This window comes from Lygodium microphyllum, chromosome 16, assembly GCF_053477565.2.
Source record: "Lygodium microphyllum isolate KBCC chromosome 16, Lygodium_microphyllum_v1.1.10, whole genome shotgun sequence".
NCBI classification, from domain to species: Eukaryota; Viridiplantae; Streptophyta; class Polypodiopsida; order Schizaeales; family Lygodiaceae; genus Lygodium; species Lygodium microphyllum.
Window position 1 is genome coordinate 17,774,034 of NC_141150.1, and position 144,179 is coordinate 17,918,212.

Below are 144,179 nucleotides of genomic sequence, written 5' to 3' on the forward strand. Positions count from 1 at the left end.
AGTTCTAAGCTCGGTTCCCGGCTATTCTATGGTCTTTTTGAAGGTCTATGCTGCATTTTCTATTCTGCTCTAAGTTCGATTGGTCTCTAAGGTTCTAATGGTCAAACTGGGTCTTGGGGGTGTTCAGGGTTGTGTCCTGGGGGTCAGGTCTGTGGCAGGGTCAACTAAAGATGCTTATTTTTCCTTCTGGCAGGATGGTCCGATTCCGAATCGGACAGGGCTGGTCCGACTCTAGTAGTCGAACGGTCCGATTCTTACAGTCGGACAGAGTGGTCCGAGTCCAGCAGTAGGACAGGGCTAGTCCAACTCTAGTAGTTGAATGGTCTGATTTTTGCAGTCGGACAGAGTAGTCCGAGTGCCACGTGGCACGTCCGATTGGATTGTCCGATCCGGTAGTGGGGTCCGATTCTAAAATTGTTTGGTCCGATCCGAATGTTGGATGGTCCGACTAGCACGCAGTCCGACTCCCTCAGTCGGACGGTCCAATTCTTAGAATCGAACGGTCTGACTCCAGGACTCGAGTGGTCCGATTCTGGGAATCGAACCACTGAGACCTGGTCCGACTGCGTCTGGCGGTAGGCGCAATTTCGACGCATTTTGATCCCACTTGACGCTTGCTACACACAATCACAAGAGACTTTCCAGATATGATTAGGGCACTACTAAGAAGCACCAGACTCACCTGGAGTAGCACAAATCGATGGCACCTAGAAATTTGAATCTGGTTCTCTGTTTCCCTGTTTCCAGTAGCAGCCAAAACCTTCTGTTTTCTCTTTTCTTAACCTAATCTAACCTTAATCTAGTGCAGCCAAAATGCAAAACAGAGATGTAGAATGGTAGTCCTACACTAATGCTTCCAACAAACCAAAACACTTACTTGTTTCATGGATTAAAACCTCCTAAATCTCCTAGCTATCTCAAGCACCGGTTCGGGCTGCAAACCCTACTTCTATGCTCGATTTGATGCGCGAGGCACTCAAGGCTCGATTTCGTCGGTCCCAGCAACGGAACCAAAATGAAGGGAAGCTACAAACTCTACCCCGAGACCTATGGACCACTTATTGCTCAAGTGTTTCAAACCGAGCGACAATGGCTACCTCTCACATAGCCGATGCACAATGCCTACCTTACGAGTGTAGTGAGCTTACCTTGATGCTCGATCGAGTACGCTCCTCTTTCTTGCACATCGGTAGCTCCACGATCCTTGAGGCAAGCTCAAGCAACCTCAATCCCTCTCCCATGAGCTTCATCCTCCATAGCCACGCGCGAGACAAGAGAAGAGAAGAGAGGAGGGGATGCAATGTCAGGGCTATTCTCCTAATGTTGTTTTCTCCTTCACCGATGATGACTTTATTTCTGTGTGGCCATCGAAAAAATGAGTGGAAAAATGGCATTTATCAAAGGCAAAATGAAAATCAAGGGTAGCATGAGTGCTACACAAAAGTTCACCCCTAACATTTTTTTCAAAAGCTTCAAAATTATGAAGGCTTGGATTGAGTTTAATGGCTTAAGCCTTTCAAGTCAATGTGGCAACAACAAAGCATTGACCAAAAAGACTGTGTCAAGAGGATTGGAGCAAAAGGCACATACCCATCTCAAACTTGCTAAGAAAGAAGACCAAAAGGACCTCACAAAGAAGACTAGAGCACAAGATAATGAAGAACAAGTCAACGATGAAGAGCATAAGACCAAGACCAACAAATATTGAAGATTGAAACAGAAGACCAAGATGATCGAGAAAAGTAAAGGATGCCAAAGAAGCATGAAGAATATAAAGACATCTCCGACCCATAGTGGATGTAAAAAACCCTTACCAAAATGTAAAGTTTTAAGCCTTAACTTAACTAGGCCATTATTAACCTCAAAACAAGAAAAAAGAAGAAAAAGTGGTGAAGCGCAAGTCAAGAGCTAAAAGAGGTGGCCCAAAAGGAAATCAGACACAACAAAAGAAGCAGGAAGGGAACGGCTGAAAGCGCAAAGGCAAAAGTGCATTTTTAAATGCAAGCTGCCCCTAAAACTTTTTGTAAAAGAGCGCCAGGCTCCCTCCTATGCAAATTGTAAATGTAGATGGACGGTAGGAAGGAAGCTAGAAAGATAGGAGGACAGTGGGAAAGAGTGCCTATGGTCGACCATGTAAAAAAGGGGATAAGGGGATGACCGCCCAAAGGGAAACAGGTATAGGGTTTTGTATAAAAGGCAAAAAGTGAATGAAGAAGCTCATTCTTGTGTGTGGCCAAAAGTAGCTCTTCTCTTCTTCTTCTACTACTTCTTATTCTTTTTCGTGCTTGCTTGCTTGAGCTTGTGCTTAAGAGAGGGAGTGTGAGTGTGAGGGAGTGAGTGTGTGAGGGTGAGGGACCGTGGTGGAGAAGCTCTCCGTCTTCTGCTCTCTTCTTCTCTTCTCTTCTCTTCTCTTCTCTTGCTTTTGCAACAATGGAGCTTGGAGCATGGAGCTTGAGGATCGAGCTTGCTTGAAGCTTGGACTTGGATCGTGGAGCTATCGGAGTACTTGAGAGAGGAGGCAACTCGATCGGGCATGGAGATAAGCTCACTACACTCATAGAGATAGATAACACGTCGACTATGTGAGAGGTAGCCATTAGTACTCGGCTTGAAACACTTGAAAGAATAAGCGGTCCGTGGGGCTTGGCCGTTGAGCGTGAGATCCTAACATTTTGGTTCCGTTGTCGCGAGACTAACGGATTCAAGTCTTGAGTGCTTGTGCACTTTGAATCGAGCATTGAAGTAGGGTTTTCCCCAAACCGGTGCTTGAGGTAGATAGGTAGGAAGCGAGGGAGTTTGAAGAGGTATTCAATCTCTTTAGCAAGCAATTTTTTGGTTTTTTGGATTTGGAAAAGCAGGTTGGAGTAGTGTAGGTGTTTACTTTGTGATTTGGATACATTAGGGTAGAAAAAAATAAAGAAAAAATGAAAAACAAGCATTAGGGTTTATGCTATTAAACAGGCCCAAAAAAGGCACAAACAGGGAAAAAGTGGGAAAAAAGAGTGCTTAGAGGTGTTAGAATCACACGGGGAGTGATCGGGAAGAGTAAGGTTAAGCCCAGCAAGGGTTTAAAACGCTGGGAAGCAAAGGGAGACCTCATTTTCAAGTTCTACACTAGAGAGAGAGAGCTTAAGAGCTTGTGAAAGACTTGGAGCTTTCAGCGAATCGATCATCAGCAGCCACATGAGTTTTTTGTTGGGATCAAGTGTGTAGAAACCTTTTTGTGCATCTAACCTTGAATTTCGTGAATCTTGCTAGCATGTGTGGCCAAAAATCATTGGCGCAAAGAGATTTTCAATGTTGTTGTTTGCGTGCCAATGGAATCAGTCACAATCCGCAGGGGTCCGATTCACAGAATCAAATACTCTGACCAACCCATCCTGTCCGATTTCGAAAATCGGACATCCCATAATCAAACATGAAAATCGGACCATCCAAAACCGAACACTCCAAATTGGACACCTGTCAAATCAGATGTCCAATTCCTAGAATCGAACTCCCAGAATCAGATTCCCAGAATCGGATGCATGAAAATCGGACACACCAAAATCGGACCTACCCATAATCAAACCAACCAAAATCGGGGACCACTCGAACTTGGATCGTTCGATCGGCTGATCAAACCAACCCAAAATCGAACGTTCGATTCTGATAATCACACTCCTAAGAATTGGACTCCTGAGAATCGAACCTCTGAGAATCGAACAGAAAACTATCAAAATCGGATAGGTGAATAGAATACAAATTTGACACATCTAACCCCTGAAACTGACCCAAAGATCGTATAGAGTCGAAAGCACATCATAGATCTATCATTGGGTTGAAATCTAGAGCAAGTAGTTCAAAACTTGGTTACAAATTGGTCCTTTAAATTACGCATGGTATTTAGCGTAATGGCCCCCCTCCCTGAGCCCCCACAAAGGGGGCTTTCTCCGCACCTCCCGCAAGTAGACTAGAGAGAAAACGTGCATCATGACAGATCGTCCAAATTAGATCCTAGTGTAATAATGGCTCTGCAAAATAGCAACCAAATGCCCATACCCAAACAAAGACAAACAGAGACCCTAGAACCTCAATGGGCCAATCTAGCCAACAAAGGCAAAAAGGCCACACCATAAAAACATGTATATGTTGCATTCAAACTACATCTAGTCAAAGCAGAATGTAATAACATCAAGCTACAACTGCGAGGATAACTAGAAATGATAGTCTTGACAATAAATGCACCTTGAACGACACTGCATGGACGACCCAAGACATCAATAAAAAATCCTAATCTGATTGTGCAGTTGGGGACTCAAAGGCATATATCAGAAGGCTTGAACTTATAAGCCAAGACTCGAAAGATGAAGACATAGTATCTCCTGCTTATCTTAGGGTCAAACTCACCACAAAAAGAGAGCATAGTGTCAATGCTCTCATCGTCAATGTGTTGGGGGTAAAGGCGTCTTTGCCTAGCCGCCCGTGTATTACTACACTAATAGTACTCACCACTACACACTGTAGGTGGCAAGTGCCCATCACAGTCACTTTATTCGTTATACTTTTAGTGACAGTTTAAATAAATGAATGTTCAGTCACACATTGTGACTGTTGGAGTTCCCATTTTGTGGCTCTCTCTTTTTTGCTCTTGCTCTCCTGCCATAGCTCTTTCAAGCAAGCTTCGATCCTTCTCACCTTTCAACTGGTATTAGAGCATGGTTGCTTGAACATTCCAACTTGGTTCCAGCTTCCAATTGATTACCTACACTCATTGGGTCTCCTTCCCGACAGCCATAGTCGACTCTCCCGAGCTCCTGTTGTTCCTCGGCTTCCTGACGGGGCCTCTTTGGGCATCCTCATGGCATTTCAACAAATATATTAATTCATTTGCTTCAGGGTTTCATGCTGGTTATAGGTCTACACGTTTGAGAAGAGAAAGGGGGTAGCACCATTGAATCTCTGGTGCTCCATATCTTGACGTAGGCTTTATTAGGGCACCTCATGCTTGTTGTGTGCCTTCTTTGGCACCCACTTGAGCTTCCTACCACTCTGCCCAGCTCAAAAATGTGAGCAGCAACCCCAAGCAGATTTGTGCCATTTTTCCAGGTGCATTTACAACATGTGATCGGTTGTTTGATCTCCTCCAGCTCATTCCAGTCATTGGCAGCCTCATTTGGGCACTATACACTTGGTTTATGCTTGGCATTTGATCCCGAGCCTTGGCATTGAGCATTGATGTGATCTACTTCAGGTTTGGGACTATTATACATAATTTACAGGCAGCCCATAGCAGTGCTACATTAGCATTTTATGTCTGGACCACTTTGGCATTGACATTGGTTGCCCGGTTGGCCCCGAATGCTAGGGGAATGTATACCTATGATGTGAAATTCTTTTGGGGCTGAATATGCTCAATCATTGACTATTTTACATAGTCCACAGGTAGCCCAAAACAAGGAAACCCCTTGTCATTACATTTTATGCTTATGCTACATGGTCATTTGATGCCCGATTATGCCTGGTTGGTGCTTATATATATGGGGAAGTATGCCTGTGATTTTGAGCTTGGATTGAGCCATTGTTTGCTCAGTTTTGGACATTTATTTGCTGCTAGAATATTCAGGGCTGAAGCTCTTTTTCTTATGTTTGAATATGCCTATTGGATTCGAGCTATGTCTTGGATGTATACATTGATGTAGTGACTCTCGAGGATCGACATAAAGCTTGGATTTGCTCTCAAATCATTGGTTGAGCTTGATCTCACTTCGCATAGAATTTGGATCTTCATCTCTGATGTACTTATGGCATGTACTTTGCTTATATCTGACCGATCTTGACATGCTTGGCCAATGCCAATACTACATGCCCGTTACATTGTTTGGAGTTGGATGCTATTGAGTCTTGCTTTGGCTTGACATTTGATTGCTTGGAGCTCACTTTGGCTATTTCTCAGCTTGCAGAGTTACAATTTGGATGTACTTGATGTCTACAGTATATTCTCCAATTTTAATTTCTAAGTTATGCATCTCTTGTGTTCCATTATATCTTGTGCATAGGAATGCAGCTCTGATGCGATAATGTGTAGAAATAGTTTGTAATTTTAATTCTTTCACTAACTTTGCAGAAATAAATTCATGTGTGCTCCCATCATCATGTAAAATAATCTTTTCTTTACCATGCACAAAACATTTCATTGTCAACAAAGAATGGGGAGTTGGCATACCTGGCAAAGTATCTAAAGTAGTACCAATGTCGTCATCATCTTCCATAAGGTCAGGCATTTCCTCACGTTTTTCTTCTTTCATTACTCCAAGATAATTGATATGGACAGGTGGCTTTTTCGATTGACAATTGGCTGCTAGATGTCCAGGTTGATGGCATTTGTAACAAACTATGGGTTTGGCTTTAGATACATTGTTAGTAATGGCAGGAAGTTTAGGAATGTTGGGATTTGGCTGTGAGGATGGCTTAGGGTTTGGATTGGTGTTTGATGGCGAAGCAAGTGGTCGTGTCCAAGACTTACGGAATGAAGATGGAAGAAAACGACTTTGATTGAATCTTCGAATATTTGAATTGAATTGCTTGGAACCATAGTTACCATTAGTTTGAAATTGTTGTGGTCGCTTTTCTCTTCCACGAATCTTGTCTTCAGTATCATGAGCCAAGGAAATTGCATCTTCAAGGGTTATAGGCTTGAACATATTAACTTCAACATAGTAATGTGCAAGTAGGCCAGACATAAACTTGCATTTGTGAGTCGCTTCAGGTACATCTTCGAGCATGCGTAGTTGTAGTAGGGCATTCCAAAAACGTTCAGTGTATTGGAAAATAGGTTCGCGATCTCTTTGCTGTAGAAGATCCCATTGCTTTATGGCTTTTTCATGGAACTGAGGAGGAAGGAAATTCTGTAAAAACTTCTTTTGGAAACTCTCCCATGTAGTAGGGCAATCAATGCTCTTGCGGACCACAGTCCACCATAAAGATGCTTGATCAACTAAATGGTTAGTGACACATTTAATTTTGTCTTTCTCAGCATATGTCTCTTCATGGAAGTAATCATCAAACTAACTGATAAATGCAAGTACAGTCTTTCCATCTCATGATCCATTGAAAGTACGAAATTTGAAGTTTCTTTTACTTATCTTTGTTTCTTTGTGGATGGATTGGGCTTCAAGCGTCGCATCGATGGTACGTCGTATAAGATCTTCAGGTTGTGGTCCATCTTGGTCAGTGGTAGTTCGTTGCAAATTGGCCAATTGAGCTTGCAAAGCTTGTCAGGCTCTTCATTCTTCATCAAGCTGCATCATAATCAAATCCAACTTTTGTTCCTTCGTTGGTTCGGGTAAATCACCTTCAGCCATAAAATCGTCCATATGTTGTTCAGTCATCCTGTAAAATCCAAAAGACCTCACACTCTCGAAATCTAATTAGCGGAATGAGCGTAGCTCAAAGGCGGGTATACAAGGCTTATATTTTTTTTTTGTTTGGCTTTTGTAGTCTTTCTCTTTTGCGATTACAGTATTCGTTGTCACAACCGTCTTCATAGAAACGGTGTATAATCTTCGTATGACCTGCGTATGATCTTCTGTGTTTGCTGAAACTGGTTCAGCAAGTCTGCAAATGTGAACAGAGTCTACCAGAGAGCAATAAACGTATTCTGTGCTTCTGCGTGTGACTTTATGGGAGTGGTTGGATAAGTCAGTAGTAACCTCTGTGACTTAAGTAACTTGCAGGAGTAAGGAGGCTTAGTGGACTTGGGTGATTAAGCTTCTTTAAAGCTTAATTGACTTAAGCTTTAGGAAAAAACTAATCTGGCGACAATTTCGATTTTAGGAGGAGGGGCCGTTTTTTGCTTCGTCGATTTAGGCATCAAGATGCCGCGATACCAATTCGTCAAATTTGGGGCTTTAAGCTTTCTTATTAAGCTTATTACTAAGCTTACTAAGCTTTTAAAGCTTTGAAGGTTTTAAGCTATGGAGTCTTATCTGTACACAGACGACTTGAAGAAGAAGATGTCCACGTGGTCCTCCACCTCCACAGGCTGGTCCTTCGTGATCAAACAGTGCATATGGGGGTTCTTGACCGCCAGGATCACACCGGTATCGACCGTTCGCGACGAAACTGACTGTAGAGCTTGATCATTCCAGGAGCCCTGCCTTCATGCAAGATGGTAAGCAATTGGAAGCTCTCGATCTCAGCTTCGCTCTGATACCACTGGTGCACAAATCAGATGTTGTAAGCACGCGTAATGAGTGTCAGAAGGTCCCCAAGAACAAAAGAACTCTACTTTTTGCACACAAATCAATGTAGAAAGCTTGCACAACATGAACAAGAGACCAATTGGGTGCAATCTCCCCCAATGCCTTGTGTGAGCGCTCCACAAAGCATGTATTTCATATATTAATCATCTTCAAGCTCAAATAATAGCCCAAATTACAAAATAGCACGCTTTAGCTTTTGAGTTTGCTTTTGTGCCAATAAAGAATTAAAGCTAATGGGCGCCCAAGAAGTCAGTTATACCCAAATATAATATCCAATACAAATATCTAAATCGTGCGCCCATGCGCATACAAAAATAATAAATAAATATCAAGCGCCTTGATAAATAAGCGCGACAAAATATAAGCGCCATGCCTAAGGTATGCGCCCATCAAAATATTGACGATAAATTTGAATACACGCTATCCTCCAATGCTTTCCACTGCCACCATTGCTATCTCTATACATCAACTGAAGCATTCACAATCATTAGTAAAATAATACAATTAAACCGACAAAAGTGAATACCTAGCAGTCTTCAGCTACATAAATAAATTGATTAGAAATCAATCCTAACCTTAATTTATCACGAGTGCGCACTCTAAACTCATAAACATTTATTAATTAAATATGTATTTTGCAGAATCACCCGCTATGGAATCACCAATGTACACATAAAATTAACAAAACGCCCGAAAAGGATAGGCGTCCCCATCGACTTCTCGCACAAAGAATCCACTTTGTGTATGAGCCCCGGTAATAAAAGTTTACGGAATCTACCATAAAACCTCACGGAATCCACGGTGGAATATGCCTCCTGGCATCATCTTGCCAATGTTGTGTACACTTTTCTCTATTACACAGGGGGTGTGTTGACTTACTGACATATTCATTTAACATGCTTAGGTATTTTCTTGATGTCCATATGACTGTCACATGTTGATTTATGCACGCTTGATGTTGGTTATGCTTTGACAATCAGCGGCAGTTGACTTAGTGCATTCACTTTGCCTATAGTTTGCTCTCATTGTATCGGGTATTAATGTATTATAACAAACAGTTATGCATGGACCGACGTGGAATTTTCATGCTAGATCATCGTGATTTTATATACTTTTGATGGTACTTTGTGGGCAGCATCATTAGCTATCAATTCATGGTCATTTTGCCTTGGTTTTGGTGGTATTTTGGTTATTTACAGCAAAAAACAGGAAGCAGTTTTGAACTGTCTACATTGTTTTGGACTGCAGTATGGCATCTTGTTCCACTGACAGTGCTATCTTCAACATCACTAAGCTTGATGGTACGAATTATGCCTATTGGAAGAGCCAATTTTGGCATATATTAGTGCTATAATCTTAGATCAAGCCACTAAGGATGCATAGCAAGCAGCTTGAAACTATGACTGATGATGAATGGGATGAGCTTGATGAGTTATGCAAGTACATCCTCATCTTGTCTCTCGCTGAGAACAGGTGCATTACAATGTGGTTAAGGAAGCATAGAGTGCTTGGCAACTTTGGGATCAAATTAAAAATCTCTATGACAAGAAAAGTCCAGCAAGTCAGATGCATTGGCTGAAGCAACATATGGACCTGTGCATGAAGGAGAATATGATGATGTTTGCTCATTTGAGACAGTTCCATGCTGTTCTCAAGAACTTAACTTTACAAGGCATTACCTTCAATGATAAGGTTAGTCCATTGTTTTTGCTTGGGACTCTGAGTGAGTCATGGGATGTATTCTACACTGCCTTATGTGCTCCTGCTACTATTTTGAACTTGCCTGATGTAGAGAGTGCTCTTCTGCAGGAAGAGATCAACCATAAGAACTTGGATACCTCTCGTGTGTCGCATGCTTTGATTATTAGAGGCAGAGATGGTAACGGAAAGAATGACTGTGGGAATGGCCGTGGCAAAGACTTGTAGAAGTCTAGGTCTAAGTCACGTGGTAAGTCACGTAGCAAGTCTCATGGGAGAAATGATAATGTGACATGTTATCATTGCGGCAAGAAGGGTCATATACGCCCACAGTGTCATGAGTTGCGCAATGAGAAGTGCAAAGAGAAGGGGAAAGACAAAGTACAAGAAAAGTCCTCTGTTCGTAGCACTGTTCATAGCATGGTACATGAGAAATCCAGTGTGAAAATAGAGGAAATCAATGTCATGCAGACTGATGACTCCGATGGGGAGGACATACTTACAGCTAGTTCTTGTTATGCTACACCGTTGACCGAGGTTCACTTTATGTATGCGCAGTACTAGATTTTGGATTCTGATGCTTCTTTTCATGTTACACCATGTCGTAAATGGTTTCACTCCTACCACAGTGTCTCTAGTTCAGTTCGCTTGGGTGATGACAAGTCACTTGCTATTGTTGGCATTGGGGATGTACAACTGCAATTCTCTACTGGCAGTACTTTTCTATTACAGGATGTACGTCATGTACATGCGCTTACACACAGTCTTATGTCTACAAGGCAGCTTAATGATGTTGGATTTCATATTTCATTTGGGGATTTTGCCTAGAAGATCACCTGTGGCAGACTTGTGCTTGCTAGAGAGAGGTGCCAAGGCCAACATCCTATCCTCTTGTAGTTGATGGGTCCTCTATTGACCATGTTTATTCAGTTAGTTCCATCCCACATGTATCTCTTTGGCATGTCTATTTGGGCCATATATCCTCGAAGGGAATGAAAATGCTTTTTGGTTTGCAGTACTTACCACCCCTTGACTATGCATGTTTTGATTCATGTGAGCGTTGTCTTTATGGCAGACAGACTAGGAATATGCATAATAAGTCTGATAGGACATGCATGAGTGAGCCCCTAGCATTGGTACATTCGAAAGTCTATGGGCCTATGCCATGTCAATCTATGGGTGGTGCAAAGTATTTTGTGACATTCCTTGATGATTTTTCACATAAAGTTTGGGCTTACCTCATTAAGCTTAAGTCAGATGTCTTGCATGTGTTTCAAAGATGGTTTGCATTGGTTGAGAACCAGACTAGGCATAGGCTAAAATGCCTTAGGACTAACAATGGGGGAGAATATGTGTCACGTGCCTTTGAGAAACTATGTGATGAGAGGGGTATTAAGCATCACCGCCCCCTATACCCTACCCCATAATGGTTTGGCTGAGTGGATGAATAGAACCATCCAGGAGCGTGTATGCAGTATGCTTAGCCATGTAGGCTTACCACATAGCTTTTGGGTTGAGGCAGTCATTAGTACATCTAAGCATATCATAAATAGATCACCTTCCAATGGTTTGAATTTCCAAGTTGCAGAGGAGATATAGACTGGGAAACTTCCATCTTATGTGCATCTACGTGTCTTTGGATATGAGGTATTCTACCATGTGCCCAAGGACAAGCGTACTAAGTTGGATCCTAAGAGTGTCAAATGTATTTTCCTTGGCTATGGAGATGCAGGCGAGATGGGTTACTACCTCTAGGATCCGCAGGCGCGAAAAGTCATCCGCAGCCATGATGTAGTCTTCCATGAAGACAATATTCATCGGTAGCCTGAGAAGGTGGTAGAGATATACAAGGTTATATTCCAAGAGGAGCCCCGTGCTAAAGTACAGCTTGCATAGCCAGTTGGACAGCCTATAGTAACAGTTGGTACACATGACCAAGGAATTGGACTAGATTCTAGACTTGCAACTGAGCATGCAATGAGACAGTCTACTAAAGCTAGATGTCCACCTGATAGATTTGAACCCTTGATGTATTATGTCTTGGTTACAGATGTAGGAGAGCCTCTCACCTATGATGAGGCTATGTGCAGGGGTAACAATCACTCCTGGGAGAGGGCTATGTAGTCTAAGATGGACTCCCTACATAAGAATATGACTTAGGATTTGGTTGCATTGCCTCAGGGAAAGAAGGCTTTGTTATGCAAATAGGTGTACAAGCTGAAAAATAACCCTAGAAACCCCAAGCCAATTTATAAGGCAAAACTTGTTGCTAAGGGTTTTAAACAGGAGCATGGAGTTGAGTTTGATGAAGTCTTTTCTCCTGTGGTCAAAATGACCACCCTATGCTTGGTTTTGGCCTTAGTCACGCAGCTTGACTTAGACATGTATTAGATGGATGTCAAGACTGCATGCTTGCATGGGGATTTGCATGATGATATTTACACAGAGCAGCCCAAGGGCTTTGCAGAACTTGGCAGGGAGCACCTAGTGTGCAAGTTGAAGAAAAGTCTTTATGGCTTGAAGCAGGCACCTAGGGAGTGGTATCATAAGTTTGATGCCTTTATCCAGTCACAAGGCTATAGTATGAGTGCTATGGATCTTATCTTTACAAGAAGGTAGCCCGTGATGGCTCATTGCTTATTTTGATACTTTATGTAGATGATATGGTGATAATAGGAAAAGCTCATGATGAGCTGGATGCTCTTAAATCTCAGCTGAAGAAGAGCTTTGAGATGAAGGATTTGGAATAGGCCTCTCACATTCTTGGTATGCGCATTAAGCGCGGCAAGCATTAGGGACTACTCTACCTCTCACAGAGGAAGTACATTCATAAAGTCCTTGTGTGTTTTCACATGCACGACATGAAGCATATTGGCTATCCATCACCTTCTTATGTGAAGGTTTCACAGGCCGATTGTCCATAGACAGATGAGCAGAGTCCGAGATGGCCAAGATCCATTATGCATCAATCGTGGGTAGTTTGATGTATGCCATGATAGCCACTCGTCCAGATATTGTATTTGCAATTGGTGTTGTGGCATGCTCTATGGCTACACCTAGCAAGAAACATTGCGATACCGTGAAGGGTATCATAAGATACCTAAAGGGCACAACAAATATGTATATTTGCTATGGCAACCAGGATACAGGAATTGTGGGGTACACATACTCCGATTATGCAGGACATGCAAATAGTAGAAAGTCTACTTCTGGCTATATATTCACCTATGCTAGAGGTGTTGTCTCTTGGATGTCCAGGGTTCAGAAGTATATGGCTCTCTCTACCACTGAGGCCGAGTATGTTGCAGCCATTGAGGCTTGCAAGGAGGCCATATGGTTGAGCCATTTGGTTCATGACCTTGGGATTGATTCTATACCTATGCTACACTCGGATTCTATGAGTGCTATTCAGCTAGCCAAGAATCCCGATCTTCCATGCGAAGACGAAACACATTGAGGTGAGATATCACTTCATACGTGGGGTCGTGGAGGACAAGTATATTAACCTTGTCAATATCTCCACTAACGAAAATCCTGCAGATGTGCTCACAAAAAACCTCACTACTAAGCACTTTGCCTTCCTTAGGAGATTGATGGGCATTGGATAAGATTACGTTTTTCCTCATCCTGTTGTACATGTGTACATTGTATTGTCTTTTCTTTTTCTTTTCACTCCTCACTGGGGCAAATTCGCCTTTAAGTGGGAGATTGTTGGGGGTAAAGGTGCCTCTGCCTAGCCACCTGTATATTACTACATTAACAGTACTCGCCGCCACTACACTCTGCAGGTGGCGAGTGCCCATCACCGTCACTTTATTCTTTATACTTTTAGTGATAGTTTAAATAAAGGAAGGCCCAGTCACACATTGTGACTGTTAGAGTTTCATTTTGTGTCTCTCTCTTTTTTGCTCTTGCTCTCCCGCCATAGCTCTTTCAAGCAAGCTTTAATCCTTCTCACCTTTCATGATGAAGGAGCAGATTTTAATATCTTGACCTATGAAATATGGGCTTATCTAGGCCAACCAGAGCTCACACTGACTAATGCAACTCTTAATCCTTACAGGGGACACCCACAAGCACTTGTAGAGGGAAGTGTAGAATCCTTGTAACTATTGAAACGAAGAGCTTGCCTATTATATTCCATGTTCCTCCAAATAGTACAAATTGTGGAAAGGAAACCCTTCTAGGAAGACCCTTCAAAAGGGCGACAAAGTGTGAGGCCAATTAATCACAACCTTTAGCAAGGGTGACCTCATCAAACCTCGAGGGAAAGACAATGAATATTCTGACATGCCAAGCAAGCCCAGTAATGAGAGCAAGGACTTGTTTAAAGAGTTGATACAAGCGCATGTTGAACAGAGAGAACTAGTGAACGAGGCCATGTTTGAAACAAGAAGGTTAGGAGACAATGCCAAGGATAGGTTTTGGACTTACAAATATTGTAGAAGACCACAAAAGAAGCCCAAGCCTTATAGACGAAGGTATCAATGGAGAGCCAGCACAACATCGTGATGGATATCCAAAATGTTGCTATGTGCTCAAGAGTATTACGTAAGTAACCGATGGATTTACAAATACTTTTTGTGCACTCGTATCAACTCCAGCTATTGACTTAGAGTTGGATAATGGACTTAACAGTTCTCATTCATTTCCACCAATAAAGAAATAGATTTTACCTTGGATTGCTAACAGCCCCAGAGGAAAGAAGTTGAAGGCTTTATTGCAAATGAGTGAATGCCATTTCTTTGTTAGTGAGATTCCAAGAGAGTACAATGGTTTTGTTGCTTTCGTTCTTCTACCTACATATGGCACATCTACAAACATGGATGGGATGCAACAACAATATGATGGTCATATTTGGACAAGACCCCATCCAACTAATATCTTCCCTGATGATACTTCAAGAATTAGCCATTGCCTTGGAGATTTGCAATGTCATCGAGTCAATTGTCCTTACTATGGGAGCAATAATCAACATAATTAAATGTATTTTCATGGTTATCCCAAGAGCACAATGAGCAAGGGGCTACTTGCAAGTGAAGAAAAACATTCAATCACTTGTCACTATTGCAGTAAAGTTGTCACTTGTTATGCAACTTGTAATTACAAAGTTTATTACATTTTGCCAAAGGACACAAGCATGGAGAGATTGATGCTTCATGTGGGCACTCACACACACAATGTGCAACCAGGGACTTCAATGGCTGCAATTAAAAAATTAGATCTCTAGTTCACTCGATTTTGCAAGTGAATCGACACTGTGATGCTAGGAAGATTCAAATGATTGTAGCAAAACAAATTGTCATTGAATTTTTGAGAACTAATGGTTCAAAGGTGGAGGGAGAATAAGAGCTTACAAACTTTGTGGAGGAGTTGATGCCCTTGGTTCAAAATCAGAGGTTAGTTTTGGTTATTCAAGTCTGCAAACTATGGTTTGTAGCATTGTTATTGGTTTAACAAACTTCCTTTTGTTGAGGTTGCATGTTCAATAGTATCGTGACATGCCAGGAAAAAAAAAGAAACGTGTGTTGTTGGAGATGGCTTTGATAAAATTTTGGAGCTGAAAAAAAAATGCATGTTTCCTTTTTTTCATGGTAGTAGATTTCCAGGGCAAGGAGGGGTCAGTGAAAAAAGTTACATTTTCAAGATGTCTACTAAAGGACCCAGTTCTGGAGTGAAATAGGTAAATCAAATGTGACGTTGAGGAAATGGAAACCTTTGCAAGTCTTGGATTCACTTTGACTTTACACATAGAATAGATGATTGGGCAACAGTGTCTTGTTTTGTGTACGATCCATGGTTCGTTCGAGAACCTTACTTGTTATCAATTTTCGCTGGCATATTTTAGTTGCTAATCACTGTATTTTTTATTGCAGCTTGAAGGGGATCATGGTGATTGCTATTTGTGATACAAAGGAAGAGGATACACAAACACAAATTCTCTTTTGGAGATGCCTTAATAATGTGATGCTTGAGTGTGGACACCCTCCTACAGACTTTGCAAGTTTTATGGCGGATGAAGCAGGTGCAAATTGAATGGTGACCCACACTATTTTCAATGGGGGACATGAGCATGTGTTGGATGAGGTGCATGCAATGCCAATCGAAATGGATCTCCCAACTAATATTGTCTCAGAGGAGGAAATGCATAGAAGTTTGTGGGCCATCCAGAGAATGCCCGTTCATTGCAAAAAAAAAATGTTTTGATATTATAAATAGAAAGAAGTGCTGCAATGTGATAGAAACTAGATCACCTAGATTACTATGCCCTTCATTTTGGTCAAAGAGGGAATTTCAAGGTAATCCTATTGCACAATGGTTCTGGTTTTGCAGTCATGATGTGAAGCATACATGGGATGTTGATAAACAAGTTAAGCATGCGCCCTTGTGACCAAGGATTTGGTCTATTGACCAAGGGCACCAATGCTTCTGCAGAGGAGATTTCAATTCTTATAGAAGGAGGTTTTGCATTCAAGCATGATAGCATTCCACTTACCCCCAAAAATACTACGACCCATGGGACAGGACCACTTACCTCTTCAAGTGGCAAGCGAAGAAAAAAATAGAGACATGGTATTTCTAAGGATGCAGAAAGAAAATTTGCATTGGCTGAGGCATTGGATGTAGTTTTCCTGGAAGAGAAAGTAGTGGTGGCAAATGAGAAAGTCATATTTTATGTTATGTCAGAGCATTTGTATGAGATGCATGTCAATCTCGAGCCCTTCTGTACGTGTCCTGACTTTTAAAACAAAGAGTTGGAAAGTAAACCCTTCCTAGCCTGCAAGCACATGTATTATGTCTACATTCGTGTGCTTGGGATGGACAAAAATCAACATATGATGATGCATCAACCTTCCCTTAAGTAAAGTGATTTAAATTTTATGCTTGCCCTTCCCCAATGCATAAAATGCAAATCAAAGACTTGAGAGTTTTATTTTGGCTATTGTTCAATGAGATGGGGACCATGCGCTAGTGAATGGAAGATTTAAAGGGCATATGAAGAATTGGAGGTGGATGTTCATTTTGGATACATGATCTGAAGGGACCACATATTTGGTATTTTTCTTTTTGAGCATAATGAGAACTCTAGTAAAAGTAGACATTATTAATCATGGACCAGTTGTCCATTTGTGGACATGATTGGATGAGGATCTAAAAGAGAAATTATTGATCATGCTTTTTTGATTCATTTGAGGGGGCCATCTATTTATAAGTTAGGGATCTCTTTATAGACTATGCTTATTTAGTATGCAAAGTAATTTCATTTTTCGTGATTTTGATGCTCCAACTTCGTTTTTGTTGCTTGAGCCAAATTTCTTTTCAAGGTAATCTAGATCTTGCTCCTATGCTCCTATTATGAAAAGTATGCAAGTTTATTGTTTGCCTTTTGCTATGAAGAATACATCCATAAAGCTTGGTATTCATTAAGGGGGCTACCTATATATAGGTGATGGATCTCTGTATAAATCATGCTTGTTTTGTGTGCAAATAAATTTCGTTCTTCTTAGTTTTGATTGTCCAAGTTCATTTTTACTAGTTGTAACAATTTTTTTCTCAAGGTAATCTCGATTTTGTTCCATATAGCTTGTTGATCAATTTGTTTTAATTCCCCTCAGAGGGTTGTCTATATCCCTTCTATGTATATCCCTTCTAGATATGTTTGAGTTAAAGCTCCCTACAACCATTGCATATATGAGAAGCTTTGGAGTGATTAGTGAAGAAGATGAGGAAGATATTGACCTTTGTTGCTGCCAAGTCCACATATTGATACTATATAATAGTTATATATAAGTGGCTTTCATAAATTGGCTAAATAGTTGCAAGAGAAATAATTATATTTTCCTATATTGAATTCTTTTTGTGCTTTGTTTAGATTGACTCATTATTTTAGAGATCTGATTGATAAGGATACTTTTTGAGATGTGTGGTAGAAACTCAATTTTGTTCATTTTTCTCTCTTCGGTATATTTTGAGAGTTTGAAAAAAATGGTCCCTTTAATAGCTTGTTTAATAAAATTTTCAATATGGGTAACAAGACTATCCCTCATAAAGTTACAAATTTTGTGAAAAACTCCAAGTTTTGGCAAGTACATTGAAAAACTCCAAGTTTTGGAAAATTTTGTGAAAAAACTCCAAATCGGGGGCTTGCTTTTTTAAATCCCCCAAATCGCACACCCTCAGCAACAACCAAAGTCCTGAATATCTTCAATAACTATAGTAGCATTAATCATCGGAGTGTCCCTCATGACAACCCACACCCAAGAAGTATCATGGGACTGGCATAAGTCTAGGAGGGGGTTAATCTTAACCCCATCAGAAAACAAAAGTAAATGGAGAAGCAAGGAATTTCCCAACAATGGGAAGGATTGAATTTTTGGTCCACATCAGAGAATGTAAGTTGGATAATGCGATCAATAAAAACCAAGAGTTGGGATCATTCTTGTGCAATTCGTAATAATTTTGTGGAGTAGAAAAGTCTTTGATTGGCTTGCCAATACTTACCCTTATTTTTGTGGTCCGTTTCCAAAGGAGAACTTGATGGGCATGCAATTCAATTGTGCTCCCCTTGCATGCCAAGCTCTTAACGTACAGTTGTTTCACTCATGTTGATGCTATCAAGAAGAAGTAGAATAGGAATAGAGGAAAATAAGCTTCTACTATTTACTCTTTCCTTCTATTTCCTTCTCTCAAATGGATATAGCAATAGAGGAAAGAAAGTAAAATAACAATACAGAAAAATAAGATTCTCCTTTTTGGTATATCACTCTTTTTCCTTCTCTCAAATGGATATAGAGACTTCAAGAGCACCAATGTCATACAAAAGAGGAAAGAAGAAGAAGATAAGAGGAATCAAAGCAAGAGAAGCTTCGCTCTTGTAGTTTCTCACGCTCACCTTTTATCACTCTTTCTCTTAAGCAATAGGTATGGTGGAAGAGAAAGCTTGAGCTAAAAAAATGCACACTCAAGGACACTTTCTATTCATTTTGCATTATTTTTGGATTTAGGGTTTCAGGAATTCACATACATGGTTGGGGAAGAAGAAGAAGTTTGAGAGCACATAGTACAAAGTGTAGTGTATTTAGTGATATCAATAGAGAAGATTTTCAAGGTTATGTATGCCCTAGAATGAATTGGCATATGTATGAGGCCAGATGAGAAAACACTCCTAAAGAGGGGAAAAAAGGCCATGATAATCCTAAATGTGTTCGTACACATCATTATCAAAACATGGTAATTACAAACCCCCCCTCTCCCTGAGGAGTGATATGATGAATAAGAGTTGGCACTCATAGATAGGAAAGTACTTTGTAAAAAGTTTTGAACTTCTCACAAGTCAAAGCCTTTTGAAAAGATCTGCAATATTATTTGTGTTGGCTAGTAGGCCAAGCCAATTCTGATGTTCAAAATAGACCCAAGAACCACAAATTGATACTCTATTACCCAAAATTATAATTGCACACAAGAAGAGAATAGAAAGAAAATGCACACAAGAAGAGAGTAGGAAGAAAAGAAAAAGTCAAACAGTAAGGCATGATACAAATTGGATGCAATCTTCCCCCCATAAATTGAGAGGGCTCTATTTAATGCATGTAATTATTAATATTATTGATCTTATGCCCAAAATATGATAATACATCCTTACTTTTTGCTCTTTCACTATGAGTGGCTGCCCTTTTTCTTAAATTTGTACAAACAATAAATTTTAACCTTAAGATTAAAAAACATGTAGTGATATTAAATATCTTGTGTATCTAGCGCACCCAAAATACATCTCAAAATTATATGCGCTTTGTCTTAGCAAGGTATAATGTTTTTCAATATTCAATATAATCATTTGCCCACCAAAAACACATGACACATTAATTCTTTGATCATCCACCTAGCATAATGCAACCAATGCTACACATTCATATATGCAACAAATCATGATCGTACAGTGAAGGAGTGTAAAAAAAAAAATCCATGTAAAGTATAAATCACCTATTTAATCAACCAAAATAATAATCATAGTGTTGCTCGAGGGGTAGAAAAGCAACTATCTTCAATTAACAAAACAAAGAAAAAGATCAATGATCATCCACATGCAAGTTTGCCTCATTCTACAGGTTGATACTAAGTCAATTGAGAAATGACAAAGAAATAAACCCCAATAAATAGAAATGAATAATTATGCTGCCTCATGTGATGAATCATCATAAGAATTAGCAAAGTAAGTGGCTATGGTATTGGGGGTTAAAGGCCACCTATGCCTAGCAACCTACATTTACTTGTACTTACCACTTGCACACTTGTACAGTGTAGATGGCGGACACCTATCACGATCACTTTGTTCTTTATTCTTTACATGACAATAGAAAAAGGAAAGGAATGTTACACATTGTGACTATTGGAATTCCCATATACTATCATGTTCTCTCTTGCTTAAATCTCTATAACTCTTGCTTATTTTTTGCTTCTGCTTGTGCTTCCACTCTTGCTTCACCTTTCAACTGGTATTAGAGTGGATGTTCAAGGAACTTCGCTGACATTGCATTCAGCCCACGAAGAGAGCTTGACTTACAATTTTCATGGCACCTCGATTTTCAATCCATTTGAGGTATGCATTGGCTTCCCTACCTTCAATACTTATACCACACTAGTTGAGAGCTTCCTTAGGTGAGCCTTATTGAGCACTTATTGAGCTAAGAAGTAGCCACTCTATCCATTTTTAAATGGATACAAAGCATGTTGCAAAAGTCTTGGATAACTATGGTAGCTTGATAACACTTTCATATTTTGGCCATAACTTTTGTAAACGATATCAATTTGAGGTGTTTTTTATAGCTCAGAACGAAGAGCTTAATGATAAATTATATATTTGAGAAATCATAGAGTTGATTTTTTGTAATTTTTAGTTCTCTGTTTTACATAAAAACAAAAAAATTTGGTTTGGATAGCAAGTATTCATAGCTAATGTCTATGTATTGAATGACTACATGCTAATCAAGTATGGGTTATGTTGATGCTTGGCATTGTTGTTTATACTTATTGAAGTAGTCTTGAACAACATACAAGTTTCAATCATGACAAGAAGTGAAATCATTCAGTATATTGATAGGTCCCCTGTAGATCTACATCAGTGAAAGATATCTACATCAGGGGGCATCTCCAAGCATCATATCAACCTATACTGTGTGTCAGGCCACCAAAAGTTGAAAACCTCACATTCAATGAGTATTACAAAAGCTACAACATTACCAAACACACAACTAGCCAAAACCTCACTAACACTGTGTAAGACATATATGATAATATCCTATAAAAGCATAAAAATTTGGTGAGGTTCACCAATTTTCACCCAAGCCACCAAATAGAAGGTTTCTTCTTCAACACATTTCTCCATCAAGTCCCTTTCAAATCAAAGAATGACTTGATAAGTGATCAAAATACACTATGATCATATTATATTGAATTCAAACATCAAGGCCTCATAGCAACTGAGGAAGACCTTGTGATGTACATCAATGAGTACACACAATGAAATTTGTTCACATCAAATCAAACACACTAGCTAATAAATATGATCATCTAAAAAATCCCATTCATCAAAGACAACCCATTAACATGCACTACCTATCCACAACCAACAAAGCAAAGTCTCACCATGGCCTCTTTACGAGTGAAAATGTTGCAACTCAAAAAAGAGTCCATGGCAATAGCTAAAAGTGCTCTAATAACATAGAAAAAAGCAATACATAACTACCTAATCAATGCAACATATAGCCTACTCATCATCAACGAAATCCCAGGCAACGAAAAAATCTTTCTTATACACTACTACACCCGTAACCTCATTTCCACAAACAAGAGCGTCCTGTTAACAACAAGCACATGAGTAACTATAGCTAGATTGTGCAATCTTTCCATTATCAATTCAAAAAACTAGTATGTGCGCAATGATATCCACTATCACTATGGGGATGTGCGCAATGATATCCACTATCACTATGGGAAACAAACGAATGGGTCATTGCCATAACAAAGTGCAATATTCCAACAATGTCACAATACATCATCTGCATACTAGCAATATGGAAAACATTTACACACCTTGTACACATCACTAGGCAAACACGTGACCCACCCTTCCAACAATTCTTGCAAACAATTAGGCATCGACATCCAACAAAACAAGAGATCCAAGAATGTGTGCAACAATGCATTATCATGAGACATACATCATGCACTTTGTGGACCCAAAAACTACAATCATATGTACACATAAAGAGAATGTGTATAACTACAACAAGCAACTTCTTAACAAACACTACACCCAAGATGAAATCTACCCTATGCAAGCTCAAACCAATGCAAACAATGAACCAACACTACAAAATTCGCTAACAAATAAAAGTCTTCATGAGAGTGAGGAGATAGCAATCACGACAAGAGCAATGACAACTGAAAATATACAAGTAACAACTCACACCATGAATCAACAACTGACCCTACGACAAAGCAAACACCAATGCAAAGCACTCCACTCTAAGTGGTTCCATAAGTCAACATTCTCACTAACACTGGCATATGCAATGGTTAGACACAAATCACAAGGAGCCACAATATCCCAAAAAGCTCTTCTTCACATTAGAAATGCATTTGCTCTAAGACTTGCATATATCATGCTCTCAAGAGAGACAAAAAGAAAGAACTTGCAAATTGTTGGTGCACCAGATCCATCAACTTTCACCCCAATGCTAACCATGGCACTCTAAATCAAAAATAACAAAAGCACGCTACTTCACATACATAAAACACACAAGTATAAGAACCCTTTTTTAAAATAAAAACACTTCTAGTACATTGAGAGAAAACCCAAATAAAAAGACACATTTCATGCTCTGTACTTTTAGCATATTGTTTATCTTATTCTTATTTTATTTTACACATACATATCTTCTTTTGGCATTCTTTTAAAATAACAATTCTAGTACTTGAAAAAAAAATGTCACACTTTATGCTTTGTATTTTTAGCATATCGATTAGCTTCTTCTTTTTATCAATAATAAGTTTCATTTCTTTCAATACTAAGTTCCTAATTCACACTTACACAAATCACAAGTACAAAATACTTTTTGAAAAACATAGCTTCCAATACATTTAAAAAAAAACCAAATCAAGTGTCACATTTCATCCTATGTATTTTTAGCTTATTGTTTAACTTCTTGTTATTTTATCTTACCTATACTAATTTCTTCTTTTTGGTATTCTAACTAGATAATATCTAAATAGAACAACATGAATGTAAATGAGATGCACCCAACTTTTAGACAATTACCTACAAATGAAAACATGATCTCACTAAGATGAGTTACGCTCAACTTACAAAGAAATGCCTACAAAATAAAATATAAATCCAAATTATGTGACACACATACTTGAAACATTTGCATGCAATTCAACAACAACTAACATATCTTCAATCGATTTTCTACTTGAGTTTTCTAGCTTGACATTGTAAATAACAAGAGCTTGTGTATTGAGAATAACAAAGAACCAACAAAGTTACATCATCAATGCTATCTGACCACTCACCAAATGCAAATGGCAAACAATGTCAGATAATGACCACAAGCATACATCAATGGTTTTGATAATATGAACGAGCACCAAAGATTCATGGACATGTGCAATGTCACCTTCACAAAAAACTATCAAGGAGAGCAATATAGATTGGACAATGGTAATTCTCTCCATAATGCTATAAGAAATTCTCATCACTCTAAAAGAAATGTTAGACAAGCTCAAAATTAAATATGAGCACTTGAAGCTGCTCCACTACAAACCATTGTTGCATAGGCACTGTTCGATGAGAAAATCAAGGTATCTCTATTTACATAATAAAATTCCTCCACTATGAATACAATGTTTCTCTTAGACACCTAGTAGTAGCAACAAGAGATCAAGCAAACATCACACTAAGCAAATTTATGAAAGCAAGCAATCACACATATACACATCATAGACCAATTAACACTATTAAGGAAATAGCATTCCTATTCAATAGGCCATTCTATAATGAATTTTATCGACAGCTCAATGATCTATTTACAAATCCACCCATAAGAGAACGTAAGCTCACAAAAACTCTTGATGTAAAAATAATAAAACTAACTCGTACAATGGAAAAACAAAACAACTCTAATAATAACAACATTATATGTAGAAGTGTAGATAGAGGATATGCCTTGCTAGTCCAACCAACTTCGAGCTACTAAAGAAGTTCCCCAACCAGCACAAATAGTAGTACCTCAACAAGGATAGCACTAATCAATCCAACACGCCCATGAACAAAGCTCAAGAACCAATGCCAAAGCAACAACAACAAAGGGAAACACGGCTAGGCATTAGGTATATAACATAACCTTGGAAGCATTTGAAGCACCTACCATAATGTTTCCCAAAGAAAGATGATACATGTTGTTGCAATAACAACAAATCAGATCCAAAACCAAGCAAAAAAGTGTGCAATAGGAGTAAGACTGAGCCAATACGCTATTGACCACAAGAGGAAGTAGTATAGTGCTAAATATATGTGTTTGCGCTCAAAGAAACTGCTTAAAACTAATTTTTAATGTGGTTTTCCATAAAATTACAATGAATAAATATCTAACTATAGGTAAAGATGCAAAAGAATAAGCTCCCACTATTAGAAAAAGTAGCAACAAGGATGTACAATGCAACTAGCAGTGTAGAGGCAGAGCATGAACCATCGAGAACCAAAGACTGTCAAAGCATCAAAGGTATTACGTACATAGATGCATACCAATCATGTATCCACCACTGATAACCCATTGACATCAAGTGGTATAAGGTGCCCAAATCAAAGGCAAATCATCCCAATAGTCATCACAAACCTCTACATTTGTGACAATATATGCATTAACCAATAGAGCATAAGAGAGTCTCCTAGTATCTCAAATGAACCAAGATCTATGCAAAAAATACCAAGTACTCCCATTGGAGCAAATCCAATGTATCAAATGAAGCTCAATGTATAGAGCTCATAGCATCTAGGTGCCCAAAACACATCATGCATACATTCGAGAGCATATATCTTCAATAATCTTCAAACCTGCAAGTGGAAATCATTGGAATGAATGGCCATTGCCCAAATCCAACCAACGAGCTCAAATCCAAGGTATAGATCTCAACATAATCATATCTTGGTATAAACAACAATGCTAAGCATCAACACAACCATGTAGCATACCTCAATAGCATGCAGGTATTCAATGCATAGACATTAACTATAAATGCATTTGTTTAAACCAGAATTGTTATGTTCTATATAAAACAAAGAACTAAAAACTACACAAAATAAACTATGTGATTGCTCAAATCTGTATTTCTTGTTGTGCTCTTCGTTTTCTATAGAACACCTCGATCGATATCATATGCAAAAGTTATGGCCAAATACGAAGTATTGTCAAGCTGTCATAACTATCCATGACTTCCACAGCATGCTTAGTATCCACTCAAAATGGATAGAATGGTTGCTTTTCAACTTAGTAAGCACTTAACAAGGCTTAGGTAAGCATTGGGAAGCTCCTCAACTAGCTTAGAACACATGTTGAAGAAAGGGAACCCAATGCATACCTCAAATGGACTATAAGTTGTAAGTCAAGCTCTCTTTCGGCACATTGAATGCAATATCAGTGAAGCTACTTGAATGCCCATTCTGATACTAGTTGAAAGGTGGAGCAAGAGTGGAAGCATAAGCAAAAACAAGAGCTATGGAGGTTCAAGCAAGAGAGAGCAATATGGTATGTGGAAACTCCAACAGTCACAATGTGTGATCTGCTTTCCCTTATTCTATGGTTATGTAAAGAATAAAGAATAAAGTGACAGTAAGTTATGGGTAGCTACCGCCTGTAATCTACATGTGTGCGAATAGTAAGTACAAGTAATGTAGGTGGCTAGGCACAGGTGGTTGTTAACCCCCAATATTATTCACTGATACTTTGTAAATTTCACTTCACTTTAAAATATGCTCACTAAATCAACAATTACCGCAAAAGTTTCAATATATGTCATGAATATAAATAACCCAAGAATAACATAAAACATGAAAAATTTCCTATATCATACTGTATACATTCTTCATTAAAAAACAACTTTAAGTTTCTCAGCATATACACAACTCACATATATGACTATAAACTAACTTCACTCACAATCTTCATAATATTGCTTCCATATTCTCTATCCACTAGAAACTATCCAATTCAACAAAACATATAGCTTCATCATTATATTATGAAATAAACACAAAGATCCTCCCCCAAAAAACCACCCTAAGATTTGCTTAATTGCATGTGTCTCACTAGTTGCTCTTTCTATAACTAACTCCTACTTCTCTAAAATCTATATAATATCTAATATTCTAGAGAATATGCTTGGGGCTCATCCAAATAAGAATTTCTAGCATTACAATTAAAAAACATATAGTAATATAAAATGCCTTGCACATTTAGCACATAGAGAATACATCTCAAAATAATTATCATTGCTCCATCTAGTGCTTGATTGGAAAGGTATAAAATTTTCCAATCTCCAATCTAATCATTTGTCTACCAAAAACATGAGATATATTAATTCATTGATTGTCCACCCAGCTTGATATGAGGGTGCTACATGTTTACATGTGCAACAAGTCATGATCATGTGGATTATAAATAAAAATCCACTTAGAAGATGAATCACTTATTTAATCAATCAAAATAGCCCAAGGTGTGGAGTGTCACTTAATACTAAAAGATATGATTCATTGCCTACTAATGCTTGATGCCTCGATTATGCATAAACTTGTTCATTTGTGATGCTACGAGATGAATGTCAAGCCTCATGATCTATACACAAGTTAAGCATCCAAAGGCTCCTCAAGCAAGTCATCTCAACCCTTGGCCTCTTTCTCAAGTCTGGTCACCTCATTTTCACATCCTTGTGGCTCTTTTGACCTCCTTTTGATGAATGGACTTGCTTACAAATCTTCATCAATTCTTGCAAGCCTTATATGCATATTATGAATAGAAATAGAAACATAAGATTTAATTCTAAGAAATATCATATTTTACATGAGAGTGAGCCTGGCTCTCACTCTTTAATAAAAATACAGAGGATTAAATGGTGACTACTTGTTTGAATTAAAGTTCTCGTTTCTTGCTTGTGGACTTGTGCTTGTGTTGCCTCTTCCCCTAGTTCATTGAATGGTCTTCTTTGACTCCTTTGACCAAACTTTGATTACTTTGACCAACATTTGAGTTGACTTTTTTCCAAAAATTTGTACCCTTCTATAACATTCTCTGTTTGGGATTCACACAAACGTGTGTGCAGCACTCACACACGCGCGCGCGCGCACACACACACACATACACACACAGAGAAAAGAAAGAAAGAAAGAAAGAAAGTTATATTAACATCTTCTAAAGACCAAAACTGGCCTATGAGACAAACTGTGATACAACTGATGAGGTCCAACTATCCAAAATAAAAGTGCTGAATGAAAAGCTAAAAACTGGAAACTGAAAATACGGTGCTGTGAGTGTGATAAGTGTCGTGTATGTGTATGTGCGTATATAGCTCTGGTACTCCAGATAATGGCTACAAAAGGGGAATAAATGTCGGCTGTGATAGGGGAACAACTGTCGGCTGTGATAAAGTGGTGCGATGTGTATATGTAATAGATGTAGGGAGATATACTATCCTGGGATGTAGTAGCAGTCGTCGAAGTCGCTAATAGCAGGTGATCCCTCCTGGATGCAGGATGTGGTACATCGGCGGTGGAGAAAGAGTAAACTGGAGATCTGAGATCCAATGTGTCGAGTGTCATTGGATCTCAGTCTGCTGTCGATGTAGATCAAGAATCCTCCGAATCTCCTGTCGGTGTGGCTGTGGGGTCCGAAACCCACGGATCCTTGTGCGGCATCGGGTACGCTGGTCCTCAGCCTGCTGGAGTGTGAGCCCGGAGGTCTGGCTTGAGGCTCGTACAGTAGCTCTCACTCTGTCTGTCTGAAAGAACTGTGTAATAGTCGTCTGGGTGGGCCCCTCTCTGACTGGGACCCGCTGTGTGCTCTGCTCTCTGATGTGCCATGCCTCTCCCAGAAAATGGCCAAATGATCTCTGATCCATATCAGTCATACATCCCTGAAGTGAGCTGCTCAATGTGTATCTAGATCTCAACTCTGAGTATGCCGGGCATCTGAGAACAAAATGCTCCTCATTCTCCACCTCTGATCTGCAAAGGGGGCATATCCTCTCCTCCCGCGGGATGCCACTGGCTCTGCCACTCTCAATCATAAGCTGATGTGATGATACCCTGAGCTGTCCAATAAGAACTCTCAATCGATGTGGCATATAGATCTGCATATATCTCGAAATCTCTATGAATCCCTGCTCTGATATCCTCAAGAACTGTGTATAATAATGTGCCATCTTCGATGGCAGTGGCTGTGCAGGGCTGACCCATGTCCTCTGTATATAAATATGCCATATCTCCTGTCTGATGACTCTGTTCCTCTCAGAGAGAGAGAGGGTGTAAGTGGGAGCCTGAGTATCATATAGAAGAGGTGGGAGTCTATCAATGTCCAGCCCATGTCTGTCAAACCAAGCTCTAGTCTGTGCATACCATGATGTGGTATCCCCCGCTCGAGCCATCTCCTGAGATGCCATATATGCTCTGTATGCAATGCGATCTCTGTCCATATCCTGAAATCTGTGTAGGAAGCAGACTGTCTGAAATAATGCCTCGACTAGCATGGGCGGTGTGGCAAGCTCTACTCGCACAATGTCATGTGGGACTGAGGCCTTGCTGCGAATCAATCTAGATATCATGATCACCTGAGGTCTCTCCATCAATGTCCATACATAATCGGCAAGGCATGGCCCCCATATAGCTGCTCCATACATCAGTGCTGGAGTGACTAGAGTATCAAAGAGCCACCCCTTGGTGCGGGGCTCCTGGAAATGTGCCTGATGACACTGTCGCTCCATAAGAGCCAATGCTGAGTATCCTCTAGTGAGGCGGTCACGAGCTGCCTGTGTCATCGAGAAAGTCCCTGAAGCTGCTGTAAAGGTGACTCCCAAATATACATATGATCCAGTGACCTCAATACTCCCTCCTGCTGCCATGAAAATGCTCTGTCTGCGTATCTGAGCTGATGTATGGAATATAAGAACCTTGGTTTTACCAAGGTTCACTGTCATGCCTCTCTGTATGCAAAAGTCATCCAATGCTAATAAATACTGATGTAATCCCTGAGCTGAGTCTGAGACCAACACAATGTCGTCTGCATATAGTAAGATATGAACTGTGGCTCCACTGAGATCTATATCTCCACCGGCTCGCTGTTGAATAAACTCTGCTATCTCATCAATGTATAGCCCAAGTAGAGTCGGTGAGAGTGGGCATCCTTGTTTCACACCAATGGTGCTCACAAGGGGATCTGATATACCTCCCGGAATTTACATTTGACTCTGCCAATAACCCGCTCATATAGTGCATAAATACCCCACATCATGTCATCATCCACCCCCAGATCAAGTAGGCGTCTGAAAAGCCTTTCTCTCGGAACCGTGTCAAAGGCTTTGTGGAAATCCACAAAGCAACAGTACAATCTCTGTTTCTTCACTCGTGTCTGGTCGATCAGACAATGGAGAGTGAAGATGTGGTCTATGGTAGAAAATGCCCGTCTGAACCCTGCCTATCTAGGTGTGCGCATGCACTCTCTCTCTGCCAGCGTGCTGAGCTCCTCCTCCATCACCGTGCCATAAAGTTTGGCCAAAACTGGCCCAATCATGATGGTCCTATATGTGTTAGGATCCATAGGATCCCCTAACTTGTGGATAGGTACAATGGTGTGCTCTGTCCACGAGTCAGGGAACCCCTCAGACAATGCATGGTTGAAGAGGTGAGCAATGAGTGGAGCCAATGTGTCTCTGCCATATATAATATGCTCTGCCTGAAGATCAAACTGGTCTCGAGCGCGGCCATGTTGTAACCGTGAGATAGCATGTTTCACCATACTAGTGGTGAAAAAGGATGAAATACCCGGTCTCGGTGTACATGGTGTGGGTATCAGCAGCTGTGCGGGTACATGATATAAACTCTGTGCGTATCCGTGCCATACTGCAGGGTCATGTATCGGTGTGGGTGAGCGTGGTTCTCAGATCTACCTCCATGCCTCTGCACAATCTCTGATCATAAGAAGGTGGTATATATCCCAATATCTCTCCTCCTCCCATTCTCGCTTTTTACGGCGGGTCAAGCGATGCATGCGTCTCTGCACCTGTCTGTGTGTGATCTCTCCTCTGGCCTCCAAATCGCGTAGTTGTCGACGTAGAGTATGTATTCTTAGCACTCGAGTAAAAAAACTTTCCATAAGAAAATTTATCAAATTGCGAGATAAGATTAGAAACAAGTTGGTCCTTGGCACTATCTTAGCCACAACAAACGTAATTAATATTGTGTGTGTGTGTGTGTGTGTGTGTGTGCACGCGCGCACATTAAAGAACAAAATATCCAATTTAGTACTTTTACCATATTAATGTATTATACATATCATGTTTCAAAATGGAAAAAGTCTCATACTCAAGAAAGGAAATAAATGTATCATTGAAGAGAGTTGAGGAACCACAAAATGCTTGTACTTGTTGATAGCTTGTGATGACAAAATGGCACAATAATACAAGCAATGCACAAGGCACAATATTCATGAAAATGATGATATGGTGTGAATTCATGAAATAATCAAATATCTTAAGATAAGACAATCATAATACATCCAAAGAAAACTACATCAATTTCTTGAATAACCCTATTGAAACGATCGACTGAGTGAACACCATAACCTTGTTTGTACGTTTTAAATAATTACTTCCAAGTACAAGAGTAGAAAAAAAAGGTATACAATGTACTAGTTAACATTGAGCAAGACATGGAGACACATGGAACAATGAAAAACATATTCCAAGTATATTATGCTAATGTATCATCTCATATTTATTATGAATAAAATTATTCTTACTTGTGATTGTTATCATCTATATCTATATTCTATATATTATTGAGAAGTTTGCCCTGGGGATGCCAAACCAACTAGAAGGCTCCCAAACGTATGTGGCACAAGGAGGAGAAGTTTGGCATTCAAGAAATAAAGAGGGCTTTTTCTTGAAGGGCAAGTGGGGGTTATATTTATTTTCTCTCGTCACACACACACACACACACACACACACACACTCTCTCTCTCTCTCTCTCTCTCTCTCCTTAGAGAGAGATAGATTTCTTTTTTAATTAAACATATGAAATGATATTATATTTTAATGGTTGAATATGTGCATGGAATGCATACATACTCTAAAAACATCCACAAATACACATACCCTATGAAACAAGTGTTGATTTTCCTTTTTTATTGAACATATGAGATGAGAATATAATTTTAATGGTGGGGCTGAACGTGTTCATGCAATGCATATGTGCTCTGCAACAGTACACAAATGCACATAGATGATAAAAACACATGAAGAATGCATGACGCATACACATGTATACATGCACACATATGTGCAAACGTTTAAACACGTGTATGCATACATACACATATGTATATGTATACATGCTCATACACATTGCATAGAGAGAGAGAGAGAGTAGAGGAGAGAGAATGGATACACAACTATAAAACACACATTTACAAACAGACATGAGTACATCCACACACAGATATATACATATACGTTGAGAAAAAGAAAAATGACGAGAGGGAGAGAGAGAACATGTATTTACAAGACAATACAAATAGACATACATGTATTAAACACACATATACATAATACACACTAATACACACACACAAACATAGCATAATAGGAAACACAAGAAGAGATAAAAAGAAAAAAAAGTATATGTGTGTGAAACAATGTACATAAGGTACTAGTTAACATTGAATAAGACCTAGAGACACGTGAAACAATGAAAAACATATTCCGACTATATCACATCAATGTATCACCTCATATTTATTGTGAACACAATTGTTCTTACTTAAAGTTATCATTATAATATGATATTGACCTTCTTTGTAAGCTGCTTGTAATCTCATTGCATTTATCATGCTCAACAAAGGGAAACTTACTATTATTGCAAATATATTTATTTTATGTATGAATTAGAGGCTTTGGCATTAGTGATAATTGTTCGCATCTTTTGCACTTGTAAGGCACTTATGGACTTTGTGATCCTAGATACTTCATGTGCTTATAGAATCCTTATGAAAAATGCATAGTACCCATTCAAATATTAATTTCTACATAAGAGAATTTATGGGTAGCAAAAATTTTCCTCTGCACTTGCATTTTAATGAGTTTTTTATTGCATAGACTACGCATGAAAAAATGTAACCCCAATCAAGTGTGTTATTTTTATCCTTGAGTGGCAACTCAATTGGTAATGACATTTTGTGCATTACATGTGTTTTATGGTTGGTTAAGGGGGGGGGGGGGGGGTGGGTGGGTTTACTTTCATTGATTTGTGAGTTTAACCCAAAATGGGTGTTGGCCTTCGGGCATTGAGGTCCCAACCAATAATCAAATAAAGATGAAAGGCTATGCATTACAAAAGATACAATATTCTATAGATGAGACTTGAGTTGGCTACAATGGATGGTGTGGTAATGTTGTTATAAACATGCCTGTCTTGCACATTAATGTACATTTTAGTATATTTTTAAGGGCATAAACAAATAAGCAAGCCACATAGCTACTATAAATATGAACTTGTTATAGCTATGATATCATGCAAAAAGTCTTATGATATCCTTTTCATGAATGCATATTGCATACTCGATCATAAGAATTGATTTCTTTCGATTGAAGGATCATAGATGTCTATGATTCAGTTTGTGCATTAATGTGTCTCTTAAACCTTTTTAATGACATAAACAACTAAATCAGTCACAAATCCACTTTAACCATATTAATGTCTTTCATGGGATGCTTGTTAAATACTTGGCTACACAAATTAATTTATCAATGAAGCAAGTGGAGCAACCATAAAATGCTTGTTATTATCAATAGCTTTTGATGTCAAACTGACAAATCCACCAAATATAAGTATGTAGGATGAAAATGATCTACAAGGTGCAAATTTGTAGATTGATCAATCCTTTTAAGATAAGCATAGTGTCCCCACGCATAATCACGAATTCATTTTTTCAACGTGCAAGCATGTACATAAATCGTACATATTTAAACACATGCTTATGGCTTTCTAGACAAAAAGCCATTTTGATTGTTTAAAAACTAATAAACATTGGCAAATTGTTGACCTCTAAAGGTCATTTATGTACGATTGAATACTACTATCATGCACATATCATATTCTACACAATTCAATCTCTCGATGACAAAGGTCTAACTACATAAGTGTTACTTGCATGTCTTCTACTATCTCTTGAAACTATGGGATGTTACGAGGCTTTGATGGATAAGTCTTGTTCACAATAAACTCAAGTGGTGATAGCTTGAAGTTTGCAAACAATTATACAAACCTAGACATTGATGCAAAGCTTGAAGTCATTGGTTTAAGTTTATGGAGATTCATTACAAGTTTTAAGATGAATACACTGAGCTTGCAATTTTAAATTAACATTTGACATAGTCATACGATCCTAGATATTAAGTCCTCCTTTGACCACACAACTAAAGTAATGATTAGTGTTTTCATTCAAGGCAAAGGATAATGTTTTGTAATCCATCTAGAAATTCACGGCACATGTTAAGTTCTCTTATAAGAAAGCAATATTACTTCACAAATTCTTGAAGAAAAAACCCAAAGCTCTTTGATTTGCTTCAAATCTTGAATCTTAGCTCATTTCATAAAGCATGCATAACATTTACTTAAAGACGACTTTCAATAAACTACTACTTGTTGTTACTGAAAATTGGAAGTTTTGTCATATTCTTAAGCTATCAAAAAATTGGTGATTGATGATTTGGGAAATCGTTGATAGGCAAAGGCATTAGAAAACATTATCATGGGTGGTTTAGAACATTAACATCGCTGCCACCACAAACATCATCATGAATGAGTTAGGACACTTGTAGCATCGTCACTACATTGAAAAAAAGTAAAGGATGTTATATTTGGAGGGCTTTCACACAGGGGCATAGTTAAAAGTTTACATCGATTTAAGAAACCAAGCTTCAAAGATGAAAGTAAATATCTTGTGGATATAGTTCGACAAATTATGCAGTTTTTGCTTGTTGGAATGGAACAACACTCAAACTTCTCCTTTGACCACGCTTGCATGCGAAAGGCTTCTTAGCTCATGTAGAGAGTTTCAAATCAACTGAACTTCAGGCTAGTTTGAGAACTTTGTGAGCTATTCATCCCTTATGGAGGAATATAAATGTTTATTTTCACTTAGTGTAATGTTACCTCATCAAAGAAAAGACTGAAGGGAAGAGGTATGCAGTCATTTGACCAAGTGGCAATTCTTTCTCTCTCTCAAACTTGTGGGCTTGTTTATCCCCTATGGAGGCATACAAATCTCTCTCTCTCTCTCAAACTTATGGGCTTATTTATCCCGGATGGAGGGATATAATATTTATCGCTACTTAACTAATGTTAGTGAATATGAATAGCAAGTTACGCTCTGAGAGAAGAGATTGAAGTGAAGTGGGTAATTGCGCATTTGACTGTGACCATGTGCCAATTCTCTCTCTCTCTCTCTCTCTCTCTCAAAATAGTCTAATGAGAGGCTTATCAATGACTGTTTTGTCCTTCTATGTTTCCTTCTAATTCTAAGCTGTGTTAGAAAAGTTGTTTTCGTGCTCGACTTACATGTCAAAAAGAAAACACGCGCACACACTCGCGCAGAGAGAGAGAGAGAGAGAGAGAGAGAGAGAGAGAGAGTGCAGCACCATACCGTCGAATCTCATGAGCCTGCCCGCCGTCCGCACTGATTGAGACAAAGGAAGAAGTCCATTGTTCTGTTCTCACATAAAAACCCGCCTTTTGTTATTATCAGCTCAGGAGATAACAGCAAAGATAGAGACAGAGACACTTATCCCCTGTTTCCCCATTCTGCATTTCCCATGGGCACATTCTGGGCCTGCTCGATTGCTTCTTGAATTGGATGGGCCCTGCTCCAATCGGCCTTGGCAGCGCATATTCTCACGTGGGTCGTGACCGATCGCCTCTTTCCCCACTTGGGTCCTGCTTCATCACACGGATGGTCAGCTGGGGTTGGCTTCATCAGTTTAGGGATGCTGGTCTTTGCATCGGTTTTGGCCTCCTTGCTGGTTGGATTGGCTCGGCTTGGCTCTTCTCCATCATAAGGTAAGCTTACAACTCAGGTGTGGCTTTTAGCCTTTTTGTTGTTCACCTGGTTCTTCTTTACTTGAATGTGTTGATCCCAGAGCGGGCTGTGAATCTCCATTCACAAGAAGTTTAAGGACAAATTCCCACTGTAATTCCCACATTATGATTTACAACAACATCACGAGGTTCTGTGAGGGAGGCACTGCATATGGGGCTGTGAGCTCCCCGCCTCCAACCGCACCAAGCTAAATATGCAGTGCTTCTCAAGCTGGAGCTCATGATGTTGAACACTACAGGGAAAGACGAGGGAAAAAAGCCCCTTATCCTACATAGGAAGTGGGGGCCGGCAGCCCTTTGCCCCCAACTGCACCTAGCTAGGTATGTGATCCCTCCCTTTAGCAGAAGCTCATGATGTTGAACACTATAGGGAAAGACAAGGGAAAAGATCCCCTTTTCCCACATGGGAAGAAGACAAAAACTTCTTGTGATTGCATTCCTAAGCTGGCATTACAAGGAGATGACCTACTTTAAGCAATGGTGAGAGGCAGAGTGCTGTAATGCTTGCACTTTTACGAGACTTCTATGGACGAGCTGTGGATTAGCTGGTACTAGCTTTCAGCTGCTCATTGCATCCTTGAAGATATTGTAAATTGGCAGCTTGGGATGTAGATCTCAAGATGCATATGTCTCAACAAGCGATTCCTACGCTTGCAGACATTGGTTGCTGCTGTTCTTGTTGACCAGGCACATGGGCAGACTCCCTGCTGTGAAGGATTGTACAGTGGAGGTCTGAGAGGTACACGGGCCTTGCAATATTTTGCCGCACCAGGATGATGTATCTATAGTATTCCTGCTGCCTGCAAATGGTAACCTTATATCTGTGAAGTTTCTGCAGCTAAAACAACAGGCATTTTTTCCCAACTTGGAACCTATACTCTGTGCCAGGGAACAAAGTGCCAAAGTAAAGGCAATAACTCCTGCATAGGATCTTCTAGTTTATTAGGCATAGAGAGATGTAAGGTGTTAATGTGCAGTTGGTCTGCATTAAACACAGTCGACTGCTGCAGCATTCCACGGGGCTGGTCTGGCCAGTCTGCCTGCTGCCTCTGCCGACTGTCCAACCTGCTGCCCATTGCGCATTCCTGCCCAAGTGTTCGTGCTGGAGGTGTCAATCCTCTAACAGATGTGGCATACATGAGCTAATTTGTACTTTATACATCTATGGCTTTGCTTGTGGAATATATTGTAGTTTTCGATCGAGTTTTCTAGGCTGTCGAGCTAACAAGACATGCTGAAACTTGGTGCAAGGCAGAAAACAACCTTGTTTGGGTTCCTAGGCTGAACATAGTGGATGAAGACATTGGAACTAGACCAAGTGTTGGAAATTTGGAGAGAGAGAGAGAGAGAGAGAGAGAGAGAGAGAGAGAGCATGCAAACAAAAGACAATGAGTTAGAGTGGGCAATAGTCCCATACTGAAAAGATGCAAGTACTAGAATGATAGAATGAAAGTATAGAATGAAAGTACAATAGGTCTAAAGTAAGTTAGACCTAGCCCTAATTCAACTAGAGTTAAACTAACTTTAGAAGTAGTGACACAACACATTAACGTAGTTGTGTTTGCACCACACATTAAAACATTGGGGATTGCCTAGAATTGACCAATTCCAACATCCCCTACAATGCCAATGTGATGATGTACAAGGATTCAAGGACCGAATCAATCACCAAAGGGTAGTAAGCTCAAGGATTTTTGAAATTCGTCAAACTCCTGATGTTTTGAAATTCATCAAACTTCTTATGTGACCATGCCTTGGTGAAAATGTCTGCAATATTCTCATGTGGAAGTGTAAATCATGTTGATATCCCTTGTATGTGATTTCTCTCTAACATTGTGATAATGTATCTCAATGTGGTTCATATGAATATGAAATACTAGACTTTGTACTGTTGCAATAGTACTTTGATTGTCAGAAAGAATAGGAGTGGGTCTGTCCAAATGAACATGAAGATTAGCCAATACACAGTATAACCTAATACATTTGACTGATGCTGTGAAAGCTAGGATATACTCAGCTTTACAAGATGAGGTAGCCATAGTAGGTTGCTTCTTGCTTAGCCAAGAACTGCATGACTGGCCTAGAAAGAAACAATGTCCGCTACTAGACGACCTCGTATTGTGATCACCAATCCAATTTGAATCATTGTAAGCTTACATTTGCAAGTCTCCCCCCCTGGGAAATAGTAAACCATCATATGACTGTTTCTTGCTAATATTAAAAAATGCACTTCATAGCTTATCAGTGTAGTGTCCTTGGATTGTGTGTATATTTGCTTACTTGTGATATTGCATATTATATGTCAAGACGAGTATTGCTCAAATAGATGAGACAACCAGCAGGTTGGCTTTTAATAGCATATGATAAATCATTGCCATAATGCATTGAAAGTTTGAGCCCTGTTTCCATTGGTGTACTCATAGGTGTACAATTTTGCATGTTGAACCTTACTAGCAACTTTTGAACATGTTGTGACTTAGACATAACAATACCATGTTGGTTTTGTGTGAATTGAATCCTTAAAAAAATAGTAAAGCAGCCCCACATCTGACATATCAAAAGTAGATTGCAATTCAGCCTTGAAATCTGCAGTTTTTCTTCCATTTGATCTAGTAAATAGCATATCATCTTTGTAAAGAATGATGATGATCAAATCCCCCTTCCCTCTTGACGAAGATTCTAGAGGGTGGGTGCCAAAAATAAGTTATAACATGTATTCTTTGATACCATGTTAAAAATAACAGGTATGCTCTCATACTATGTCAAAATAAGTGACGGTGCAAAGAGACAGTAGGATTTGTGGAGAGTAATATAGAGTGTATACGACAAATAACACTGAGAGAAGAGAAACTCAAAAACACATGAAGAACACGATGATGATGCACGGAATCATGCTATGAGAAGAAAAACTGATATAGTGGAGCTGAAGCTCAAAACATAATTGCACTGTCCTGTCCGAATCAAATGGTAGTACCTGTGGGAAATTTGCACAATGAAGGGAGTGAAATGCAGTCCTCTAGGTAGTAGGCTATCAAAGTAATCACTAGAAGGTGAAAGACAATTGTCGAAGAAGTGAACCGCAATGCTTTGATATTGTCAAAAATGTGGAAGATGATCACCAGTTGTCGAGGGAGCGAATCACAGTTCTTTGATGTCAGGGAGTGACCTGGGCAGCAAAACGCAAATCCTAGAGTGTCGAAGCTGTCAAACGCAAGAAGAGCAACCCAAATGCTGATGCAAGGTGGATAATGATGACACTAGATGATGGAAGATGAGCCGGGCTGTCATGAGGACATGTATATTTGAAACCTCACTTAACATGTGGATTAATTTTTAATCACATGGCTAAGTAAATGTTACACATGTGAGGTGTAACTGGAATTAGAGTAAATTTACGAGCCCCGCATCGAGGAAATCACTGGATGTCAAAGGCAAAAGTTGCTCTAAGTTATGCCGCACAGGTACTTGGTGGTATGTGGTGCTAGTTGTTGGCCTAGGTCATTCATTTGGCCACAAGTGTTAGTTGGCAACACTAGAGAAGTGGCGTTTAATGGTACCTAATACCAATCTGATGGGTGAAAGATAGTGCAGAGACACTTGGGAATGGAAGTTGCCTAGCCAATTTAATTATTGGCTAGTTAGATTATTTTTCAAGGCACCAAAATAATTATGAGATTAATTTTCAATATTTAAAGACTGAAAATTAATATTTAATTATAGATAATGTTGGAAAAACCATTTGGAAAGGTTACCGCTTGTCAAAAATGCCCATGCAAGACTAAAAAACGTCTTTAGAGGGTGGAGAGAGGCATTTTTAGTGTATTGAGCCTGCAAGAGAGGGGGAGGAGATATTGTTGGTCTGATTTGCAGCCATTGGAGGACCTTTTGAGGTAGCAAGGGATAGGAGAAGACCAATCAACAATAGGTGACATCTATAGGCTGTTGAGATAGGGCAGTAGTAGTAAATTATTGATTTTCTTTAGTTCTTTGCATCTACAAGTTGTTGAGATAGGGCAACAAAAGTAAATGATAGATTTTCTTCAGTTCTTCGCGAAGAAAGTCTAAAATTTCTCTCTCCTTATCATTCTCTCTCACATCCTAGCCTTTCTACAGCCTTGCTACGAAGATTACAGCATTGAGATCACCAGAGACTGAGAAATTTCAGATTCCTTTGCTGTAAACCCTAATCTGTAGGAGAAATTAGGATTTAGGAGCAGCCTCGAGAAGTGTGTCAAAAATTGGAAGCTCCAAGGCTTGGATTCAATAGGGCTGAAGTTGTTTTCAGTCAAATTCAGGTGGAGGGACCAGCAAATCAATGAATTTGGGGCATTTTTCATCTGCATCAAAGCGGGTGAAGGCCAATTGATTGCTTGAATCAAGGGGCAAATTAGATTGAAGACTTGTTGGTCATTTTGGATAGCAAGGGGAGTTGGAATCTTAAATAAATCTCAAAGCCCCATTCTTTTTGGGCATAGTAAACCAACGATTTGAGTACGGGGCTGAAGAGGACTCCAAGATCTTCATGTGAATATTTTCATTTAGCAAATCCATTAGCTTTGGCAAGTAAGCTTTAGGCACTGGGATAGTTCCATGGTACATGTGGTACAGTAAATATTACCATAGGAGAGACAACATTCAGATCCACACAACCTATTTTAGCTGGCTGAAATGCAAATGCTTTTCCATGCCTAGCTAACATCTGCATAAGACAGTCTCTTTCAGTAGGCAAAAGAAACCCTTTTGCACCAACTTTCAATTCATGTAACGTGTCAGATGTAAACTGGTGAACTATATCTTTAGGATCTTGTAAGCTTGGGTTCCTTGACACTTTTTCATACAGACCCTCACTTTCTGGTGGAAGTGGCAAAGCAATTGGTTTCACCTTTTTATCAATTATTTTATACTTTGTCTCCATAAGTGCTTCAGCCCATTATAATCCTTCCTGCTGAGCAAACAATGCTATAACATCATACACATCCAAAGAACATACTGATAACACTCTGTTTTCAGCCTCATTTACTGCATGTATAGTTGCTGAAATTTCAGCCAGTGTCATTAATATTCAGCCCATAAAAGATGCCCGAAATGCCTTCATTTATACTTAACAACCCCAATGCTCTCAGTTCCTTAGTAGCCCATTTCATAGGTATGCGTTCAGTCTTGCACATAGCTTCCATAGGCTTAAACCAACATGAACTATTTGCTATATATTAGTGTGTTGTGTTTTGGTGTCCTTAAGTCCCACTTTGCGATTCTCTTCTTTTATTTCTGTAGCATGGTGTTTTAATATCCTTTTGGCTTCATGAGTGTTTGCTGCTGGTATTTCATCATGCTTGGATGGCTAAAAGGCCTGATGTAAATATTTCTATACATTTCTTCACATGAGAGAGAGAGAGAGAGAGAGAGAGATAGTAATCTTGTATTTTTTTTTTTGTAATTAATACAATTACCATTTACGAAAAAAGATAGTAGTGGTTTTACGAAAAAAAAAGAGAGAGAGTAGTGGTGGTGATGATGATAATCCTGATGTTTATTTGTTGATTTTTCCAGGTAAAATTCAGAAGTGCATATGGACTATCATGTGCATCATGGGCCATTGATGGAGAATGCGAGCAATCTTAAATATTCCTCTTTGGAGTACGATAATAAATGGTTGAAGGCAGAAGCACAAGCTGAGGGTCTCATATCATGCATCAAGCCTTCCAGGTCCTCAGAAGAACGGAGGAGGGATGTCGTTAAATATGTAGAACATCTGATTGAAAGAAGATTTGGCTGCAAGGTGAGGCTTAGCAGCACTAAGAGAGGTTTTGGCCTTGTTTACATAATTATCTATTTATTTCTAGTAAGTGCCCAATTAACTAAACTCATAGTGCTAGTGTATGGGGGCAGGGCATTGGATCAAGAACTGCACCATGAGCTGATTTTTTTACAAGTAACCTTGCAGCTATATAATGGATACTAGACCTTAAAATTGCAATCAACACATGCTGCTCCAATCAAAGCTGAACTCAGAGATTTTGTTCTAGTTATGTGCTCCTTGTGAAGGGGTGATGGGTTAATGATCTAGTTACTTTTGCATCCTGAATTTCTGCATTCATATACATCAAGTTTGTGTGAAGAAACACTTTTTTTTTTCCCCCTTTTAAATCTGAAGGACTTTAAAACTCCACTTATATGTGAAAACTGTTTTCAGGTGTTTCCATTTGGTTCAGTGCCTCTGAAAACGTACCTCCCTAATGGAGATATAGATCTCACTGCTATTAGAGAGCTTTGCCCCTCTAATGATTCTTGGGCTCAAGATGTATGTGCTTTACTTGAAAAAGAAGAGCGGTGCCACAGTTCAGAATTTCAGGTCAAGGAAGTGAAATGTATTCATGCAGAGGTACGTTTTGTGCATTTGTAGATTGTTTGGAACTGTCTGTATTCATCCTTTTACTTTCATGTTATGGAGTCCTGCTTGCTTGTTGATGGGCTTAGGGGCTTAGGGACTTCATTGTCTTGATTAGCAAGCAAGCTCTGGAAACCCTTTCAAAGGAAAAGGTAGAGCAAGACAAAGTAGAGGAAGAGTAAGAGGAGGAGGAAAGGGACGAGAGAGAACAAAGAGGAAGAATGTTGGAGGAGGATGAAAGAAGGGGGGGAGGAAGAGTGGTGAGCTGCAGTTCTAGTGCTTTTAAATTTTTGGGCCTTTTCTCACGTAACTGTTGCAGTTGGTGTGCTGGTGTGAAATTGCCTGGAACTGTTGCAAGGCTGTTTTCCAAGAATTGACATTTCGCTGTGCATAAATACGCAGTAGTGTTGTGATGTAATTATGCAAGCCATCCTTCATTAGCATTGGTCTGAGCCTTGTGAAACATGAAGGGTCTCACAATACATGGACTTATGCTGATGATGGTCGTAAACCCCATGCCATCTATCCCTGTTTGTGTATGATCCCAAGCTTCTAACGGATCCAAGTTGAGGTATTTTTGCTTAAGGTAGGTGAAAGAGCAGAGAGTATGAAATGCATAATGTTAACCTCTCTGGCATAGGCAATTTTGTACAAAACAATGCTTCACTATAACCAGCCTTCCTTTCATGGATGGGTAGTAATTCCCTAATTACAACTTAGTTACAATAGTAACATTTATTACAAAACTGAGAAATGTAGATTAACTTACAATCTTGGACAATGGACACCCTGTTGGCCCCAAAATTGGCGCCCCTTTCGGTATTTATTTAGTTTAATTGGAGAAGAAGTTGATGTACAATGGGATTCTCCCAATCCCTTTCGGTATTCCAACTCCCCTTGCTGTCCAAAATGACCAGCAAGCCTTCAATCCGATTTGCCCCTTGATTTAGGCAGTCAATTGGCCTTCACCCGCTTTGATGGAGATGGAAAATGCCCCAAATTCATTGATGTGTTGGTCCCTCCATCTGAATTTGACTGAAATCAGCTTCAGCCCTGTTGAATCCAAGTCTTAGAGCTTCCAATTTCTGTCATGCTTCCCGAGGTTGCTGCTAAACTCTAATTTTTTCTACTTGCAGATTAGGGTTTACAGTAGAGAAATGTGAAATTTCTCAGTCTTTGGTGATCTCAATGCTGTAATCTTTGGAGCAAGGTTGTAGAAAGGGTGGGAGATGGGAATGAATGCTAAGGGGAAAGAAAATTCAAACTTTTGTCGTGAAGAATTGAAGAAAATCTGTCATTTACTGATGTTGACCCTTCTCAACAGCTTGTAGATGCAAAGAATTGAAGAAAATCAGTCGTTTGCTACTGTTCCCCTGTCTCCACAACTTGTAGATGCTGTCACCTCTTGTTGATTGTTTTTCTCCTGTCCTTGGCTGGCTTAGAAGGTCCTCCAATGGTTGCAAATTAGACCAACAACATCTTCTCCCTCTCTCTTGCAGGCTGAATACACAAAAAATGCCTCTTCAGCCTTTAAAGGCGTTTTTCAATCTTGCGTGGGCATTTTTGACAAGTGGCAGCCTTTCCAAATGGTTTTTTCAGCATTATCCATAATTAAATATTAATTTTCAGTCTTTAAATACTGAAAATTAATCTAATAATTATTTTGGTGCCTTGAAAAGTAATCAGATTAGCTAATAATTAAATTGGCTAGGCAACTTTCATTCTCGAGCTCCATCTTTGACTATCAGATTGATGTTAGGTACCATTAAACGCTACTTCTTTAGTGTCACCAATTGAGACTTATTGCTAAATGAATGATATAGGCTAACAACTGGCATGAGATACCACCAAGTACTTGTGCGGCATAACTTATAACAACTTTTGTCTTTGACATCCTATGATTTTCTCAGGTCTTGGGCTTGTAAATTTATTCTAATCCCAATTACACCTCATGAAGGAATCGATTAGGCACGGAGATAGAGGTAGACAGACCTTGCGCTCAGTGAGGGAGACAGAGAGAGTGTGAGTGAGCAAAGTAGAGAGTGAACACGTTTTTTCGGTACAGTGACGAGTGTACCACTTTAGGTTTTAGATAGATATATGTATGAAAGTAAAATGTGCTAAGGGTGTGTTCACACCCGTGCACATATAAAAGGCATGATGGCCCTTTATTTCCAACAATCTTCCACCTAAAGGCAATGTGCCTTAAGAGGAGAAAAGAATCAGCTAAGTCTAAGTATGTACAAAGCTGAAATAAATATATCTATCCAACTCCCATCATCTGTCAGCAATGAGCAAACCCCTCTGTTGAAAGACCCTTCGTGAGAAGGTCTACATGATTATCATCTGTATGCACTTTGACAAGCTCAATGCTTTTGCTATCAAGTACATCTCTAATGAAGTGATACTTCATCTGTATGTGCTTTGTCTTTGCATGAAAGATAGGATTCCGTGCTAGCATGATAGCACTCTGACTATCACAATGGAGAACAGGTAACTCTGTGATGCCAAGCTCTCCCACCAGACATGAAAGCTATAAAGCCACCTTGCATGCCTCAGTGGCAGCTACATACTCTGCTTCTGTAGTAGACAATGCAACACACTTTTGTAGCCTGGAGATCCAAGAGATCGCTCCTCCTGTGAAAGTAAACACATATCTAGAAGTGGACTTCTTGCAGTCCGCATGACCAGCATAGTCTGCATCCGTAAAGCCAACAACAGATGCCTTTTGCTTTCCAAAGCAGATGCACAACTTCTTTGTGCCTTTCAGGTATCTCATAATACCTTTCATTGCATCCCAATGCTTCTTGCCAAGGGTTGCCATGTATCTGCTAACCACTCCCACTGCAAAAGCAATGTGAGGACGTGTAGCAACCATAGCATACATCAAATTGCCAACAACTGAAGCATATGGTATCTTGGCCATTTTAGCCTTCTTATCATCAGATGTAGGGCTGTCCTCTGCACTGAGTTTCACATATAGAGACAATGGAACCCCAATTGTTTTCCCCCCTTCCATATTGAAACGCTGCAAAACTTTGGAGATATACTCCTGTTGAGATAGATAGAGTAAACCTTTAGATCTAACTCTGAGTATTCGCATGACAAGAATATGATTTGCATCACCCAGATCCTTCATGTCAAAGCTTCCATGAAGACTTTGCTTCAATGAATCCAAGGCATGAGTATCCCTGTCAGCAATCAGTATATCATCAACATACAAAAGCAAGATAATCAGGCTGCCATCTGCTGCCTTCTTGGTGTACAAGCAGTGATCCACTTGACTTCTATGAAAGAATTGGGACTGCATGAATGTATCAAACTTATGATACCATTCTCTTGGTGCTTGTTTCAGCCCATACAAACTTCTTTTTAGTTTACATACCATTCGTTCTTTCCCTTGTTCAACAAACCCTTTAGGCTACTGCATATATATGTCTTCATGCAGATCACCATGTAAAAACGCAGTCTTTACATCCATCTGTATGAGCTCCATATCCTCAACTACAACCAAGCCCAAAATGGTTCTCAATGTAGTCATCTTGACTACAGGAGAGAAAATCTCATCAAAGTCAATTCCATGCTCTGTTTGTACCCCTTTGCAACCAATCTTGCTTTATACTTTGGTTAGGAACCAGAAGTGACCTTTATTTTGTAAACCCATCTGCATGGAAGGGTTTTCTGCCCTTTAGGCAACTGCACCAAGTCCCAAGTGCCATTTTTTTCAAGAGATTCCATCTCTGGCAGCATGGTTTTATACCATTTTTTGTTGTCCTGTCTGTCCATTGCTTCCTTGAAGCAAGACGGTTCACCACAGTTTGTCAACATGACATACTCAGCCATATTAATTGCACTAGGAACGAATTTGTCAGGTCTAGTAGCCCTAGACGATGTCCTAACCCAATGGTCATTGTTTGCTGGCTGTTCCTGCAAATTTCCATTTTCAGCATGCTGTCCTGGCATTTCAGCCTGCAAATCAGCATTCACAGCTTGCTGTCCTAGCTGTTCTTGCACATGTAATGGTCATTTTCATGGGAAATAGCTGGCTGATCATTTCCTACATTTACAGGTTTATTTGCAGCAGGTATTTGCTCCTGTACAGCGGGCACATTTTGCTGTCCAAAAGGTATTTCTTCCCGGAATACAACCCTACGGACCTCCTTGGTCTTTTCGGGCTGTTTGTGCATGCGATCTTCCTGAAAGATAACGTCATTGCTGCGTACTATTTTCCTTTTCTCGGGATCCCACAATTTATACCCCATTTCACCCTTGTCACCATATCCTAGGAAAATGCATTTACAGGACTTTGGCTTAAGTTTGGTGCGTTTTTCTTTACGAATGTGCACAAAAGCCTCGCAGTCAAACACTTTCAGATGAGCATATGAAGGTGGTTTGCCCGACCACGCTTCTTGGGGAACTCCCCCCTCCAAAGACTTGTTTGGTGACCGATTAATCAAGTGAACGGCTGTCATAACAGCCTCTGCCCAAAAACCATGGGATAATGCAGTATGAGACAGCATCGTACGGACCTTATTCTGTATGGTCCAATTCATATGCTCTGCAACTCCATTTTGGGGTGGATTATGAGGGGGAGTGAGCTCCCTCTTTATCCCTTTGCTGTCACAAAATGCTTGAAAGGCTTTGGACACATATTCCCCACCATTGTCAGAGCGAAGACACTTAAGTGTCTTATCTGTCTGATTTTCAGCCAATGCCAATAATTTTTTAAACTTGTCAAGCACTTCATCCTTGCTACGAATAGGGTAACAGCAGCTAGGACTGTTTTAAACAGTTTGGGGCAGCCATGGATTCTCCTAACTGAAGTACTTTCCGTGTAGCATCATCTACAAAGGTGACAAAATATTTCTTTCTCCCTAAAGATAATCCTGGTATTTGACATACATCCGAATGTACTAATTCTAGAGGAGAAGATTTCAAAGAAAGAGACTTTTTGTGAGAAGTCTGTGCATGTTTGCCATAAATACAATGATCACAATGCTCAAAATCAGCATAACGAAGACAAGGCAAGTAACCCAAACAAGAAAGCACTTTCATTCCTGTTTGACTCATGTGTCCCAACCGGCCATGCCACAAAGAAACACTTGGCTGCTCGGTCACGGCAACAACATGGCTACGCACACTAGATACATGAAGTGGATACAACGTATCACTCTTGCAACCTCTGGCAATAACCCTAGATCCCTTATAGATCTTCCATTTTCCATCAAAGGTGGTATGAAAACCATTATCATCTAGCTGCCCTATGCTGATCAAGCTCTTCTTGAGCTGAGGTACATGCTGTACATGCTGAAGTGTAAAGACAGAGCCATGCTGAAACTGTAACTGCACATTGCCAATACCTGCAATCTCACATGCATAGTTGTTCCCAAGATGGACAACACCATGTCGACCCCCTGTATATGGGAAAACCACTCACGATGAGGGGTGACGTAAAAGGAAGCACCTGTATCAAGAATCCAGGTATGCATGTCATCGTCTATATCTGCAAGTAGAGCATGTGTACCAAAATGTGAAGAGACAAAGAGTACATCACTCCCACTGTCACTGTCATGAGTGACTACATTCACCTCTTCAATTTTTACACTGCTCTTCTTAGACTGACTGTCCTTCTTCTCTTCCTTGCAATCATCTGTCTTCTTGCCTTTTCCTTTCTCTTTCTTCCATTTGTAGCAGTCACGTTTAAAGTGACCCTTCTTGCCACAATGATGGCATTCAACATCTTTGCCACGTGATTTACTGCGTCCCTTGCCATCATATTTGCCCTTTTGCTGTGATCTGCCCCTAGTATGCAAAGCACTGGAAGACTTACTGGATGCATTGTTCAGCCGATTCATCTCTTCCATAAGTAGAGCACTCTCTACATCAGCATACAAAAGGATCACATTAGAATTGCTCATAGCAGTCCTGAATGTATCCCAACTCTCTACAAGAGTGCAAAGTAAGAAAATAGCCTTAAATTCCTCATCAATCATGAACTTCAAGGCAAGCAGCTGGCTGAAAATGGAGTTAAACTCACTCAAGTGAGTAGACATTGCTGTACCTTCTTTCATATGCAAATCCATAAGCTTTTTCAGCGAGTCATTTCCTGGACAGCAGTGTGCAGAACAATACGGCCCAAGTGCCACGTCCGTAGAGCAGGTGCCACGTCAGCTGAGTAGGAGCCACATCAGTAGTCTGTGCAGAGTCCACGTGGCAGCAGATTGTCAGTCGGACAGTTTGTGATTAGTTGGACTGGTTGTGATCAGCCTGACAAATTTTTTCTGCATTATTTTACGTAGTTGATTGATTTAATGCAGCTGACTTGGTGTTGGGCACTTTTTATTTCTTGGCTATTTATAGTCAGTGTGTAGCACATTCTTAGATATTCTGATCATGAGATCTGACGGAGACAGACTGCAGAGACGGACATCACCCAGGCTGACGGAGATTGAGGTCCTCAAGGCGGAGACACACGCAGATATTTTCTCTGCACCCGTGTATATTTCTGCACTCCTATACAACATACTACACTGCAGATTTTCTGCGTTACATTGTCTCCCTCCCTCTCTCTCTCTTCTCTCTGTGTTCACTCTCTCTTAGTCTTTGTCCTACACTTCCGCATCGCTGCACTCTGATAGTGCAGGCTTAAGAGAAGCTTGTATGGTTTGAAACAGGCTCCTAGGCACTGGTATAAAAAGTTTGATGCCTTCATGCTCTCACATGGGTTTGAAAGAAGCAATGTAGATCACTGCTTATATATAAAGAAGACTGATGTGATGGAAGCCTTCTAATATTTGTGCTTTATGTGGATGATATGCTTATTGCTAGTAAGCATAAAAGCCATGTCAATGCATTGAAAAGACAACTGAATTCAGCCTTTTCCATGGAGGACTTGGGTGCAGCTAAACACATATTAGGCATGCGTGTGATAAGAGATAGAGAGTAGCAGCTGTTGTTTCTCTCACAAGAAAAATACATCAGCAAAGTACTTGATCGTTTTTCTATGGCAGATGCTAAGCCACTTCGTGTTCCTTTACCACCATACCTTAAGCTTAGCAAATAAAATTTCCCAAAAAAGATGATAAGTCAGCCAGTTCTATAAAGGGTGTTCCTTATGCTTCAGCTTGTGGTTCACTCATGTATGCTATGGTTGCCACTAGACCTGACATTGCTCATGCAGTGGGAGTTGTGAGCAGGTTTTTTTAAATCTTAGCAAAGCACATTGGGAAGCCACGAATTGCATCTTACGGTACCTTAAGGGCACACAAAGAAAATGTATTTGCTATGGAAAGGGTACGTTAGATCTACAGGGGTATTGTGATTCATACATGGCGGGTGACTTAGATACTTGCAAGTCTACTAGCGAGTACATATTTACCTTGACTGGTGGGGCGGTTTCTTGGTGCTCTAGATTGCAAAAGATAGTAGCACTTTCTACCATTGAGGTTGAATATATTTCATCCACTGAAGCTTCGAAAGAAGTTGTTTGGCTTGGTTTGTTTGGTTAAGCATTTTGGGCTGCCCACCAAAACCCTGTACTTGGATGTGATAGCTAGAGTGTTGTATGCTTGGCTAAGAATGCCATGTTTCATACACGTACCAAACATATTGATGTTCTGTATCACTTTATGAGATACGTTCTGGATGATGGTCTAGTCACCTTGGCTAAGATCAAAACACAGGATAACCCTGCAGATGTTCTCACTAAAAGTCTTGCTAAGGCTCAACATGAGCATTGCATTCAACTAGTGGGAGTTGGTTAAAGGTTTGCCTAGGGCATTTAAGTGGGAGGTTGTTGGGTGTAAAGGCCCTTACGATACTCTTGTGTATATATTACTTTATGCATGTGAACACATCCTTTCGTGTGTAAGTGTACCGTATCGTAAGTATAAATACATTATTTTATTCTTTGTATGTACCATACTTCCTCTCGCACTCTTTTCACAAGTCGGACAGATCTTCTAGGTTCCTTTGGAGTGGAATCCGGTGGTAAGATCCCTGAATCCCGCATGGTCTGCTGGTATCAACGAGGTAAGGGGTCTTGTGGAGGGAGACTTGGGAGCTAAAGAATCCACAAGTAGGTCAGGAGCAGGTAGTAGACTAGGCTCAGTAAGCACGATCTCCAATGGTGTGGATGGAGGAATCAGATCGCAATCTGATGCAGAGGACTGCACGGTATTCCTCTTGTCAAGGGTGAGACGTCCCTCCTAGCGATCACCTTTTTCGTCCAAGGATCGAATAAACAATAGGCTTTCACTTTGGAGAAATATCTAACAAAGATAAGGAGATCAGCTCGGGGAGTAAGCTTTTCTATTTTATGATTAGGCGCGTGTGTGTATGCATGACACCTGAAGACTCTAAAGTGGGATATGATAGGCCGAGAGCCAAAGAATGCCTCGTATGGGGTCTTCTGAGGAAGAGCTGCAGTCTGGTACCAGTTGAGGATGTACACCGCAGTGTTAGTAGCCTCAACCCACAGGCACTTAGGGAGCTCTGCTGGGAATAGCATAGAGCGTGCCATTTCCACGACTGTCCGATTCCTACGCTCGATGAATTCATTTTGAGAGGGGGAGTTGGTAGAGGTGAGCTGGCGAGAGATACTATGCTATTGTAGAAACTCGGAAAACTTGTGGGAGATGAACTCATCACCGCTATCACTCCTCATGTAACCAACACGGCGACCTGTCTGGTTATGAACCAACAGCACCCAAGCAGAGAAATATGTGAAAGCATTGGACTCTTGGTAAATTCATTTTGAGAGGGGGAGTTGGTAGAGGTGAGCTGGCGAGAGATGCTATGCTACTGTAGAGACTCGGAAAACTTGTGGAAGATGAACTCATCACCACTATCACTCCTCATGCAACCAACACGACTACCCGTCTGGTTATGAACCAATAGTACCCAAGCAGAGAAATATGTGAAAGCATCGGACTTATGCTTGAGGAAGTACACCCACATGTATCTCGAATCATCAGCCACTATCAAAAAGAAGTACAGTGTGCCGTTCAAGGCGGCAATGGATGTTAGCCCACAAAGATCAATGTGAATCAATCTAAGAGGTGCGTCGGCTCTAGATCCTCTACATCACAGGCTTTCAAGGTCTATTCATAAATATCCTCATTTGTTATTTTTTTCTGAAAAAAATATTACCATTTTTTATTCAATCTGTAAATAATGTCTTTATATTATACCCTTCTATATGTAAAAATATACAAAAATGCTATTTTAAAATACGGTATACTCCATGACAAAATGGTTTTGTTGAAAGGAAGAATAGGTACATCGTAGAAATTGCACATGCATTTTTGGTGGAAAGAAAAAACCCCATTATTTTTAGGTTAAAGTTTTCTTTGTTGTGTATATTATGAATATAACTCCCACTATTATAATGCATGATGTAACACTAGAGAAGTTTATTGGCAAGAAATCAAATTTGATGCAATGCAATGCAAACTGGATGACTTTGAGTGCACAAACATTTTACTTAAGCAAAATCAGCATTGTGAATGTGCTCAAACATTCTTTTCATGATTTTCTCTTACTAATGACTGTAGTGTGATGATAAGGCAATGTCGGACTACTTCGTGTCACTGTACCTCTCAATACTTAAAGCAAGATCGAAACCTATTTTCAAAGTGTAGCAAAGAAATCAGATTTTAAACCATATTCAGCACATAAAACCCCATTTCTCCGTATCGTTTAGGGTTTTGCTTGCAATGGGTAGGTTAAGAAGCGTTTCCATGTATGTTTCTTCATAATGAAAGTAATAAATGCATAATAAAATACACAAATGGGGATAAATTGAGGCAAATACTCATGTTTTACCTCCATTTTACTTGCACAAATATATCCCTAATTTATCCACCCATAAAACTATTTTTCTCTATTTTCTTTGTCTTAAAAAGCAGTAAAGAAAATTGCTTGTTCCAACTGGCAATGTTGCTGAACAGATAACAAGTTCACCCCAAGGTGAGGGACATGGTATACGTTGTTTAGCGAAGCTAGATCCGGACCTTTGTTAGTGGCAAAATTGATGCAACCTTGAGTCTAGATCTTGACCGAGGAGTTGTGTCCTATGGGGACCTGCCCGGTTGTAAGGGCTCGGGTACGGAAGATGTCCTCTATAGGAGTCTTGTGATGTGTAGCTCCATTGTTCTCAATCCAAACATGTGCTGATGTGCGCGGTTGTGAGAGTGGGCCTCCACGATAACCTCATTGAAAGGCAACTCACAAATGTGGACAACACTAGCATCAAATGTCTCTACGGAGATGATGTGGGCCTCTACAGACTAGTCAGACAAGCCCTATGGAGTTGAGAACGTTGTCGGCTGAGATGGTTGACTGGTGGCAGTGTGAGTGTGACCTTTCCACTACCCCTTGCCATCACCCTGTCTCCTTTGAGGGGGGTTGCTCGGCTGAGGGGTGGGGGTTTGTGACTTGGGTTTTGGTGTTGTCCCTCTTGCGTTTGATCAACACTCGTCGTCAAAATGGCCAGCCTTTTGACAATGTTGACAATGCCTATTCTTCTTAGGTACATTCTGCCACTCGGGTTTGAGTTGAGACTGGGAGTTTCCTTATGATTCCCCTGCTTGATTTTTGTTTTGATTTCGATTTAAAGTTTGATTTTGTTTATCCTTCCCTTGCTGCCCCTTCTGAGAATGAGCAACAAGAACCCCCTTTGAGGGATTATTCGTATGAAATTGATTGAATAATGGTGTATAATGCAATAGTTGACACTCAAATTCATAGAATGTGGGTAAATTGGGTAGAGAAACCACTTATTGCACAAAATTGAAGTATTTATGCGGTAGCTTGTTAAGAAAAATTGTGACCTGATCATTAAAGGACTTAGGAGTCCCTACAGTGGAGAATTCGGTAGGAAGACACTAATACTTAGCCAACTTGACTTTCAAGTCTTTTCGGTCAGAGATTTTGAAGTTCTGAAGCCCATGGTCAAGATTTATTCAATGAGTCTTATCCCGAGTTGCATAGTGGTCAGTCAAGTGTGCCCATCGCTTTAATGCTAAGTCAAAATGTTGAAGTTGAGAATGAAACTCAGGTGCATCAGCTCAATAATAGCGGAGGTATTCCTAGCCTTCCATGAGCGGACGACCTCGTATGAAACACGTGCGGGATCGGGTTGGGGTTTCAACCCTTGCACAAGATCCCATAGGTTCTGTGAGTCAAGGACATGTCTCATCAAGTTCGACCAAGTTATAAAGTTTGACCCGTTAAAATGAGTCTTGTCACTGAATGCATGCTTGGCAGAAGATGAGGTAGAACCATGAGGTATCGGGAATGTGGGGTAAGAGGGATGTGGAGGATAAGGTGGTGGTGGTGGTGGGAGAGGTGTTTGATAAGGAGGAGGAGGAGGAAGAGGTGTATAGGCAGAAATAGGCTATGAGTGTCCAATGAGTGTCGATTGATGCGGAGGCACTGAAACATGAATGTTTCCATAAGGTGCCGATGGAGGTGGAGACACTGGGACATGTAAGCCCTGTCCAAATGATGGCTAGGACACAACATAATGACCAGAGGGTCCACTAGGTAATGCAATGGAGGCAAACTGTGGCACCAATTGATCCACACTCCAGAGAGATTGGGGGGAATACTCGGGTTGCAATGATTCGAAAGTGTATGAGAAAAAGGTGGAATACCACCTGATTGAGGAAGAGATGAGGTCCTAATGACTGTGCCTAAGTTTGAAGAACCCCTCAGTGTGGTGAATGAAAACACATTTGATCCTACATGAGATGGAACATGCGGTGCAGTTAATGGAGGGTGAAAGGATGTGGCAGCGGAATAAGAGGGTGGGATGGAAGGGAGATTAAATGGATTTGTAATAGGTGTAGATTTGGGAAATAATGTGTTTTCCTTTTGTCCATTAAATGCATAAAATTAAAGTGATGATGATGAAGATGCACCTACTTCATTTTGACCTTTGAAAACAAAATTGTTTGAAGGGAAAGAAGGGGAAGGAGTACTCACAATTTCTTGTTTCGATTGCTTACCTAGTCTTGAGTTCATAAAGAAATATTTGTCTTCGAATGAATGAAATGATATAACTATTGAATATACAATGCTCATGCAATAAACACACTATGCAGTGAATGAGTACTGTACTTTGAACTCCTGTATCTCAAGGATCAGGGCAGCTGTAATGAGCTAGAGAGTGCGTCGTACTTTGAATGGATCCTGAATCGCAGCAAGGCAGCCTCCGGATGTAGAACACCAGCAAATGTAGCCAAGGAAGGCTGGATTTGATGCAGATGGCAGTGTAGGAGAGAGAAAGACTAGAAACGCAAGTGAGGAGAGAGAAAACTAAAAACACAAGTGAGAAAACAATGAATGCAGTTGGGAGGAGAGAGAAAACAACAAACGCAGGCTAGGAGGAGAGAGAAAATAGTAAATGCAGGCTGCAGGAGAGAGAAAACAGCAGTGACATTGGATAGGTTGAGGAGATGATGGCGACAACAGGAGGAGAGAGAAAATCTGTAGGGTGGTAGCTTGGGCCTGCAAAGGCAGAAGTATGCTGACATGCAAGTTGTACGATAGCTGGGTGACGGACAGCAGCAGTCTCGTGGCCGGAAACAACAGCAAACTGATGTTGGAGGGTTGGAAACAGGTACGAGATGAGTGAAGACTGCAATGGACAGCTTGGACTGTGATGTCCTTTGCGAACGGGGTGTGGGTAGCAAGCTAAAAACACCTGAAACCTGCAAAAACGAGATGAGGACTGAATGGAGGGCAGCATACCTATTTATTGAAAGTTTGGGTGCTCCCAAGCAGGTTTGTACTTATGGGATACTGACACTCTCTAGGAACACATTTCTTTTTAAATAAACAATGTTTCTTCCTTAATCAAGCATGTTTTGGGGCTGTTTAAGTGAAGGTAATGCATTTTTAGCTCAACACTCTCAGTCATGTAGATGCATGCTTATGTGGAAAGCATGTGAGAGCATCCGATCCTAGCCATCTAGCTAGGTCATTAATCATGGCTAGTCCATGTGCACCTCCTAGGGCCAAGAGATAGTCTCCATAGATTGTGCACTTTGCAGTGTCCTATGATGTCCTACTGAGTCTCATCTCCTCTGATGCTAGCTCTCTATATATAGGATCCTCACTCTTGGAGAATCGTACCTGTCTCTATGATGTGCATGCATTAAAATCCCTAGCTAACAAAACATCCCCTATATTGGAGTAATCCATGATATCCTCTTAGTGATAGTAGGGTGACTCCTCCCAGTGTGTAGCATATGCAGAGCTTGTTGGGGCAAAGCTGGGTATTGTAATGTCTATATCACGTGGGCGATCTGAGTGTATTTGGATCCACATGAAGCGAGCCTCCTTATCTCTCCTCATGACTTGCACAATGTGCTGTATCTCCTCCTTATATATAATTGTCATCCCTCTCGACCCTTTGGTCCCACTCGTGATCATGCTCAAGAGCAGCAGGTTGTCTCCCATCTGTGACCTCTCACTTGTGGTAGTTGGGTGTGTGGGATCTTATGGTCTCCGTGGTCTCCTAAAATATGCCTATGTCAGTCCTCATTGCTTCATTGCAGTTTCACACTGTGAATCTCAAGTGTTTCTTGTAGCTAGAGTATTGATGGTTTGCTTCATAGTGTGCGAGCAATCATCATCATTAGTGGCATCTTAATACTTTTCCAGGTCTTTTTGCAAAGTCGTGGGCCCCATATTGAGGATTTGTTAGCATGGTTGGGGTAACCAATCGATTGAGCAACAACAATTTAGTCTAGTTGATTCCTGTTTATGCAGCTTAAAACTTTAACATAATTTGCCACAATTGAATAATGGCCAGTTCATGATTATATGTTAAGACAGCCATTCAACATTATTTTGGTGCTGTGGACATAATAGTGTCCTGTTTTATGGAGTGAATAAAAATATTCCTACTCTTAACACATCCTTTTGCATGGAAACATTTTTAAAATTTAATTACTACATGCCCATGGTTCTCTCTAGCCTAGGTTGGAATACCTCTAGCTATACTATATGCCCATTGCCAAGTTGCAATCTTAGCATTGTGATTAGCCTCCATTACCCTATTGATCTTTTGTGGGGAGATTTATGAAGCAATTTGATTAGTCCCTTGTTTAGGTGTGTAGGAAAATGCCAGACTTTTAATGCAACTCAATATTGTTGCAATATCATCCCCATAGTAGTTCCATAAGTTTTGGAAACATTGATGATGGCAAGCTCAACACAGGGATATTGATGATGGACTGCCCAGTAATCCATGACCTTCATCCATTACTGCCGCAATTTTCTTATTGTTTTTGTCATATTCTTGTAGCCTAGGGCAGTTGCAATGTTTATCATTATTTTGATCATAATTGATCCATGATGGTGATTCAAAGTCTCCAACATAAAGTCCTACTAATTCTGTTATTCTCAATGCTCATGTAAGCATCGACCACATGTGCTATTGTGTTGCATGTTTTGGCTATGTATATTTGTTTTATTTCAAATAGGAAAATATGTGACAGCTTTGTTAGAATACCCAAATTCACCTCATCATTTATTTGTCAATCAGAATGGTAGAAGTAAATCCTAAAGCCCTTTTGCAATCTTTAACCAACTTGCAACAATAAATCCTAGTTTTAATCCTCAATTCTTCTACAAAAGATCATAATGGAAAACCATGTAAAAGGGCACATCAAATTCACAACGTTGTTTCAAGTTTTTATCCCCATGCAATGCTTGGCCTTAGCAATTTTTATTTTTTCCATTTGATTTCTATCGAAAGTTTAAAAAGAATATAGCCACAATGTTGTTAGGGCACACCTAGTTTGGAGGACATTATAATCTTATAGAACTCAACGTTAAGAAAAAGTGATTAGCACAAGAAAAGATTGGTCTTGCTCCCATGTGTTTGCAAGTAGCAGTATCTCTTATCTCAACTCTCTCCCCCCCCCCGCCCCCCCCCCCCCCCCCCCCCCGCTTCCCTCCTCTCTCCCTTCTGCTCACAAGGATTAATTGGTTTTACCACATGACTCTTCTCCTCACATCAATAGTCAGGGCAAGAAAGAAATATCTAATACATGGATGCACACAAAATATGATTTGCAGGTACCAGTGGTGAAATGTTTAGTAGCAGACATAATAGTGGATATCTCTTTCAATCAATTGGGTGGCTTGAGTACCCTCTGTTTCCTTGAAGAGGTACGACTTAGAAGGTTTTGTGCTGTATCAACAATAGTAGTGTGAAGTTCTGTAGTTAACAGATGTTAATTGTGAATAAAATCAGGTGGACAGGTTAATTGGGAAAAACCATTTGTTTAAAAGGAGCATTATTCTTATCAAAGCCTGGTGCTTTTATGAAAGTCGGATATTAGGAGCTCATCATGGTCTCCTTTCCACTTATGCACTGGAAACATTGGTGCTCTATATTTTCCACGTCTTTCATGAAACACTGCGGGGTCCTCTGGAGGTAATCTTTTCTTTAGTTTGCTTATTGTTTGTTTTCCTTACAGGTAGACTTGCTATGATTATCCTTTAATGCATTCAAGTGTAATTCATGGATGTAATACATGAAACAGGTTCTCTTTCATTTCCTCCGATTTTTCAGCAAGTTTGATTGGAACCATTACTGTCTGAGTCTTTGGGGCCCAATCCCCATTTCTTCATTACATAACGTGGGGGAGGCTGGTAATGCCAAAGACCAATCTTTACATAATAAGTTGAAGTACTCGTATTGTTATGAATTAAGTTATGATTCAGAGGTACTGCAATGATTGAGGTGTAGTCTGACAATAAATGTGTTTCTAATGGCAGTTGAGTCACTTCAGAAATCAAATAATCAGAATTTACTCAGTGAGGCTTTCTTGAAAGAGTGTCGAGAAAAATACAGTACATATTCTGAAGGCATTCAAGGAAAACCTTTTCATCGGAAGTTTATGAATGTGATGGATCCATTACGATTGAATAATAATCTTGGGCGCAGTGTAAACCGAGGTATGATCAGAGAAAATGACTTGTATTTATTCATGCCAAAGTGATTGACAAGTTTTATTTGCCCAAATTTTTTGACAGCATGCATTGACAAATTTGTGTGTTCATGTTGTAAAGAGTAACATTACTTTTATGGCATGTGTATAGGGAATTTTGTCAGAATTCATAGTGCATTCACATATGGGGCAATTCAGATGGAGAAACTTCTTCAAGGTTCGGATGAACATTTCGCCAATAGCTTTGCCATTTTCTTCCGTAACACACAGAGGCACTGCAGAGGACAGCGACCTGATGCTTGTTCTCTTAGTGGCCATTGTCAACCAAAGCCCTATCTCGCTTTATGTAATGATCAAGCAAGAGGGACGCCTACCAATTTGAACATCTTCCATGGTTCATATCAAAGTATGAGGACAACATCACTGGAGGAAGAGCATACTGGTTCTTGTATGCAGATCAGTGAGGCTATCAGACTTTCTGAAATGGATTTCTGCAGACCCTTAAATGATGAAACTGAAAGTACTCTTACGACACCAACAAATGGCAGTCCTAAAACGCTTACCTTGACTCCAGTAGACCATTGTGATCAGATTGTTAAGCTCAATAAAGCTGCTGAGCATTCACGTCTTTTACAACTATCTACTGGGACTGACCTTGCTTCCAAAATATCTCGGCACATCGATGATTGCCCAAAAACTGTTTCAGGGTGGGATCATTGTTCCTGTGCTGTGGAGTGTGAGATGGAGACATCAAGGCAAGAAAAGGGTAGCATAGGCAAGGTGAAAGATACATGGTGCTGCTGCAGGCTTGTAAAAGCCAGTCATGATAGTCAGGTTCAAGTTAGAGACTTTCCTGAAGATGTCATACACAAATATGAAGAGCAAAACCCAGACCTTTGTTCCAGTATCCATTCTAATTCCAACTACTTAAAATCGAAGAAGGTTGTAGAGCTTGGCAAAGATAGAGCTGTCAACTGCCGTGTTGACAAGCTTGAGGAAGACGAGGATGAAGGGCAAGCACAGTACTTGTCTCCTCCAGTTACCATAGCTACAGGTATATGTGATATGATTGTCCTACTTACGAGTCATCGAAGTCCTTGCACACTTGCCTCTTGTGTCAATGCTACTCCTAAGGCTATTGAATCTCCCATAAAATTTCTGGAACCTTAAAGAAAAAAGCAGGACTACCTAGTCAATCTTTTATTATCAAGTGAATGGCCAAGGCTAGAAGATTACTGGAAAATGAGTGATTTGTTAAGTTTTGAAGCTTAATGATCACTGCAGTGAGTAATGCAGAACTCAGCTACACACTTAGGGGCTAAAGCTTTAAGGTGCATGCACAGTCTACCATGGGACCGTAGCATCTATGTTGTCACACTGCTATGATGCTCTCTGAGCTCTGCCTCTCATTGCTGTGTAAAACGATCCCATGACTTCTTTACTGAACAACATCAATTCAGTAATGTTACTGAATTGATGTTGTTCAAGCCTGGTTTTGTTTCTGGTTGTTTTGTTGTAACAAAATGTTTCCACAGGCATCATATTTATTCTTTTGCTTAATGTGTTCCTGCTTTTCAATTTTCTTTTATTGCTATAAAATTAAGTTATTTTAAGGGTCAAAGCAGGAAAATGCCAGTGTTTAATGTATCAGATCAAGAAGAGGATTCATCAAGTCCAGTGGATCTTGAAGGTTCACCTGCATCTACATTTGTGCTGACAGATGTAAACAACCATGACCCTGAGACAGCCAACCTGCTCACCATGACAGATATCAGTAGTAACAGTTGCTTTGGTACAGATGTTACTACAACTGGCAGCTATCATGCTAAGGGTCAACGGAAAGATGGTGTTGACATGCCAACAGAAGCTCTTGCAGGGTTGTTCCAAGTTCTTGAACTTACAGAGACAGAGGCTGATATCTTGAGGGGAGATTTTGCAAGTCAATTACATAACTTTGAGGTTGGGCGGCAATTACAGAACTCTCCTTCACAGAGAGGCTTACTCTCTGCATCATTGGGTATGATCCATCCCAGGCATATGGAATGGGGCTCACCTTGGGAGGGCCCTGGTAGACCAACCATACTGGGTGGAGATTTCTTTGCACAGTTTCCTGGATATAGAAATGGAGCAAATTCTATTTCAGTGCATGGTAGAGTTGACCCCCAAAGTAGGAGTCACATTCCTAATGGCATCCTTCCAGAATCATTTGCCAAGTTTCACAAAGGAACTGGGACCTTTTTTCCCAACCTGGTATGACGTGGGTGGTTGCCTTCCTAATCAAGGGAGTGTTGTTTTAGTGTTCAGTGATTTGACAATGTTCTGATAATGTTTGATAATCTGTGATTTTTAATGTGTGGTGCTGCAGAAGTCTGGTTATGAAAGAGAGAGAAGATTTGGAAATGGAGGAAGAAGTCAAAGAAAACCTAGCAATATGGATATAGCTGGGCAAAATGGAACACTTGCTTCCAGATCAAGAGTGCATGGGGTGAAAAGGCGTGAAGGACATGGTAAATTAAAAAGTCGGAATACTCTGGAGCCAAGATCTGGGGATAAAGAGTGGGATATGTCAACTGAAGAGTCAAGTCATGTAGACGTCCCTCTGGATTCGATAGATGTGGCAACCAATTTCCCCCAGCTACTGAACAGAAATGTTGATCCCTTGATACCTAGCAATGTGGGTTTCAGCAGAGCAGATTGGCCGATGGTGTCTCCCACTAGCAACAGTAAAAGTTTATCATTAGAAAACTTGGAATTTGGTTCATTTGGACCAGGGATTTTGAGTGGAAACCTTCAAGATGTCTATGCCGAACCAGAAAATGCAGGATCTGGCCTTCCAATTCAGCAAAAGACTGCGCCAGCTGGATCTTTGGAATCTCCCAAGGACAGTTCCAGATCCACAAATGATTCTGATTCTCATTCAAGGTACACCTGGTTTCATACTTCTATGGGATGTTTTAGTGTATGTATATCCTTCTGTATAGCTATTGATGTCCTCTAAACCTTTTTTTGTAATGCTTATGACCTGGTTGTTTGTAACCTGTAGTGTAGCACATTTTCTCTCATTACAGTCTGGATAGCCTGAATGTGGCAGCAACAAAATTAGTACTTCGTCTGTGTGTTATATTAAGTATGTGATGCAGATAAGCTATGCAGTTTCAACTTTGTATAGTTATTTTGCCTTGAGTATGAGTCTTATTGGGGAATTGTAGAGTTCACTTGGTTAAAACATACTTATGATTGGGCAATTCAGTCTTCTGAGAAAAAATGACAAATCCAAAACACAGTTTTTTCCCAAAATGGCACTTGCAGAAAATGGAAGTCTCTTTATGCTCAAGATCGACTCGATTTGTGTGCCCAATTTTATAAGTTTTCATGTGTTTTCTCTATGAGTGCGTACAGCCATCTTTCTTCACATGCAATCCATGTGTGATGACCTGGAATCCTCTTTAAACAGTGTTGGAAAAACAACCCTGTTCAGGAGCTTGTCATTGGATCCTTGGTGGTCCAACAGACAAGCTTGAGCTCGATCCTCCTCTTTGACTTTGCTTTTCAAGGAGCTTGGCTACACCTTTTTGTTGAGTATTGTCTTGAATCTGCAAATCTTGACTCGGAAATAGTGAATTCCATGGCTAAAGCCACCTTGTGAGCCTCTGAATGGACTTCAAAATGAGTGAATCACCAAAATTCACACAAAGCACCTAAACTTTCTCATACAAACTCTCTTGGTTTTGGCTCTAATTAAATAAACAATGAGCCACAAAGTGACACCTGAGTACAAAAAATTGCAACATGGAAACTTGCCAAAACATCAAAGTAAATCATTCTAGACACTTTCTATGATATGCATTTTGAAGAAAACTATATCTATGAAATGTGGAGCGTCACAAAAAGATGTGTACAGTCTTCCACATTGTCCATTATAGAGCAATATTGAAGCTTTAGCTCTCGATTCAAGATCCTTTATATATGACACTAAAGAACTGTTGTGTAGCTCTGTGGAAAATTAATATTGGCTAGCATCCAACTCAACCACACACAATTTGAGTAGACATCATTAGGCTATAATACTAAGAGGGCATACAACACGAGCTCAGCCACTCGAAACATTGACAATTTTTGATTGAAACCATTTTTCTCCACCTCACACATGAAAGAGGTACTATAGGCTGACTTTTGATGCATTGTGATACTAGCAATAGGTAGGGACTCATCGTGTCTGTCTTGAATATGTGCTACACAATCACTTGGTTTCCTTCATGGTGGCTAATTGCATAAGATGTTGCCTAGTATCACAAATAATCTTTTGTCCATTTCAACTGTCAATAAGCATGGAGTCTAGGTCATCTTTGAAGATGACAAGTATGTTGTTAGAGACAAGAGAGCTTGATTATGCTCTTCGATACCTTGTATAAGGGCCTTTTCTTGTTTGACATATATGAGAGGAGTTCTCACGATGCTCTGGCAATTAGCACTCTTATGCTTGCAATGCAGAATGTGTAGCTATGGCATGCCCAATTTGGTCATATGAGTTTTGGTAGTTTGATGACTCTTTAGCATTGTCAAATGGTGGATATCTTACCTCTTGTGGAGAATCTACCTCCTCATGCAAGTGAAGGATGTATCTTGGGTAAAATGCATATGTTTACTTTCAAAAAGGATGGTGCCGTGCATGTTGTTCAACAATTGAAGCTGATACACTGTGATGTATGTGGTCCCTTGAGGACAAGGGCACTTGGGGGTCATCTCTATTTTGTTACTTGTATTGATGACTACTCACATTATACTTGGGTGTATGGGCTGAAAGCAAAATCTGATGTATTCATGCAGTTTCAACATTTGGTTGCTAAGCTTGAGGTAGAAACTAGTTTAAAAGTGCAGACACTTCAGAAGATAGAGGATGGAAATATCATGGTCCCTTGACGACAGGAGTACTTGGGGGTTATCTCTATTTTGTCACTTTTATTGATGACTACTCACATTATACTTGGGTGTATGGGCTGAAAGCAAAATCTGATGTACTCATGCAGTTTCAACATTTGGTTGCTAAGCTTGAGGTAGAAACTAGTTTAAAAGTATAGACACTTCACAAGATAGAGGATGGAAATATATGTCTTTTGCTTTTGGGACATTTGTCCTTGACTCGTGTATCCCACATCAGGCCACTTTGAGGACGACCCCTCAGTAGAATGGTGCTACTAAAAGAAAGAATTGGATCCTCATGGAAATGACTAGATGTATGCTTAAGAGCAAATGATTGCTACATAAGTTTCGGCTAGAGGGACTTCAGTGTGCTAATTATCTCTTGAATCGTGTACCAACAAAGTTACTAAAGACTATCACACCTTTTGAGGCTTGGCATGGAAAGAAACCAAAGATTGACGACTTTTGTGTGTTTGAATGCATAGCTTATGCACATGTGCTGAAGGAGATTTATGGCAAGCTCGATGACAAGGCCTTAAAATTCATTTTTATTGGCTACAATTCGAAAAACAAAGGCTACCAATTATATGATCCATGTAAAAGAAAGTGTTTGCTATTTTTGCTGAAAATGCAGCCTTTTCACATGGTTAGTTTGAAATGCCAGCCACCTACGACTTGGGTGATGTTTTTGAAGGCCTCTTACCACTTTATTTGGGGAGCCTCTAGGAGCGGAACATAGAGTACAACAAGAAAGAGCTGCTGTAAATGCAGCAAAAATAGTCTCAAGATGGCTGTTGCAAACTCTCTATGTGATTAAAATGGATGCTCCCCTACCTCAGCACACTAGTAGGGCTTCTTGATATGCATCACATCATGTAGGAGGGGCTCATTTAGTTGATATTTAAGAAGTAGATGATTCTTGTGATTAGTATGTGTTTATGAGCTCACTGTTAGATGATGATGAGCCTAGTTCCTTGGAAGAAGCCAAATAGGATGTCAATGGCACGGAAACTTCTAATTTGCAAGTTGTTACAAGAGGCCAAAATGATAAAGAAGCCGACAAAGACAAGGTAAAACCTGTGGGGGGAACCCCTAAGCAAGATGATTAGGGGACACAAGTCCTTAATCGATATGGAAGGCAAACCTCTAAAGGCCGTAGATGGTAAAGCCGACCCCAAGAAGGATAAGGAGTTGCCAAAGAAGGCAAAAGCCAGGAAAGAGGCATCAAAGCCGGTTCAAAGACCAAAGGAGAGAATGGTCTGGCGAGAAAAGAGAGCTCTTGCTAGCTATCATGAAATTGATATAGTGAGTTCTCTTTGCGAAGTTAAGCTAGATGTAAACCTCCTGCATTTGATAAAGTTGTCTCTAGGAGTGCGTAAAGAATTTAAGAAGATTCTACGCAATGTAGGCCATGCAAGAGGAAACGGATGTATCTTGTTGAGTTGCCACTTGGCAAGAAAAAAGAAAGCAATTGGTACCAAAAGGTTCTTTAAATTGAAGTGTAAGACTGATGGCATAGATTCAAAGGAGACATTTGCTCCTACATCCTGTATGAGTACAGTTAGGTGTGGCATTGCTATGGCTGCAAATTATGGTTGTAAAGTAAGCATTCTTGAATGGTGACCTACTTGAGGATGTTTATGTGCCACAACCTCCAGGGCTTGTGGTGAAAGGCAAAGAGCATATGGTTTGCAAATTTCATAAAGCTCTTTATGGATTAAAACAAGCTCCTCTTGCATGGGATGCTGGGATTGATGCCTATTTGGCAAGCATTGGCTTCACAAATAGTCCAAATACACCCACTCTCTATATTAAGAATGAAGGGGGGAGACCTATTGGTTATCATTCTCTGTGTATATGATATGCTTCTCACTAGACCAAAAGAACATAAAATTGTAGATTTAAGGCTGAATTGAAACATGCTTTTGCTATGTCAAATGTGGGCTGCTTACACTACTATTTGGGGATTCAATTTACCCAAAGTCAGCATGGCATAATCATGTTGCAATAACAATATGTGGATAAGCTTTTGAATAGGTAGGTTTAATATGCAAAATTGCAAACCTATATGCACGTCTATGGAACCAAGGATCAAGCTGTCCATGGATGATGGTGAAAGGATGTTTGATGTCGTAATTTATAGCTAAGCTGCTCGCTATCTTATTTACCTTTGCAATACACATCTTGACATACAGTTTGTAGTATTCTAGGTGAGCAGGTCAATACATAGCCCATAGACAGTATATTCACAAGTTGTCATGCGGATCTTCAGATATTTGCAAGGTACTCAGTTGTATGCTTTATTCTTTCAAAGGGACGAAGACTTGTACCTTCAGGCTTAGAGCAATTGAGATTGGGATTGTGATTGAGACACTATGTAGTTTACCAGTGGACATTGTTTCTTTTTGGGCCGTTCATGCATTTCATAGCTTAGTAAGACAATCTATAGTGGCTACATTGTCTCGTGATATTGACTACAAGGTAGCCTTCATAGCAACATTGGAATGTGTATGGCTGTGTAGATTGTTGGTTGATCTGCAAATTGCATTGGAGGGTCCTACACCCATTCTTTCTGACAATTAGAGTGCTATTGTAGTGGCACGGAATCGTGTGTTTCATACTTGCACAAAACACATTGAGGTACATTACCAAGAGACATGCTATGTAGGAGAGATCAGTTTTATGTATGTTTCTACACAAGAAAATGTTACCGACATTTTCACCAAAGAACTACCTAGTGAGAAGTTTGAGGCTTTTCAAAATTCCTTGAACTTACTACCCCTTGGTGATTGATCTTCGTGTACTTTCATCACATTGGCATTACAGGGGGCTTGTTAGAATATGCCAATTCTATGGGCAGTGCTCAATGTTCTATTCAGTTAGTTTGCAGTGTGAACACAACTAAGTTAATAAGTTATGTCACTACATTTAGAGATAGTACTAGAGTTAGTTGACTTAGGGGTCAGGTCTACCTAAGACCTAAGGTTGCACTTTCATTTTATGAGTTTCAGTCTAGGAAGTACACTTAATCATTTTCAGCTCACACTGTCTACTGCTCACTTACACACACTTTCTCTTTCTCCGTTTCCAATAGAAATGAGGCCCGCATCCTATTCTTGCATAGAGAGTTGGCCAATGCTCACATGAATGAAGATGATTCTATGACAGATTGTATCACATACATTCAACATTTGCTTGAGCAGCTGCTCAATATTGCTGAGGTGATTAAAGATGGTGAGATGGTGAACATCACTTTGAACTCTCTTCCAAAGTTGAGTCCCTCTCATTCATGGAGTTGATCGGTCTCTTGCTTCAAGAGGAGCAGACTTGGAAGAATATGACCCTATGTTCAAGTGATTCGACCATGCTTTCTAGGTACAAAGGCAAAGGAAAAGGGAAACAAAATTCAAATCAGTCCAAGATTGATGTTGGGTAGGCTTCAAATAAGGGCAATAATGATGTAGATACATCAAAGAAGATGGGAGAATGTCAATATTGCAAAAAGGTAGGTCATATATCGATGAACACAAAAAAAGGCTTGCAAAAGGGAAGAAAAAAGACTTTGGTATGGCTGCACAAGAAACATCAACCATTCGCACGATTGATGGTGATGCTTTAGCCAACCTTGTGGAGGAGGATTATGCTTTGTTTATTGTAGTTATGATTCTTCTATGGATGGGTCAGCCTTTAATACACCATAGATGCAACATACTTGGTATTTTGATAGTTGGTCCATCATGTTGTATCACTTCTAGGAAGCGTTTGTTCTCCTTTGTGCATTTAGCCCCTTTTGGCAAGAAGCTATCTTGTGGCAATAGAGCTTCTTATGCAATCTGTGGTATTACTAAGGTGCTGATCAGAGTAGTAGATGACACATTTCCATCTTTTGGATGATTTGTATGTGCTTGGAATTACCAAGAACTTGGTTTTCAGTGCTTGCTCTTGACAAAAGTGGATTTCAAATCATCTTCAAGGATGACAAAATCATTGTTCGTGACAAAGAGTATGTGAAGGGAGCTGATGGTGCACTCTCAATTGATACACTCATTCCTAGAATGAAAAATGTGGAGTTATGGCATGCTAGATATGGACACATAATAAGTTTTAGTAGTCTCATGTCTCTTCAAAGGTATCTAATGGTTTATGCTTTGCCTACTTTGGATATTGTAACCGGCCTTCCTTCCGTGGATGGGTGGTAATTCCCTAATTACAGTTTAGTTACAACAGTAACATTTATTATAAAACTGAGAAATGCAAATTAACTTACAATCTTGGACAATGGACACCATGTTGGCTCCAAAACTGGCGCCCTTTTCAGCATTTATTTAACTTAATTGAAGAAGAAGTAGATGTATAATGGGATTCTCCCAATCCCTTTTGGTATTCCAACTCCCCTTGTTGTCCAAAATAACCAGCAAGTCTTCAATTTGATTTGCCCTTTGATTTGGACAGTCAATTGGCCTTCACTCGCTTTGATGGAGATGGAAAATGCCCCAAATTCATTGATTTGCTGGTCCCTACACCTGAATTTGACTAAAAACAGCTTCAGCCCTGTTGAATCCAAGTCTTGGAGCTTTCAATTTTTGGCATGCTTCTCGAGGCTGTTGCTAAATCCTAATTTCTGCTGCAGATTAGGGGTTTTTCAGTGGAGAGATGTGAAATTTCTCAACCTCTGGTGATCTCAATGCTGTAATCTTCGAAGCAAGGTTATAGAAAGGCTAGGAGATCAGAGAGAATGCTGAGCAGAGAGAAAATTCTGACTTTCTTCGCGAAGAATTGAAGAAAATCTGTTATTTATTGCTGCTGCCCTATCTCAACAGCACAGCTAGTAGATGCAAAGAACTGAAGAAAATCAGTCATTTACTACTGCTACCCTATCTCAAGAGCTTGTAGATGTTGTCATCTGCTATTGATTGGTCTTCTCTTGCCCTTGGCTGCCTCAGAAGGTCCTCCAATGGCTGCAAATTAGACCAACAACATCTTCTCTCTCTCTCTTGCAGGCTGAATACACTAAAAATGCCTCTCTCCAGCCTCTAAAGGCGTTTTTCAATCTTACACAGGCATTTTTGACAAGTGGTAGCCTTCCCAAATGGTTTTTCCAGCATTATCCGTAATTAAATATTATTTTTCAGTCTTTAAATACTTAAAATTAATCTTATAATTATTTCGGTGCCCTAGAAAATAATTTGATTGGCCAATAATTAAATTGGCTAGGCAACTTTCATTCTCGAGTGTCTCTGCGTCATCTTTGACCATCAGATTGACATTAGATACTATCAAACGCCACTTCTCTAGTGTCACCAATTGACACTTATGGCTAAATGAATGACGTAGGCCAATAACTGGCACTAGATATCACGAAGCACTTGTGCCGCATAACTTATAGCAACTTTTGCCTTGGACATCCCGTGATTTCGTGGAGTCCCGAGCTCGTAAATTTACTCTAACCCAGTCACACCTCACATGTGCAGCATTTATTTAACCATGTGATTAAAAATTAATCCACATGTTAAGTGAGGTTTCAAAAATAAATGTCCTCATGACAGTGGATTGCTTTCCGATTTTTGGTTGTGTTGCATATGCATATGTAGCCAAAGAGGTTCGTAGAAAGCTTGATGAGACGAGATGGAAATGCATTTCTTTTGGATATAACATAGAAAGCAAAGAGTATAGGTTGTATAACCCTTCTAGATGCAAGGTTTTTGTGAGTAGATATGCCATATTCTTTAAAAAGTGAGCACATATGCATGCTGAATTTGAAATGCCAATCACATCAGACCCTCTGAATGTATTTGAGGGTCTTCTTTCATATGCTATTGATTTGGGGGACTGATTCTGATGCAAGAAATCGGCCATTACAGCATGTTGAGCCTGCCCCACTTGCCCAAAATCTCCATCTGATTCAGTTTCTCTTGATGACGCAGTTGTGCAAGAAAAGGATGCTATACATATGGCCAGAACAATCCTTAGATGGCTATTCCAGACCCTTAAATGGAGCTGTATGGATGCTCCTTTTCCTCAATGTACACATTTAGGTGTTAGAAATGTAGGGCACATTTTCTTGATACAGGACATCTTATTGATGATGAAGAAACATATGCTTTTGCTAGTATTGTTGTGGGTGAGGATGAGCCTACATGTTTTGAGGATGCAAGACACGATGTACTGGGTGCATGCCAGGAGTGATGAAATGTGAGTAGAATAACACGCGGAGTCTTGTTGACTTGCCTTTTGGCAAGATGGCCATTGGCACATGTTGGGTTTACGAGCTGAAAAGGAAATCTGATGGGACTATTGATAAATACAAGGCAAGATTGGTTGCGAAGGGATATGCTCAAGAAAAGGGCATTGACTATAAGGAAACATTTTCTCCTACATCTAGAATGACCGACATTAGATGTGTCATGTGTGATTGCTATGGTCGCACATTTCAGTTGGGTTGTACATCAATGGATATAGATACAAACATGTTTGAATGGAGATTTGGAAGAGGATGTATATGTTGCACCACCTCGAGGCTTTGTTGTGCAAAGCTAAGAGCACAAGGTTTGCACGCTGAATAAAGCATTTTTGACCGCATGGAGGTTCCAAAACAGCCGAGTTGAACCCATCCTCTATGTCAAGAAGAAAGAGGGGGATTTGATCGTAATCATTCTTTACCTAGATAATATGCTGCTCATTGGAGCAAACGAGAGAAAAATTGCAGATTTCAAGGTTGAATTGCAGTCTATTTTTGATATTTGAGATGTGGGGCTGCTTCACTATTTTTTGGGGGTTCAATTCATCCAAAATCAGCACGGTATTGTTATGCGTGAATCACAGTATATTCAAAAGTTGCTAGTAAGGTTTAACATGCAAGATTGTAAACTTTCAATGCATGATGGTAGTGATCTATCTGATGTTGCTATTTACAGCCATGCTGTTCGTTGTCTCATCTATTTGTCCAACACTCATCCTGATATATAGTATGTAATATCATAAGTGAGTAGATACATGCTCAATGTAAGAATACTATACATGCAAGCTATTAAGTACATTTTTTACTATTTGCAAGGAACACATTCATACGGTTTGCTGCTTCCCAAGGAAGGAGACTTGCAAGTGCATGCATAAAGTAGTTTAGATTAGGCTAGTGATCATGATACAAGGCAATTTAGTAGTGGACATCGTTTCTTTCTAGGCTAGTCATGCATTTCTTGACTTAGTAAGAAGTGTCCTTTTGTGGCTATCCCATCTTTAGAGGGACCAACTCCTATTCTTTCTGACAGTTAAAGAGTGCTATTGTAGTAGTATGGAATCTAGTGTTCGATGAGCATGATCTACATTCCCACACAAAAGAATGTTGCAGATATTTTCGCCAAGGTACTATCATATGAAAGGTTTGATAAATTTAAAAAATCCTTGAACTTCTTACTCTTTGTGATTGATTCACTCCTTGTATATCATCACATTGGCACTGTAGAGGGATGTTAGAATTGGTCAAGTATGGGTGGTGCCCAATGTTTGAATGTGTGATGCGGACACAACCAGGGTTGTCTTCGTGCTTTCTTTCTTATTTCTCTCTCCCCCAAGCCTCTCTCTCTCTCTCTCTCAAGCTTCTCACACTCTCTTTTTCTCTCAAGCCTCTCTCTCTCTCTCTCACACACACACACACACACACACACACACACACACACACACACACACAACCTTCTCTCTGTGTCTAGTCTCTCCCTCTCTCTCAAGGTCACACAACTAAGTTAATAAGTTGTGCCACTACAATACTACTTCTGGAGCTAGCTTTACTCCAATTGAGTTAGAGATAGGTCTAACTTACTTTATACCTATTTTACTTTCATTCTGTCATCCTAGCACTTGCATCTTTGAAGTGTGGAATTGTTGCCCACTCTAGCTCATTGTCTTGTGTTCACACACACACACACACACACACACACACACACACACAATTTCTTCCTTCATTTCTAACAATGAATTTGTCACCATCTTTCTCTATCTTTTTATATCAAAAGAATTGTGAAAGTTGAGGGTTTCAAGCATAGTAACATGGAATAGAGGATAGGAACATGGATAAGAATGAGGAATGGCCAAAAGAAGGGAATGGGGACAGGGGATGGAATGGCATGCATAAATAGCATTTTAAAATGTATGCATGTGATATGATGTGGGTGGACGTGTGGGTGAATGTATACTACCAAAGAACATATGCCTGTGCATGCATGCATACATGTATTTTCCATTGTAGAAAAGCTGCATGTGTAATGTGGACTGATTTGAAATGACTTCATACAAGAGATTTTGTATGTGTACGTGTGACAAAAGGGGAAGTCCTTGGAAGAAGTCTGAAAAACTCATCCACAAAAAAAAGGCCACCAAAAAACCACCCTACCAAAAGATGTTCCAAGCTTTAAAAAAAAGATCCCCTAATAGGGGATGTGACAAGGGGATTGCCGGGATGGGGGGGCGGCTGTTGGGGATGGGACATAGGATGTCCCCCGTCCCATTTTAGCATCCCCTTTAGCACATTCATTTAAGTTGGTGTTTTTGCAATTCGGGGGGCTCGAGACAGCCATTGCTTGTTAATATGGTTTCAAGCCTTTGTGTCACTATTTAGTAGCTATACATTGCTAGTAGGAGTGCCTGCATGCAAACACATGCAATAAAAGTATAATTTGAAGGCTATAATTGACAGTTGAGAACTAAAACACATTGCTTCTTCAAGGCCTCTTCCCTGTGAAAAACATGGATCTAGAGCATGATAGCTATGGTGGCTCATAGAGCAACACTAGATTCATGAGTACTTAGACATTACAGGAATCAAAACTGACTGGAAGTACAACCACAAGCAAATCAAGTACACTAAGCCGAAGAACAAAAAAACAATGACATTGCATTCATCATATATGAAAGTGACATCCAAGTACAATGTTATATAAAACATGGTAGGTGGTAGTCTTCCCCTCTACGCCTATGGGATTCAAGTAGCGTGTATATCCTCTGTCCATCTGCTTTATACAAAGAGGAAGCATGGATATGATTGCAAATCTCAACACCCCTGCTCAATCACAACCTGTGTAGAGGCTTTAGTGAGCAACCACTTGAAAAGTATGGGCATGCCACAACATGGTAAACACCAGAGACTGTCGCAAAAAAGGCTAAATGTGAGTACCAAAGACATGATGGACATCCAGAGGCTGTAACAGGGGCCTCACAAAGTGTACAGAGGCTGTAGTACAAGGTTACATGAGGGGTTTACAAGCTTACGTCAGAAGCATTAGGGCTAGGAAATACAAGGCTAAAAAATTCTATCAGAATAGGATTGATGAGGTTTGTCCTTTTCTTGGTGGTCTTCTTCTTCTTTTTTTTTTTTTTTTTGGGCTCCAAGGTCTTCTTCTTCTTTAACAACAACTAGATAGGCCTTTTGAGACCTCTTCCTGGCATGACAGAATTTCTTCGTGTGCCCGATCCTTTTGTAGAAGTCACATACCAGTTGATCTTTCTTGCCTTTGTACCTGGCACCTACATGTAACATTTGTTCATCTTTAGAGGTGCTTGGTTCTTCTTTGGATTTTACATTCTTTTCTTCTTCTAGCAGGGAGGCCTTAATCTCAACCAGTTTAGGACTAGGCATGTTGATCAATGTAGTTGACACATTATTATAGTGAGGGAGGCAGGCTTTTTAACAACACACCAATACAAATATCTTTATTCATCTTGAGATCAATTTCTGCAAGCTGAGTTAAGAGACTTCCAAGTTTCCATGTAGTTTAAGTGAGTTGCAAGAGATGTGTTTGATTTTATATCTAGCCTAAAAAATTCAATCAGTAATCCATACTTAGATGACTTTTATTGTGCACCAAACAAAGTATCTAATCTCTTCCATGTATCATTAGAGGTTTCACAGGTATCCACATGGTGGATGTAGCTGTCATCCAATTCCAATTTGATAATAGCCTGTGTCTTATCATCATTCTTTTGCCATGTGATCGCAAGGTTCGTATCACGAGGTGGACCCTTTTTCATTAGGATGAGCTTGATGTGGGTATACCGTAGTGATGTGTTAGGTATGAAGATCGAGACAGCAGGTGTTCGTTGTGCGCGGAGAGACAGAGAGAGTGAGAGAGAGTAATCGCAGAGAGTGAGCACGTTTGTAGGTACAATGACGAGTGTGTACCTCTAGGTTTTTAGATAGATATATATATGTGTAAGTACAAGTGCTAAGGGTGTGTTTACACCTGAGCACATTTAAAGGCACGAGGTCTTTATTCCCAACAACCTCCCACCTAAAGGCAATGTGCCTTAAGAGGAGAAAAGAATAAGCTAAGTCTAGGTATGTACAAAGTTGAAATACATATATCTATCCAACTCCCATCATCTGTCGGCAATGAGCAAACAGCTCTGCTAGAAGACCCTTTGTGAGAAGGTCTGCAGGATTATCATTTGTATGCACTTTGACATGCTCAATGCTCTTGCTGTCAAGTACATCTCTAATGAAGTGGTACTTTACCTGTATGTGCTTTGTCTTTGCATGAAAGACAGGATTCCGTGCTAGCATGATAGCACTCTGACTATCACAATGGAGAACAGGTAACTCTGTGATGCCAAGCTCTCCCACTAGATGTAAAAGCCACAAAGCCTCCTTGCATGCCTTAGTGGCAGCCACATACTCTGCCTCTGTAGTAGACAGTGCAACACACTTTTGTAGCCTGAAGATCCAAGAGACTGCTCCTCTTGTGAAAGTAAACACATACCTAGAAGTGGACTTCCTGCAATCCGTATGACCAGCATAGTCTGCATCCGTAATCCCAACAACGGATGCCTTCTGCTTCCCAAAGCAGATACACAACTCCTTTGTGCCTTTGAGGTATCTCATAATACCTTTCACTGCATCCCAGTGCTTCTTGCCAGGGGTTGCCATGTATCTGCTAACCACTCCCACTGCAAAGGCAATGTCAGGACGTGTAGCAACCATAGCATACATCAAACTGCCAACAGCTGAAGCATATTGGATCTTGGCCATTTCAGCCTTTTCATCATCAGATGTAAGGCTGTCCTCTGCATTGAGTTTCACATATGGAGGCAATGGAACCCCAATTGTTTTCCCCCTCTCCATATTGAAACGCTGCAAAACCTTGGAGATATACTCCTGCTGAGATAGATAGAGTAAGCTTGTCGACCTATCTCTGAGTATTCGCATGCCAAGAATGTGATTTGCATCACCAAGATCCTTCATGTCAAAGCTGCCATGAAGACTTTGCTTCAGTGAGTCCAAGGCATGAATATCCCTGCTAGCAATCAACATGTCATCAATATACAAAACCAAGATAATCAGGCTGCCATTTCCTACCTTCTTGGTATACAAGCAGTGATCCACTTGACTTCTATGAAAGCCTTGAGACTGCATGAATGTATCAAACTTATGATACCATACCAAGATACCATTCTCTTGGTACTTGTTTCAGCCCATACAAACTTCTTTTGAATTTACATACCCATCTTTTCTTTCCCTTTTTCAACAAACCCTGCAGGTTGCTGCATATATATGCCTTCATGCAGATCACCATGTAAAAATGCAGTCTTTATATCCATCTGTATGAGTTCCATATCCTCAACTGCAACCAAGCCCAAAATGGTTCTCAATGTAGTCATCTTGACTACAGGAGAGAAAATCTCATCAAAGTCAATTCCATGCTCTTGCTTGTACCCCTTTGCAACCAATCTTGCTGTGTACTTTGGTGAGGAACCAGAAGTGACCTTCATCTTGTAAACCCATTTGCATGGAAGTGTTTTCTGCCCTTTAGGCAAGTGCACCAAGTCCCAAGTGCCATTTTTGTCAAGAGATACCATTTTTGACAATATGCCTTTATACCATTTCTTGCTGTCATGTCTATCCATTGCTTCCTTGAAGCAAGATGGTTCACCATAGTCTGTCAACTTGACATAATCAGCCACATTGTTTGCACCAGGAACAAATCTGTCAGGTTGTCTAGTAGCCCTAGACAATCTCCTAACCCAATGGTCATTTTTTGCTGGCTGTTCCTACAAATTTCCATTTTCAGCATGCTGTCCTGGCATTTCAGCCTGCAAATCAGCATTAACAGCTTGTTGTCCTGGCTGTTCCTGCACATGTAGTGGCTCATTATCATGGGCAATGGCTGGCTGATCATTTCCAGTATCATTTTTTGCATTTATAGGTTCATTTACAGCAAGTATTTGCTGCTGTACAGTGGGCACATTTTGCTGTCCAAAAGGTATTTCTTCCCAGAATACAACCCTATGGACCTTCTCAGTCTTTTCAGGCTGTTTATGCATGCGATCTTCCCGAAAGATAACGTCATTGCTGCGTACTACTTTCCTTTTCTCGAGATCCCACAATCTATAACCCATTTCATCCTTGTCACCATATCCTAGGAAAATACATTTACAAGACTTTGGCTCAAGTTTGCTACGTTTTTCTTTACGAATGTGCACAAAAGCCTTGCAACCAAACACTTTCAGGTGAGCATATGAAGGTGGCTTGCCCGACCACGCTTCTTTGTAGTGATGTGTTAGGCACGAAGATCGAGACAATAGGTGTTGTTGCATGCGGAGAGACAGAGAGAGTGAGAGAGAGCAATTGCAGAGAGTGAGCACGTTTGTAATATGTGTGTGTGTGTGTGTGTGTGTAAGTACAAGTTCTAAGGGTGTATTCACACGCGAGCACATTTAAAGGTATGAGGCCTTTATTCCCAACATGTGTCAGGTGTGAAACCCGATCCCTTTGAATCAAACTATCGGTGAGTCCTTGCCCATGTTGAGGTTGCAAGATCAGCAGCAAATCAGCTCCAAAACTTTCAGATTTTAGCAGCAAAAGAGTTGAGCACAAGTGCCAAGAAGCACTAGGTGATTAGTATCAAGAGATACTAGGTGACTAGTATGCCCTTCGAACTTGAAATCTTCAAAGATGTTTGAGGTCTTCAAGCTCTTGCAAGTACGAGTCTTCCCCCCCTTAATTTGATGTTGGAGTAGCACAAAAACTCAGATTTGATCAGAGGCAAAGCTGATTGTGTTAGATGACACAAGTGACAAGGGTCACTAGATCAGTGTCAAGAGACACTATGCTTGATTATGATTGAATCTTGCCAAAAAAAAATCACCAAGATCTCCCAAAAATCTCCAAGGATCCTTTCTTCCTTGATGTGTGGCACTGAGTAGATTAGTGAATCAGAGTAGCAATAGGTTAATTTGAGTGTTAGGAGAGAGAAATTGAAGTGAGAGATGAGCTTGAGCTCAAAAAGCTATGGAGGATTGAGAGTTAGGGTTTTGGCGACTAGTTTTTCTGCTCGTGCAGCTCGTGGACATAATCATTTTGCGCAAGACTTGATGGGAAGGAAGCTTGGGTTAGAGCTTCAATTACCCTATGGACGCTGGGTAAATCACAACACATAGAGGCAGCGTAGACTGTGCGATCAGAATATGGCACAGAATGGGCAGCAACCTCCGATTTTTGCAATTTTGGGTTGGGAAGGCACCAATGTTAGGGTTTTATGTGGCACAGAGAAGCGCCCAGAGTTAGAGAATGTTTCTCCAGAAGGAAGCGTGAAGAAATATGCGCTGTAGGAGTAGATCAAGAAGCTCTAAGTGAGCTAGGTACTGTTTGGCTATGGTAGACAAGAGGTCAAAGTAAGGATGGAGGTGTAAAATGAGTTCATGCACTCAAGCCAAGTTGGACCTAAGCTATGCTAAGCCATGCTCAGCTGTGCTCTAATACCATGTGAAAAACACGGATCTAGAGCATGGCAGCTATGGTGGCTCATAGAGCAACACTAGATTCATGAGTACTTAGACATTATTGGAATCAAGATTTGATTGGAAGTACAACCACAAGCAAATCAAGTACACTAAGTTGAAGAACAAAAAAACAATGACATTGCTTTCATCATATATGAAAGTGATATCCAAGCACAATGTTATATAGAACAGGGTAGGTGGTGGTCTTCCCCTCTATGCCTATGGGATTCAAGTAGCCTGCATATCCTCTACCCATCTGCTTCATACAAAGAGGCAGCATGGATGTGATTGCAAATCTCAACATTCCCCCCAAATAAAAACATTGTGTCAAACCACACAAAAAAAGAGGAAACCTTTGGGTCTTTGAGACGATGTTTTTGAAACAAGTGATTGAAATACCTTTTTAGGATGGAGGGGCATAGGATGCCTCAAAGCGGTTCTTATGAGGGACCACTTGAACACGGGTTGAGGATGTACATTGAAGTGCTAATAGACTTAGACCATAGGCACTTAGGGAGCTTTGGTGTGAACAACATGAAGCAAGATATGTTCATCACAGTTTGGTTCCTACACTCATTGACTCCATTTTGAGAAGGGGAGTTGGTAGAGGTGAGTTGGTGCTGCATGCCATTCTCTTGTATAAAATTTGAAAACTAGTGGGAGAGAAACTCTCTGTCGCTATCACTCCTTAGTGCTCTAATACGGACACCTATTTGAATTGACACAAGCCACACCCATTTTAAGAAATATGCAAAAAGGTGTCATATTTATTCTTTTGAAAGTAGACCCACATATATGTGGAATATTTATGTACTAATAGAAAGAAGTTCAATGTAACATTTATGATGGTGGTGGGTATTGGCCCACTAAGGTCAATATGAATCAACTGAAGGGGCCCTTCAGCTCTATGTGTGGTCTGCTGTGAGGGTATGGTGATTGTGTGATTCCAATTGACATTCAACATGCCCTATAGACGTCCTTGTATAGTTTTAGGCTTGAAAGGCCCTCAACCATTTGGTGGCATGGTAGGTGTAAAGAGAGTTATACTCAAGGTGTCTTGATAAAAAATGCTAGAGATGCTCTTCATGTTAGATATTCTCAATATCCCATTCTCATAAGGTGCCACCAATGATCTATGGTGCTCTAAGTTGTACGGTCCCCAATACGAGGAGAATCCATATGTGAGCTTGGACATTGGTTGAGTTCCAACTTGTATGTGAGATGAGATCTATGCGATTGGATGGCAAAAAGGTGACCTCCGTGGGTCTAGCCTTTGGGTTATAATCTATTTAGAGTAGCTAAGCTGATAGCAATGCGAGGATAAAGGAATATTTCCTAGCTTACTAGGGAAGGTTTACAATATGGCCGGATAGGCTGATCGGGCTACCTTCTTGGGCAATAAAAGGAAGACTCTTCCAAAGCCATCATCAATCTATCTTTTCATCTAGTCAGAGTTCTTTCAATGAACCTTAAGCTCTTTGCTTATCATTTGTTTTGATTGCCATCTAAGCTTCACAATGGAAGTGTATGGCTAGACAGAGCCATTTTTCTATTAGTTTGTTTGGAATTAAAGTAGTTTCTATTCTTGTCATATTTGCCGTGTATTCTCTACTCGTTGCTCAAATTTTGTTGGCTGCACCGTGTAATTGTTTTACATCTCATTTGTAGGATTCCTAGTCAGCTAGAGCATGAAGTCTATTGAATTTAGAGTCCTTAGATGTCAGCTAGGAGAGAAACTTTGACATTAGATAGAGGCCATTAGGTTGTATCTCATTGCAAGCAATCACTAAACCATTCTTGGCATTGAGTATCTGGATTGTAGTTGCTGTAAATAAGACTACTCTTCCCAAGCATCAAAGATGATGGATGAATAAAAGATTTATCCCAAGTTGGAAGACATGGCAAGTATTGTCTAATGAAGAGAGATCATGGCCTTAATTAGTATCAAACTTGACCCGACCAATATCGCGAATCTCGGCAAAGGAGTTACTATTGCATCGGATATTCCTTGTAGGGACATAAATCAAGTCAATCTCCCGTGCATGGAGCCTCTCTTTGACATAATGATAATGCACCTCAATGTGTTTAGTGTGCCAAAAACTAGATTCCTTAGAACTGCCATGACACTTTGACAGCCATTATAGATAGAAGTGGGTGACTGTTGTCCCATACTAAGATTGACGAAAGGACCCCAAACTGAATATCCGACTGTGCATTACACAAATACAATAAACAACCAACAGCTTGCAGATAAAGAGAAGCATCAAATGGTTCTTTTGCATCCTCAAACGTAAACCTGTAGCCTATCTCAACCAAAGCAGAGATAGGCTTGCAATCTTGCATTTTGAGAATGCTCAAGAAGCTGTCCAATGCATTTAGGTTGTTGCAAAATAATGCCCTTCTCAATTGTAGTAAATTGTATGCCAAAATAATAGTGCAAGTGGCCAAGATCTTTCACATCAAAAGCATGCTGCAATTTGGCTTTGAAGGCTGAAATTTGTGCTTCATGAGGTCAAGTCAACAATATGTCATCCTCATAAAGAATGAGAATCAAGAGATTATCCCCATCTTTGCGGACATAAAGTGTGCTTTTAGTGTGGAAGCAGTTGCTAGATGAGCAAACATAGATGAAGAGGCCACATGCTTGTCAAATGCAAATGTCTAGGGCTGGCACAGAGTAATGCTAGGTGTATGGAGGCTAATGCCAAGGTGGAGTAAGCTGACACCAAGTTGGGGAAGGTGGTGCCAAGTTGAGGACATCCAAATGCGAAATGGAATGTATTGATTGATACTTGGGGTTGAAAGCTGATGCCAAGGTGTGGTGATTGATGGCAGCAGGGTCAGAGCTCCAAATGCAAGGCCTAATGCAAAGGAACAATGTGTGTGAAGCAGAGGGTGAAGATGGAGATCGAGCCACAAAACATGAATGGTGATGTCTGTTGGGAATAAAGGGCCATCGTGCCTTTTATATGTGCACGGGTGTGAACACACCCTTAGGACATTGTACTTTTATACATATATCTATCTAAAACCTAAAGTGGTACACTCGTCATTGTACCGAAAAAACGTGTTCACTCTCTACTCTACTCACTCGCACTCTCTCTGTCTCTCTCATTGAGCGTAAGGTCTGTCTACCTCTATCTCCGTGCCTAATCGATTCCTTCAAACTGGTATCAGAGCGTAAGGTGCTGAGTGTGCTGAGCACGATCGTCAGTCAGGCTGAGGCAGTTGTGAGCTGCAGAAAACAGACAGGCCGTGGAGAGTGTGCACTTGGCCCCCAGCGTGGAGCAACGGGAACTATAGCTGTGTGGCCCGGGCGACAACCAGTTTAGCAGGTTTGCAGTATCGCAGCGTAACGTGACGGGTAGTGGGCAGCAGTCAACGTGTGACAAAACCAACAGCGGGCAAGGACGGGCATGACGGGGCGTGCGACACCAGCGGGAAAGGATAGGTCTGACGAGCGCGCGACAGGGAGGCCTGACGGGTGAACGGACCCGTCATTCGAAACATTTTTTTTCAAAAAAATCTTTTTCTCAAACTCCTTCCCCTAATCGGGGTTCACGCGTGCAAGCACAAAACATCAAATTTGTGCAATTTTGGCACAGAAAGTTGGGGCTTTGCCAGGCTGAGTACTGTTCGTGAAAAATTGAGGCATATGCGTCGGAATTGCAGACATTGTGCGCATTTGAATTGGGGATTTCACCAAAATTGTTGAAATTTTACTCATCTGAGTGAAATTTCTCAACATTTAGCCCTGAAATTTGGGGCTTTTTCCAGATTTGGGAAATTTGATGCAGGACAAGCAAATTTGTCTCAGAAATTGCAGGAATTTGTGACATTTTGTCCCCGACATTTGGGGCTTTTCATGTACATGCACAAATTGGGCTGAAATTAACCCAATTTCTCGACATTGAGGGACATTGGACCCCGTGCAATTTGGGGCTTTTGCAATTTGGGCAAAATTTGTGCAGCATTTGGTCATTTTATGTACATGCAGGTTGAATTCTGCGCAATTTGGACATCAACACTTGGTGAAATTTGGGGGTTTTGCTGAAATTGCTTCATTTTGGCAAAATTGGACAGCCCTATGCATGACAGAGGAAATGCAGATGTGTGTTGACGCTTTTGAGCACAAAATTTTGGGGCTTTTGACCGTTCGTGTCAAATTTTATGCCCGTGGGTACACATACAACAGAAATTGCAGCTGAAATTTTGGGATTTCTCATATAATATGATGCACATGGCCTTTGGAACAGCTGTAATCAGTTGGATAATGCTGTAGCACTTTGTTTGGTACTTCTGAAAACTGAATTACAGATCTGAAATCTGTACTTTTGCGTGGTTATTTATTGCTGATTGGTACTTGTTTGTACCTTGGTCACTTGGGTGACAATTTGGGCCTGCAATTACTGGTTTTCTGGTCATTTTTGAGTTGAAAACCATGGCTGGCAGCAATGACAGCAGTAATTTGATGCATATAAAGAAGCTTGAAGGCGCACATAGTTTTGCAGTGTGGCAAAAACAGTGCTACAATATCCTGTTACAAAAGAAGCAGGTAAAGCCGATCAAAACTGAAGGGCAAAGCTTGTGGACATGGATCTGGACGATTGGGATGAGTTGAATGAGCTTGCATGCTCAACCATAGAGCTATCGATTTCTGATGCCTTGCTCTTCAACATTGAAGGTTTGGATTCATCATTCTGCATATGCTATATGGACTGCTATATGGACTAAACTGGAAGAACTGTATGCACAGAAGAGTGCTGCAAGTAAAGTGTATTGGTTGAAAAAGCTTATGGATTTGCGTATGAAAGAAGGTACAGCAATTGCACTCTACCAGAGAGTTGGGATACATTTAGGACTGCTATGAGCAATTCTAATGTGATCCTTTTGTATGCTGATGTAGAGAGTGCTCTACTTATGGAAGAGATGAATCGGCTGAACAATGCATCCAGTAAGTCTTCCAGTGCTTTGCATACTAGGGGCAGATCACAACAAAAGGGCAAATATGATGGCAAGGGACGCAGTAAATCACGTGGCAAAGATGTTGAATGCCATCATTGTCGCAAGAAGGGTCACTTTAAACGTGATTGCTACAAATGGAAGAAAGAGAAAGGAAAAGGCAAGAAGACAGATGATTGCAAGGAAGAGAAGAAGGACAGTCAGCCTAAGAAAAGCAGTGTAAAAATTGAAGAGGTGAATGTAGTCACTCATGACAGTGACAGTGGGAGTGATGTACTCTTTGTCTCTTCACATTTTGGTGCACATGCTCTACTTGCAGATACAGATGATGACATGCATACCTGGATTCTTGATTTAGGTGCTTCCTTTCATGTCACCCCTCATCGTGAGTGGTTTTCCGCATATACAACGGGTTGACATGGTGCTGTCCATCTTGGGGACAACTATGCATATGAGATTGCATGTATTAGTAGTGTGCAGTTACAGTTTCAGCATAGCTCTGTCTTTACACTTCAACATGTACGGCATGTATCTCAGCTCAAGAAGAGCTTGATTAGCAGAGGGCAGCTAGATGATGATGGTTTTCATATCACCTTTGGTGATGGAAAATGGAAGATCTGTAAGGGATCTAGGGTTATTGCCAGAGGTTGCAAGAGTGATATGTTGTATCCACTTCATGTATCTAGTGTGCGTGATTATGTTGTTGCCGTGACTGAGCAGCCAAGTGTTTCTTTGTGGCATGGCCGGTTGGGACACATGAGTCAAACAGGAATGAAAGTGCTTTCTCGTTTGGGTTACTTGCCTTGTCTTCGTTATGTTGATTTTGAGCACTGTGATCATTGTATTTATGGCAAATATGCACATACTTCTCACAAAAAGTCTCTTTCTTTGAAATCTTCTCCTCTAGAGTTAGTACATTCAGAGGTATGTCAAATGCCAGGATTATCTTTAGGGGGAAAGAAATATTTTGTCACCTTTGTCGATGATGCTACACGGAAAGTATGGGTTTACCCTATTCGTAGCAAGGATGAAGTGCTTGATAAGTTTAAAAAATTCTTGGCTTTGACTGAAAATCAGACAGATAAGACACTTAAGTGTCTTCGCTCTGACAATGGTGGGGAATATGTGTCCAAAGCCTTTCAGGCATTTTGTGACAGCAAAGGGATAAAGAGGGAGCTCACTGCCCCTCATAATCCATCCCAAAATGGAGTTGCAGAGCGTATGAATCGGACCATACAAGATAAGGTCCGTACGATGCTGTCTCATGCTGCATTACCCCATGGTTTTTGGGCAGAGGCTGTTATGACAGCCGTTCACTTGATTAATCGGTCACTAAACAGGTCTTTGGGGGGGTGGGGGGAGGGTTCCCCAAGAAGCGTAGTCGGGCAAGCCACCTTCATATGCTCATCTGAAAGTGTTTGGCTGCGAGGCTTTTGTGCACATTCGTAAAGAAAAATGCAGCAAACTTGAGCCAAAGTCCTGTAAATGCATTTTCCTAGGATATGGTGACGAGGGTGAAATGGGGTATAAATTGTGGGATCCTGAGAAAAGGAAAATAGTACGCAGCAATGACGTTATCTTCCAGGAAGATTGCATGCACAAACAGCCCAAAAAGACCAAGGAGGTCCGTAGGGTTGTATTCCGGGAAGAAATACCTTTTGGACAGCAAAATGTGCCCGCTGTACAGCAGCAAATACTTGCTGTAAATGAACTTGTAAATGTAGGAAATGATGCTGGAAATGATCAGCCAGCTATTGCCCATGAAAATGAGCCATTACATGTGCAGGAACAGCCAAGAGAGCAAGCTGTTAATGCTGATTTGCAAGCTGAAATGCCAGGACAGCATGCTGAAAATGGAAATGTGCAGAAACAGCCAGCAAACAATGACCATTGGGTTAGGAGATCGTCTAGGGCTACTAGACAACCTGACAGATTTGTTCCTGGTGCAATTAATGTGGCTGAGTATGTCATGTTGACAGACTGTGGTGAACCGTCTTGCTTCAAGGAAGCAATGGACAGACAGGACAGTAAGAAATGGTATAAAGCCATGCTGTTAGAAATGGAATCCTCTAACAAAAATGGCACTTGGGACTTGGTGCAGCTGCCTAAAGGGCAGAAAACCCTTCCATGCAAATGGGTTTACAAAATGAAGGTCACTTCTGGTTCCTCACCAAAGTACAAAGCAAGATTGGTTGCAAAGGGGTACAAGCAGGAGCATGGAATTGACTTTGATGAGATTTTCTCTCCTGTAGTCAAGATGACTACATTGAGAACCATTTTGGGCTTGGTTGCAGTTGAGGATATGGAGCTCATATAGATGGATGTAAAGACTGCGTTTTTACATGGTGATCTGCATGAAGACATATATATGCAGCAGCCTAAAGGGTTTGTTGAACAAGGGAAAGAACGAATGGTATGTAAACTAAAAAGAAGTTTGTATGGGCTGAAACAAGCACCAAGAGAATGGTATCATAAGTTTGATACATTCATGCAGTCCCAATTCTTTCATAGAAGTCAAGTGGATCACTGCTTATACACCAAGAAGGCAGCAGATGGCAGCCTGATTATCTTGGTTTTGTATGTTGATGACATGCTGATTGCTGGCAGGGATACTCATGCCTTGGATTCATTGAAGCAAAGGCTTCATGGCAGCTTTGACATGAAGGATCTTGGTGATGCAAATCACATTCTTGGCATGCGAATACTCAGAGATAGATCTAAAGGTTTACCCTATCTATCTCAGCAGGAGTATATTTCCAAAGTTTTGCAGCGTTTCAATATGGAGGGGGGGAAAACAATTGGGGTTTCATTGCCTCCATATGTGAAACTCAGTGCAGAGGACAACCCTACATCTGATGATGAGAAGGCTGAAATGACCAAGATACTATATGCTTCAGTTGTTGGCAGTCTGAGGTATGCTATGGTTGCTACACGTCCTGACATTGCTTTTGCAGTGGGAGTGGTTAGCAGATACATGGCAACCCTGGCAAGAAGCATTGGGATGCAGTGAAAGGTATTATGAGATACCTTAAAGGCAAAAAGGAGTTGTGCATCTGCTTTGGAAAGCAGAAGGCATCTGTTGTTGGCTTTACGGATGCAGACTATGCTGGTCATATGGACTGTAGGAAGTCCACTTCTGGGTATGTGTTTACTTTCACAGTAGGAGCGGTCTCTTGGATCTCTAGGCTACAAAAGTGTATTGCATTGTCTACTATAGAGGCAGAATATGTAGCTGCCACTGAGGCATGCAAGGAGGCTTTATGGCTTTCACGTCTGGTGGGAGAGCTTGGCATCGCAGAGTTACCTATTCTCCATTGTGATAGTCTGAGTGCTATCATGCTAGCACGGAATCCTGTCTTTCATGCAAAGACAAAGCGCATATAGGTGAAGTATCACTTCATTAGAGATGTACTTGACAGGAAGAGCATTGAGCTTGTCAAAGTGCATACAGATGATAATCCTGCAGACCTTCTCACGAAGGGTCTTCCAGCAGAGCGGTTTGCTCATTGCCGATAGATGATGAGAGTTGGATAGATATATTTATTTCGGCTTTGTACATACTTAGACTTAGCTGATTCTTTTCTCATCTTAAGGCACATTGCGTTTAGGTGGGAGGTTGTTGGGAATAAAGAGCCATCGTGCCTTTTATATGTGCACGGGTGTGAACACACCCTTAGCACATTGTACTTTCATACATACATCTATCTAAAACCTAAAGTGGTACACTCATCATTGTATCGAAAAAACGTGTTCACTCTCTACTCTGCTCACTCGTACTCGCTCTGTCTCTCTCACTGAGCGTAAGGTCTGTCTACCTCTATCTCCGTGCCTAATCGATTCCTTCAATGTCCTCCAAAAGGAGTGTGAGCAATGGAGAGGTTGGAGAGAGAAGGAAAAAACGTTTGATGATAGATCATAGAATAAAAATGAGGAAGAGTGACTAAAGAAGTGTGAGATTGTGTGGAGGGTTGGCTTATAAATAGGCCTTAGCCAATCTAGGGTGGCTCCCCATTGTGTAGGCCCCCCATTGAAAAAGTGCCCATAGTATGGGTGCTAAGTTGATTTTGGGTTTGTCAGTGGAAAACCCTAAATGAAGTGATTGAACTGAATAAGTGCTTTCCCAACAACGCCTCTTAGACCAAGAAAAGGGATGAAGAAAGAGGAGTGAAGAGAGCTAAGGTGGAAGAGCAGAAGATCCTTGAGATCCAATATTTCCACGTGAAAGGTAATGTGTAGTAAAGAACAATAGAGAAGATGAGCTGTAGAATTTTGAATCCACCTTAGGAGAGAAGCCACTAGCTTTATAGCTCCATGCTTGAAGGAATTCTTAGGCCTTGTCATCAAATTGTGTGTTAACCTCGAAGTCCTCGATCTAGATGGTACTTGAAGATCTTGGGTATCAATAAGAGAAATGAGTGCTCGAAGATAGCCATCCCCAAAGTGTAAACAATGGGAGAAAAACTTCATGATGAGGAGAGACCCCTTGTGAGACTAGAGATGTCAGGTTTCCCTTTGAAGTTGAAGAAGAAGTAGAAGCCCTTGCAGAGGGCAAAGAAAGAACATCCCCCCTCTGAATCCCCCTCTTTGAGAGAGAAGGAATCTAAAAACTCATGGATCACGGACTCTAAAATATCTAATGATGAAGGAAGTGTTGCTAGCTGTCCCGAAGAAGATATCTGGGGTTCCAAAGATGTCAAAGAACTCCTAGAGTTGCCCTCTCAAACTTGAGGAGTTGAGGGTGGGGAAAGGAGAGGCTCATGTTGAGCCAAGGGTGGGCAACAATCGTTGTCTCTTAATGGAGCAAATTGTAGAGTTGAAGTAATGAAAGGTGGCGAATATCCATTGTCTCTTGAAGAAGTGGACTAATGAGCAAACCGTATCGAACAACCACTGTCTTGCGGTTTAGCGAATTGTAGATCTGTGGGCCATGGAAGTCATTGTACTTGAAAATAGGTGGGAAAAAACCTCCACTGGCATTGCGGTGGTCTTTGGGAGGTTGTAGTACCAATCGATCCTTCTTTTGCTTATGAGGACTTAGTGTGCATCTGATGTGTCTCATTGCCTTGAGCATAGCACTCTGATAGCCGATGTAGAACGATCTCTGTGGCCCATAAGGGAGATGTGGCAGGAGTGCTTGGTGGATGAACTTTGTATCTCTCCTGAGATGGTTGTGCAGGGGGGTTGCCTTTGATGTGAAATGCTCAATGAATCTCTTGTAGTAGCCCACATGGCCTAGAAAACCTCCTAGTTGTCTAAAATTAGTTGGTGCAGTCAAGGTAGCAATCTTCTCATTCTTCGCTTGATTAGTTACTATCCCATGTGTATGAATAATGTGGCCTAACAGAGCTTGAAGAGACTCCAAAGATGCATTTGTTGGGGTTGAGGGAGATTCTATACTCTCGATAGCGATCAAAGCAGTGTTGCAGGTGTCCCCAATGCTTGCAAAATAGGCTAAAGACATAGAATTTATCTAGGTAGACCTTAATAAAATCATGCAAGTGGTTTTGGAAAGCGGCCATCGTCATTCGTTGAAAGGTGGTAGGAGTGTTACAGAGCCCAAATGGCATCACCTTGTAGGCATAAGTGCCTCATTTTGCATGTCTTGCAACTATATCCAACAGTCGGCCTATGAAGGGGATAGGAAAATGATATTTCTTCATCTTTGAGTTCAATTTGCAGAAGTCCACATAGATGCGACGCTTCCCATTCTTGTTGGGTATGACTACAATGGACGTGAGTCATTTACTGTTGCCTATTGGGTAGATGAACTCAGCTTCCAAGACTTTTAGCAACTCTGTCTTGACCAAGGCTGAATAGTTAGGATTCATTCTATGTTGGCATTGCCTCATGGGCTTGGCATTTGGCTCTGGATCAATGTGGTGCTGACACACATGGAGATTGATCCCTTTCATATCCTCATAGGACCAAGCAAACACATCCAGGTTTTCTTACATGCTTTGGCGGTGTAGGAAGCAAAGGTTGAAGTTGATAGTCTTTGGTGGCATGACCGTTCTTGCCGCAGTAGGAGTACCCAATGGACTGTCTATCAAGAGAAGCCATAGCACCAGAGTGACAATCTATACAAGGGGGGTGGGAGGGAGAAGAAGAGAAGGGTATCTCTCGGTGATGTAGCGGAAATAGGGGGAAAATAAGTAGATGATGCTGAACCCGCAACTTGTCTTTGCCTTGCCTTCTCTGATGCAAAGGATCTTCATGGCTCTTTGAGCATCTTTGGTTTTGATACCATGTCAAAATATGTGACGAACTAGAGAGATAGTAGGGTTTGCGGGGAGAAACATGAAGTGTGTACGGCAAATACCCAGAGAGGAGGGAAACTCAATTAACACAAAAGAAGAAGAAGATGAAGCATTGGATCATTCAATGTGAAGAAGAGTTGATACAATGGAGTTGAAGCTTAAAAGATGACTGCACTATGTTGCTTGAATCAGACGGTAGCACCTGAAAGGAAACTGCACAGTGAAGGGAGCAAGATGCAGCCCTCCGAGCAATGGGCTGTTGAAGTAATCATTGGAAGGTGAGGATAGCTGTTGAGCGAGCAGATTGTAGTCCTTTGATGCCATCAAAGATGAGGAAGGAGATCACCAGTTGTTGAGGGAGCGAAACACAGTCCTCAAATGCTAGGATGTGGGCGAGCTTGCAAAACAGAGATCCATGGAGTGTGTGAGATGCCAAATGTAGATGAGAACAACCTAGATACTAACGCCTTGAGGTAGATGATGAAGCTAGACAGTAGGAGTGATGCTAGGCTGCAAATGCTAGTAGCATGAGCCTAGAGAAGTTGACGCTTGATGCAGAAAGAGGTTGCTATATGTGGAAGCAGTTGCCAGATGAGCAAATGCAGATGGTGAGACACATGGTTACCAAATGCAAATGTTTGGGGATGCACAGAGTGACGCCCGCTGTGTGGAGACTGATGCCAAGGTGGAGTAAGCTGACACCAAGCGGGGAAGGTGACAGCTAGCGGAGGAAGACCTCCAAACTGCCAAACACAATGTGTTGTGTGTTGACTGATGGTTGAAGGGTGAAAGCTAACGCCAACGTGTAGTGATTGACGCGAGTAAGATGAGACCTCCGAACGCAAGGCTTGATGTAGTGAAACAAGGTGCTTGAAGTAGAGAGTGAAGATGGAGATCTAGTTGCGAACTGCGAACCACAATGTCCTCTAGAAGGGGTGTGAGCAACAATGGAGAGGTTGGAGAGAGAAGGGAAGAATGCTTGATGATAGAAGAAGAATGAGGAAGAGTGATTGAAGACGTGTAAGAATGTGTGGAGAGGTGGCCTATAAATAGGCCTCGGCTAGTCTAGGGTGGCTCTCCACTATGTGGGTGCCCCACTAAGAAAGTGCACATAATATGGGCAACCAGCCCGTTTTGGGGTTACCAATCGAAACCCTAAATAAAGTGATTGTGTAGAATAAGTGGTTTCTCAACAAGAGGGCCTTATGCAAACGACACACTTTGCTTTATGACCCATTTTGAACAAAACCAAGAGGTTGAGTGACATAAATCTCCTTATGAATATCACCATCCAAAAAAGCAGTCTTCACATCCAATTGATGCACATGTCAATCATAGTGAGCAATCAAAGCGATGACACTATGAATGATGGTCATATGTGAAGTGGGTGCAAACATCTCATCATAGTTAATCCCATGTTGTTGGGCACGCCCTTTCCCAACAAGACATGCCTTGTAATGATCAATACTACCATCAGATCTACATTTTAATTTGTAAACCCACTTTATGCCTATAGCATGCTTGCTAGCAAGCAAGTCACATAACTCCCATGTGCCATTTTTATGAATAGAGTTTATTTTTGATTGCATCACTACCATCTAGTGTTCATTTTGTAAAGTATCATGTAAAGAAATAGGTTTCTCATTGCATGTAGTAGCTATGAGTGCCTGCACAACCAAGTTACCTCGTGCATGGCAAGTGGCTGTTGTAGTTCTACCGCGAAGTGGAATGGATTGTTTGCTGTCCCATAATGTATCTAATAGCTATCTAGGGACTGTTTTAGCTCTCCGAATAGTAGCCTTCTCATCTGCCACTTCATAATTAACACTGTCTCGATCAATTGCCTGACAATCATGCAACTGTTCAGCATGTGTTTGCCGGTGATTTTGTTGCCGTAAATCCTCAATAGGTTGCTGAAATTGAGCAAAATTAGGTGCACTTTGCTGAAACAATGGCAACAAACTGTCAAACATGTCCGTAGGCCCCTTCATTGGGCTGATTTTCACATTCCATGAAGGGCCAACCAGCGTTTTTAGCGAATACTACATCTCTACTAACAAAAATCTTGTTCGTGCAACGTTGGTACAAGCAATACCCTTTACTTTTTGCATTGTAGGCAATAAAAATGCACTTGATAGCCTTGTCTTGTAGTTTGTCTTTGTGGCTGTGGCACCAAGGCATTTGCCAAACAACCAAAGACAGGAATATGCGATACCATTGATTTCTAGCCATTCAAAGCCTCATAAGGCATACATTCAGCCAATGCTTTAGTGGGGCTGTGATTTAGCACATACAATGCACATATAATAGCATCAAGCCAAAACTTTTGGGGGCAACTTATTGTGTGACAGCATACAATGTGCCATTTCCATAAAAGTGCTATCTTTTGTTTTAGCCACACTATTTTGTCAAGGTGTGTAAGGCGTAATACACTGATATATAATGCCCCTTTTAGCCAAAAAAGAGTTGAATGGTACAAAGTTTAATCAACTTGCATCCATTGCCATTTTCAGCCAAGGCCAAGAAGGTTTTAAAGCATGCAAACACTTCGGATTTGTGCCTTAAAGCATATGCCCAACTTGCATTCACATCAAAAAATAGTGGCGGGAGTCATCCCTCATCTGGTGTGACATGCTATTGAAGTAATGGAATGAGGAGTCTGAGATAGTTGCATGTTGTGATAAAGGAAGAAGTAGGGAAGTTAGTGAATCTTCTCATATTTGGGTACAATATGTGATTAGGTCAAGGGGTTGAAATAACTAGGTCTTTTTCTTTTCAATGGCTCTAACATTTGGAATTTTAGGAAAGTTATACCCACCATGTTCTCCTTCCTTGTATTCTTTGCTGTGTTGCACGGGTAGGGACAATGGAGTGGGTTTACCTTTGTGATGTCACTTAAATAAACTCCTGTGCCACCTTGTCATTCTCCAAAATGGGGTATCTCCATTCCAGGTCTTCAAATACATCACCCAAGTGTGTGAGGTGATCAGCCATGTTGTCACCCTCATACATATGTGCATTAGCTAGTTATCTCCATAAGTAGGAGATTCTAGCTTCATTATTACACGCTGCAAACATGCACTCCAAGATATCCCAAGTTGCTTTGGAGGACTTGCATGAGCGTATATGAGGTATGATGCTCTCTTCATTGACAAGGCAATCAATGTCAAAGCCTGTGCATCTTTCAAGTCCCGTCTTCTCTGATCTGCTATAGGAGTAAGGGCAACAACTGCAAGGGCAACAATTGGAGCAAGAGTAGGAGCAACTAGGTATCCTCTAGCACCACGCTGAGGTGTCTTAGGAGCAAGCTTACCCGGTCTCGATAAATTATCTGTAACATAATCCTAGAGATCGTTTACAATGATTGCGCACCATAAAATTCCATAGAGGACAATTGGTGCTATCTAGCTTCTCCTCTTGTGTGAGGACTCCCAAAATGTTGCTCTGATCTGGGGTTTCATGATTTGACATCGCTGTAATTTATGCACAGACTGAGCAGCCAAACACTTCCAAAACCAAAGGGTAAAATGTACTCGGTTGAGTACCAAAATCCCAATACGGGATACTATAGCATGTGCAAAATTGTCAAAATTCTCTCTCTTCTTGAAGAACATGCCCAACTACATAAACAACACCCAATCTGGAATGTACAGCAATTCAGTGCTGTACAATTGCATATGCCTTTGGTATGCTTGCCCAACATTAAATCTAGCAACTTAGTGCTGAAAATCCCTAAATTTTCATTGCAATTTCTGGTTTTTCTGCATGTTGTCCAATGTCATATAAACAATAAAATAAGACTGTTTCAGTACCTGTCCATTGCTTCAAGATGTGTGCCATGCAAAAGCCCCAAATCTTGGTGAAGAAATTTTGAGAAATCTCAAAGATTTATGCTTACAATCTGAAAATCTAATCAAGTGTTTCCTTGGGATGCATGTCCACAACAACCGGCAACATAAGGGTATCTTGGGATGTGTGTTGGATGCAAGAATAAAAAAAGCACAAAATCTTTGGTACCAATCCAAGAAATTGCGCAATCTTGGCAATTTTGGTGGAGAATCACGCATGGAAGCTTGAAATGGACACAAGTCTCAAATTTTATCGAAGAAATTTTAGAAATTGGGAAAGTTAGTTGAAAACCCCCAAATTTCTTGACACAGAGTGAGAAATTAAAAAGTTCTTTGAAATTTTCTCAAAATCCCCAAATTCAAAAAATTAGGGTTTTTGAGTTATTTTCCAAATCTGTAGAGAATGGCGGGCAAGGTTGAGAATATCACGAGCAAGGCTGAGAGAGGCTATGTGTGCAAGGCTGTGTATGAGATTGCAACTCCTCTACTTTACGTCGGCGGTTGAGTGGACTTCATGTGGGTGGTACTAGTTGAGCAGTGGAGAGACGAAACCCACATATCTAGCTCTAATACCAAATGTTGGAAAAATGAGAGAGAGAGAGAGAGAGAGAGAGAGAGAGAGAGAGAGAGAGAGAGAGAGAGAGAGAGAGAGAGAGAGAGAGAGAGAGGGCGGGCGGACATGCTTCCCTGCCTGCGGACGTGCGCTCGCCTCGTGCGAGTCCCTTCCTCAGCTCAACGCTAGGTCCCGTGCGCCTTGAACTGACGTGCGTCCTTCCTTCCTGCGGCGCCTTGTTGTTGCTACACACAGAGAAAGAGAGTGTTGGCGTGCGACTTGCTGTTCTAGGTCGCCTTGCTTTGATAGAGAGAGCGACTGAGAGAGAGAGAGAGGGCATGTTGTCGGACCAAGGGACCGCAGGTCCCTGCTTTTGTGCGCCTGTTTGGCTCGTCTGCATCTACTCATGCTTGCCCTGCTGCGATCAGCCGTCGCTCTGCGCTGCGTGCCCTTCTTCCCTGAGCTGCCTTGCTTTGCGTCAGTTTTGGAATTGTGCAAGGAGCCTGCAGCACATTCTGAGGGTTTTGCACAGAGTGAGAGAGAGACAGAGGAAGAATTTTGGGATCAGAATCTACTTTTGCTATGGCAAACCTGCAGGAATCTAATGGTATCGATATGGCCTTTCTTAATCAGCAGATCGTGACAAAGACTTGGCTGACTCGGATGGTGATTCGTTGGCAGATGGACCCGGGCCGTTGTTGGATAGTGAAGAGATGGGCAGACGTTGTAGGATGTCGGTTGAAGAACCGGCCTTCGGCCTGAATTCGCCTCAACCTGAGGTTCATGTTTTGTGCCCACAACCTAATGGGTCTTTACGGTTCATGCTGGCCACTACCAATCATCTTATGTCGGATTATGTTCATAGTAATGAGAATAAAGCTAACACATTACCGGAAGGGGATCAAGTAGTAGTAGTCATGGGAATCGACCTGGTCCTACAATAGATAGCTGCTTTCCATGAGAGAGCAGCCATATTTTATTTTACTGGAAGGACTTCTTTAATCACCAGAATTCGTGCTTGGCTGTACTCTTTGCTTGTTAGTTTTGAACAATGTCCAGATGATGCTTTAAGGTGTACGCAGGTTCCCCTGGTTGAAGAGATTTATGATGGCCCAAAGGGGTTCTTTGAGGTTCTGTTTCGTTCTACGGAAGTACGGGCTCTTGTTATGCAACACATTCCTTTGTTTATGGATGGGCAGGTAGTTCATGTGGTCCCTTGGAGGCCCATGGCTGAATTTCAGGACATGCTGAGACAAGCTTGCCCAATTTGGGTAGAGGTGGTGGATTTTCCTGCGCATCTTTGGAGGCTTCTCCCTATGGTACTGAGAACCCTTGGTGAGGTTCTGGTGGAACCTCGGCTAGCTTTCCGTAATAGGAACCGGGCATGTAGGCTCTGGGATACAGGCAAACCTCGCTCGACAAAAATTCGTTTTGAAGTTCCAAGCTTACATGCATTGATGTATGAGTTGAAATGGGGTACTTTTGCAGGACATTGTTTCAGATGCGGTCAGTTAGGCCATTTCGTTTCGGAATGCGACAAAAATACGGAGGTATTGCAGGGCCCTATGGATCAAGATATGGAAATGCAAGACCACTATCCTCAGCACATGTTTCAGCAAACAGTACTTGATCCAGAGCACCTTCCCCAACAAGGTCGTGAGGAAGGCAAGAAGAATAACCCTCACGAGGGTGGGGAGCATCCTTCGACTGTGATAGGGCGGAATTTGTCTCCTCGGGATGATTCTTGGGTCACTGTGGTTCGTTGTAATGCTAGGCAAGATTCTCGATTGAATCTTGACTATCCTTCGCCGCCCCCAATCACTTAGACCTCCCAATGCAGAGGTAGGGGTTTTTATATGAAACCTAAATCTTTGGTATCCCAGCAGTGGAAGATAGAAGGACTTGTGATTGTGCCTTGCGATTTGATGCTCGTGGAAGGCTTGTGCCTCCTCGGGACATTTTCCGCTCCGAGCAACTGCAGGTGCCTTCCCGAGCTTCGATTGCGGGTCTGCAGAGAGTAGATCTTGTAGATGTTATACGTACTGAAATGGAGAGATTCCAGGCTGCCAAGGCTATAGATGTAAAAGGGAAAGGGAAAGCAATGGTTCAGTAGTTTTTCTTATTTTTTGATTGATCATGAAACTTGCTTTGTGGAATGTAAAAGGTATTTCTTCGGGCAGCAAGCAGTATCGGTTGTGGAAAGTTGTGCTTGCCGGAAATTGGGATGTTTTTTGTGCGATGGAGCACAAACATCATTCTTTGGCGGGATCTTCTTATGTGTATAAGGATTATGCGGTCTTTTTTAGTGGTCGCGCTCCATACAAATCGGGAGTTATGTTGGCTATCAAATCCTCCCTGCAACCAGCATTGGATTCTCAAGATACCCTCGGCCGATTTTTGATCCTGGAAATATGTTATGAGAGAGAGGTTCTGTGGATTGTAGGCGTGTATGCTCCTTCTAATGCAAGGGATTGTTGTCAGCTTTGGGATGACCTGCACTGCCTTGCCTTGGCTCGTCAAGGCTTTGTTATGGGTGACTTTAATGCCTATGTTTCTGTGATCAGGCGACCTCTTCGCATTCGGTTATGGATGGTCCTAAGCGGCAAGCTTGGGATGCTCTTGCAGCGACATCTTTGATACAAGACATGTGGTCCTGGATGTATCCATCACAAGCCGGATATACTTCTCTCTCTTTTCAGCATCCAAATACTTGGGCCAGAATGGATAGAATCTACATCTGCCAAAGTGACTCCTTTCTTCCTGCAGTCATTGATATGCGGGTGGAAAGACAACATGTTCTGTCAGATCATTACTTTGGTCCTGGAAATGAGCCATAGACCTGTTCATGCATTCACGGCTCTCCTTACCCATTTGCCTCTTCGGTTTAATCAATCTTTTTTGCAGCAAAATCTGTTTTTGGTAGATGTTCAGCACCTGATAGCTTCTTTTAGCTTGAAGGTTCTATCTACAGGAATGGAAGCATGGGCGGTTTTTAGGGATAATGCGTGAGCCTTATCTCGATAATATGGTATTCAGCATGCTTCCTTGTTTCGAGCTGAATTGCAACATGCTCAAGCTTTATTAGGCCATTCCTTGGCTTTGTGTCAAACTGGGGATTCCGATGATGACTTGCTCACTTGCATTGAATGGTTGAAAGGCAGGGTCCAATCTCTTCAGGAAGAGGAGTATGTAAAATACAAACTGTTAGCCAGAGCCAAAGCTTTACATGATAACAACAATCAAACTCATCAATTTTTTGCTCGTCTGCATCAAAAATATGCCTGGGAAAATATTGTGCGCTTAAAGGATGGGCAAGGTGATATGGTGACTGATCCTGCCTCCATTATTCGGATGACTGTTGACTTTTATAGGACCTTGTTGGGTCCACAAGAGATCCTTACAGATGCTGTTCTCTCTGCTCGAACATACATTTGTGGCCTGGTTAGTAATCAGGTCGCACCAGAATGGGTGAATCTAATGGAGGCTGATATTTCTGAAGAGGAAGTGGAAGAAGAGCTGTCTCACTTGCCTCGAAGGAAAAGTCCAGGCTAGGATGGGCTTCCTAATGAGCTAAGAAGTCCCTTTTGGAATTAGAATTGGCAATGTAATAGGTTGTTTTGAGAATCCTGCTCACATCTTGTAAATTTCTACAATGACAGTGTGAGAGAGATTGAGTATTCTGACCTGATGGTCTGATGTAATAGCATGTAAGAGATACAGTGAGAATGTTGACCTGATGGTCTTATGTAAATATTTACTACTTAATTTAATTATCTTCATGAAAGGTATCCACTATAGGTTGGGGATGAGGGATAGCGACAGAGTTCCAAAGGTCAAAGTGTCGAGGATGCCTTGATTTTGTGCAACCATATGTGATAACTGGTCCCATCCAACTTCTAGTCAAGGGTAAGGTTCAGATGAAAGGGCACATGAACCTATGGGGCCATGAGTGTGAGATGAGGTATGGTCCATGAACATCTCCAATAAAGAAGCTAGAGGAAAAACATGGATTGAGAGTGGAGAAGAGAGATTTGGATCACAATTTACGGCTCGCTCCGCATCATGATTATATTGATCCTCATGTCAATCCTTGGAATCCTGCTAGTCTTTGCAACTATCTTGCCAATCTCGGCGGTATTGGCAATGATCCCCTTTGTCTTGTTGGTCTTCATGGCGGTCCTCACGGTCTCTACCCAGCTCCCGACCGATCCACACAATCATACTTTTTTGCCATCTTGATCCTTGAAAACTTGCAAAAAAATACTTTGTTGACTATTGACAATTGCTACAAGGCTGCTTTTAGGGGTGGATGATGTCTTAGTGTGCGTGTGCACGCACGCGCGCGCACACACACACCGGGAGGGAGGTTAACATATCGAGGCCAGACAAAGCCATGTACAATGTTGGTCGTCACTAGATATCAAAGTGTGACATGCTACAAGATGGTCAGTGATATATTGTGAAAAGAAGCTAAGGTGATGTACAAAACAAAATAGTGCTCGTATAAGGATACAAGGGGAGGATGAGGTATTACATGTCTAGTTGTGTGGCTGAATGATATCCCTATCAGACCATTCGTGAGAGCATGAGGATTTGTGGTCTCTTGATCTATGCCCATATAGGTGCACCATACATCATGGCTAGTGTGACCAATGTGTTTGTTGGCACTCTCTCTCCATCATAGCCAATGCTGTGCATCCTCGTGTGAGACAGTCTCTTGCTGCTTGTGCCATTGTGAATCACTTCGCGGATGTAGTGAAAGTGACCCCTAGGTAGACATACGATTGTACAACCTTCGCCTGCCCAGCGCCTAGGGTGAAGACTGATCTCCTCCTCACTAGGGCTGATGTGTGGAAGATTAGAATCTCGGTTCTCCCAAGATTAACGTCAATCCACACTATGTACAAAAAGTCACGAAGGGCATGGAGATGTTGCTATAGACCCTCCACGATTGAGACACCAGAACAATATTGTCAACATAAAGCATAGTAGAGACCAATATACGTGCTAACTCCACCCCATTGTCCCCTGTGTGATGTGATCTTCTATCTCATCAATGTGGACAGGCAAGAGTGTAGGTGACAATGGACATCCTTGCTTCACTCCAATGGTGAGTTTGAAAGTCGCCTCCTGGGCATTGTTGAGTAGAAGCAGAAGCAGAAGCAGAGAGATCATGTACATCAATCGAGGTGCTGAACAGTGAGAGAGTGTGAGAGTGAGTCGACGGATAGGTGTACCAGTGTGGTGCACCCAAAGAATAAAAGAATGTATTTATGCTTTGGGTATGGTACACTCACACCACTAGGGTGAGTTCACGTGTGTGAAGTAATATATACACGGGAGTGTAAAGGGCCTTTACACTCAACAACCTCCCACTTAAAGGTCCTAACCAAACCTTTAACCAACTCCCACAAGTCTAATGCAATGCTCACGTTGAGCCTTTGCAAGACTTTTAGTGAGAACATCTGTAGGGTTATCCTGTGATTTGATCTTAGTCAGGGTGACTAGACCATCATCCAGAACCTGTCTGGTAAAATGATACTGAACATCAATATTTTTGGTACGTGCATGAAACATGGCATTCTTAGCCAGGCATACAACACTTTGGCTATCACATCCAAGTACTTGTGTTTTGGTGGGCAACCCAAAATCCTTGACCAAACGACCAAGCCAAACTGCTTCTTTTGAATCTTCAGTGGCTGAAATATATTCAGCCTCAGTGGTAGAGAGTGTTACTATCTTTTGGAATCTAGAGCACCAAGAAACTGCCCCACTAGTCAAGGTAAAGATGTACCCACTAGTAGACTTGCGAGTATCCAAGTCACTTGCTATGTCTACATCACAATACCCCTGCAGATCTAACGTACCCTTGCCATAGCAAATACATTTTCTTTGTGTGCCCTGAAGGTACCGTAAGATACATTTCATTACTTCCCAATGTGCTTTGCCAGGATTTGACATAAACCTGCTTACAATTCCCATTGCCTTAGCAATGTCAAGTCTAGTGGCAACCATAGCATACATGAGTAAACCACAAGTTGAAGCATAAGGAACACCCTTCATAGAACTGGCTGCCTTATCATCTTTTGGGCAATTTGCCTTGCTAAGCTTAAGATAAGGAGGAAAAGGTACACCAAGAGGCTTAGCATCAGCCATAGAAAAACGATCAAGTACTTTGCTGATGTACTTTTCTTGTGAGAGAAATAAGAGCTGCTACTCTCTATCTCGTGTCACATGCATGCCCAAAATATGTTCAGCTGCACCCAAATCTTTCATGGAAAAGGCTGAATTCAGCTGCTTTTTCAATGCATTAATCTGATTTTTATGCTTACTAGCAATAAGCATATCATCCACATAAAGCACAAGTATAATAAGGCTTCCATCATCAGCCTTCTTAATATATAAGCAGTGATCTGCACTACCCCTTTTCAATCCATGTGAGAGCATGAAGGCATCAAACTTTTTATACCATTGTCTAGCCTGGAGCCTGTTTCAAACCATACAAGCTTCTCTTAAGCTTACATACCAAATGCTCCTTGTATAACAAACCCTTCGGGCTGTTTCATGTATAGCTCCTATTCCAAATCGCCATGCAGGAATGCAGTTCTAACATCCATCTGATCAAGTTCAAGATCCATATCCATTTGATCAAGTTCAAGATCCATAGATGCTACAATGGCAAAGAAAACTCGAAGAGTGGTCATTTTGACGAGAGGAGAAAACACTTCTTGAAAATAAATGCTTATGTATAGCCCTTAGTCACAAGTCTGACGTTGTATTTGGGTTTGCCATCCACAAATTTGATTTTATAGACCCATTTGTTAGGAATGGCTTTGCTATCCTTGGGCAATGTAGCCAAATCCCAAGTATCATTTTGATACAATGACTTCATTTCTTCTTGTATAGCTAGCTCCCACTTTTTCTTTAATTCACATGATAAGGCCTCTTTATACGTAAGAGACTCACCTTCATCTGTGAGAAAAATGCAGTCCAATGAAGGATCAAATCTTTGTATAGGTCTTCTCACACGTGTAGACCTTCTTACCCAATGATTTGTGTTATCAGGTAATGGATCCACATCCAAGGGAATGTCAATGACCTCATTGTTTGGCTGCTGAACTCCATGTTCAGGTTGCTCTAATACAATTTTAGGCTGCTGTAATTCATTTTCAGCATGCTGATTTTGGTGCTCAAGCTGATGTTCAGCATCCCCTTGCTATCCATTTTCATCTGGCTCAGTAATGATATGCTGATTGTCATAATCAACATCAAAAGGAGCTGAATTTTCAGTGGCTGATGTTTGCTCAAGTGACTGATCATGCTGAAATTTAACTTTCTTTTTGTCTGTGTCATTATATGTGACATTTTTCAGCAGCTTTGACTCATTAAATACCAAATTGCGGCTGTGTAGCACCTTTTTCATGCTTGGAACCCAAACTCTATAGCCCATTTCACCTTCATCTCCATAACGCATGAAGATTCCTCTATGAGATTTCATGTCAAGTTTGGTTCTGCTATCAACAGGTACATGTACATAACATTCGCAACCAAAGATCCTTAAGTGGTCATATGAAGCAGATTTGGCCAGAACAAACCTCTTTATTGATGCCACTTTCAAGTGCACGATATGGAGATCGATGTTGGATCAAAAGGGGGCACAGCAGAGAGAGAAAGGGAGGTTGAGCTGAAGTGAGCGTGAGAGTGTGAGAGCTGGAGAGAGTGTAAGCAGAGTGAAAGATACCAATCGATTAGAGTGTACCAACAATGTGTTGGTACACATAATAAAATGTATTTATACTTAGGGCATATTAAGGGTGTATTCACATTTACAACTAAATAATGCGTGTATTCCAACAACCTCCCACTTATTTCAACAACCTCCCACTTAATGGTCCGATATGAATCTCTAGCTAAGCAACTTCCACTAGTCGAATGCAATGCTCGTGCTGAGCTTTGCTTAGACTCTTAGTGAGAACATTTGCAGGGTTATCTTGTTTTTTAATCTTGGTGAATGTGATTTGACCATCTTCCAGAATCTGTCTGATGAAGTGATATCGCACATCTATATGCTTTGTGCATGAATGATACATGGCATTCTTAGCCAGATACACAGCATTCTGGCTATCACATCCCAAAATTGCAGTACCCATAGACATGCCGAGATCATCTGCAAGTCTGCTCAACCATATAGCTTCCTTAGAAGCGTCAGTAGCTGATATGTAGTTAGCTTTAGTGGTACTCAGTGTAACAATGTTCAGCAACCTAGAACTCCAAGAAACAGCCTCATTAGCAACTGTAAAGACATACCCGCTGGTGGACCTACGAGTGTCCAAGTCACTTGCCATGTCTGTATCACAATAACCCTGCAAACTAAGTGTACCCTGCCCATAGCAAATACTTTTTCTTTGTGTACCCTTAAGGTATCGAAGAATACACTTGACAGCCTCCCAGTGTGCTTTGCCAAGATTTGACATAAACCTGCTAACAACTCCCACTGCATGAGCAATGTCTGGACGAGTAGCAAACTAAGTGTACCCTGCCCATAGCAAATACTTTTTCTTTGTGTACCCTTAAGGTATCGAAGAATACACTTGACAGCCTCCCAGTGTGCTTTGCCAAGATTTGACATAAACCTGCTAACAACTCCCACTGCATGAGCAATGTCTGGACGAGTAGCAACCATAGCATACATAAGAGAGCCACAAGCTGATGCATAAAGAACTCCCTTCATAGCATTTGCTCTCACGTCATCTTTCGGGCTGTTGGCTTTGCTAAGCTTGAGATAAGGAGGTAAGGGTACCCCAAAAGGCTTAGCTTCAGCCATGTTAAATCTGTCCAGTACCTTTCCAATGTACTTTTCTTGAGATACAAACAGCAATTTCTGCATTCTATCTCTATGAATCCTCATGCCCAAAATATGCTTTGCATTCCCCAAATCTTTCATGGAGAAAGCTGATTTCAGCTGATTTTTGAGAGCATCCAAGCTAGTCTTTCTTTTCCCAGCTAGTAACATATCATCGATATACAAAACAAGTATGATGGGGCTGCCATCTGTATCCTTTTTCATGTACAAGCAATGATCTGCATGGCTGCGTGTAAACTCATGAGATAGCATAAAAGTGTCAAAATTTTTGTACCACTGCCGCGGTGCTTTCTTCAGCCCATATATGCTACGTTTTAGTTTACACACTATCTGCTCTTTTCCAGAAACTACAAAGCCTTCAAGCTGTTTCATGTAGATTTCCTCATCAATGTCACCATACAAGAAAGCTGTTTTTACATCCATTTGGTACAACTCTAAGTCCAATACAGCAATGAGAGCAAAAAGCACACGTAGAGTGGTCATCTTCACAACAGGTGAGAAGACCTCTTGAAAGTTAATCCCATCCTTCTGTGCATATCCTTTAGCAACTAGTCTTGCCTTGTACTTGGGTTTCCCATCAACTTTCTTTACTTTGTAAACCCATTTGTTTGGAAGAAGCTTCCTTCCTTTGGGCAACGACACAAGATCCCAAGTATCATTTGCATATAGAGATTTAATCTCTTCCTGCATAGCTAGCTCCCACTTACTGTTGAACTCATATGACTTGGCCTCTTTGTATGTAAGAGGCTCACCCTCATCTGTAAGCATCACATAATGCAAGGAGGGATCAAACCTATGTGGTTGCCTTCTTACGCATGTAGACCAATGATGAACATTTTTAGGAATTGGGTCTACATCTGGAGGTATATTATTTTCAGCATTTATTGTCTGCTGTAAGCCATTTTCAGCATGCTGTTCATGTTGTACAACACCTTTATTTTCATTTCCAGCACCTGCATTTTCATAATCAGCAAGTCTATCTTGCTGTCCATGACCTCCTTGTGCTTCTATTTGCTGTCCATCACCATCTGGCTCAAAAATAACCAACCGATCATCAGTTTTAGTCTGTGGTACAACACCTTGAGGCTCATTTTCTGAAGTAATGGGTGGCTGCAAACTTTGAAATTTCATCTTTTTCAGATCTTCATTAGAGGCTAAAGTGGCTTTTAGTAATTTTACCTCATTGAACATAACATTATGGCTGCGAATAATTTTCTTGGATTGAGGTAACCACACTTTGTAGCCAAATTCACCCTGATCACCGTAGCCCATGAAAATGCCTTTGGTGGATTTTGGGTCAAGTTTATTCCTCAGCTTATCCCTAACATGCACAAAAGCATCACAGCCAAATATGCGTAAATGGTCATATGAGGCCGATTTGCCAGACCAAACCTCCTCAGGGATGCCATTATTTAAGGACCTGTTTGGAGAGCGGTTGTGAACTGCGGTTTTGAGTGTCTCTCCCCAAAATGCATGAGGGAGATTAGCAGTGGACAGCATGTACCGCACTCTTTCACATGAAGTCCTGTTATATCTTTCAGCCACCCCATTTGAAGAAGGGCTGCAAGGGGCTGTAAGCTCCCTCTTAATACCATGCAAGTCACAAAAGGACTCGAATTCAGTCGATGTGAACTCACCCCCATTATCAGCTCTCAAGCATTTCAACTTTCTACCTGTTTGAGTGGTCACAAATGCATGAAAAGTTTTAAAAACAGCAAACGCTTCACTTTTCTTTTTCAGCAAGTACACCCAAATCTTCTTGGAACAGTCATCAATAAAGGAAACAAAATATGCAGCACCACCCAATGATTTCACGGGCATACTACATACATCAGAATGCACCAAGTCCAAGACATTGAACTTACGTGAGACACTAGAGTAAAATGAATTTTTTATTTGCTTTCCAAACTGACACTCATTACAAAAATCAAGTTTAGAGCTTTTTCCATAAACCCTCTTCAGAGAGGTAAGGACATCAAGTCCTTTGTGGCTCATATGGCCTAATCTCTTATGCCATAACTCCAAGTGGCTGCAAATTTCAGCAACTGCAAGAAACTTGCCATTCAAGGCTTTACAGTGCAAACAATACAAAGTTTCCTTCTTGGTTCCTTTTGCAATCAGCATGGAATTCTTTTTCACTTTCCACAAACCACCACCAAACAATGTGGTGTAGCCATGCAAGTCAAGTTGACCAACAGATAGTAAACTCTTTTTAATACCAAGCACATATTTGACATCTTTCAACACAAGCTCTTGACCATTGTCTAAAGACAAGTGTACTGTGCCAATCCCAACAATGCTACAAGCATGGTTATTTCCAAGATACACCTTCCATAACTGCCTGCATTGAACATAGCAAAACACTCCAAGCAAGGAGTTACATGGAAAGGGGCACCAGAGTCTACAATCCAAGTCTGAGTGGCACCATCATCAACTAACAAGAGTGCATCAATCACATCAGCCTTGGTAATCTGCATATCCTACATGTGACATACAAGGGCATCATAATCAACTGCACATAATACATCAGCCTCTGTATCTGAAAGCTCTTATATGATCATGCTAGAGGCCACATTGGCCTTCTCTTTCCCTTTGGTTGTCTCCGATGCATCTGTCTTTTTTTCCTTCTTTTTATCTCCTGCATTCTTCTTTCTCTCTTGTTCCTTCTTGTAATATCTACAATCAGGTTTCTTGTGGCCCTTCCGACCACATTGATAGCTAGTAATGTCACTCTTATCCTTTCCTTTGCTCTTGCTCCTGTTTCTATGTTCTGCATTTGCATTTTTCTTTTCAACCCTGCCTCTTATATTATAAGTTGAGTTGCTGCCTTCTCCACTAAACATACGTCTAATTTCTTCATTCAAGATAGAATCCCTCACCCCATCATATGAGAGATAGGGGTTATTGCTGAGTGAAACCACCAAGGTCTCCCAAGAGTCAGGTAGTGTCATGATAAAAAAGATCGCCCTCAACTTATCATCAAAATCCAAATTTGCATCTTTGAGTTGATTTAGAATCCCTGTAAATGTACTCAAGTGCTCAGCTACAGGCTGTGACTCATCCAGTCACATATTCACCAGCTTGCGCATTAAATGCGCCTGATTAACAGGTGTGGTGATCTCATAAGTAGTTTCGGCTTCTCTCATATTGCATAATTTGTATCTAAACCCTTAATGTTTGTCAGAATATCATCGGTGACACCCATCTTTATGTAAGCCACAACCTTTTTATTCACTTTGGCTGAATCTGCATCAGAGATTAGTGCGGGTTTATCTTCCTGCAAAGCATCCTCACAATCCTTTAGGAACAAAATGCCTTGTATACAATCTTTTCAAAGGTCAAATCCATGACCATCAAACCGTTTAATCTCCATCAAACTCTTGATGTCTGAACTGGAAGAAGTTGTAGCCATTTTATCACAGACACAGGAGTAAATGCACCAATCTGCAAAAGTACAAGCCGAACCAGCAAAATACATTGCTGTTCTTTCTCAACTAGAAATAAATCTCTGCTGTTTGTACATGAACTAGCCACCAAACGGGCAAAGATGCAGAAATTTACCAAATTCTACGCAGATTCCCAAATTTTCAAGTCCAAAATTGCATGAATGTCTACCAATCTGACCCAGCTGAGCAAAACTTTGCCAATATATGGAAAGCCCCAAATTTCTAGGACCCAATCTCAGGAAATTTTGCCCAAAAGAGCGAAAATCTGACAAATTTGGCAAAATCCTCAAATTAATTGAGGTCACTGCTCACAATGTCAGCAATTTTTGACACGAATGTCAATGTCAGGCCTAGATGAGATCAAATCTGGGAAACGCCCCAAATTTTTTGGCCAGATTTGCACAGATTTGGAAAACAGTGTTTCCATGCGTGAACTCCGTCAGAGGAGGAGGATGAAAGGGATTTAAAAAAAAAAGTGAATTTTTGATTTAAAGAAAAATGGCAGAAGGGGGTCTGTTGACCCGACCTGTCATGTGACGCCCCGTCGTCTCCCTGGTCACACTGGTCGCCAGTTGCAGCAAGTTGACGCGTGCGATCTGCAGTATGGTCATGCCACACACCTGCCTAGTCACCTCGAGCAGTATTCTGCTCACATTTTGCTCGATTGCTGGTCTTCTTCACGGGAAGCGTGCACAAAAGTCAGCTCTAATACCAGTTGTTGGACCAAGAGGGGGCACAAGAGAGAGAGACGGAGGTCGAGCTGGAGTGAGCGTGAGAGTGTGACGGCTGGAGAGAGTGTAAGCAGAGTGAAAGGTACCAGTCGATTAGAGTGTACCAACAATTTGTTGATACACAAAGAATAAAATGTATTTATACTTGGACACGTAAAGGGTATGTTCACATGTACAATGTGCGTGTACTATACACGGAGGTTACCGGGCCTTTATCCCAACAATCGATTGCAAATATGCACCGCGATTTCAAGTGCGTCTTTCCAAAATGATTGCGAGAGATTAGCTGTGGACAACATGCATAGAATCTTCTCACATAATGTGCGATTCATTTGCTCAGCCACACCATTAGATGATGGATTGTAAGGAGCTGTGAGCTCCCGTTTAATCCCATTTGACATCACAAAACTTATTGAATTCTTTAGATACATGCTCTGCCCGGTTATCTATTTTTATGCATTTTGATTTTAAACCCTTTTGAGTACTAACCAATGCATAAAACTTTTTAAAAGCATCCAATGCCTCACTTTTTTGCTTAAGCAAGTAAATCCACAGCTTTCTAGAATGGTCATCATTAAAAGACACAAAATAATAGAAACCACTATGAGTTTTTATTGGCATGGTACATACATCAGAATGGACTAAATCCAAGATACATGCCTTCCTAAAGGCTCCATGAGAGTATGGACTCTTTACATGTTTACCAAGAATACATTCATCACAAAATTCAAGGTTTGAGTTTTTCACATCAACTCTTCCAAGTGAAGAAAGTTCCTGTAAACCCTTTTGGCTCATGTGTCCAAGACGATTGTGCCATAACTCCCATGTGTGACTGCACTTCAGCAATTGCTACAAACTTTTTTGGAAGTGCCTTGCAGTAGAGATAATATAGAGTCCCCTTTTTACCACCTCTAGTGACTAGTATAGACCCTTTCTGTATTTTCCACATGCCACCACTAAAAGTAGTGAACTAACCTTTGCTGTCTAGCTGCCCAACAGAAAGCAAGCTCTTCTTGATGCCAGGTACATTTCTAACATTATGAAGGATCAATTCTTGACTATTTTCAAGAGCCAGATGTATGGTGTCCATTCCTTGAATATCACATGCATGATTGTTGCCAAGGTAGACTTTTCCAAGATTACATTTTGCATAAGAAGAAAAACACTCCAAAGATGGGAGTTACATGAAATGAAGCACTGTTGTCAACAATCCACAATTGTGATAAACCATCATGAGCCGACAATAAAGCATCTATCACATCCGTTTTAGTGATATACATGTCCTCCACTGTCATAGCATGTGGATCTGAAAATGCAACCAGCAAATCAGCATCTTTATCCTCTTCTATTTCCTCAATAACAACACTAGATACCATATTTGTTGTTTTTGTCTCTTTAGGGGTAGAGCTGCCATCCTTGTCATTCTTTTTGACTTTTGCATTAGCCTTCTTCTTGCGTTCTTGTTCCTTTTTAAAGTACCTGCAATCGGGCTTTTCATGCCCTTTGCGACCACATTGATAACAAGTTACATCTTGCTGTTTTTCCTTGCTTTTGTTGCGATTTTTGTTTTTATTTGTAGTGTTAGATCTTTTTTTAGCTCTTCCTCTTACATTGTAGGCTGATCCACTGTTTTTCCCACTTGTCTTATGTCTAATCTCTTCATTGAGAATAGAATCACACACACCATCAAATGCCAAGTTGGGGTTATTACTCAATGACACAACCAATGCTTCCCATGAATCAGGCAAGGTCATGAGCAAGAAGATAGCCCTCAATTTAGGATCAAAAGCTGGCAAACCTGCATCTTGTAACTGACTCAAAATACTAGCAAAAGCATTTAAATGCTCTGAGGCAGGCTTAGACTCATCAAGCTTCAAGTTGACCAACTTTCGCATGAGATGTACTTGATCAACCGGAGTTGTATTCTCATAAGTAGCTTTGAGTTTCTCCCAAACTACATAGGTAGTATTAAGCCCCTTTATATCAACCAAGATATCATCTGTGACGGCCATTTTAATGTAAGTAATGGCCTTTTTATTCATTTTAGCACAATCCTCATCTAACAAAGCAACAATCTTATGTTCTGCTACAGCATAATCACAATCCTTTAGAAAGAGTATACCGTGCATACGATCTTTCCAAAGATCAAAACCATTGCCATCGAATTTACGAATCTCAAAGACATTCTTTGTGTTAGATGTAGATGCACTGCCAGCCATCTTGAGCAATACACAACTGAAATAAAGGGTTGAATGCTTTCAGCCAATAGCAAGGTTGCTGAATTGTAACAGCAAGTATACACTCTTGTACTTCCAAGGTGTCCAAGAAGGAGATGTTTAGCTGCAATTTCAGTCTCCAGTACTGATTACAGCATATGCATGAATCAAATCTGATACATTTGCATCAAAGACAGTTCCCACTTCAGTAACACATCACCATAATACCCAAATGCAATGACCCAAATGCTGTATGTACTACTGTTTCATTGCATAGTGAATATTCAGCAATACATATACCAAGAGAAGCTGCCCTTTTTCAACATTTGAAGCATCCAAAGCTCAAAAAACTCCCACTCAGCAGTGAATCTGCTGCAAATTTTACTGTCTTGTCTCAAATCAACTCAAAATACATCACCAATGTGAAAAGCCCAAAATTTTGGTAGCGAATCTACCCCAATTGCATCAGTACATCTTCCTGAGCATCAAGTACGGGCAAATGTTGCAGAAATTTCACGAATTCTGTAAAAGCCCCAAATTTTGGGGTCCAAGAGGGTACAAATTTCCAAGAAATTGGCTTAACCAAGCAAGAATTTCACTTGCATCTGAAAATCCCCAAAATTTATGAGACCGTGCACTCAATGTCTGCAATTTATGGATCAGGAATTACTGAAACATGTGTCCGGCCCCAAATCTAAGAAAAGCCCCAAATTTCGAGAAGTAGATTTGCATAAATTTATGATCTGTGATTGTGTGTGTGAATGCTCAGAAGAGGACAAAGAAAAAAAACTGAAAAAATTTCAGATTTATTGGGGTCGATTGACTTGCTTGTTTGGCTCCCATCGGATAGGCATGCCTCCTTCGGCTCCTGTCCCCTGCCACGCACACCTCCTATTATCTGCGCGCTGGTTGTCGCGAGCGCCATTGACCTTTTGCGTGCAAATCCTGTGTGCTGGTCTTGGTTGCGAGCAAGTCTCGTCTGACCCCCTCGTCGTTTGACTTGTCATTGGCCCCGTTTGACACTTGCGTTGCTTGTCTGCGTGTCGCCTGTCGCAAAGCCGTCGCCTGCTATTGCTTCCTTTCAACTAAGATTATTGCCTACTCCTCAATAGCCCTTCTGATCCGTCAGTTCCCATGACAATGACTGCACTGTCTGCAGTGACTGCCGCCTTGCACCGTGTTGCTTTGATACCAGTTTGTTGAGTAGAAGCGGAAGCAGAGAGATCATGCACATCAATCGAGGTGCTGAACAATGAGAGAGTGTGAGAGTAAGTCGCCGGATAGGTGTCTACCAATGTGGTGCACCCAAAGAATAAAAGAATGCATATATACTTAGGGTACGGTACACTTACGCCCACTAGGGTGAGTTCACGTGTGTGAAGTAATATATACACGGGAGAGCCTGAAGGGCCTTTACACCCAATAGGCATCTCACTCGACCCACCACTCTCATATAGGGCATAAATACCATGAATCATGTCTGATGGCATGTCTGTAGCCTTTGTAGTAGTCTATCTCATGGAATTGTATCAAAGACTTTACAAAAATCCACAAAGCAGCAATAGAGTCTCTTCTTCGTCATTTTTGCATGCCCAATCATACTTCTCAAGGTGAAGATGTGGTCAAGTGTAGAGAATCCCTGTTTGAAACCAACTTGTCTTATTGCTCTCAATTTCCCTCTCTTTGCATATGCACTGAGCTCTACCTCTATCATTGCTTCATATATCTTTGCCAACGTGTGGCCCACCATGATGGTTTTGTAGTTACCTAGGTCTAGGGGGTCTCTAGACTTGTGGATGGGCACGATGGTACACATGGCCCACTCATTTGGGAAGCATTTTGCTAGGCCCGTATTGAATATAAAAGCAAGGAGAGGAGCCAAAATGTCAACTTCATAAATGATGTGCTCACCTTGTGTACTTGTGTGATCTATCGATCATCCATGCTATAGGCGCTCTATTGCTCTCCTCACCATATCATGTAAGAAGGTGGATGTGGTAGGGCGAGGCCTGGAGGGTGAGGGATCGGTGGGTGTACGGTGCATCATTTAGTCCCTCTGCATAGGAGTGCCATGTCTCAGGGTCACTTATGGGTGTGGGATGGTGTGGCTCTCGCAATTCGCACCATAACGTGGCTACATCTTTGCTCATGAACAAATGGTACAGGTCCCAATATTGTGCCTCCTTGTATGCCCATTGTTTATGAGGAGTCAAGATCCGCATTTGCTTGCAGGTCTCGCTCTTTGTGATAGACCCTAGTTCTCTTTGGATTTGGAGGTGCATGTATAGCTTTTTGCACTCATCATCATACCACTTGTTTTGAGGCATGGTTCCAGGTTGGGTGGATCTACTAGTATATGTGGAGTGTGGGAAGCTTTGGAGAGCAGTCGAGTGGAGGACGGAGGTAAGTTGGGAGGTGAGTGCTCCTAGGGGGGTAGTATGCTCAAACTGTGTGAGCCCATCATGTATGTGATGGTTGTATATGTCAGCTAGCTCATGCCTAAAATAGAGAGTGGTGGATTGGGTATGGGCAGTAGTTGGCATTTGTGCGTGTGTGGAGGAGGATATGGTGAGGGACAAGTAGGTATGATGGAAGCAAGTCAGTGCTCCGGATCCAGGCCAGTTCTTCATCTCGTTGTAAATAGTGGGATGGTGTTGGGACCCTAGCTTTAGTTGGTATTGGCCGTAGTGAGTACTATCTCCTCCAGTATTAGCGGGTATCCTCTACATGCTTGCCTCCCCTATGTGTATCACTTGTAGCCTCCCTAAACCCTCAAAATCATATGTCACACTGTCTACTCTGCATTCTCAGGTTGACCCTCCTGCTGTTGCGGCTGCCGGTAGCATATCTCGACCCCGCGGGGGAAAGTAGCATGGGGCAATATATAGCATATCTCCATTCTGATCCACATGCATCATTCATCAGGATCTCGTGCCATGATGTGGACTGTATCCTGTAGCTCATGTCTGATCAACATCACCACCTCCTAATCCTTGGGTGGTGCCGTGACTTAATGTCTCGTGCAGCTCCTGTACATCGATTCCCATACATATGCGTGTACTTTGGGCAGTCCCCTCTTGGGACTCTAGTGTCTCTATGATCAAAATCAGCTCATGATTCTCCATCACCTCCATCCTCCTTGGGTGTGTCCATAATGAGCGTTAGAATTCCATACTATTATTCATATCTCTGAGGCATCTGTCTTATAGACCGTGTGCCCCTATTCAACTACCCTGCCATCAATGATGTCTTGGCCATCTCTGTATGTTGCCTTCTTGCCCTCCCTAGCCTTGATTATTTTGGGCATGCTTGCATGCTTGTGCTCCACCTACATCCTAGTAAGGTCATCGTCTAGGTAGATGGGATCCCTTCGGAGTTTGCGTAGTATGGCTTTCTTCCTCGTGAAGGTTACCTCTCCATTTCATCCTGAAACCTTAGGATGAGTGCACGCTTTTGCAGTTCTTTCCCAACTCTCCAGGGTTTTGTAAAGGGGAGTGCTTCTTCCTCTTTGTATTCGAGGCATATGCACAAATTCTTACCATCCTTCTTGGGTGATGAGTCCTTCTCAGGTATGCCATTTACCCATATGTTTAGTTGCCTTGCTTGTCTCATCCTATCTTCCTCCAGTGTGGCATTGACAATCTGTACCTCCTCTTTTTGGTTGTCCTCCACCACCTTTTTTTTTGTTCTTCTTCACTACCTCGACCCACCCTTGTTGCATGGTCTCAAGCTTAATGTCCACGGCTTTGGAGTGTTCCTCCTTTATGGTGGTGATCATGCCCTGTTGGATCTCTTGTTCCTCTCGTCCAGTGCTCTTCAGCGCCACTATCTCCTCTTTTAGGTATTGAATTTCTATTAGCATGATTGCCTTCTCATTCCTCCACTCTTCGGCTTCACTTTCAAGTTTTGTGATTTTGTTTGAGAGAGAGAGAGAGAGAGAGAGAGAGAGAGAGAGAGCCCTTTTTTGCCTTGACTTTTGTACTCTCAGTCATCTGACTTTCTGTACTCCTGTAGTAATTTCATATAATATAAATTATTATGAGAGAGAGAGAGAGAGAGAGAGAGAGAGAGAGAGAGAGAGAGAGAGAGTGTGTGTGTGTGTGTGTGTGTGTGTGTGTGTGAGAGAGAGAGAGTGTGTGTGTGTGTGTGTGCAGCTGCAGAATGTTATTGCAATCAGCAAATGTGGTTGACCTGATGGTTGCTCAATGTGACCAGCTGCCACTATGCAACTGGAATGATGAGAAAAAATTCTGGAAATGCAGTAAATGGCAGCATCTAATGAATGCACAGACTAACACAATGTCAGAGCTTCTGTATCTCCATTAGACCTAGTCAAAACCAGGAGACGACAGCAGAAATACATACACGTGTTTACCCTTGTGTCTATGCTAGGCATGTTAGTAGTCTCTTAGAGGCTTGGGTAAGTATGTGCACCATTTTCAATTGACTTGAGAGATTTCTAGGGAGATGTTATAAGACTTTGAAGCCTATAAAACATTGTACCTTCTGTCTGCTCAAACTAATTAAGTTTTTTCAATTGTCTTGGCTGTGTGGTTCGTTCATTCTTTATTCCTCTCTCTCGCCCTCTCAATGAAGTCTTTCACACTCTGAACTGCAACAATCATGGACAACATGTTTACATGCAGCCACTAGGTTAACAATTTAACCCACTGAATGAAGTGATGAATTGTCTGTTTTTTTGGGTTCTACGCCAACATGATGTTAACAGAAACAATATTTACTTTTTATTCTAATCAAGGGTTGCCTTTTATACATTTTGTAACTAAGCATGCCATTTATGGATACGGTCATAAATGTGCTCAATGCTTATGGCTATGTTTTCATTCCAATATACAAAATTAACAATTCAATCTTTGTTGCAGTCCACGCAGTTCATATCAGCTGAAGGATGAAGATTTTCCTCCACTGACATTTCAGCAAGAAACATCTGGAGCATTCACAGCCCATAAAGTCCAAACACAACAATTATCCTACCATCAAGCTTGTCTAATTGGTCACCCAGTATAATTTTCCTCTACATGGTGGATATAACCCCACTTCACCTTGTATTGAATCTTACTTTTTGTGTGTACACAGCAACAGCATGCGGTATAAGCTTGAGCTCAAATGTATAGAAGCCTAGTTTCAAGTTGTCATATGATGAAAGTTGACAGACTCTAGAAAACGCCATATAGCTGTACCATATTATAGTTGTGTTGGGTGTTTAAAAGTCTGATGCTTGTAACTGGGTTTTAGTATTAGTGATCTATTGTAACAATACGTACCTCATTTTGTAATCAGATTATTCTGGGTCTCAGAAACTTGTAGTTCACTGTGCAAGTGACTGGTCACAAGAGTGGCAAACTGTTCTTATTTAGCCACAGCAAAATGCTAATGCATGAAACAGAAGAATGGAAAGAGTTTAAGTTACCTGAAAGGTTGTGTGTCTTGTAGAAATTTATGCCTTCATTTACTTCACAAGGTGTCATAAGGGGATGAACCATTACCAATTTGAAAAGGTTTGTTGAAATTATGTAGAACAAGCTTTTCTAAGTAATGAGCAATGGCCTACAGAATTATTGTAGTGCAGATGAACTTTGTTATTGCTCCGAGTTATAAAGTTCTGACCTTTGGAGAATCATGGTTCAGTCACCAGTGCTATCAATCCATTTCTGTGCTAAATTCCTCATGGCACTCTTTGCCACAAGTTGCCACTTCATCTGGTTTTGTAAATGTCTTTTTTGTGTTGGTCGTCATGGTTATAGAATATTACAGTCTGTCGAACAGCAATGGCCATGGTTATAGAGGCCTAACAAATTGAAGCAGGCTCTGCATAAATTGTTATATAAACGACAAGCAGACATCATAAATTGGAGCATTACCTTGTGCTGCTTGTTTTCTTAATGTCGTCATTTGTTTTGGGCTAGAAAAAAGGTGAAAAAAGGACCCATCCAGAGAGAGTGTGCGTATGTATATAAAAGACCAGCAGCCATTGCCTGCTAACTACGAGTAATTTTTCTCTTCAAGAATAGTGTAGCGCTCCCAACCATCAGCTAACAAGTTATTGAGCTTGGAGAAATACTAATACCAGGAGCAAGTCATTGAAAGACTCTATTCAGTTCCACATAAAGCACAAGTCCGTTTTGGATTCAGGAGATCAATCAAATTTCATTGGCTTTGCCTGCACAAATTTTCCCAAAGTAATGAGCATTTTGGATTGTGTAGATCAATCAAATTTCATTAGCTTCACATGTCTCTGCTGCTCATTCTGTTCTTCACTATATTCGTGTTTCTTGTGGTGGTATTAGCAGTGTCTCTCCTTCGCAGCCACCATATTTCCCACACAGTATCAAACAGCCAAACTCTGGGCCTCATTTAGACCTGAAGAGTGGTGATTGCCTCATCACTTTACATGTCTATTCTTTGTCTAGTAATTTCTTATTACATGTAGCTACTGTTCTGCTTCAGCTCTTGTATTTTGGTCATAGTCATCTGATGTTTCAAGTCTAATACGAATATGAAGTGGGGAGCATGGTTGGCAAATCCCAATTCTGCATGATCTAGGCTTGTTGGGGTGAAAACTTGTGATCTACTTACTAAATAGCATTCGGATACCCACCATTAGTTTTTCTAAGGCATTGGGGTTTTTAATAGTGATGCAAGGCATTAAGATTGCATTTTGGGTCTCAATAATATTCTATAGATGTGCTTGATCTTGGACTTTGTGGTAATTCCTCACAAGATTGTTTAATTATATCTATATTGCACGAAATTTTTGATGCTTCTAGTATTATGGTACATATTTTCCATTGTATGCTTGCTCTTAGACAAGGTAGCCTAGGAAATGTGTAAGCTATGCCCTACTAATTAATACATTAATTTGAATTGATTGGGATTGCATTTATGGCACTGCCCTTCCAAAGCACTAATGATTATCTTTATGGTAAGAGATTCATATAATACTATCTTATGTTATTAAGTCATCGTTGGATCTGCACGCACGCACGCACACACACACACACGTCTCTTCAATTCACCATCATTCATGTGCACATATGTGGATCATGTATGTATGGCATCACCACCTCTTTTATTTGCCATATGGTATAGCCATTTACATCATGAGGTTCTAAAGATAGAGAAATGTTGTTACTTCTATTGAATGGTGACCAAAATTGTCAAAATGTCCCCTTTGGCTCTCTAAGGGTCTATGTTTAGAAATGAAAGTGTTGTCCTACATCTAACCTAGTTCCTTGAGCTTATAAATACTAATAATTGTACCTAGAAAAATAGTAAATCACTTGTCACCAACATATGATGCAACCTTCTAATATGAATAAATGATGCAACTTGGGTTTCTCTTAGAGTAAGACTCGAGTCACAAACTTACATCTCAAATAATACAAGTAAGCATATACATTAAGCAAATAAAGGTGTTGTGAGGGGGTGCTAACTAGAGAAACAATGGCCTTAGATGTTTTTCCTTTATGCATTGAGGTACATTCTCAAGGGGATGACAATCTTATATAGTTTTCATTTTCAAGCATTATACTCACTCTTGTATATGTGGGTGATTCCATAAGCGGTTGATTCTATAATATACATTGTTGGCACTCTTTTTCATAGTTGGTTGCCCTTGGGGTATCCCTTGACTATTTACTTTATGACCAACTATTGATTATTAAATAATATTTTGGTGTTGATTAAAAATGATCAATTTACATTGATTCTTGTACTATTTCTATTTACTTTTTAGACTCGATTGATGTGTAAAGATACAAAATGGTTAAGCTTGTGGTGTTGGGGTAGTAATTTAACCTATTATGAAATATTTAATTCATTCATATTTTCTACGTCCATGGAAAATTTTTAAAATTATAGAGGCATGATGATGGATTTATTTTTATGGCATCACCAAATATATTTTTTTCATAATGCATCTAGTAGTTCATTATAATTATTATTAGTGTTGAGAGAGGGCCTACCCTTAGGATTCAATTATCCATTTGATATATGAAGATTTTTAAACCTTGGTTCAATTATCAAGGAAATCGTCATTCACAGTGAGAGAGCTACCATCCATTAGGGAGATTTGAGGTCTTTTTTGGCCCTGTAAGAAATTGAGGAGAGAGAAAGTGTAATACAATTTATAAAAAATATTATGGAAAAAATTTCACAATCCTTCCCTTTTGTAGCTTGGTACTTTCGTTGTCTATCATTTATTCACGATGAACTTCAAAGGCATCACATGCACTTGTCACCTTCAATGCCTCATTGCCGGTTTAGAAACTGCCCTTCTTCAATGATTCTCTCTCAAAATCTTCTCTCTCCATTTTTAAATTTTTGTTTCAAGCAACTCTAAACCACATCCATATTGCAACCATGGATCACTTCTTGGTAACTCGATTTCAAGCATGGATAATCATAAACAATGTCTATACCACCTTGATATTGATTTGGATAATGAGTATGAATCTATTCGTAAAAGAAACAAAGTGTCTATTAACACAACGAATTCAATGGAAGCAATTAGATGAGAGGGTAGGAAGAATATTGATTTATAGATTGAATGGTAGGTTGTATCCTGTGGATCCCCAAATAGGAAGCGGCTCTCCATTGTCTCTATGTTTCTCATTGTTGCAGAGGTCTGTTGGAGATTGTCATCAAGGGCTTCTAGCTTATACTTAGAATCTAGTAGGCCAGTCAAACACTTTGAAGCTCAAGAACTAGTGGTTATGCTAGGAAATAGATACAATGATACAATAATTAGAGGAGAACCAATGAAAAATAAAGAGTCTCAAAACCCAACTATGTGCAGCCAGAAAGAAGGAAACAATGCTTGGGTTGCCTAAAAGGCAAAGAAGTCTGAAGAATATCTATATACTCAAGCCTTGAAGTTGAGGTTGTAGAGAAATAATAATAGCAATGGTAATAGTTAGTCACTCACTCACCCTAAACTAGTTGTATTTTTCTATTGTGTTTCGAGGGCATTAAGTCCAAAGTAAGTGCTCATTTTAAGAATGCATTATGAATCCATGCCCATATGTGTATCATCATTATTGTTGTAACTGATAGGGCTATTCTCCATCTAAACAAAGCAACAAGAAACTTGGAGAGAGAATCACAAGCCTACAATAACATTATTCTTACCAAGTTGTAGGAAACATGCTTGCCGAGAAGAGGTTTACAAAGGCCAAGGAACAATGCATTGAAAAGTTCCTGCAAAGATCTTGCATGGACAAAGAGAACATCCAACAAACCTTGAACAAAGTGGGGATTAGTGGACAAAGCTACACTCAACTCTTGAAAGTTATGCCGCCAGAGACATTGAAGAAGAAAATGGTCAAGGGATCTTTGCTTCCAAAGCCATCTTCAATTAAACAACCAAGACGACATGCAATACATGACTCGATCCCCCTAGCTTCTAGAAATCAATACATGACTCGATCCGAACCTGAAGACCATCAAAACCTTGCTATCATGCATTCAATTGTAGCCTTCCATGGCTCCCAAAATGCATTCAAAGCAAGCACCAATGCCCAAAATTCCATGTACCTATGTTGGGTGGATTAGATGAGGATTTGTACTTGATATAACGGTAGACATCAAGATTTCAATCCAATATAGACCTACAGATTTGTCAAGTTCCTTGATCCAATCTTTCAAACCCACACTTCTACTTTGATACCAATTGAAAAGAATGGATGTGCAATAGAAGGAAGAAGGGCACAAGATATGAAGGCTCAAGAAATCTTGTGCTTCATCTTCATTCTTCACATTCTTTCATTGTCAACGGAGTACTCACAAAGTATCTCCCAAAAGTGATAGATAACTTCATTCTTCATTCTTCACATTCTTTCATTGTCAAATAGAGTACATACAAAGTATCTCCCAAAAGTGATAGATACCTTTTGATCTTTAAGTCACTTCACACACAACTTCTACTTATTTTATGCATATGTAAGATGTAGACTTAGCCTATGTCTATTTCTCAACATTTCTCATATACACATTTGAGGCATCTAAAAGGACGTTAAACACACACACACACACACACACACACACACACACACACACACACACACTCTCTCTCTCTCTCTCTCTCTCTCTCTCTCTCTCTCTCTCTCTCTCTCTCTCTCTCTCTCTCTCTCTCTCTCTCTCTCTCTCTCTCTCTCTCTCTCTCTCTCTACTCTACTCTACTCTACTCTACATCCTACCATCACTACCTCTCAACTAGTATCAGAGAGCTGCATTTTTGGGAGCTCATGGTTGGAGTGAGAAGCGTGAGGAGTTAAGCTTTGTTGCAAGCTTGAAAATTCAATATTCATTGTGACACTCGTGCTTGCTATTTGGATTTAAAAGAGAGACAAATATTATTAGTGATCACTTAGTTTAAGTCAAATAGGAGCTTTGATTAAGCAACATTGAGACTTAGTTTGGAGTTGCTATAGCCCGATTTGTAAGTTGATGATGTCTCAGATGAACTAAAGTAGAGGCAGAGAAGAAAAGAAAGTGAGAAAGCGGTTGGGGTTGGCTAACACTAGGACCCGGGCTAGGCTAATAGGGCCTGGTTTGGGCCCATAGTCAATAGGGGGTTGAGTTTCAGGTCAAAGGGACTCAAAATTGGCTAGTCAAGCTCAGTGGTTTGGTGGGGCTTACTTTTTGATGGGGATTGAGCTCTACTTGGGGCTTGGGCTTGAGCTTTGTCATCCAAGATTTGGGTTGGGGTGCTACTTGTGCTCTTTATAACCATATATCTCTCTCATGGGAGAGGGGGGATCTCACCTAGTTTTGGGTTTTTTGTAGCTCCTTCCTTTTCCTTCTGGATGATGGGGTTACTCGACATTGACACTATAACAACTAGTGATTTTCCCCTCAAGGATTCTTTTGCAATGAGAATATTAAGGAATGCCTTGCGGCTTAAAGCATTTTCAACAATATTCTCCTTGATCGAGCTGTATTTAATCTTGAAGTTGCACTCTCATAGGACTTTCATCCACCTTCATTATCTCATGTTTAGATCTAGTTGGGTAAAGATCCATCTAAGACCTTTGTGATTTGTTACCAAAGTAAATTTCTTACCAAGTAGGTAATGTCTCTACAACTTGAGAGTGTGGATTAGCTTGTTATAAAGAACAACAACAATTTCCTACATGCAACGTTCTAAGATCTCCACAAGATTTAGAAGCTTGTCATATTGGAGTCACAAGTGATGCAAGCTATGAAAATATTTGGGCATAACCATCACCCTATGGGTGTGGAATGGGTGTGGACTACAAGAAAGTATGCATCTTCAAAAAATTCGACAAGGAAGTCTTCAGTAATCTTTTGAAGTGTGAGGATTTCCAAGATGGATCACATGTCTATGGCCTAACGATCATAGATTTCTCAAACTAATCATTGGAAGGGTAGGCATAGTATTGTAGGAAACATTTGAAACTCTATCTTGTGTAGCTCACTAAGCATTATGCGGTGAGCCTCATATGTTCTACGCCTTTTGTGAGAGGGGCCCCTTGCCATGGCTCCTGAAACATAGACCATAGAGAGTCACCACCAAAGTGATAGAGGCTGCCTTGTGGTAATGGGTAGCCACTATCGCTTGGAGTTGACCTTGGAAAACAATATAAGAATATTGAATGATTACCACCAAGCTATAGAGGCTTCCCTATGGTAATGGGTAGGCACTATCACTTGGTGGTGACCTTTGAAGACAAAATAAGAATATTGAATGTAAGGTCACCACCAAGAGATAGATTCTACCTTGTGGCAATGGCAAACTACTAGGTGGCGACTCTCGAAAACAAGAACACTAAATGAGAGTCACCACCAAGTTATAGAGGCTTCCTATGGCAATGGGTTGCCACAAATTACTTGGTGGTAACCTTGAAAGATAAGAACATTGATGAAGGAGGGTTGCCACTAAGTGATAGAGGCTACCTCTTGGCAATGGGTTACCATAAACTGCTTGGTGGTGACCGTTGAAGACAAGCAAACTAAACGAGGATCATGGTTTTTGTGCATTACTCATTCCTTGTGAGTAGGTAGTTGCTAGATCAAGTGTATGATTTAGTGGTTTCTTGCTATGCATTAGGGCCAAAAACGTTTCAAAAATGGCACTTGTAAGAAAATGATTAAGTTACTAATTAGTTGAGGTTTTAAAATAATGAACCCTCCAAATTTGGCCATTCAGAGGTGATTAATGAGAGAATTTATTATTCATTTAAGAGGTTAGCCATTAAATGCCTAAGGACGTTAACTCATGTCAGAGGTCACTTTTCGGCCATTATTCTTTCATTTTGAATATTTTACTATCACGTTTTCCACCAAAATCACGCTTCTTTTTTCGCCTGCATTCATTTGAATCATCATTCTCTCCTCTTCACTTTGTTTCTTAGTTCTTAAAGTAGATTTTACTCTGTCGTAAAATTTCTCACCAAAATCACGTCCGGTTCTTACCAACAGCGTGCATTGGTCTCCCTTCGTCTCCCTTCGTCTCCTTTCACAAAATCTTGAGAAGGTGATCAACAATCAAAAGAGTCTCTACACAGAGGATCAATACCACTTACTTGCCGATTGAGCTATAGAGATATGGTCCTCCATGGACCTGAGACGAGATCATCTTGTTAGTTTTCAGCAGACCCAACTAGGTTGGGACATCCAAGCCGCATCTTTACTTCAATGCCTAAGATATCCATTCTGTAAGATTTTGTTTCAACTAAATCCAAGCTTTTTCTTCAATCTCTTCAATTTGATTCATAAGAAAATGGGTAAAAGAGTCCCATGGTGTTGATGCGAATTGGTAGGGATAGATATACTAAGGATAACCCTTAAGCTAATAGAATAGAAAGTGAAAATTTTCACTTTGATCTTGACACTTGAAAATAGAATATCTTCATTATACAGTGTTGTAATATCAACCATTTCTTAGTTCAAAGGAATTTAGTTCAAAGGAACTTTATCCTACCGTTTCTTAGTTCTTAAAGTAGATTTTACTCTGTCGTAAAATTTCTCACCAAAATCACGTCCGGTTCTTACCAGCAGCGTGCATTGGTCTAAGATGATTTTATGTGTGCAGGATGCTTCGAAGAATATGAAGGATACAACTTCTTACTTAATATTAGCTCTTGGGAGTATTTTTCTCATCATACCCTCAACTATGATTAGCACTATGGGGTTTCAAGTTTCAATATCTTCAATTGTGATTCTTATTAGCACTATCAGATTTCAATACCTAAATGGTGGCTTGATGTCATGGGATGATACTACTCATGATATCATATCCTAGCAAATCTCTTAAGATCTATTCCCTTGATTTGTAAGAAGAAATAGAAAGGACTTGAATCTATTTCTTTCTCTCAGAACTCTGATTCTAAAGCAGACTGATTTTATAATTGAAAGCATCACTACATTATTGATGCTTTATCCTTGTATATCTTTTTTCAAATGTAATATATCTCAATTTCACAAAAAAAAGACCATCAAAATAATCAGTTTCCATTTCACAAAAAAAATTTACATAACTTTATTAGGCTCTGAAAAAAATTTAGAAATTTTTTAAGCTGTTTTTGAGCTCGTTTGCTATTTTAAAAATATTTTTAAGCAAAAAAGGCCTAAAAGAGACCCAAAAAATCACAAAAAAACCACCCAAAAATAGCATTGCGGATACAACGCGAATATGGGTATCCGAGTGTATTCGCGTTGTATCGGCAATGCTATTTTTGGGTGGTTTTTTTGTGATTTTTTGGGTCTCTTTTAGGCCGTTTTTTGCTTAAAAATATTTTTAAAATAGCAAAAGAGCTCAAAAAAAGTCAAAAAAATTTCCATGAGTTTATTAGGCTTTGAAAAAATTTTAGAAATTTTTAAAGATTTTTTTGAGCTGATTTGCTATTTTTAAAAATATTTTTAAGCAAAAAAGGCCTAAAAAAGACCCAAAAAATCACAAAAAAAAACCCCAAAAATAGCATTGCCAATACAACGCGAATATGGGTATCCGAGACGTAAAAAAGACCCAAAAAATCACCAAAAAAATCCAAAAATAGCATTGCCGATACAACGCGAATATGGGTATCCGAGACCCAAAAATAGCATTGCCGATACAACGCGAATATGGGTATCCGAGACGTCTCGGATACCCATATTCGCGTTGTATCGGCAATGCTATTTTTGGATTTTTTGGGTGATTTTTTGGTCTTTTTTAGGCATTTTTTGCTTTAAAATATTTTTAAAAATAGCAAATGAGCTCAAAAAAATCTTAACAAAAATCTTAAAAAATTTCTAAAATTTTTTCAAAGCCTAATAAACTCATAGAATTTTTTTTGAATTTTTTTTGATAGGTTTAAGATCTCACAAAAAAAAGTCATTACAAGGGGGGTGTACTTTGCACGCGCATGTTTACTCCTTCACGATACTGAGGGAGGAGGACCCCTACGGAGATTTTGTTGTGCCACTCTTGCACCATATCAAGTCATCCATGATATGCAGTGAAAAGTATAGTACCAAACATTATGCTTTTTGCCACGCTCGCGCCGTATGAACTGCTCCACGATACGGTGCGAATATGACCCTGCGAAAATTTGGCTTTGCTGCTCTCGCGTCATATCAACTTATCCTCACATGGTTGACTTTACAAATTTATGAATTATCCTTACATTGTTGCTGCTCATGCTCATAAGATCACCCTAATGAATAAAGATTTTAATATGATTAGCAGAATAAGGTACCGAGGATGATGTTTGCAAGAGAAAAATCGATGTACTTGGACCTGTTAATTATAAGAGAATGGGTAAGGTGTATGGGCAAATGGTTATTAATGTTTCTTGCACTTCTGAGGAAGAGGACTATCTTAGCATATCTCATGAGGACAAGTCCATGCTAGTTGTAAAAAGGATATTTAATTGTTAGATTCTGTAGTTTATTATTGCATAAGGTAAGGCATTTTGACTCTAAAAAATTTTAGTATATAGAATAATTGTGCTATTGATTGCAAATAACACTCCTTTATTTTTGCTATTAGCTTTAGGACATTGATTGCATCTCTTAGCCAATAAATCTCTAAAATTATGTGTATTGTTGATCCACTGTTATCAATGGAATTTTTTTTGAGATTTGGTTCAAATATAACAATGTATTTTTTTTAGATTTGGTTCAAATATAACAATGTCTTTCAAAGCTTTTGATTCCATCACAACTACCATAAAATTTTTCATTACATCGGATACACTCACCATAGAAATTATCCTCATGAACTCTCTAAGTGGTATCCATGGCCAAGGAAGAATGTGGGTTGAATGGAATACTGCTTGCTTTTTGGTTAATTATTTATTTTATTTGATTATCTATTTTAGTTACATGTTTCCATTTGCAGTGTTGGCAGGCTCCTGACTACCTTCTTGGACACCACATATGAGGATATTGTTGATCCTAGAAAACCATATAACTCTCTCTAACAAGAAGTACCATTGCAAAGTCACAAAGTCATACATATACTTATGGAAAAAGAGTGCTTTTCAAATGTCTGCAGGACAATAGATTCAAAGATACTCAAGATAGATGGAGTGAATGTAAGTCTCTTTCATATTGTTGGTTTTTTTAGGGACCCCTTTTTACCAACTTGTTACATTTTTTCTCGCAGTGCTGGCAGGCTCCTCTTCCGAAAAGTTTCTACTTAGCCAGGATACCTTCGTTCTTTGTAAATTTGCTGTTTTGAAGCAAGCCACGAAGATATGGAGGGGTACAAACCATGATAAACGTATTCTTCTTAAGATCCTTCCAGTTGTCATGGACTTTTTAATATCCTGAGATATTTTGAATTTGAAACTCTGCACCGTTACCTTGTCAGGAATCTCCCAGTTTAGAGATGAAAGACTTGGCAATGGCAAATCTTCGATATTCCCATACCTATCCGCTATAGAGGGAACCACATACTGTGCATAATATATAAAAACCTTGCATTCACTAAAAAAAGACACAGTTTGATCGGCATAAATAATGTCTGCCAATACCTTATGAATGGCATGGAAAGTCCCACTTAGGCTTTCCATAGGTTGCCATTCAATACTTGTTGACGGAAAGATATCTACAATGACGAACCGTTTGTTAGAACTTGCATAAATGGAAAAGAATTATATACGTTATTCAACTAATAACTTACAATGTGTTTGTTGGGGAACACATTCGTTTGGAGGCAAGTGCATATCCTTGGCCATGTAAACATGTTGCACCTTGACAAACCAGCCTTCGGGCATAATTTTGAAGGCAATGATACGCCCCTTCCAGTGATGTTTTATATCGTCTCGTTTTCTTCTTTTCACCTTATGAGAGCCCTTGCAAGATGGCAGCATGGTAACCCAATCGTTTACAGCAAAGGTTTTGGGCTCAAAATTTCCATCTGCTCCCTGGCTATAGACTGTGCAAGAGTGTATTAAACGAGAAGGGCGCCTGGAGGAAGCCATGAAAAGAATGAAAGCGCAGAGAAAGAAGCTCAAAGAGGGGTGAATGAACTAAAAAGTAGCGCCAAGAATACAAATGAGTATGTATTGGGCGCCAAAAACAATATTGAAAGATCTCCCGACTTTCAAAAAACTCATTATTAATTTCATCACATCTCTGTCACGTATTTTGTCAGATTTGTAATTAAATAACGTCTTTGGGACTCCAAAACATGTCAGAATTTAGGGGTTTTGGCTAAAAAAGAAGAGAGAATCACGAAATGGACTCCACTATCTCTAAAAAAGAGGAGACAAGAATACCATATTCTTGCACACGTGGCGAACTCTCTTTGGCCCTTTCCTTAATCCCGTGATTAACAAAAGTGCATTTTTTGAAGCGTTTTTGGCCCTAATGGTGGCCATTTGTTGATTGATTTGTGTTTCTTTTCTATCCCTTTCTAATTTGGTCATGTGTTCTTTTTAATGTCAAACAATATTTTCCATGTAATGAAAATGGTAGTGCACAATGCACAATTAGTTTTTCAACTTTTCTCAAGTAGCGTGAATGTATGGAATGCAATTTCTTATGATGTCAGTACTCAATTAGATCAATTTCTTGCAGTTTAGATCATATGGAAGAACAAGGATTGTAGATTCCATTCACATTTGATGGTTGTTACGTAGAGAACCATGGAAATGATTGCAAGTTGATTGCAAAAGATAAGCATGCCAGGATATTGTTAACTTTTGATATAGATTTGCTTGAAATAGATGTTGCTATGTTTGCACAAAGTTTAGGTGCTTTGGTTGACATTGAAATTTGGCATAATTAGATTGGTCATGTAAATGCAGAGTGTTTAATGCAGTCAAAATAGATTGTGCATGGCTTACCAAAGTTCAAAGTTGATGGGATGCATGGCTTGAGTATATAGATATTCTTCAGACTTCTTTGCCTTTTAGGCAACCCAAGCATTGTTTCCTTCTTTCTAGTTGCACATAGTTGGGTTTTGAGACTCTCTATTTTTCATTGGTTCTCCTCTAATTACTTTATCATTGTATCTATTTCCTAGCATAACCACTAGTTCTTGAGCTTCAAAGTGTTTGACTGCATTAAACACTCTGCATTTACATCACCAATCTAATTATGCCAAATTTCAATGTCAACCAAAGCACCTAAACTTTGTGCAAACATAGCAACCTCTATTTCAAGCAAATCTATATCAAAAGTAAACAATATCCTAGCATGCTTATCTTTTGCAATCAACTTGCAATCATTTCCATGGTCCTCTACGTAACAACCATCAAATGTGAATGGAATCTACAATCCTTGTTCTTCCAACTGATCTAAACTGCAAGAAATTGATCTAAATGAGTACCGACATCATAATAAATTGCATTCCATACATTCACGCTACTTGAGAAAAGTTGAAAAACTAATTGTGCATTGTGGACTACCATTTTCATTACATGGAAAATATTGTTTGACATTAAAAAGAACACATGACCAAATTAGAAAGGGATAGAAAAGAAACACAAATCAATCAACAAGTGCCCACATAGCAAATGAAACCACTAAATCATACACTTGATCTAGCAACTACCTACTCACAAGGAATGAGTAATGCACAAAAACCATGATCCTCATTTAGTTTGCTTGTCTTCGATGGTCACCACCCAGCAATTTATGGTAACCCATTGCCAAGAGGTAGCCTCTATCACTTAGTGGAAACCCTCCTTCATCAATGTTCTTATCTTTCAAGGTTACCACCAAGTAATTTGTGGCAACCCATTGCCATAGGAAGCCTCTATAACTTGGTGGTGACTCTCATTTAGTGTTCTTGTTTTCGAGAGTCGCCACCTAGTAGTTTGCCATTGCCACAAGGTAGAATCTATCTCTTGGTGGTGACCTTACATTCAATATTCTTATTTTGTCTTCAAAGGTCACCACCAAGTGATAGTGCCTACCCATTACCATAGGGAAGCCTCTATAGCTTGGTGGTAATCATTCAATATTCTTATATTGTTTTCCAAGGTCAACTCCAAGCGATAGTGGCTACCCATTACCACAAGGCAGCCTCTATCACTTTGGTGGTGACTCTCTATGGTCTATGTTTGAGGAGCCATGGCAAGGGGCCCCTCTCACAAAAGGCGCAGAACATATGAGGCTCACCGCATAATGCTTAGTGAGCTACACAAGATAGAGTTTCAAATGTTTCCTACAATATTATGCCTACCCTTCCAATGATTAGTTTGAGAAATCTATGATCGTTAGGCCATAGACATGTGATCCATCTTGGAAATCCTCACACTTCAAAAGATTGCTGAAGACTTCCTTGTCGAATTTTTTGAAGATGCATACTTTCTTGTAGTCCACACCCATTCCACACCCATAGGGTGATGGTTATGCCCAAATATTTTCATAGCTTGCATCACTTGTGACTCCAATATGACAAGCTTCTAAATCTTGTGGAGATCTTAGAACGTTGCATGTAGGAAATTGTTGTTGTTCTTGATAACAAGCTAATCCACACTCTCAAGTTGTAGAGACATTACCTACTTGGTAAGAAATTTACTTTGGTAACAAATCACAAAAGTCTTAGATGGATCTTTACCCAACTAGATCTAAACATGAGATAATGAAGGTGGATGAAAGTCCTATGAGAGTGCAACTTCAAGATTAAATACAGCTCAATCAAGGAGAATATTGTTGAAAATGCTTTAAGCTGCAAGGCATTCCTTAATATTCTCATTGCAAAAGAATCCTTGAGGGGAAAATCACTAGTTGTTATAGTGTCAATGTCGAGTAACCCCATCATCCAGAAGGAAAAGGAAGGAGCTGCAAAATACCCAAAACTAGGTGAGATCCCCCCTCTCCCATGAGAGAGATATATGGTTATAAAGAGCACAAGTAGCACCCCAACCCAAATCTTGGATGACAAAGCTCAAGCCCAAGCCCCAAGTAGAGCTCAATCCCCATCAAAAAGTAAGCCCCACCAAACCACTGAGCTTGACTAGCCAATTTTGAGTCCCTTTGACCTGAAACTCAACCCCCTATTGACTATGGGCCCAAACCAGGCCCTATTAGCCTAGCCCGGGTCCTAGTGTTAGCCAACCCCAACCGCTTTCTCACTTTCTTTTCTTCTCTGCCTCTACTTTAGTTCATCTGAGACATCATCAACTTACAAATTGGGCTATAGCAACCCCAAACTAAGTCTCAATGTTGCTTAATCAAAGCTCCTATTTGACTTAAACTAAGTGATCACTAATAATATTTGTCTCTCTTTTAAATCCAAATAGCAAGCATGAGTGTCACAATGAATATTGAATTTTCAAGCTTGCAACAAAGCTTAACTCCTCACGCTTCTCACTCCAACCATGAGCTCCCAAAAATGCAGCTCTCTGATACTAGTTGAGAGGTAGTGATGGTAGGATGTAGAGTAGAGTAGAGAGAGAGAGAGAGAGAGAGAGAGAGAGAGAGAGAGAGAGAGAGAGAGAGAGAGAGAGAGAGAGAGAGAGAGAGAGAGAGAGAGAGAGAGAGAGAGAGAGAGAGAGAGAGAGAGAGAGAGAGAGAGAGAGAGAGAGAGAGAGAGAGAGAGAGAGAGAGAGAGAGAGAGAGAGAGAGAGAGAGAGAGAGAGAGAGAGAGAGAGAGAGAGAGAGAGAGAGAGAGAGAGAGAGTGTGTGTGTGTGTGTGTGTTTAACATCCTTTTAGATGCCTCAAATGTGTATATGAGAAATGTTGAGAAATAGACATAGGCTAAGTCTACATCTTACATATGCATAAAATAAGTAGAAGTTGTGTGTGAAGTGACTTAAAGATCAAAAGGTATCTATCACTTTTGGGAGATACTTTGTATGTACTCTATTTGACAATGAAAGAACGTGAAGAATGAAGAATGAAGTTATCTATCACTTTTGGGAGATACTTTGTGAGTACTCCGTTGACAATGAAAGAATGTGAAGAATGAAGATGATGCACAAGATTTCTTGAGCCTTCATATCTTGTGCCCTTCTTCCTTCTGTTGCACATCCATTCTTTTCAATTGGTATCAGAGTAGAAGTGTGGGGTTGAAAGATTGGATCAAGGAACTTGACAAATCTGTAGGTCTATATTGGATTGAAATCTTGATGTCTACCGTTATATCAAGTACAAATCCTCATCTAATCCACCCAACATAGGTACATGGAATTTTGGGCATTGGTGCTTGCTTTGAATGCATTTTGGGAGCCATGGAAGGCTACAATTGAATGCATGATAGCAAGGTTTTGATGGTCTTCAGGTTCGGATCGAGTCATGTATTGATTTCTAGAAGCTAGGGGGCTACTTAAGCTCAATGCCTACTTGAGCACATGGCCTACTCTTGTGATTGACAAGCACAAGGGAAGCTTGCTAAGTATAGGGTCTACTTGCAAGGGTCTTATTATGTATGCCATAGAGAAGAGAGAGAGAAGAGGCTTTTGTTTTGATTTCTCATGAGTTATAGAGCTGAACGCTCTAGTATGTACTCATCAAAATCGATGCCATCATCACACGTAAGAGGCATGTGGTGAAGATTAACATTGTCCACTGACATCTTTCTATAGGTCGATTAGTTTTTTTAAGAGGCTTTATTAAGCCTTGGCTAGGTTTTAGCCTTTAATCTCAATCATCTCGTCTTGATCTAGTTCCACCTTTGGACTATCCACACATTGAAGGATTGAAATAATTGGTTATTCTCAATTCTTGTTTCACACTGGCAAAAGCTTGAACTAGTTGTTTTGTAAACTGGTTCATAGCTTGTCTGTTCACACTACAAAAGATTGATCTACTTGTTTTATGATTTAAATGCTAGGTTTTGTGCCATTTTTGAGTGCCAATTTGAAGGGGAAAAGTTGCCAGAAAAATTCCAAGAAAATTACTATGGATTGACCTTGTCTGGGACTTCATTCTTGGCATGAATATTTGCAAAAGAACGACTAAAAAATGGTCAATTTTAGACCCATATTTTGATTTTTTTTGGGTCATACAATCATATGGGCACAATGTATGGATATATGTGATAGCGATTGGATGCATGTATGATAGCCATAACAGTGAAACTTGGTTCGTGTATATTCTCTTGGGTATTTTGAATGCTTTTTTGTCTTGATTTTGAGCAGTTGATGCTCAAACTTGCTCACATGCTTGGATAGTGATACTATTGGTTTCTCTGGATTTGCAATTGTCATAATGTCAAAAACTGCGCAGATAATGTAAATTGTTGATTAAAAATTGACTAAGGACACCTACAATATATGGTCCTATCATAAGGAGAATTTCTTGATGGGGAGAGGTCTATGGGACCTCATTACAAGTGAAGATGCCTATCCAAACGAGGCCTTATATTTGATTTCTATATGCATCTAACATACATTGATTTTGCACATTAAAAAGGCTAGTACATGCAAAGATAGTTGGAAAATCATTGAGAATATGTATGGCACTTGTATGGAGGCCAAGAAGATACAATTAAAGTAGAGATTCCACAGTGCATGGCATGGAAATAGAGGCATCACTAACTATGTGGTTGAAATAAAACAGGTTATAAAGAATATAATTTCAATAAATGTACTACTTGATGATGATGATTTGGTATCTATCACTTCAAACGGACTCTGACCTATATACAAGTCCTTCAACACCTTCATTTCTAAGAGAGGAGGCTCTGTACCTGATTTTGAAGAGTTGATTGCATTGCTGCTTCAAAAGAGATTAAATTGGGTCTCAACGCATCTAGCAGTGGGAAGAATGCAAGTCGGAATAGTGTGTTCTATCATCAAAGAGGCCATGGTAGCTCATCTAGGGCTAGAGGATCATCATATTGACATGTAAATAGCTTTACACGTGGTCATAAAACCTACTCTAGGACATGGTGATTTTTATGCCTAGATATAGAGGGAGATCCTACTCTAGAGATGAAGGATGTTCTAGTCCACAGAGAGATGGTGCATGCCATTACTATGGGTAGTTTAGTCACTTTGAGAGGGAGTGCTTTCATAAGTAGAATGCTATGTCTAGGGATCAAGGAAGGACCTAGTTTTGGCACTACGCAAATGGATATAGTGGTGGTAGCTATGGTTCTGGAGGTGGTTCTCATCACCTAGAGGTCATCTCTTTGCTATGAAAAATGTACTTGGTAGTATGACGCATCCCCCTAGAGAGAATGACTAGTGTTTTTGGATTCATATGCTACAAACTATATGACACCATGTAGAATGGTTTGATAGAAAGTAGCAAATGCAAACTAAAGAGTATGTGGCTATAGGAGATGACACATTCCTTTTTTAATAATGATATGCACATAAGATAGTTTGATACATAAAATAACTCATATTGGCAGTGTTTCCTTAGTGACTAGATATGGGATGGAAAATAAGCTTGGGAATGTTTTGTATGTATCTAGCATTACTAAAAATTTGGCTTCAATTGGTCAAATGGCTGATCAAGAAAGCTGCAAGTAAGGTTTAACTATTATGGTTGCTTCATTGAGAAGTTCAAGGTCGGAAAACCCAATAGGTTTATTACTTTTGTTTGTTTCATGTATGTTGCGACTGGGCATGGACAAGATAAAGATGTTGAACTATGGCATAGAAGGATTAGGCATGTGAATTTACAAGGGCTTAAAGAGATACATTCTAAATAGGTTGCTTGTGGGTTTCCACATTTTTGTTATGTAAATTATGATCATGCATGTGAGGCTTGTTTGTTTGGCTACCATTCTAGACTCACGTTTCCAAAAAGGGGTAGAGTTGTCTCCATATGAGAAAATATATGGAAGGATACTTACAGTTGCATATCTTAGGGTGTTTGGTTATGTATGTTATGTTCATGTCCTTGATGATTTGAGGAAAAATATGAAAGCAAAGGTTCTTAAATGCATTTTTATTAGGTACCCAGATGAGAAGAAGGGTTACAAATGCTATGATCTTGTTAGTAAAGAGCTCTACATAAGCAAGGATGTAAGATTTAGTAATAGTCAAAGAAATCGGTATCTTGAGGGCATGTGTAACCTTAAGTCCATTAAAAAAGTAGTGGCAATTATAGTCCATGGAGTGGCAAGTTGAGGAGTGTACAAAAGAAGGCAAAATTTGCACAAAGAAAGAAGCCTATGGGTGAAAGTTTGGAGGATGAGTCTATGGATGATGAGTTTGGGATAACATGCGTGAGAAATCCATGGATAAGGAGTGCAAGAAAGTATGTTCCACCACATGTAAGAATGGTTGAGACACTCTCTAGTGCAACTCAATTGAGGAGATCAGATAAAGTGAGGGATCCAGTTGACAGGTCGGCATATAATGGCTTGATGAAGATGCATTATGCATATATGGTATCTTATGTTCCAATATGTAGATTCTACTTGTTTTGAAGAGATAGTTGGAAGCAAAGATTGGAAGGAAGCTATGGATGAGGAAATAGACACATTGACAAAGAACAAGATATGGGATCTAGTTGAGTTGCCTTATGGCAAGAAGGCATTTGTATACAAGTGGGTGTACAAAGTCAAGTGTAAATATGATGGCTCATTGGAGAGATACAAAGCAAGGTTAGTTGCAAAGGATTATGCTTAAACATATGGATTGGACTATGAGGAGACATTTAGTCTAGTGGCTAAGATGACTACAATGAGATCGATGATTGCATTTGCTTCTATCTATTAGTGGAAATTATATCGAATAGATGTGAAGTATGATTTCTTGAATGATACATTGGAAGAGGAAGTATATATGGATCATCCAGAAGGGTATATACACCCTAAGTATCTGCATTATAAGTGCAAGTTGAGGAAGGCATTGTATGGATCAAAGCAAGCACCAAGAGCTTGGTGTGAGAGGATCAACAAGTTCTTATGTATCACAGGATTTCATGAAAATATGGCTGACTGTTCACTTTATGTAAGACATACAAAAGATGAAATGGTTGTTGTGGTCATCTACGTTGATGATCTTATCATTACATGTACTCTTGAAAGAGAGATGGCTAAAGTAAAGCATGGACTGCATGAGTTTGACATCACGGACCTTGGTTTATTGAGGTACTTTCTTGGCATTGAAGTGACTGACACTCCACATGGAATTTTATTAGTGCAAAGATAATACTCATTGGATATGCTAGAGAAGTATAGAATGATAGCATGTAAGTCAGTAGATACACCATTGGATCAAAACTTAAAGATGGTGGATGATGGTAAGTATGTTGAGATGTTACTATGTTCAAGAAGATGGTTGATAGCATGATCTACCTAACCATAACAAGACTGGATTTGAGTTATTCAATGGAGTGATTAGCCAATTCATGAAAAAGACATAAAAGTCACATTTGGATGCAATAAGGAGAGTCTTGAGATATGTGAAGAAGACATTTAGCTTTGGCTTGTTTTATGAGAAAGGGATCAAGCCCACATTGTTTGGACATATAGATATAGACTAGGCAGTAAGTATCATGGATAGAAGATCCACCAATGGTTATGCTTTTTCATTTGGTTCTCAACCATCGTTGCACTTGCTTTATCTAGTACAAAAGTAGAGTATATATGTATAGTATTGGCAACTTGTAAGTAGACATGGCTAAGATTACTATTATGTGATCTGGGGATAGAGACATATGGTGGAGTTATCATGTATTTTGATAACATTAGTAGCATTATGTTGGCAAAGAACCTAGTCTACCATGCAAGGATAAAGCATATTAAAGTGCACTACCATTTCATCAGAGAGAAGGTTATGGATGGAGAGATAGACTTGATACATGTCAAAAGCAATGACCAAGTTGTAGATATATTTACCAAAGCATTAGATAAAGATAAGTTTGAGTACTTTAAAAGTGCACTTAGGGTATTATATTTGCAAGCTTATTCTAAGCTTGCTCGAGGGGGAGTGTTGAGAAATAGACATAGGCTAAGTCTATATCCTCTATATGCATAAATAAAGTAGAAGTGTGTGAAGTAACTTAAGGGTCAAAAGGTAGCTATCACCTTTGGGAGAAACTTTGTGTGTACTTTGTTGACAATGAAAGAATAAGAAGAATGAAGGTGAAGAAGAAGAAGATTGCTTGAGCCTCCACATCTTGTGCCATTGTTCCTTCCATTGTAAAATAGGCCCCCTCAAGTTGTTATTGACACAAATAAGAAACCAACGTGTAAAGCTATCAAAGTCACCAAATAACATCATCACCCAAAAATAGCATATTGTTTAGGCTTTCTGAACTCCTCAATTATGGCTTTTCCACCTCAATAAACTACTCAATTGCCCTCCTTTCTAGTTTCCTTCATCTTTGTGATTTCATATGGTCAAGCTTTGAGTTGTGATGATGTAAGTTTGTCTTTGGTTCCCTTGAAAATATTTTATTACTTTAATACTTTGAATTTATCTTACATGCTTAAAACTTCAAAGTTTCTTGATTCTTTCCTTTCTTGATGGATTTCATGCTATCATTTACTTGAATCCATTTTTAGACAAAGAAGCAACCCCAATCCCACTTACATAATGACTAGAGTACAAGCAAAGCAAGTAGAGTGTCAATACTTCAACCAAGTAATTGAAATACTTCTTTGATTGAGGAAAAGAACAAGAAGAGGTGAAGGAGGAGGAGGAGGAGGGTTGAGGAGAAACTTAATCTTAAAAACTGAAAAATGCAAACATGGAACCTAACCCTAAAAGGTGCATACCTAGCTTAATGCCTAGCCTAGTACTCGGAAACTTGCATGTCAATGCCTTTTGGGAAGGGATTGACATTCAAGGTTGCCTAGTCTAGTACTTGGAACCTTGCATGTCAATGCCTTCTAGGAAGGGACTTGTGAGAGCTCTTCACTTGACAGCCCCAAGACCCACATGGACCGCTTATTGCTAAAGTGTTTCGAGTCGAATGCCAATGGTTACCTCTCACATAGCCATGTGCACCCTCTACCTAACCTTCTCTCTCGAACCTTCTAGTAGCTCCATGATCTGAGATGCGAGTCAAACAACCTCAATCCTCTGCTTTCAAGCTCCATGCTCCATAGCCACATGAGACAAGAGATGAGAAGAAGAAGGGAAGCAAAAGAAGAAGAGAGGAGAAGATATAGAGCTTCTCCACCACAGGTCTTCACCCCCACACACTCACTCCCTCACTCTATCACACTCCCTCACTCACTCTTTCAAGCGCAAGCAAGAACAAGGAGAAGAGAAGAAGAGAAGAAGAAGAGGAGAGCCACCTTTTGCCACACACAAATAATGAGCTTCTCTATTTAATTTTTGGATTTGGGCACCCATCCCCTTGTTTACATGATCGGCCATCTTGCCTAGGTCCTCTTTTCCTATTCTCTTCTATTTACACTGTCCCTTCACCTATGCCTATCTACACATTATAAGTTGCATAGGAGGGAGCCTGGTGCTCTTTTACAAGAATTTAGGGACATGTAAAAGAGTGGGGATAGATGGGAATACCCAGTTATACTGACATAATATATAAGGTGTTGAGAGATCCAATTAGGGTATCAGTTATCAATAATCAAATCTCTCTTTTCTCCTTCCTCCTAGCTTTCATGGCTTCCCTCCTCTTTCTCTCTCTTTTCCTGCCTTTCTCTCTCTTCTACTAGTCTTTGTCTCTCTTCTTCTCTCATCTTCTTCCTCTTTCTCTCTCCTCTCTACAGTCTCTCCATTCTCTCCTTCTCTCTCCTAGGTCTCCTTCATTACAGTTGGTATCAGAACTTAGTTTTTAGATCCTTCCTTTCTCTCTCCTTTTAGATTTAGTTCTCTTTTCAGTCTCAGGAAACCCTAATTTTCTCAGGTACACCAGGACAAGTACAACATTGAAGACAACAGGAGTCAGGGAGTACTATAGAGATGGCAACCTTCTTGGGAGTTTGAAAAGAGATCTTCTCTTTCTTCCTTGTAAGCTCCCTTTTGGAGCTTCCATGGAGTACCAAGCCAAGATCTGTGGAGCTCACTGCACAGCTCAAGGCTTCCTTGCATGTGGAGGAGTGTTTCATTCATGCTGCTGTAGAGTCCTTTTTCTAGCAAAGAAGATGAGAAAAAGGTTATTCCATCTCCAGTGGTCATAAACAACAAGGTTTTGGATAGCGCCTTGGAAATGAAGCCTTTAGACCCTCTAGATTCTGCTATAGTTGAGCCACTACATAGTTTATAGCATGTAGAAGACAGTCTGTCAGCCAAAGCAGGTCCAGTTACTGAGGATGGTGAAAATGGGCCTACAAATAAGCCCTTGGACTTGGCAAATGCAGATTTGTTCACAGAAGATGCTGCACCTATAGAGAAGAAGAGGACGAGGGGAGAATCAACATCCTTCCCTTCTATGTCGGGCCTTGCAGCTTGGGCTTTTGAGCTTCCTCATAAGCTGACTTGAAACTTTGTGCATTTTCAACACTCCCAAATTTAATACAAAAGAGCTCCTCTTTCAGCTCCCCGTTTGCAAAATCTTATGCATGCCAGATCCATGTTTTATCACTGCCTTGATGCTCCTGAAGTTTCACATTTGGGACAACTGTGTGGTTTGCACAGATCTTTAGTGTTTTGTTTTGCCGCATGATAAGACGAATCTTGCCTGTTTCCTTGTGCTTTAAAAGGCGCACCTGTCATTCAGGGATGAAGAAAAGCCCAATAATTAACAAAGTGCATGGAATCGCACCAGCAACTACAAGCATCTGCCATTCAATGGCCTCATGCGATTCAAACAAGAGAAAATCCAATTTGATTGGCACTGAGCCATCCTGCTTTCTTGGCCTCATGTGATTCATACAAGCGAAAATCTCGCTTGATTGGCACTGAGCCATCCTGCTTTCTTGGCCTCATGCGATTCAGACGAGAGAAACGCCTGCTTGATTGGCACAGATTTATTAGCAGTGAGTCATCCATAGAACTAATGTGTTGATGTCACATCCTTTGCTACTGATCCAAACTCATTCTAGGTGCCCCCTACTATGTTTGAGCCTACAAACACATCCTCAACTGACACAGTTCACACATGGTGGAGTTGTGTGGGAGGCAGTGATTGGGCATCTGATGGAGACTGGGAGCTAGGCAATGCCGCAGATGTTGTAGAATGTGAATTGAGCTTGTCCACATCGATGTACATAGAAAACAAGTCATCACTTGCTTCATCTGAGAGGTTGGAGTTTCCAGCATGCCAGATTCACGATTAAAGGTTATATCATCGGGCAATTGTAAGGGGATTTCAGATTGAGCCCACCAGAACCAAGTCTGGTATTGAATCATCCAACTCAGAGATTTCAAGTCCAAATGCATCTGCAAGACATTGAGTAGCAACAAATACTACTTCGGGATCAACATCAGGAGCAAGTTCCACTGTGCTGAGAAAACGCAGAAAAGAATGCATGACTCGTCTCCTGAGAGGGGAATCGCTTCGCAAGTGATGCACACCTTCATGTGGCTCATCTGAAGCCAAGGGATGCTCCTTTAGCCTGCGTGATCAGAGGGTTGAGAAGCTTTTGGCCTTGGTGAGAGCCTCATAATTTGCCCAGATTTGGTACAAAACTCCACATCATAATCATCTTCATCCTCTTCTGTGATTCCTTGTATTGCACAGTCCATAGACCTTATGCTTCGAGATCGATTGGGTTTCTTGACCTCTTCCAAAATCTGGTGTATGGTAAGGCTTAGCGTGTGGCCAAGCCCTCTGATGAATTTGTTAGAGCGAGTGATAGATTGATGCTGATTCCCCTTTATCTCAGTGTGTGGTGATACACGAAAGATCTTTGATGCAATAACTCCCTTTGGGAGTTGTTGACCAAGTCCTGTACATGTGAAGGATGCAACCCGGGTACCATTGATCCATCAGAAGGTTTTGAGAAGCATGCTCCATGCATTGTCTATACCCCTGCTACCATTGCTTCTTCCCAAGTCTGGCTCTGTCTCGAGTTTTGGCTGGCTTACATTCCTTTAAATCTAAAGTCATCAGAAGTTTCCTTGCACCTAGGTTGCATACATGATGCTGGAACATCCGAGGGAAAAACCTGAATGGGGCCTATTTGTCAGATCTAGAGGCTTGGTTTCTGGTGTTTGGTTAGTGTAATTCTTTTGGATTGAATTCACCTGCATATGTCATGTTGGAGTAGAATTTGTTTCCAGTGGAGATCTGGGGATCCTTCCTAGTTGTTGGAACTTTACAGATGTTTTTAGCTCTTGAATGCTATATTGAATTGTGTTATGTTTATGAATGGTCAAAGAACATCACAATTCAAATAGGAATCCCAGAGGAACCTTCAATAACCCCTTTGTGCTAATGCACTTCTGTGTTTCTCCTTTTTATGAGGCGATGCATCTGAACACTGAGTGCAATGCACATGGAGAGATGAGCAACAAGCTCTTAACTTCAATTTGTAGGGTTGGCTTTCTAACTCTTTGGTGGAAGGATTCATGATGACCATAGCTCCTATAGAAATGACGAAAGAACAGCGCAAGGAGCTCAGAAGAAAGTTGGAAGTTGAGCTGGTGCAGGTGCAATGATTGTACCCTAAGATTGATGCCAAGATGTTGCAAATTAAGCAATCTCATTTTTCTCTTGGTGATACAATGCAAAGGAAAGTAACCTCACATGTTTATGGAATTCCTAGTGTGCTACATCTTGCTCCATGGCAACTGCATAGTTGAGGACTCAAAAACAGAGAATTGGCTCAATTCTGATATGGGGATATGGATGTTTGACTTCCATCAAAAGATCATGTATGCAGGCAAGATTGAACATACTAATGTGATGAACAAGGCATGATCTATTTGGATCAGAGTACATACCAGACAACATATGATCGCATGCAATTGTGCAGGCTTGGAATCCTAGTGTGCTATCCTACATGTATCACAACAAGCATCCCTGTAGTCAGCCTCAGACTAGCTCATTTGACATGTTGACAATGACAATGTTAGACATGGGAGTGCATGATAGGTGTTTTGATGCTAATTGATCTATGGATGCGGTAGGGTTATGCCTCAGAGATTATATCATAATTGCAAAGGATATTGACACATTGACTTTTTTTGGCAATGACACTTATGGTGGCACTCATATGCTCATGCTAACATTGAGATGTCGATGAACTTGTCTATATTGGCAATTATGTACCCCTATTTTGCAATGATGCTTATGTGGTCATGAGATGATCATGTTTGACAAGGTTATGCTCTTATTGGCAATGTATTTGGCTATGGTGGCAATGGTTTGGATCATATTAGTAGTGACAACAATGGAACCAAAATGTGGGAGCTCTTTGCTCGACTGCCAAGACCCACAAACCGCTTATTGCTCAAGCGTTTAGAGTCGAATGCCAATGTCTACCTTTCACATAGCCATGCACGTGTCCATAGTGGCTTCTCCTATGGGTATGAGGGACATTTTGCCTACCATGCAATGTTGCTTGCCCTTGTGTACAACCATAAAGAAGTCAAACTCTAAAAGTAGAAGTAGCCATCAAGCTATGCATCTTGTAGTGCAAGGCTTGTTCACAAGATAAAGCAAGGCATCTTGATGGTCAACAAAGAAGGTGAAGGGCATAGCCAAAAGATAATCCCAAAATTTCTATGGAGTGATTCATCTTAGTATCCATGAGCTGTCTGCTAGCAAATCTCACTGAATAGTCAAGGTTATGCTTGCCAGGCTGGCACAAAAGAGCTCCCATGGCAAAATTCAGTGCATCAATGTGCACATGGAATGTTATACTCTAGTCTGGGGCTCGTAAGATTGGTGTTGTGGTAAGAGCCTTTTTCAATTCCTCATAAGCATGTTGGCACTCCTTGGTCCACTCGAATACAATTAGCAACTTGTAAAGTGGTCTAGCAATCAATGCATAGTTCAAGACGAAGCACCAATAGTACCCTATTGTGTGTCCCAGGAAGCATTGAACTCCCTTATAGTTTATTGAGGGTAGCAAGTCGACAATGACCCTAATCTTGGAGAAGTCAATGGCAATGCCATTCTTAGACACCACATGCCCTAAGATACATTCGTGTTTCACATAGAACTAGCACTTTTTAAGGGGTTCAAAGAGAGACTATACATTCTATACTATTCAGAGATTGCGAGAATCTTGTCTAGGTGTTCCTTCCAACTAGAGTGTACACATAGATCATCCACGAATACCTCTAGCTCTTTCTTGAGCATGTCCTTGAAGATGGCACATATTAGATGTTGAAAGGTAGCAAGCGCATTCGTCAACCCAAATGGTATGATTATGTAAGAAAATATGCCCCATTCCATGCCGAATGTTGTCTTATGCCTATCTTCAGAGAGGGTGTACCTGAACTTTGTTCTAACCCGAGAAGACATCCAAGAAACTGTAGGCTTCTTTTCTTGCTACTCTCTCTAGCATGTGCTCTATGTAGGGCAATGGGTAATTATCTCTCTTAGTCACTGCATTCACTTTCTTGTAGTCCACACACACTTGGATTTTACCATTCTTTTTCAAGACGATCACAATTGGTGACACTCAATCCGTGTGCTCAATCTCGTAAATGAATTTGGCTTTTAATAATTTATTGATCTCTTCCTTCACTGAATTAGCATGCTTCAGATTCATTGGGTAAGGTCATTGTTTCACTGGGGTTGCATCAAGAGTCATTGGGATGTTATGTGTCATCTAAGGACCAAGCAAGTACATCCATGTACTCTTGCAAGAGAGAAACAACAAGATCAACCTTCTCTTACTCAGTCAAGTCATCAGCTAACTATAAACATGGGTCGAGACTCTTCCCCTTCCCTTGCTAAGTTGACCTCCTTGACCTTGGTAGGCCCTTAAATTGGTTCACTTGCCTATTCTTGTCTCTTCACTCCCAATAAGATCATTACCATGTCTTGTTTTTTGAATTTAGTGAAGTGCCTTGGTAGGTCTTGGGGTTTCTTTTTCTATTCGGCTTCCAACCCCTTTGGTTTTCCTCTCTTTTCCTCCTTCAACCATCTACACTGTAGATGGACCGGCAAGTCTCCTTTGGTGCATTTGGTCTTAGGTGGTCTGGGTATCTCTGGGTTGCTCTCAGAGCTCACTTCCAAATCCGAGTTAAATTGGAAACCCTCACTAGAGGAAAGAGTTTCCTCAGGTGGTCACAGTTCTGAGGGTGATTTTGTTCTAAGGAAAGGTGCGACGCTTGGCTAGACCAATCCTGCTTGCTCATTGTCTATCATGGCTTGGAGTCCACCCTTATTCTTTCGATCACTGGGCCATCTATGTCGTACTCTATCGTCTTAGTCTCTTCTTTGCTTTTCTCATTCGTGGAGTAGTAGTCTTCAACTCGTCACTTGAATTGCTACATTTTAACTACTTGATGTTGTCTAGGCCTCTATTCTCGTTTGTGACTAATTCCCACTTGTACATCAGGTTTAGGTCATGCACTTTAGTCCATCATCATTTTGGTTCATCCACAAGGTCTTGGAGTAGCTTAAGATTGGTAGCTGGGTGACCAACTAACTCCCTTGTCAAATTCCCAAGGATCTCCTAGAGCTCAATTCTATTAGATAGGGTGTGGAAAGGACTAGGCGTTGGTTGTCTACTAGGGTATTTGGCCTTCCTACAAAGTGGTACTGATGGTTTATGTCAGGTAGCAAGTTGGGTGATCCAATCAAATAGTCCACTGTGCTTGACCCTTTCTTGTTATTCCAGCGAGTGTGCTCACACTGGAGAGTTCATCGATCTTATCTTCTAGGATGGGCTCGACATCCTTTAGATGCTCTTGGGCATCTCTCATCCACTCCTTAACCTTATCAAACACTTCTAATTGGTGCCTTGGATTGGGATATTCTCCAATCTTGGTAGTCCCCTTCTCTATTGTCTTGGGTGCTGAAGTCTTAGCCTTTGCATCTGTGACTCGCTTCCCTCTGTTAGTGTGGTCGCACTGTTTGTTTTAAGTGTTATTTTGGCATCAATCCTTTTTTTCTTTTTTCGGTGAGTCTTCTTTCCCATTGGGACTGCAGCTAGATTGCTAGGTCTTGGCAATGAAATATCGATCTCCTTCATTTGTGCTCTGGTCATGATGTTTAGTGAGATGGGAGTGGCCTCGCCATCAAGAATTTTCACTCCAAATAGTCCCAAGGGTATAGATGGCATGATAACTGAGCTAATGGATGGTTTTTGCCTAGGGTATTTGGCATACAAATGCATAATTCCACACTCATGGCATCTCAAGTTGGCATTTTCTCGATTGTCTTGCTCTCGTTTAGGGTAGTGAGATGAGATGTGCCCTGGGTGGCCACAAGTCCAACATGTGATTGGTTCCTGATTTTTTCCTCCTAGGCCTCTACCCCTTCCCCTACCTAACACCATCACTGGTACTGGTCTAAAATCCATCAGAATGTGGTTGCCCTCTTCTCATAAGAGACATAAGGGTTTACGTATGTGTCATCCTCATTCGACTCCTCCATATAGTGTATCAGAGTGTCTCTTGATGGATGGGTCACAAAGGGTTCATGTGGTCTAGGTATGCATGTGGGGTTAATGTCCACCATCTTGGGAACATCTAGCTTGGCATCATTAGGCACTAGGAGGGCTAATGGAGCTCCCCTTTTGAAGTGAGATGGTCTATTTCTCAAGTAGTATAGTTGGTTGTATGGCTGTGGGTATGGTAGTCTCCTTGGTAAACAACAATGCATAGCATCATGACCAAACCTACCAGAGTTGGCACAATGTCTCGATCTAGGATCCATGCACTCGGCCAAGAGGTGGTTCCCTCTGTAATGCATGCATTGCACATGAGGCCAAGTAGGACAATAATCTTATCCGAGTACCTTGCCTCTCAGAGAATCTCTTGATGAAGAGAGTCTTGAGATTGTTGAAGTTATTGCATTCGTTCTCTTGAGATTATTGAAGTTATTGCATTGTCTAGACTAGTGTACCATGTTCGCCGTTTATCCCCAAGGTAAAGACCAAAATCTTGTGCCCATTGAGTAGGGTCCATCAGGGTGTTCGCCTCGCATACCTGCTCGAACTACTCTATGGAGCTATATGGGCCATTATCAAGCTTATACTTGTTGAGTTATTTAGCAACTATGGGCGTCTTCATTTGGCTCTTCAAATTCAGAGTGATTCCTAGTCTTGCTAGCAATGAAGTTGCTAGGTCTACTCTGCTCTCTGTTTTACAGTCTTGTTATCTAAGAGTCGCTTCATGAGAAGCTCACTCCCTCTCCACATTGGGTCCTATCCTATTTCAGTTAGCAAGCACTAAGATGTGCTAGACCTCTCACATTTCTATTTCTTGCCTTAGCCTTTGTGCCCATTATTCCTAATTGTAAGCAGCTATGCCTTGTAACACTTTCCTTGCTAATTTTTACTCTTCCTCAAGGTCAAATATGATGTCCTCAACTAGCCTACCGTGATGCTCCATCTTGGTTTGCAAGTCATATCAATTGATCATCTGCTGGATATTGACTGGGAAATCTCCCACATCAAGCTCATCATTTTCGTGATTGGTGCTAGGATCAAACATGTTGACTGTTTCCTAAGACACTTAAGGTGTCGATCAGGTTAATCAAGTCAAGCAACGTCGAGTCCCTAATGGTGTTGTTCCTCTTTTTCTCCAAGCAGTTTGGCTCCTCAAATTTCCTGCTCAAAAGCATGGGGTCTTCTCCTAATGGTAGGTTCATTCAGTTTATGTTATCTTCTACGAGTTCCTTGTTATTCCAAATAGTCCTCTAATTAAAGCAACTACCTTGTGAATAGTGCTTTTGATTATGCACCATACAAAATCAGGCTTTCAACTTTGCATGTGCATTTCAAGTGATTAAATATTGTGATGTGCGAATGCAACAAATTCGATGCAAGTCTCACTCCCCCCTTTGCTTGGTTTTGGCCTAATGTGGCTTTGAGGCACGGATTGTGGCCACCCTCTTGGTCTACTCAGGGTCTCTATTGGGTGTGGTTAGTAGTTGCAATCACTCTTGGACTGCCAGGTGTCAAATCTCTAGGAGAATCCGCTCTTTGTCCTATCTACTTGCCTGGGAGCACACTGGGGTGTCCTATGGCTAGGGTTTGGCCCCTATCTGAGTTTGATTAGGTCATAGTAGGTCAAAAATTGGGTTCTCTTTAGTTATTCGATTTTGACAGTTTTTGTCCTATTCCCAAAGTCGGTGTCTGATTTGATTTTGGCATCTGATCTAATTTGGTTCTGATTCCCAATGTCCAATTTTTGGGTGGATGTCCAATCAAACAAAGAGACCTATTTTGATTTCGATTTTCAAGAATCAAACACTCTTGCCAAAATTAGACCGTCCAATCCCATCTTCTATGCAAACACATAACACGTCTGAAATTTGATTAGTTTGGGCTCTATTCCCAACGCTAGGGTCTTGCAAGCTCCAGACACAATCTAGGGGGGATGCAAATAACTGAGGTGGCTCACCTATGACATTGTATGCACTTGAATTGTGTGAATCGATGTGATCTCCACTCCCTTCATTTCCTGCAGCAACCTGTCAGCTCTCTCTCTCTCTCAAGCCTGCAACTGAAAATGAGCTCTCTCTCCCTTCCTTAGGGTCTTGAACCCCCTTTCCAACACTCTTTGATGCCCCTCTCTCTTTCTTTCTTTATTCCAACCTTGTTTTCCTATTTTGCACCCTAATTTAGGCCTATTGTTATTATTATACCCAAACCCTATGGTGTTTTTATTTTTTCTTCCATTATCTTTCCTACCTAAATGCCTATAAATCACAAGTAAATACCGATGCTAATCAAATTGACATATTTAGGCTTTAAGAATCCAAAACACTTACTTGCAATGAAGATCAAATGCCCTTTCTTCTTACCTATCTACCTCAAGCATCAATTTGAGGAAAACCCTACTCCAATGCTCAATTCGAGTGCGCAAGCACTCAAGGCTTGAATTCATTGGTTTCAAAAATGGAACCAAAATGTAGGAGCTCTTCACTCGATCGTCAAGATCCACATACCACTTATTGCTCAAGCATTTTGAGTCAAATGCCAATGGCTACCTCTCACATAGCCATGCGCACCCTCTACCCTACGAGTGTAGTGAACTAGCCTCCATGCTCAATTGAGTACCCTTCTCTCTCAAACCTTCTGTTAGCTCCACAATCTGAGATGCAAACCCAAGCAACATCAATCCTCTGCCTTCAAGCTCCATGCTCCATAGACACGTGAGACAAGAGATGAGAAGAAGAAGGGAAGAAAAATAAGAAGAGTGGAGAATATGGAGAGCTTCTCCACCACGGTCCCTCACCCTCACACACTCACTCCCTCCCTCTCTCACACTCCCTCACTCACTCTCTCAAGCACAAGCAAGAACAAGGAGAAGAGAAGAAGAGGAGAGCCACCTTTTGCCACACACTAAGAATGGGTTTCTCTATTCACTTTTTGGCCTTTATACATACCCTAATCCCTTTTGGGCACCCATCCCCTTTTTTACATGACCAGACATCTTGCCTAGGTCCTCGTTTCCTATTCTCTCCTATTTACATTGTCCCTTCACCTATGGCCGTCTACACATTATAAGTTACACAAGAG

General features: G+C 40.5%; 2 protein-coding genes and 1 pseudogene across 3 annotated transcripts; 1 reads left to right on the forward strand and 2 right to left on the reverse strand.

The window, feature by feature from the left end:
• Nucleotides 1–34,787: 34,787 nt before the first annotated feature.
• Nucleotides 34,788–112,604, forward strand: LOC148022572 (uncharacterized). 2 transcript variants are annotated; one of them, XM_087695519.1, is made up of 11 exons: nt 34,788–35,322; nt 40,912–41,140; nt 41,555–41,743; nt 56,843–56,935; nt 57,021–57,203; nt 57,313–57,421; nt 57,548–57,727; nt 57,872–58,774; nt 59,372–59,970; nt 60,086–60,642; nt 112,167–112,604. In XM_087695519.1, the coding sequence occupies exons 2-11, from the start codon at nt 40,931–40,933 to the stop codon at nt 112,309–112,311; spliced, it is 3,168 nt and encodes a 1,055-aa protein (XP_087551645.1). In that variant the 5' UTR covers nt 34,788–35,322; nt 40,912–40,930; the 3' UTR covers nt 112,312–112,604. The 2 variants fall into 2 exon arrangements, with proteins under 2 accessions (XP_087551645.1, XP_087551646.1); XM_087695520.1 differs by having other exon boundaries at nt 34,791–35,322; nt 59,441–59,970.
• On the reverse strand, nt 108,800–109,505 carry LOC148022573 (uncharacterized; annotated as a pseudogene).
• Nucleotides 112,605–135,140: 22,536 nt separating the features above from the next.
• LOC148022574 (uncharacterized) lies at nt 135,141–136,057 on the reverse strand. The gene is made up of 3 exons (XM_087695234.1): nt 135,911–136,057; nt 135,461–135,535; nt 135,141–135,293 (listed from the first exon to the last, which is right to left on the reverse strand). The coding sequence occupies exons 1-3, from the start codon at nt 136,055–136,057 to the stop codon at nt 135,141–135,143; spliced, it is 375 nt and encodes a 124-aa protein (XP_087551360.1).
• Between the last annotated feature and the right edge of the window lie 8,122 nt (nt 136,058–144,179).

Bases quoted from the DNA above. Each gene is read 5' to 3' on its own strand.
- LOC148022572 (XM_087695519.1), top strand. From the start codon at position 40,931: ATGGACTATCATGTGCATCATGGGCCATTGATGGAGAATGCGAGCAAT. The intron at 41,141-41,554 runs GTGAGGCTTAGC...AACTGTTTTCAG, and splicing joins AAAGAAGATTTGGCTGCAAG to GTGTTTCCATTTGGTTCAGT. The intron at 57,422-57,547 runs GTAATGCCAAAG...TTCTAATGGCAG, and splicing joins ACATAACGTGGGGGAGGCTG to TTGAGTCACTTCAGAAATCA.
- LOC148022574 (XM_087695234.1), bottom strand. From the start codon at position 136,057: ATGCATTCTTTTCTGCGTTTTCTCAGCACAGTGGAACTTGCTCCTGAT. The intron at 135,536-135,910 runs GTGGGCTCAATC...CCAATCAAGCAG, and splicing joins CAATACCAGACTTGGTTCTG to GCGTTTCTCTCGTCTGAATC. The intron at 135,294-135,460 runs GTATGAATCACA...CCTGAATGACAG, and splicing joins ATCAAGCGAGATTTTCGCTT to GTGCGCCTTTTAAAGCACAA.